General features: G+C 36.1%; 13 protein-coding genes and 2 long non-coding RNA genes across 34 annotated transcripts; 9 read left to right on the top strand and 6 right to left on the bottom strand.

The window, feature by feature from the left end:
* Positions 1-4,182: 4,182 nt before the first annotated feature.
* On the bottom strand, positions 4,183-13,567 carry LOC103981320 (serine/threonine-protein phosphatase 2A 65 kDa regulatory subunit A beta isoform). Of its 2 annotated transcripts, none has more exons than XM_009398007.3 (13): positions 13,293-13,567; positions 11,956-12,371; positions 10,903-11,149; positions 9,179-9,291; positions 8,915-8,994; positions 8,566-8,707; positions 8,364-8,444; positions 7,032-7,136; positions 6,661-6,843; positions 5,978-6,070; positions 4,703-4,842; positions 4,534-4,600; positions 4,183-4,450 (listed from the first exon to the last, which is right to left on the bottom strand). In XM_009398007.3, exons 2-13 carry the CDS (start codon positions 12,346-12,348, stop codon positions 4,331-4,333), a joined length of 1,764 nt encoding a protein of 587 aa, XP_009396282.1. In that variant the 5' UTR covers positions 12,349-12,371; positions 13,293-13,567; the 3' UTR covers positions 4,183-4,330. The 2 variants fall into 2 exon arrangements, with proteins under 2 accessions (XP_009396282.1, XP_064959828.1); XM_065103756.1 differs by having other exon boundaries at positions 4,534-4,620; positions 13,293-13,433.
* Positions 13,568-15,274: 1,707 nt separating this feature from the next.
* LOC103981324 (protein C2-DOMAIN ABA-RELATED 11) lies at positions 15,275-18,115 on the top strand. 2 transcript variants are annotated; one of them, XM_009398013.3, is made up of 4 exons: positions 15,275-15,414; positions 15,826-15,983; positions 16,685-16,780; positions 17,707-18,115. In XM_009398013.3, the coding sequence occupies exons 2-4, from the start codon at positions 15,873-15,875 to the stop codon at positions 18,013-18,015; spliced, it is 516 nt and encodes a 171-aa protein (XP_009396288.2). In that variant the 5' UTR covers positions 15,275-15,414; positions 15,826-15,872; the 3' UTR covers positions 18,016-18,115. The 2 variants fall into 2 exon arrangements, with proteins under 2 accessions (XP_009396288.2, XP_009396289.2); XM_009398014.3 differs by having other exon boundaries at positions 15,278-15,414; positions 15,808-15,983.
* Positions 18,116-19,695: 1,580 nt separating this feature from the next.
* LOC135609937 (pentatricopeptide repeat-containing protein At5g55840-like) lies at positions 19,696-28,990 on the top strand. 7 transcript variants are annotated; one of them, XM_065103761.1, is made up of 8 exons: positions 19,753-19,892; positions 20,079-20,185; positions 20,789-24,167; positions 24,411-24,490; positions 24,577-24,914; positions 27,637-27,896; positions 28,019-28,081; positions 28,647-28,990. In XM_065103761.1, the coding sequence occupies exon 3, from the start codon at positions 20,821-20,823 to the stop codon at positions 24,043-24,045; it is 3,225 nt and encodes a 1,074-aa protein (XP_064959833.1). In that variant the 5' UTR covers positions 19,753-19,892; positions 20,079-20,185; positions 20,789-20,820; the 3' UTR covers positions 24,046-24,167; positions 24,411-24,490; positions 24,577-24,914; positions 27,637-27,896; positions 28,019-28,081; positions 28,647-28,990. The 7 variants fall into 7 exon arrangements, 5 of the variants coding, with proteins under 5 accessions (XP_064959829.1, XP_064959832.1, XP_064959830.1 ...); XM_065103757.1 differs by lacking the exon at positions 20,079-20,185 and having other exon boundaries at positions 19,696-19,892; XM_065103760.1 differs by lacking the exon at positions 20,079-20,185 and having other exon boundaries at positions 19,696-19,892; positions 27,637-27,890.
* Positions 28,991-29,345: 355 nt separating this feature from the next.
* LOC135609938 (cellulose synthase-like protein E6) lies at positions 29,346-35,325 on the bottom strand. The gene is made up of 8 exons (XM_065103763.1): positions 34,559-35,325; positions 33,526-33,841; positions 32,943-33,083; positions 32,351-32,482; positions 31,550-31,762; positions 31,081-31,305; positions 30,654-31,001; positions 29,346-30,036 (listed from the first exon to the last, which is right to left on the bottom strand). The coding sequence occupies exons 1-8, from the start codon at positions 34,984-34,986 to the stop codon at positions 29,497-29,499; spliced, it is 2,343 nt and encodes a 780-aa protein (XP_064959835.1). The 5' UTR covers positions 34,987-35,325; the 3' UTR covers positions 29,346-29,496.
* A 1,132-nt stretch (positions 35,326-36,457) lies between these two features.
* LOC103981326 (phosphatidylinositol/phosphatidylcholine transfer protein SFH1) lies at positions 36,458-44,508 on the bottom strand. 2 transcript variants are annotated; one of them, XM_009398017.3, is made up of 11 exons: positions 44,246-44,508; positions 44,105-44,133; positions 42,215-42,298; positions 42,081-42,134; positions 41,501-41,578; positions 40,411-40,464; positions 39,562-39,621; positions 39,377-39,472; positions 38,083-38,184; positions 37,886-37,966; positions 36,458-37,249 (listed from the first exon to the last, which is right to left on the bottom strand). In XM_009398017.3, exons 1-11 carry the CDS (start codon positions 44,298-44,300, stop codon positions 36,932-36,934), a joined length of 1,011 nt encoding a protein of 336 aa, XP_009396292.1. In that variant the 5' UTR covers positions 44,301-44,508; the 3' UTR covers positions 36,458-36,931. The 2 variants fall into 2 exon arrangements, with proteins under 2 accessions (XP_009396292.1, XP_018680658.1); XM_018825113.2 differs by lacking the exon at positions 41,501-41,578 and having other exon boundaries at positions 36,780-37,249; positions 44,246-44,437.
* An 8,742-nt stretch (positions 44,509-53,250) lies between these two features.
* On the bottom strand, positions 53,251-56,553 carry LOC135609939 (uncharacterized). The gene is made up of 2 exons (XR_010485980.1): positions 55,260-56,553; positions 53,251-55,173 (listed from the first exon to the last, which is right to left on the bottom strand). It is a non-coding gene; the product is annotated as an uncharacterized LOC135609939 (long non-coding RNA).
* Positions 56,554-56,959: 406 nt separating this feature from the next.
* LOC135583488 (serine/threonine-protein kinase D6PK-like) lies at positions 56,960-62,307 on the bottom strand. Of its 3 annotated transcripts, none has more exons than XM_065103765.1 (4): positions 62,157-62,292; positions 61,913-62,054; positions 60,124-61,258; positions 56,960-58,084 (listed from the first exon to the last, which is right to left on the bottom strand). In XM_065103765.1, the coding sequence occupies exons 3-4, from the start codon at positions 61,164-61,166 to the stop codon at positions 57,217-57,219; spliced, it is 1,911 nt and encodes a 636-aa protein (XP_064959837.1). In that variant the 5' UTR covers positions 61,167-61,258; positions 61,913-62,054; positions 62,157-62,292; the 3' UTR covers positions 56,960-57,216. The 3 variants fall into 3 exon arrangements, with proteins under 3 accessions (XP_064959837.1, XP_064959838.1, XP_064959836.1); XM_065103766.1 differs by having other exon boundaries at positions 61,913-62,081; positions 62,157-62,275; XM_065103764.1 differs by lacking the exon at positions 61,913-62,054 and having other exon boundaries at positions 62,157-62,307.
* Positions 62,308-63,800: 1,493 nt separating this feature from the next.
* On the top strand, positions 63,801-68,530 carry LOC103981330 (U-box domain-containing protein 4). The gene is made up of 2 exons (XM_009398023.3): positions 63,801-64,298; positions 67,462-68,530. Exons 1-2 carry the CDS (start codon positions 63,934-63,936, stop codon positions 68,258-68,260), a joined length of 1,164 nt encoding a protein of 387 aa, XP_009396298.2. The 5' UTR covers positions 63,801-63,933; the 3' UTR covers positions 68,261-68,530.
* Positions 68,531-69,468: 938 nt separating this feature from the next.
* LOC103981331 (protein phosphatase 1 regulatory inhibitor subunit PPP1R8 homolog) lies at positions 69,469-72,212 on the top strand. 3 transcript variants are annotated; one of them, XM_009398026.3, is made up of 4 exons: positions 69,552-69,606; positions 69,800-69,900; positions 69,979-70,625; positions 70,955-72,212. In XM_009398026.3, the coding sequence occupies exons 3-4, from the start codon at positions 70,171-70,173 to the stop codon at positions 71,766-71,768; spliced, it is 1,269 nt and encodes a 422-aa protein (XP_009396301.2). In that variant the 5' UTR covers positions 69,552-69,606; positions 69,800-69,900; positions 69,979-70,170; the 3' UTR covers positions 71,769-72,212. The 3 variants fall into 3 exon arrangements, with proteins under 3 accessions (XP_009396300.2, XP_009396302.2, XP_009396301.2); XM_009398025.3 differs by lacking the exon at positions 69,800-69,900 and having other exon boundaries at positions 69,469-69,606; XM_009398027.3 differs by lacking the exon at positions 69,800-69,900 and having other exon boundaries at positions 69,478-69,606; positions 70,132-70,625.
* A 1,449-nt stretch (positions 72,213-73,661) lies between these two features.
* Positions 73,662-78,785, top strand: LOC135609940 (vacuolar protein sorting-associated protein 32 homolog 2-like). Of its 3 annotated transcripts, none has more exons than XM_065103767.1 (8): positions 73,668-73,946; positions 74,125-74,264; positions 74,771-74,870; positions 76,782-76,867; positions 76,959-77,050; positions 77,298-77,406; positions 77,485-77,680; positions 78,536-78,785. In XM_065103767.1, exons 1-7 carry the CDS (start codon positions 73,712-73,714, stop codon positions 77,674-77,676), a joined length of 954 nt encoding a protein of 317 aa, XP_064959839.1. In that variant the 5' UTR covers positions 73,668-73,711; the 3' UTR covers positions 77,677-77,680; positions 78,536-78,785. The 3 variants fall into 3 exon arrangements, with proteins under 3 accessions (XP_064959840.1, XP_064959839.1, XP_064959841.1); XM_065103769.1 differs by having other exon boundaries at positions 73,823-73,946; positions 74,030-74,264; XM_065103768.1 differs by lacking the exon at positions 77,298-77,406 and having other exon boundaries at positions 73,662-73,946.
* An 880-nt stretch (positions 78,786-79,665) lies between these two features.
* Positions 79,666-85,271, top strand: LOC135583501 (sufE-like protein 1, chloroplastic/mitochondrial). 2 transcript variants are annotated; one of them, XM_065103770.1, is made up of 2 exons: positions 79,666-80,882; positions 84,787-85,271. In XM_065103770.1, the coding sequence occupies exon 1, from the start codon at positions 79,686-79,688 to the stop codon at positions 80,859-80,861; it is 1,176 nt and encodes a 391-aa protein (XP_064959842.1). In that variant the 5' UTR covers positions 79,666-79,685; the 3' UTR covers positions 80,862-80,882; positions 84,787-85,271. The 2 variants fall into 2 exon arrangements, with proteins under 2 accessions (XP_064959842.1, XP_064959843.1); XM_065103771.1 differs by lacking the exon at positions 84,787-85,271 and adding an exon at positions 84,051-84,335.
* Positions 85,272-85,811: 540 nt separating this feature from the next.
* Positions 85,812-89,070, top strand: LOC103981693 (subtilisin-like protease SBT5.3). The gene is made up of 11 exons (XM_009398434.3): positions 85,812-86,021; positions 86,101-86,213; positions 86,285-86,382; positions 86,474-86,632; positions 86,765-86,873; positions 86,960-87,491; positions 87,572-87,666; positions 87,741-87,986; positions 88,060-88,174; positions 88,249-88,462; positions 88,529-89,070. The coding sequence occupies exons 1-11, from the start codon at positions 85,926-85,928 to the stop codon at positions 89,068-89,070; spliced, it is 2,319 nt and encodes a 772-aa protein (XP_009396709.3). The 5' UTR covers positions 85,812-85,925.
* Positions 89,071-89,673: 603 nt separating this feature from the next.
* LOC103981334 (nuclear transcription factor Y subunit C-6) lies at positions 89,674-90,928 on the top strand. Its single transcript, XM_009398033.3, has 2 exons — positions 89,674-89,815; positions 90,153-90,928. Exon 2 carries the CDS (start codon positions 90,205-90,207, stop codon positions 90,688-90,690), a length of 486 nt encoding a protein of 161 aa, XP_009396308.1. The 5' UTR covers positions 89,674-89,815; positions 90,153-90,204; the 3' UTR covers positions 90,691-90,928.
* Positions 90,929-94,355: 3,427 nt separating this feature from the next.
* LOC135609942 (uncharacterized) lies at positions 94,356-94,856 on the top strand. The gene is made up of 2 exons (XR_010485981.1): positions 94,356-94,485; positions 94,604-94,856. It is a non-coding gene; the product is annotated as an uncharacterized LOC135609942 (long non-coding RNA).
* LOC135609941 (zinc transporter ZTP29-like) lies at positions 94,827-102,224 on the bottom strand. 4 transcript variants are annotated; one of them, XM_065103774.1, is made up of 13 exons: positions 102,032-102,223; positions 101,384-101,442; positions 101,186-101,278; positions 100,984-101,061; positions 100,786-100,867; positions 99,353-99,408; positions 98,644-98,700; positions 97,415-97,455; positions 97,141-97,208; positions 96,401-96,457; positions 96,201-96,318; positions 95,763-95,842; positions 94,827-95,117 (listed from the first exon to the last, which is right to left on the bottom strand). In XM_065103774.1, the coding sequence occupies exons 1-12, from the start codon at positions 102,093-102,095 to the stop codon at positions 95,797-95,799; spliced, it is 819 nt and encodes a 272-aa protein (XP_064959846.1). In that variant the 5' UTR covers positions 102,096-102,223; the 3' UTR covers positions 94,827-95,117; positions 95,763-95,796. The 4 variants fall into 4 exon arrangements, with proteins under 4 accessions (XP_064959846.1, XP_064959847.1, XP_064959844.1 ...); XM_065103775.1 differs by having other exon boundaries at positions 94,827-95,120; XM_065103772.1 differs by lacking the exon at positions 94,827-95,117 and adding an exon at positions 95,250-95,597.
* Positions 102,225-120,956: the final 18,732 nt, after the last annotated feature.

Raw genomic sequence — 120,956 nt, forward strand, 5'->3', positions numbered from 1 at the left:
TCCACTGAAACGGGCAGAAATAATAATTGACTAAACATATTTCACTGAATGATCACTTAGATCTTGAGGAAGAACAAATACTTCTCAGAAGGACTTATTTGTAGTCACCTGTAATCTGTTTTCTATTGTGAGGAGCTTCTGTAAAGTTTCTAACATCATATTGTATTTTATTTTGAGATAGAAAATAAATTATATTTCTACATTGCAACTAAAACTGCATGCCTCAATTTATTAAGCACATGAACTCAAAGAAAAGTCATCAACCAAAAGAAATAGCAGAAACAAACTACCATCTCAACATATATACTTGGCAGGCTAAGTTTGAAGTGTGACAGAGAATACAATTGATTGGCAATTACATTCCCTTTTATGAAACTTGGAACATGAGCTTTGTTGTGCATTCTATATTCTCTTGCAATTGCAGCAAACAACCATACCTTTCATTTGCAATAAGGTATCTTAACATTGCAATTACAGGTTCTAGGAAATCTTTGATATCTTGGGATGCTTCTGATTCTACTTTGTGGGTGATCAGAATCATTCACCTTTTCTGTGCCTTCTATTTGTTTTTAGCCCATAAATATTCTCAAATCATCCTATGTAGTTTGTTCTTGCAAAATTATTGGCATAGATTCCACTCCAAATTTTCAATTCAAACTCAGATCCTAATCAAGGTGATGTGCCCACTGGATTTTGTAAAAGGATCATATCTTATACTAAATTCAGCTGTTGGCCAGCAGCACATTGGATGAGGCCAGTGTGGTTTCTGATTTCCTGAATGATGCAGACATAAAGATGGTATGGAATTGCCTACAAGTAGTTTGTGCTGAGTTTGATTGAGCTGCCAAAGAAGAATCTTGTCAGCTACATCATCCACATCAATATGGAGTATCTGCTGCTACGGATTCCAGTGTCACTCACCACTTCACTACAAAATCAAAATGTTCAAGAGATCTCATAACAACTGAAATGTTTAATCCAGTTAGCATTTCAGTGTTCTGAAGCTATAGATAAGAGAAGACTGTCCTCCATAAGCTAAAAATCCATCAGAATCCCATTCTAAACTCCCTTGCTCAAGGTTATAATCAACTCTAAATACATGACAAGGAACTGAGAGCCTTGATTGGATTTGGCTGCTGGGTGTGGAGGCCTGAAGCTGCAAAGTGGATTTGGTAATGATGATTCAAGTCTGTATATAACAACAAAATCATGCCTTTTGTTTGTCTCTGCTGTTTGCATGAGTGTTGTGAATCCACTTTCATTTTTTGTTGAGGAAAAACTGGGGTTACCTCATAAATTATTTCCAACATGACCATGAATGAACTGCAGTCTATAGTAAGTAGTACATCAGGGGAAAATGTTTTGATGAGGACTCATCAGAGAAAGAAGTTTGCATCACCATACTTTGATAGATGTTACAACAGTGAGGTAAAAATAGAACAAGACAGCAGAAAACACATGCATCATTGCATGAACAAACTTGCTGTGTAAAGTTTTGATGCTTTTGTTAGCTAAGAATTAGCTCAAAGAACTACTTGCCAAGCATGACAGAGCACTTGCTGGGACCAAAATCCACCATGGTCTTCCAGCTGATCCAGAGCTTTGATGAACAATGTTATATTTATTAGTTAATCAGATATTTATAGAACTAGGCTCTATCACTAGCATCGTGCACTTGGTTTCTTCCAAGAGAACAGTATGAACAAGGTTGTTGCAGTCCATGGCAGCATCCACCAGAGTGGAAGATATCCGCAAGCCACTGGAGATCACTGTCCATGGATAGAACTCAAGCTTAAAGAGCCAGATAAAATAATGTTGACATCAGGAAGAGGATCAGCAGGATGTTGAAGCAAGATCTGCAAAAGAACCAAGTAAAAGCATCCAAATCCCAGCATGAGTGACCCAGTGGACCACTTCATGTTGATATACTTGTTTCCACCATGTCTACCACTGCCACCACCACCACTTCTTCTCACCTATAAATACCTCCGACAAGCACAGCATCTGCAGCAAGAACATACAGAAAGGAAGCGGAAGGATAAGCACAAAGAGAGGAGAGATGAGGCCCGCAAGCTTGTCGGATTCAAGTGTGCCAAACCTGTGGCAAACTCCAGTTCCTTACCTCTTTGGGGGTTTTGGTGCAGTGATGATACTTATAGCAGCTGCTCTCATCATACTAGCTTGCTCCCACCGGAGGTCGGCCATTAGAGGTGGAAGCTCGGAAGAGAAACCTGTGATCGTTCACGCAGACATGGAGCCAAGAGTTGTGGTGGTGATGGCCGGAGACGACAAGCCTAGATTTCTAGCACAGCCATTCTCCTTGGTTCAGCCAAATTCTCTCAACCAAGATCCATGATCATGGCTGGTTATGTTGTTGCATCCAAGATTTTTTGTTCCTTTTCTTGTCTCTGCTTCTGTATATTTGTTATCCATTTTGTCTTGGTGGTGTCTTCCAATTCTGAACTTTTATCTGTGATGATGATGTTGAAGTGCACCATCAAATCTTGTTTCTTGTTTCATTCCTGTTTTCTCTTCAATGATCTTTGGAAGGAAATTACAATGAAGAATTCAGAATATATTTGACTTGCAGGTGAAAATTATTATTTGCTTTTCTTACAGGTCAAACAATTTCCATGAAAATAAAATTCTGTAAGACATCAGAAACTTTTGTTTGTGTCATTTGGACATTCATTTTAACAAGTTCCTCTAGATTTTAACTAAACCATCTGATTTGAGGATTGAACTGGTAAAGATTAAGAAAAAAGTTAAGACTAAAAATGAAGTGAGTGTCCAATATGTTCAATATTCCAGCAGGAAAATTACTTGTTTCTATGTTCCACATTTTGACAAAGACTTTTGGCCTGTGTTACACACCTATCTATTTCCAGGATTTGGCTGTCAATTGAAGTCAATGGCTGAAATGGAAGGCAATTTCGACAACTATTTAAACCATAGATACAAATATTTAGATAAGCAATCATCAAATACTAAAGAATACTAACTAAATTAAGTTGATTAGCCATTAGCATGTGAAGATTATGACATTCAAAAGAAAATGACTATTAAGTTTTCATTTCCTGCAGTCACATAAAATGCCCAGAAATGAGTAGAATTCAATCCAACACTGTGATTCTGCATGCACATTAAATACATTTGTCAGATTGCCATATCTATCATTTTGCAGAGAACTCTGATGCTTATTAGATTCGAATCAGTGGAAAGATACCAGTAAAGCTCATTATTAATTGTCAAAAGATTCCCAACTAAATGTCTAATCTAACCGCTGACAGCCAACAGATGTGTACTGAACTTTCTTCTATCGAACAAAGATATGTGTACTTAGCTTTTATCACACATCTCCTTTTGGATATATATGATATTGGATAAAATCACTTTCTGATCAGCTGCCTGAAATCTTCTTCTGCACATTACATTTTGGTGGACTTTATTCCCCTTGAATCCCTGTATTGATCATATGCCTTTGTTGAAGTGCAGTGGACCAATTTCTCAACTAAAAGATTGTTGAATGCTCCAGAAGAGTTTGTGTGCCAAAAACAAGAAGAATCAATAGTAAGGCATACACATGCAAGCATGAAATGTAAAAGGGGTATACCAGATACAGAACTTGGCATCACCCAATTCACATGATGAGGAATGCTAACCAAGAACCTTGTTTCAGAAGCTTTGATGTTATCATTTTCCAATCACTTGATACCATACCAAGTCATAATTATGCATAAAAAAGGTAATCTTCTGGAGATGCTAAACTGATCTTCTTACACAGGAAGACACCACGTATCAAATCAAAAGGCTTGTGCAACAGCAGATTGAGAATCTCCCTCCGGGTTGAATAATGCATCACTCTGAACATGAAAACAAGTACACTAACAAACTTTATGCGTATTCCGACAAAGATCATCAACACTTGAGATGATACAAATAGTTGAACAAGTGCAAGTGTACTGATAGGTGTAATAGTTTGATGATGTATAAATACTGCAAATATTCAAGTTTTCTTCTTCTCGGGATACTATTGCCATGTTGATCCTGAATGACAAATACATACCACAATGAGCTTGTTAGTTTTCACTTCAAAGGAGAAGTTTCCCATAAGATCCAATGTGTCTCCAATCCTCCCCAACAGAACCACCATTTGCAAGAAACATAGCATACAAAAGACCAGAGAAAAATTAGTTTTTTTCATTTTGTAAGCTTCACACATCAATTACAGGTCCCAGAGGAAAGCTGAAAGTCTACCACCCTTCAGATGTCACACATCATGGTAAAGCATCAAGTTTTGGAGATGGACACCATAAACACAAAACATTCACTAGCTTGACATCATAACTTGATCACATGCCTGTAGCGCTTGGCCAGCAAAATACCTGACATCCACATCTGGGTCCTCACTGAGCTCAACCAGACAAGGTCTAATCGTCTTGTCCACCACCTGCCATACATCAGAAATTGGGCAAAATTCAGATCGATGAGAAGAATACGGGCATAGGATGAGTTCAACAAACTAGTACTCACAGATTGGTCAAGTACGGAAATAAGGGACTGCAGAACCTTTGCGACATTGAATTTGATGTTGGGCACTCTGTAAGAGTTAAGTGATCTCTTGATGAGATGGACAGTTGGCTACCATAAAAAAATTAGCTACACTAGACTTCCTTTTTATAAAATGAGGGTTCATATTTACCTGTCCTTGGATGAAGCAATCACTACAGGCAATAGCTTCTGGCATGTGATATCGGCACCCATGACAGGGGCAAGAAGAGAAATTGCACGTAGAACAGTCATACGATACAAATAATGTGGATTATTTATCTTCTCAAGCACCTAGAAAGAAAAGGATGACAATGTGATCAGAATTATAAATTTATTTTTGTAATTTCTAGCCACTATCAATATTTCTTCATCCAACTGATCTGATTGTGAATTCGAATAAACCAAATCAACTTGCCAAAATAATAAAGCCATTGCCAAGTATATCACAGAAGTTTAACTCCTAGGTCAAACAGGCAGATGATCTCACCAACCCAAATTACAGAATAATTGCAACTTACCAAATAACTCTTCTAATAAAACCTCTAGAACTATCTCCACATCTCCAAAGTCGCATCAAAATTACCTTCCATGTTAGCTCATATAAAGGAAAATAAACAAACTTTTATGTTTTGATATATGAAGTATAAAATGACAGAATAGAATCTATATGAAAGAAAAGATATATACATTGTCATCCTATGATAGCTCTCCACTTCCAAAAAGACTTTAATGTAGAAATTAGCTAGAAGTTCCAAATGCAGCAAACATAGAAAGGGGTAAAACATGAAAAACTACTTAATTCAATGATTTATTAACATAATACACAAATATATGTTGCAACTTGGAAACTACCAAATCAGAGCTCAAATGTGTCAGCTTGGACATGCATGGACTATATATATCATGACACTCAAAAGTCAAAACTCCAATAAAGTGAACCTTGCTCCTTTGCAAGTCTGCCACAGCTATAGTAGTAAACTACTATCATCTCATACTTCCCAGCCAAATCTACCATGGTACAGACTTAAAACGGATAGATCTAGTCTGATCACTTGGAATAGCTAAACATATGGTCAATTATTAACTAAAAGGCAAATGAAAAATAAAAATCAATTAAAAACCATCTTCTCTAAAGCCCGCCAATAGTATGACATAAATAATCCATCTAGCCTAAAGCCTTATAGAAAATCATTACTTTTATATTCAATTACTAAGGCATCACTTTTCAGGAAGATTATCACCTGTAAATGCTTCAACATAATCCTCCCGTGATTGATACCAGCAAGTAATTACAAAGAAACAAGAATCTGATTTCTTAGGGCCCCAAAGCAGAAGCAAGAAGGTTGTTGCAGACACAAGGTGGCTTAAAATTGAAAACCAAGCATAGAACATAGTAGATAGACAACTGCCTATAGTGGAAGCAAACCTCTGGAACTATGTGCTGCATTGCCCATTCTGGGCCAAATTCTTCTGCAAGACGTTTCAAGTTAGTAGCAGCTGCCTCTCTAATTGAAAAAACCTGCAGAATAATTGAACATATAGGTAAGTTTTGCTGAACTGCCTTTCGAACTGACTGAAATTAATTTACTTGTCAGAACGATACAAAACAATCAACAGTTATATGCATCTTTGCAAATCTTATATGAGTGCATTACTAATAAATTTTAGGTATTTTAATACATAAACTTGAAAAGTTAAAATGATGAACACAACAAAAACATATATCAGCAAGGTTCTTGTGTTGTACATCCAGAAGAATAATAATTATTGGAAAAAAATACCATAACACTCTGTGCAAATATAAGTTTCTGCTAGTAGTCACACCATGCAAGACAGGAAGAATTGAATATGGATGCATGACATATCAATCTTTCCAACAATACAGATAACAGAAGGACCACTTTAATTGAATGGTCATGTAATAAACTGTTGTCATTAGAGTGGCTTCTATTGTATCATTGGAGAACACTTATCGGTTCAATCTGAATCTAAAACAAAAAAATACAGCAATCCCTGAAACAAGATGATGTTCAAGCAAAAGGTTAAAGGAGACAGTGGATTATGCATCGAACATTCCTTTCCAAGTACTATGCAGTAGACCTCACATACCTTATCTTCCAACCACTGCATGCACAGAGCACCAAGTTTATCATCGAAAAATCCAACACCTAACTGACTTGCCAACAAAGGAATGTACTCAATTATGGCAAGGCGGACTCGCCAATGTCTATCCTCTGCAAGCTCCACAATTGCCGGTAACAGAGATTGGGACAACAAGTCAATACCAATAACCTGCACAAGAACCCATATTTGACCATAAATTTTAATAGATTAATTCCAGAGAATGATTAATGCCATTAAATAATAAAGTAGTTATCTGATGTAGTTATCACCAGGCAAAGTGGAATTGGACTATTAATTAGCGTAGACAACCCAAAAGACATCACATTCAGTGCCACCATTGCAAAAAAAATGCTTACCTGATTTACTTGATCAAGTTTGCTGATTATATTCAGTCGAACATCTGGAAACTCATCTTTTAGCAGGGAAAGGAAAATGGGAAGAAGTTGTTCAATGGTTGCATCCTATAGAATCCATCAAACCTAGGTGAGATTGCTGATACGCCACAATGAATGACAAGAATAATTTTAAATTGTGATATTCAACAAATAACAAGCAAAATATACCAAAGATGGCTCTCTGGTATTTCTACCAGAATGTTGACATAAACATGCAATTATATAGTGAACCTAACTTTCCTACCAGAATAATAATGCTTCAGTACAAATAATGCCATAATTTACATTTGCTTTAGTTCAGGAGGAAAAAAGACAAACAGGAAGAAATAGAGGCAGATTCATATTCATGAACTAGCATATTCAAATGTTATCATAAGAGTAGTAACCAAGCAGTTGACTCATGTTGAAAAAGTCCCAAAAATGGTCTCAAAAGGTGTCACTTAGTACTCCATGGTTGACATCAAGACAGATATCACTAAAACAGCAAAAGATCTAGATAGATATATTAGACATAACTCACAACATTAAAAATGACGCATAGGTTATAAATTAACAAATCAAGAATGAAGTCAAATTTTGTCTGTTAATGGCATCATGGAGCATGATGATTCTCTGTAAGCATATAAATAATAAAAAAATCCATAATAGTTCTAGTACGGCATGATCGATAAAAGATATGTAGAAAATTGTAAGTATCTAGAAAACACAACAATAGCAATAATTTAGATCATGGTTCAAAAGCATCGGTGAGAATTATACAGAACAGAACTAATTAACTGAAAAATAAAATTAAAACATTACTACAAAGCAAGCCCGGTCAAATGCAAGGTTAATCTCTTCGTAATGTAGAAAAATAACCATTTTGGAGACAAGTATGGCACTAAGTTTGCACAGATGCACCACAATTGCAATGGTAAGGAAGTATCAGGAGAAATGGTAAAATGGTTCTCCAGAACAAGTGAAGCAACAGCACACCATATATCTCACTGTAATTCAACACAGAATACTATGAATTAAGAAGGAAAACTGTTGATATACTAACGAATTTATATAATAATACATGAATACCAGCCAATACTAACAACAAAGAAGAGCATAATGTGAATTTGATTTTATCTGGCCAAATTAGAAGCAAAAATAAATTTAAAGTGAGAACTAAAATACTTGATAAACTTAAATTTGACATACAATTGAATCTTCCAAGAGAAAGGAACACAAATCACCTATTTTTACAATCCTGTACATAAATGTTACCTTGAGAAATGCACATCCTACGATGACCTTTATACATACCTTTCCCAATATAGGTGCCATGCCCATGATCACGGAAGCTAAAGCTGAGCGAACATGCTGTGATGAATCTGTCGATAATTCCTGGATATCATCCCACCATTCACAATTAATTTAATAAAAAACAGAGCAATATAGAACAGATGACAAATCCAATATAACTCATCATACAACTACAAGTTGAACAAATCTTGTCAGCATATACCTTTACACATGGGAGAATATGCTGGATTGCAAGTTGTGGACTCAGAATCCGGCAAAATTTTGTCACCTTGCCAGCAGCGGCAATGCGTACTTCAGCTTCGTTGTCACGAAGAAGCCGAACGTATGCAGGCATCAAATCAGCCCTTAGTTAAAAGAAAAAAAAAAGAAGATTCAGGTCAAAATGATTAAAAATATTTGAACAGAGAAAACAAATGTGACATCTTAGTATATTAATATGATTTTTGTTTGGTACGTAAAACAAATGACAATAAACAATAAAATTATATCAAAATTGTGAAATTTGTATCAAACAATCAAAAACTTGCACAATAATAGTAGCAGTAGAAGACCTTGTAGCTTCAGGGCCAACAGCTTCACAAAGCTCATACAATTGATTTGCAACCATATAGCGGACACGCCAAGATTTATCCTATTCAAAAAATTTAAGCACATGAACCATCAAATTCATACTGAAGGTCATGTACCTTTTAACAGATTCTGGTACATGTGGAATTTTCTTGTAACCATAGAAGACACAAGCATGTACATCTTCCAGAAGAGACACAGCAACATTAAAGCCTTATTTCTATTAGCATACAGTACAACAAGCGTACCTGTGAGAAGTTAACAATTACTGGAAGGATAGAAGCTATACAGTCCTGTGGTTCCAGCAATTTCCCAAGTGCTGCACAACCCTCAACAGCTAATAAGCGCACAGAATCTTGATCTGAATCAGACAAATATTGATGAGACTTCATATTAGAATAATATAAAAGGGATGAAAAAAATGAACAAAAAGGTAAAAGCAAAAATATATGCCGATGGATTGAAACATAAAAAATAGCAATTAAAAGAACATTAGATGCCATATGGAGACACGATTATGATAAATAGTTCCACCATCAAAAATAAATAGGCATAACAAAGCAAAATAAATCTGAAGCTCAATAAAAAGATAGCAATTTAAAGAAAGGTGCTCAACTTCATAAAATACATGAATCTTTCACTAGTAGCAGTGAGACATGTCACAGGTAATGAACCACAATCTTTGTCATACTCCTGGTTCACAGAAAAGTAGTTTTATAAGCCTAATGCTCTTTCAGGCAGGAAGGATCAATGATGTTTAATTTCTTCCTGATCTAGTTGTGAGCTTCCAGATAAACAAAGTTGAGGCACCAAATTAGGTCAACAGCACCAATTGCCTACAGGCATTTATGCAAGTATCTATGGAACCACAGTTTTCATCTTGATCTAAAACCATGTGGCAGTACAGGAATTTTCTAGTATTTAGTTGCAAAAACAGTATCAATTTGCAACTATAAAAACAAATTTGTCTATAAAATGTAACTTGGCAATAATATGACATTCTACCCCTTCCTGCTTAGCACAAGTAATTGGAGACTGTGCATTCTTCTGTTCCTTTTAAAAGCCTTGAAGAAATCAACTCAAAGACACCTTTCGGCTAAAGTTGTTGATGATGGTAAAAGAGAAAATCTGGAGTATTCATAATCTTCTATAACATCATAGCAATATCATCATAAACTAAAGAGCAATATTAGATTCCATGGAAATCACTTTAGACTATAAACTCATCACCTTTGTTCACAACAAAGACAATCAATCTTCACATTCATTTATGGAAGACAATAAGATATAATATACAAATATTTCAATTGCCTTTGGTAGCTTAGGACTTTTAGCAGAACCAAAAGAAGACTACATCCAAACACTAAAATGTGACCATTAGACTGATTAAAAAAAAATTATTTTGCAAGTACAACCTTATAAAGTGTGAATCTTTCAGAAATGCCCCTCTAACATGTCATTGCACAAATACCACTCCACACCTGAGCACCTTGGTAAAGTCCCTCCAATCAGTTTGAATTATGGTAGTGTTAAAAGAGTCATGTTATCATGTCAAATGGCTAAATTGGCCTTTAAACTAATACTCATACGCCTAATAAATGGCTTCCTGAAATCACTAACTTCCTCGGGTATAAGGATTTTTTTAAGGGTATTACTGCAAGAATCATAGATTTGAGAGGATGGTTCCAAAAGGTTTTACAGGGTGTTCCAGTCATAAAGTGGGCTGTTGTTGTTGTTGATGTCCTGTTTACAAGTCAAGTGGCAGAGGAAGTGACTTACTCCAAGAATATACCTTATATTAAATGTAATGGAGAACATGGGACATGCAATGACAGTAACAGATAAAACATGTCAACAATTTATTAAAGAAATCACATTATGATCAGGTGGTTGATGAATAAGTACAAAAAAAAGAACTCATGCCACACAAATCTTAGTGTGATAGACTAGAGTGTAATAACTTGATACCCACCATCTTGCGTTAGATCCTCAAACATTGACATAATGTCTGTCTTCAAATGGTGTTGTTCTATGGTAGCTGCAAATTTTCCAAGATTTGATGCAGCAGCCCTTCTAACCATAGGTGTGTCATCTTGGCACATCTGCGCATATATGGACCTTAATTCTGCCTTCAGCTGATCTGGAGAACTTGGGTAAGCAACATGAAAGAGACCACATGAGGAAACTCGAGCAGTGAACCACTCACCAGCCGCTAGTCTCTGAGAAAAAGAAGCACACAGTAAAAGATTAACAAGGAATTAAAAAAAAAACCTCATAATCTGACATGTCAAGAAAACCTAAGTGACAAATGTTAGGTGAAAAGCTTGCAAACAGGTTGACAGCAGAGAAATTTGACACAATCAGTAAAACCTTCATGATTTGGTGGGCAGAAATGCTTATTGGAAGACACATTTATCTAATGTCTTCTATGTAAGGGGGCAGAAAGTTGTCTTTATTGACTCACCTTTATCCTACCAAGCAGATCAAGTCAAATCATGGTGTTATTTTTTGCCTTAAAAAGAAGGGTTAGAACATAATTTTCAATCATAAAAATTCCAAATGGTTCCTTCACAAGAAGTCATTTGTCCAATGTTTGTGAAAGGTGGACTCCAACCAGCCCCTCCTAAAATGTAGCCTCAAATTTACTTGAATGTTGTGAAAAACACTTTAGAAATTTTTCTAACCCGAAATACTACCCATACTAAACAAAGGAAAAAGTGAAAAACAAAATCTTCATAAATATGATGTGCTTCAATCTTTTGTCACAACCTGTCATCATATTTACCCATTGGTATAATCTAATGACCCTACAAGGAAAAGAGAAGAGAACAAAAAAAATCATACATATATTATCAAAAGAAAAGCAACGTGTTGAATTCCTCATTAATGTTAAAAATCTGTTAAAGAGCTGCATCTAATAAAAGGTATTCAATTAATAAAGGACATTCAAACCAAGGAACCAATATAAGCAGCCACATTATTGAAAAAACAGTAATCACAACAATAACAATAAACCTTATCTCACCTTCACTAATGGAACAAACCAGTCTACTAAATCACTTTCCTTCATTTGTGCTCCAATTCGACACAATGATTCCACTGCTTTGTCCCTAACACAAGTTTCTTCTACGGTGCACAATGTTTCAAGAGGTGGAAGCAAAACATGAGCATGTTCCACGCCACCAACATATGGAATAAAAACACCCAACTCTTCGGCCATTGCAAGAAGAACTTCATCATCATCATCATTGTTTTCGCTCAAAAATGGAATTAGTTCTTTTCTGGTCCTTTCCTCACCAAGTGCACGTGCAATGGTAGAAAGCCTACGGATAGAGTTTAACCGCAGCTGAATGTCTTCATTCTTCAATTCATCTATCAGTATTGCAATTGGATACAGTGGCTCATCAATTGTAGCCATCCAATTCCAATAGTTACTTCAAGCTGTCACACAGAAAGAAAATAAGAAGATGCAGTACCAATATGAAATCACAAACAATATGTGAATGAACGTAAAATGAAAATTCCTGGGTACAATTCATAGTCCAAACTCCAAGTTAATTTTCTATAAATTTACAAGTTTTAAGGTATATGAGAAGACTGCCTGTCAAATTATACAACATAATCAACACATGGTAGCTTCTTTGTATTGCAACTCCACGATTCACATCAGCATCTGTGAACTACAATGACTCCAAAAAAAGGATGGCAACTCCCTTGTTATTCATATAAAGACCTTGTTCAATCAACTTTTGTGAGGCTCTACCACCAAGTCCCTTTCCTCAAAGTCACCACAGCTAATGTTCCTTATCCTCTCGCCTTGCATTAACAACAAGCTACCACAATATTTCTTCCTATTCCCGCAATAAACTGTCCAAAGAATTGATTTGGAACAAACAAGTTGTTTACAAAAAGATGCTAGGAATAGTGATCCGGGATTGCTTTCACGATACTTGTATTCGGTAAAGTGACCGACTGCAATGTATAACTGAGGAATTTTATTTTCGGCATTTAGACGATAGACAAAGGGAGAAACAAGAAAACGTTTCATGGACTTATCCTGTCAAATGCCACGCAAATGATTGATTCAAGTAGAAGGATCGAATGCAATATCCACCAAATCCAACTCCGTTCCCTATGGATCACGAAACCACCAATCTACTAACCCAACATCTACATCGAACAGGCGCAGTCATTCGAGTCAAAATGCCTAACCCCAAAAGTTCTGAATCATATAGGATGTCCATCACAATCTCCCCATCTAAAACCCGTAGAGTCCTCACTCGCGGCCTCAACGTCGACCAAAATGTTCTTACTAGGTATCTCGTCCGGAAATATCCTCGATCAAAGACAATGGACGCATACCTTTATCGCTCAAAAGAGTCGCCTCTTTTTTTGGTCCAAACGCCGCTTGTTTTCTCCCTTCTCCCTGCAACAAAACGGCGTCGAAGGTGGGAAGGGGGAAGGGGGAAGGGGTAAAGGGAGCGAGATCTGCCGAAGAGGAGGGGAGGGAGATCGCTGGGGAAAGTGGAGCGGGGCAATCGATGGGTTTCTCTTGTTCTTTTGCTTTGGGATTTCGACAGAGTCGCACGTCAACCCACCACTGGAAATTATTTCCTCTCTATTCTTTTCGGGACAAAACCCCCCTCGAACATTCATCCTATTTCCACACTCCATGCTTTGTCCTCACCGAACGTTTTCGACCTTGGCTTTTTCGTGAAATGACATCATTACCCTCTAATTGGTGCATCAAGATTCGTGCACTAGTTAGAAAGTTCTCGAATATTTGGAATGACATCGGTGCCCTCTATATATATAGTGCACGAATCTTGATTCGCTGGGCAACAAATTGCGCGAATCTTGACGCAGTCGCTTAGAATGCGAGGAAAAATCGGATCCGGAATTTTAATCCAACATATTATTATTAGCTGTGTTTTCCTTTTCGCATGAGCAAATGTTGAAGATAGATGGTAATCCCAAAATAATCTAATAAAATCTTTTATCATCTTTATATTTATATATATATATGGGATGATATGACGTCATCGATACTTCACCATCTCATGAGCAATACTGACTTCTGACATCTCATCTATGAGCGATCGACATCTCATTTATCATTTTATAACACTTCATCATTCGACTCAGATTTAAGTACACAGAAGACTGATTCAAGTAACTATTATTATTCATGCTTTTTTCAAGTTGATGCCACATGATCGCATCTATGATAAGATGAATTATGTCATCATCATATATATTTAACCATAATCTCGATTGTAGCAATCCTAAATCATATTATAAAAATGCACCATACTTATATTAATTGTGGAGGAACTTTTCCAATATTCTTGCATTGATATACTTAGTATTGTAAGGTCTCTACTCTTTTCTTTATCCAACACGATATCATTTATGTAATATTTTTTATTAGTCTAAAGTGAATAAAATTAAGATTAACTTATAAAGGTCTCATGAATATTTTATTATCAACTTCAGCTTAAACATTTTGATCAATGATTTAGATCAAACGAAGTTGATAGATCAATTAACCTATTCGGATCATGATAATTTAGGCTCAAACATGAAATAAAATCCCATATATATATATAACACAAATATTATAAGTTAATTTAGAAATTAAAAGAAATATATCTTGATATTTGTTTTGCAATCCGTCCGCGGAACGCGTCGTGATTCGGATTCGTCCTAACGTGAAAACTGTGCACTTTGTCACGTAATGACGCCGACCACGCCGTGACTCCTTCGGTGCGAACGTGGGCCCCGTTCGCAGATAAGACTCCCCCTGATTGGTTCCCCGGCGACACCGGGTGCACCCATTCCCCACCAGTGTACTCCCCGAAACCGTCGGTGACATAGCATGACGTCCCTCCAAGTATTAACATCGTCCACAACATATCTCTCCTTTTAACAGTAATGTCTCCTTTGTGCAAGTGTTCGTGTTAAATTAAAATCAATAGAGATTAATGCGAAAATTACTGAATATGTGTATATACGTATACGCAATTTTAAGATATCATATAGTGTATTCAACGTTCCAAATCCACGGCGATGACCGAGTCCACTCAACGAGTAATAACTTGCTACGCGTTCGCTTGTTACCCCGACCCTGCGCACATTGATAGCTTGCGGGACCCAGGTGAACTAATTGCAGGGTAGGCAGGTACGCAGTCCGGGGGGTAAGAAGAGCAGTTCTGGCACAAGCTTAATGCGTGGTAAACTGTAGACTGCGGTCCGGTGGGTCGCACGATACGCTCCCCTGCGACGGATCACGATGCCGCGTATTTGGTGTTTCACGACGCCATAACGCGGCACGGGCACCGCGGCTGGCTCGGCGCTTTAAATCCGCCACCCAACCCTCGCTCGTCTCTCGCACGCGTCTCACGCGTCTCTTCTGCTGCTCTCTCCCCTTCTTGCTCCCTTCGGCGCCGCCTTCCGCTGTGCCGCCGCTGCTGATCTCTTCGAGGTAGTCTTTTATCTTTCACAGGCCGAAATCAGAGTTACTTTAGAGCTGATCTCCTTGTTTTCGAGTGAAAAATATGATTTTTGAGTGATTGATTGGATTCTTTTTGAAAAAACTGGTTGATTTATTGGATTCCTTGAGTTTCCGATGGCTGGTTTCTCTGTCACGTGAATTTTCTGTTGTGCAACTAGTTCTTTTTCGCAAAAATATAACCTTTAAGCGTATGTAATGGGAAAAAGGGAAGAGCTTTATCCGCTAGCTTAGAGAATCTATTTATCTTCTTAGGAATTATGTATCCTTGTGGTTCATTTAAGCTTTTGCCGACTGGTGCTTTTGTTCAAAATTTTGCTTGAGAGAGAATTAATTAGATACTGTTGTTCTCTAACGTTTTTGTAGGTTTGATTTGTTCGACAGGGCGAGACATTCGATCAAAGATCAAATCTTTTTGTCCGAGAGCACACATGGAGGAGGGTGCTGGAGTTCTAAAGGTTATTGTCTCTAAAGGAAAGAGTTTGGCGATCAGGGACTTCACTAGCAGTGATCCTTATGTTGTGGTCAAACTAGGAAAGCAGGTGATTTCCATATTCGTTGTTTTAGTTTACTGTGAGGAGAAGCAATGTGTTAATTCTCTCTCTTGCTTGCCTGTTGGTCTAACTCACATAAGGATAACACGTTAGAGGCATGATCCATTGTTGCAAGAAGTATGGTCATTTTCTCTTCGTGCAATATAAAAGACCATCATGCTTGATCTTTCGTGGTCAATCATCATTCCTTTTGCTTGTTCATTCTTATTTGCAATCAACATATAGTTTTCCCTTCTTCTAGGTGGGACATCACTTATTTTTAAGGGGTTAGTTCAGTTTATTCTGGTTAAATAACTTGCTCAGTCCTGCCATCAGTTGTTGTGGAAAACAATCAGGTGATCGTGAAGGCAGAAATGCAAGTGATATGCATAATCTAGATGGCACCTATGACCATGTGTACTGATTGTCTCAGAAAGTGTTCTTGTGCATGCTGCCCTTGTATTACATGCTCCAGTCTGTGTATCAAGAATCTTGCATCAGAATGATTTTGGAGAGTCAAATGCATATGATCTTTTATGCCTTTGATCATTTTGTGCCACTGCTCCTTTTACAAAAACCTGATCAACTATTGCTTCTCAGATATAAACTCCTTCTTTGGTCCTCTTATTAACATATTGTTTTGATTGGAGATCTTTTTATCTCTGTATTCTTCCTATGTTTGCTTAGTTACTTTTTTCTGGTTTCTTCAGACTGCAAAGACAAAGGTTATCAATTCTTGCCTCAATCCTGTTTGGAATGAAGAGCTATCATTCTCAGTAAAAGAGCCTCTTGGTGTATTAAAACTGGTAAGTCTTTTGTTCAAAATTTAGATGTTTGACAGAATTATTCCTCGGATGGCAACTTCTATCACTTATGCTTTGTTGTTAGACTAATTTCTTCCTGCTTTAGATAGCAAATCATTATTTTATGCTTTAGTGAATATTGGATAGTGACCTGTGTTTGAACTTTTCTTCTACCCAAAGAGAAACCCACACTTTGAATAGATGGTTTATCTCATAGGATTGAATGATTCTTAAAGTAACTAATATACTGCAACTTTTTAAGGAGGATTCTAATTTCTGTTGTTGTCAGTTTGAAATGTTCTTTTGCTGCTGTCAGTGTGGTGGGGTTCACTATGGATCTTATTCTCTCATATTTAGTATTGTATGCTTCCACTGACCCCTTTCCGATTCCAAGTTATTTTTAAAGCATGAAATCATGTAAATACGCGCATATGGATTACAGGTTTTGACTTTGTCAATTGTCAAATGTGTCCCTTCTTATCTTCAATGAAGTCAAGGACGTTTATGGTTTTCTGCAAGTTGTTTGAAGAAACTGTTTAAGAAACTTTCAATTATTCACAGATATGTTATCTGAACAAACTGTCGGCAGGAGCTTTTCAATTTAGGGAACAGTTGGATTGGTCCTTCAACTTGCATCCCGACTTTAGTAAACTGTGATGGAAACCATGACTTATATAGTCATCAACATACTATGCTCCAAGCTTAGATATTAAGAAGCTAAAAGTTGAAATTATGTTATTGAGATTTCCTTTCATCACACGTGTGTTCTCTGATATCTAACAATTTCTGCAGCAAAGTAATTTATCACAATGTTCCATAACAATTATAACAGAGAGGGAGAGAGCAAAATTTTGTTTTTGTTCTGCTTATTATTTGTCAATCAATGGCTCATGAGACTGATTCGATTCATTTCCTTGTACTTGCCTCAGGAAGTTTTTGATCGGGACAGATTTAAGTTTGATGACAAGATGGGCCATGCCTTCCTCAATCTTCAGCCCCTAACTTCTGCTTTGAAGCTAAAAAGAGCACTGCAGCTCACCACCGGTGAGACCAAGTTGAGGAAGGTGGCTCCAGACAGCGATAATTGCCTCTTGGCCGATAGCTTTATTACATACACGAATGGTGAAATCATAATGGATGTACGTCTGAGGCTTTGTGACGTCGAGTCTGGTGAGGTATTTGTGACAGTTAAGTGGATTGATCACCCGACTGCACCAATTCATGTTAGAAAACGTTAGGTTGCTGCTTCATGTCGGAAAATGGTAGGTTGCTGTAAGATGTATGTTGTAACTTGATGCTTTTTGCTATGAAATGGAAGGAATATTCTGTAACAGTAAATATGCTGGTGATCACATTTTTTTCTGGAATGTGTTTCTGTGAAGCACACATTAGCTTTGGCAATAGCTCAATAACATTATTGCTACCAAAAGAGTTCAAAAGCATTGCTAGTGTTAGCAAACTGAAAGCTATAGAGCATAATTGCTTTCTTTGTTGAACTTTATAGGCTCCAAAGCATGTATAGAAATCATGCCTCTCAGTATCTCCAAAACATATACTGTGTTGAATCCACTCAGTCAGGTAGAGACGAGCATTTGTGACAAGTTTTTGCTTGTAGATGATGACATGAATCATAATGGCCTTAATATGATCATGAATTTTTCTCATCATAGTTCACATTCCTTTTTTTCAGCATCGAAGGTGAAATTTTTATGATGTTCATATTTCTTCAGTCATTATTATCCTTTATCTGAAAGGAAAAGTAAAAAAACACTAATCATTGAGTTTACTACCAAAGCAATTACAATGTGGTTGTTCTTTCTGCTTGATGCATCTGAGCATGTCTGGATTCAGATTTAAAAATACATGAACAATATTTTTAACTTAACATGCAAAGATACTATTTTGATGACCGGTATTACTATCACATTTTCTATCTTGTATGAATACAGATAAAGAAAATTGATGAGTTTTTCCTTTTGCCTTTTTATTTTTAAGTAGAGAGTGAATAAATTTACAAAGTATGAAATATATTAATAATTAATTATTATCCAACACATAATTAATAAAAGAAAAAGAAAAAAAATCTAAGTTACCATTCGTTTATCTGTCTATATGGATAAAAGTTCAAGACAGACCATTTGAGGTTATATTCCCTTTGTTGTCCATGTGAATAAAACCCTTCAAGATCAAGTATAAAAGATAATTCTTGGTATTATGTCAAGGGATTCAAAAAATATATATCTACGAAATGATATGAATCACTAGCTTGAATGTCGAAAAGATTGAGTCGAAAAATTTTCTTCGACGTCGATTTTAGTGTAGATGAGGTCTCGAGAAGCCTCCTCAATCATCGTCACACATACTCCTATATCCTTAGATTTGAATTATATTGGGTTGATTAATTTTTTTTTAATTGTATCAAATTAATAAAATATTATAATTTAATTGAAACTTGACTGATATCTAATTTTTCGTTTATTACTCATTTGAAAGATGAATGAGAGGTATTCTAATTGGACTTCAAAACATGTCGGATCCACACAATAGGGAGGACTCCACTATATTTGTCTTCCTATGGCACAAAAATAGGCATGAAATGGGTTGACGATGACATGGGTGCCATTCACATATATAGGTGCTATCCGAATGCATCAAGATTTGCACAATTTATTGTCTATCATGCCAAGATTCGTGCAATATTAGAGGATACTAATATAATTTTAGGTAAATTTGATCGATAGTATTATACAAAAGAATAGAAATAGTGTTGTACTTCACTCATTTACCTTAACTTAAGAGTTAGAAATCTTAACCTACAAAATATTTGACCTAAAATTTAGTTCAATCGTCATATTAATTGATAGTGACGTACCTGACGGACTTACCTAATATCACATATCAGTTAAATTATGTGGGATCGAAGACTACGCAACGAGAGCGAGTCTCGCGGACCCAATGCGACGGCTTCTACCTCGGTGGGCGACCACAGCAGCAGCAAGAAAGTTCTCTTCTTTCCGCCGCAAAATCTCAAATTCGACGGCTTGTCCGGAGGATTTGGCGGCGGCGCGGTGGACTGATGGCAGGAACTCGGAACGACTGAGGAAATCCGGCGCCGGTACGCTTGTGCCACCCGTTGCCATAGCAAAACATCGTGAAAGATTGTTTTTTGTTTTTTTGTGGGATTTCTGCCTTTGTCTTGCCCTCTTTCTTTCTTCTTCTATTTGCTTGAATATATGGTTGTTTCGCAAGAAAGTTGTATTTTTTCTGCCGCAAAATCTCAAATTGGACGGCTTGTTCGTAGGGTTTGGCGGCGGCGCGGTGGGCCGACGGCAGTAACTCGGAACGACTGAGGCAGTCTACCGCCGATACGCTTCCGCCGCCCCCGCTCCAATCAAAACATCACGAAAGGTTGTTTTTTGTTTTGTAGGATTTCTGCCTTTGTTTGCCCGCTTTATTTCTCCTCCTATTTTCTTGGCTTTGACGATTTGTGCTTACGCCTATACATCGTGAAAGATTGGTTCTTTTTGTAAGAGTTCTCTATTTTCTGTCCTCTTTGCTTATTTTTCTATTTGCTTGAGTGTTATGATTGTTTTTTTATTTCTATTGTTGCTTTTATGGGTCTCTTGTTTGTTTTTTTCGATGACACCATCTTCTGCATTACTCATTTGTCTTGAAGAATTCTTTTCTTGCTTGTCGCTGTAGTTCCACTCCATGTTTTCCTTCTCTCTTCATTTTCTCCCTTCTTTTTCGTTTCCCTTTTTGGATTGGCTGATTCAAGAAGTAACTACTGTTTCGCTCTGGTTTTTATCTGAGTTTTCTTGATTACCTGCTAGCTATTCTGCTAAAGTATGTACATTTAGCAAATAAGGTGTGCTAAAGTTAGCTTTGCTTCTTTAAAAAAATGTTCTTTTTATTGTCTAGAAGTACTGGATATTGTTATGTAATTTTGTATGAGAGGTGTTCATAAGTATTCCTCTTACCTGCAGTTTTTTCTTTTTCTAAATTTGATAGTTATTGGATCATCACTTAATATCGAGAATAGTATGTACAACACGCTGACAATGCACCGCTGGGAATCCCTGAACCATATGAACTACAAGCTAGCGAAACTTAGGAAGGTTCATGGGAAGCTAGCATTGAAGTTCCTCAAGTGGATCATCCGGCAGCCAGGTTTCAATAGGATGACCCAATTGTTCTGTATCACTATCCATATACTTGTTCGGGCCCGGATGTATGGTCCTGCTAAATCAATACTGAAACATCTTTCCCAGAGGGATGTTGCCTATCACTCCCTTATTCATTGTCTCATGGACACCTATCCTCGTCGCAAGTCCAACGCATTGGTTTTTGACATTTTGATTAAATTTTATATTGAAGAAGGGATGCTCAAGAATGCTAAGAAAACCTTTCAGTTGGTCAATTCCCATGGATTTACGGTCTCTATTTATACATGCAATGCTATACTTGTTGCTCTTGCAAGGGTGGAGGGACTGCCCTCTGCTTTATTATTCTTCAAATGTATGCTGACCGGAAGGAACTGCCCAGATGTGAGCTCATATAACATAGTGCTGAACTCGCTTTGCTTAGCTGGGAAGCTCGGAAAGGCTAATTATATTTTTAATAAGATGGAAGAAGCTGGGGTTATACCAAAGATTGTTACCTATAACACACTGCTATATTGGTTTTGTAAGAAGGGAAGGTTCAAGGCTGCTCTTAAAATATTAGCTTGCATGGACAGGAAGGGTATTGAGGCAGATGTGTACACATATAATGTGATCATTAACAACCTATGTAAAGAAAATAGGAGTGCTAGAGCTTATTTGTTATTAAAACGAATGAGGGAGAGAAAATTATCTCCCACTGAAAGCACATATAACACTCTGATCAATGGATTCTGTAAGGAACATAAGATTATTATTGCTAATTGTATCTTTAAAGAAATGTCGAAGTCTAATATGAAACCAAGTGCTATTACTTACAATACTTTGATTGATGGGTACTGTCGGATTGGAAAAATCCATGAATCTTTGAGGATTTTAGATGAAATGGAAGCTGCTGGAGTAACTCCTAATGAGATCACCTATGGTGCTCTTCTGAATGGATATTGCAAGGCTTCAAAGATGGATGCTGCTGTAAATATTCTTGAAAAGATGAGATCTGAAGGTATTACTCTCAACTGTATAATGTACACAATCTTGATTGATGGGCTTTGCAGAGAGGGCAAGCTCAGTGAAGCCCTGCAGTTACTTAACAGCATGCTTGAAGCTGGGGTTTCTCCAGATGTCATTACATATTCTGCACTTGTTAATGGTTTGTGCAAAATGGGCAAAAAAGATCAAATCAAACAGATTCTATCGAAGATGCACAAAACTGGTGTTCTTCCAAATGCCATATTTTATGAAACAGTCATTCATCACTATTGTAAATGGGGAGATATCACAGAGGCAATGAACTTGTATGCTGATATATATCGTTTGGGCCAAGAAGCCAATTTAATCACTTGTAACACATTAATTTCTGCTCTTTGCCGAAGGGGGAAGGTTGGGGATGCAGAGCAGTTTATGCAACACATGACCAGAATGAATCTATATCCTGACTGTACTAGTTTCAATCTTCTTATAAATGGTTATGGAAATAAAGGTGATGCTCTAGGAGCATTTTCTGTTTTTGATGACATGGTGAAACAAGGTCAGCGACCTAGTCATATCACTTTTGGGAGTTTACTTAAAGGGTTGTGCAGGGGAGGAAACTTACACGAGGCAAAGAAGTTTTTTACTCGAATTCTTGATATTCCTTTTGCTGTTGATCTTCATACTTATAATATTTTACTTCTAGAAATATGTAAATCTGGAAACTTACATGATGCATTGATCTTTTGCGAGAAAATGATTCAGCAAAACATAATGCCTGATAGTTATACATACACAATTCTTCTAAGTGGCTTTTGCCATAAGAAGAAGATTGTTCCTGCAGTTCTCCTATTTGAAAGGTTGAGTAATACAAATTTTTGTCCAGACCATGTTGCTTATACATGTTTAGTTAATGGTTTAGTAAAAGAAGGCCAATTAAAGGCTGCTTCATACATCTTTGATGAAATGATGAATAAAAATAGTCTAGATCCTGATATTGTTGCTTTTAATGCAATGCTTGACGGTTACTCAAGAGCAGGGCTGATGCTGCATGTGGATAATTTGGTTCATTTTATGCAGAAAAGGTGTTTACTTCCAAACCTTGTGACATATAACATTCTAATGCATGGATATATCAGAAAGAAACAGCTATTAAGATCATTTAGACTTTACAAAACAATGGTTCAAAAAGGTTTCAGGCCAGACAACTTAACATATCATTCACTAATTTCTGGGCTTTGTGAGTCTGGTATGATTGATATTGGAGCAAAATTTTTGGAAAAGTTAAGATTGGAGGGTATTACTCCTGATGACTTGACTTTTAATATGCTTATCACTAAGTATTCTGACAAAAGTCAGATGAGTGATGCTTTCAAACTTGTGGATTGTATGACAAGGTTGCAGATGTCACCAAGTGCCGAGACCTATGATGCGATTATAAGTGGACTAAACAGAAAAGGTTGTTTTCAGAAGTCCTATATGGTATTGCATAAAATGATGGAGAAAAGAGTCCGTATAAAGCACACACATTATATTGCACTAATCAATGGAAAATGCAGGGTTGGCGATACATGGGGGGCATTTAGGCTGAGGGATGAGATGGAAGCCCTGGGTATAGTGCCTGCTGAAGTTGCTGAGAGCACTATTGTAAGGGGCCTTTGTAAGTGTGGAAAACTTGGAGAAGCAATGCTTGTTTTCAGTCACATGCTTCGCAAAGGTGGAGTGCCAACAACTGCAACATTTACCACTCTTATGCATGGGCTTTGCAAAGAAGCTATGCTTGCTGATGCTTTGTATTTGAAGGATGTCATGGAAAATTGTGGCTTAAAACTGGATATTATTACATATAATGTACTTATTTCAGGATTTTGCAGCATAGGTTGTCTTTCTGATGCTTGGCGACTGTATGAGGAGATAAAACAGAAGGGCCTCTGGCCTAATATCACAACATATACTATGCTCATTGATGTTGTCCACAAGGAACATAAGGTTTTTGAAGCAGACATACTTTTGAAAGATATAGAAACTAGAGGTCTAATTTCTTCACAAGGAAATTCCAAAACTATTTGTGAGGGTTTGGCAAATGCTGTGAGAAGGTTAAATGAATTAAGGCATTGCAGGAGAACTATCTTGAAATAACATTCTTTCTGGAGTTCTCTTAGTACATGGTTCAGGGCTTCAAGCTGCCTTTCATGTTGCAACAGAACTTTAGTGATCGTTGTGCCAAGGCAATGCTTCCTGGACTGAAGGATGTTGAACAGGTTTGTAATATTTAAAACTGAGAACTTGGATTTTGCCCCTTTTTGTCATTCTTTTCATTGCCGAACTTTTGCAATGGTGATTGTCTGGTTAACATGAAAGATCTCTTTCTTATCTTCAAATGCACAACGCATATTTAAATCTGTTCTCTCTCTCTCTCTCTCTCTTTCTCTCACTAGACATGCCTAGACTGATGTACCTTTGCCTTGTGTTAAAGCATGTTGCATTGAAAATTTCTGTTGCAGATTATCCACTTAAATGGACAATCTACTTCTGGTGGTTTCTTGCTGTTGGCTGGCAGTTTATTGAGTACCAAAGTTGCAAAGTATGATAAGATTGTTCTTGTTTCTTAATTTATTTGTTGTTTGGTTAAGTTTACTTGTCTAAAATTTTCACTTCTATTTTCTCTAGCATGGATTTTTCTCCAGCTGATTGTAAATTTACCAATAGGAGTTCTGAGAGGACAAGTATGAGCTGAAAGATGTTGCCTGTAGGCCTTGTACATTGTATTCTCAAGGAAAGTCATAATCATATATTACTATGGTTAATATAAAGTTCTGAGTTTCCCTATGCTCCCTATTGTGCTCATTGCATATTAGCTAACATGTTTTTACACTTTGTTACTAGATTCTGTGACGATGGTAGTTCTTCGGCGACATATTTCCATGATTGTTGGATACAGAAGATGGATGAACATCTTTTTGTGGATTCGGTCATGCAAAGACATCTTTTTATGACTCCAAATCGTGGTAACATATTTCATCCCTTTATCTGACTTCTTAAAAAAGATGCTGGATTATGAAAGAATGTGATGAATGAGAATCCTATATTAGTAAGTCGAAGTTGTTATATTGTGCCAACTGCCAACAATGAGTTTCTTGGCGAACTCCATGAGTGTCTTGATTGTGCATTTTTAGTTGACATTTAATTGGTCTATGGATTAGGTCTCTTGTTGACTGGGACAAAGAAAATGGGAAAATATATTGTTTCTTAGCTGCCACTAGGGAATGCCACTGCTTATTTACTTGGTTTTAATATGTTTGTCTTAGGATAGAAACCAAAGGAAATTTAGATTACACAATCTACAAGTAATGTAATGCAGCAACTATATGGAGATATCGTGCAAAAGTTTACTTAATCAACTACTTCATGGTCAAACCACTATAGCTAACCACAGCATGGTACAATTATTTTCATCGAAGAAGTGATTTTTGAGTAGTAAAAACAATTTAAGTCTGAAGCATTTACTGAAAATGACTGTCTTTATTTGTGATAAACATTGTATGACAATTTACAGCTACAAATGGAAACTGAGAAAAAAAAGGTGTTCCGTTGAGTCTATCAATTATATGTATAATATATATTGATCCAGTATAGCAAGAAGGAAAATGTGCCAAGTAGATAGTAGGTCGTGGTTGACATGAGTAAACAAACAAAGTTCTGTCTGTAACTAATTTAGGCTTCACATGAAGGCAGAAAGAGAAGTAAAGAAGATAATGCTTTCTTCTTGATTGGCAGAGATAATAGAAAGCAGAGGATCATTGTACATGGAATTTTGTGATGAAAGTAACTTGGAATCCTGTTTACGTGAAGTACAATTCTGTATAATTGCAATGAAAGCCAATTAAGAATTAAAAATATTTTTATGATAGTTCTATTAGCTATGCATCATAAGTGGGAGGAGAGTTGTATTAATATAGGAGACTAATAAACCAAACTTAAGCATTTTGGATATGTGGTCAAAGGCTCCTATACCCAAATTACTGGGACGATTTACGGTAGCGATAATTGGTATCAGATTGGAGCTACTACTAGATGTGTGGCAAGTGGGCTGAAGTATAAAAGCAGTACCTGTGGATGGTGTGAGAGATGCATCATTGTACGGGTCATCACTGGGTCATAGGCCTCATGTCATTTAGTAGGAACGATTCTGCACTATGTGCCAGGCTCTAATAATGGCATCAAATTTGGGTGAAAGAAATTGTAGTCCAATTAGTTGTGTATGAGAAGTGAGAGGATGGTTGTGATGGTATTTAAGGTTAGATGGGCTCCACTACCAGTAAACAGAATTAAGGGCCAATGGGCCTTTTTGGTCCGGTTATGACAATATTTATGATTTCCAAAGAGAGCAACCATTGTTTTTTTGGCAGACAACAGAACTCTTATCTTGAATAAATCAATTTGATAGCATCTTCTTTACTAGTTCAAGTTCGAAGTTTCTGAAACAATGCAGCATGTTTGGATGATATTCAGACTGCCGATGAGTCAGAAATATGACTGGATATGTATATGTTAGAATAAAAATGGTGGCTTTCTTTTTAATACAAAATGGTTGGGGTGAAACCTAAAACTTAATTGCTTTAAGAATTAAATTATGCGCCTCATTTGAATAAATTTTTATTTCTTTTTAATTGTTAGTGACCAGCACATCAATCTCTAAAACAAGCATCTTCTAGTGGTGTTTTGCTTTTTTGTCAAATCCTTCACATATTCTGAAAAATGAAATTCCAGTTTGGCAACATGGGAAAATTTACTCATGGTGCCATTTGTGTGGGCAAAACAAATTATTCTATCAGATGTGATGACCAATTTCAACCTAAAGCAACAATGATATTATTTTGTATTATTTTGGGAGTTCTTTCGAACTGTGAATGCGTAAAGGAAACTTTATGGTCCGTCTAGAGGAAACTAAACAATGTCAAGGTAACAATGAAACTTAATAATATCAGACTAGTCAAGGAGTGATGTTTCTCTCTAAATGAATAGATATGTTCGTTATCATATGCTTTGATTCATTATTTAATTTTATTCTGGTACTAGTGCCTTTTTTTTGACATGGATCAGCATATTATGACATGCAAAAAAGCATAATACTAAACTAATGTTGCTTTTCACTACGCTTGGCTTTAAATGACGGTCAACCTCATATCCCAACTGATGATATTTCTTGTGTTATACATGATTGATAATTGAAATTTTCAATTCTGCAATCCTAATGTTGATTTTTAGCTGATGGTTAAGTCGCAACTAATCATATTTTACCGGCTTTTAGTTTTTCCATGTTCCACCTACATTGATAACATGATAGCAGTGTATACATCGATCAACATTGGTCAGTGTGGCAAATGAATCTAGGTAAACTCATACCTATAGCATGATGCTTGTGCTAAGATGACATGGAATTCTGTAGACAGGCATGGTTTTAGCAGTTGTAACTGCAAGCAAATTCATCTCAATTAGATGTTTTTCTTATTTGATGTCCAATTTATATGACCGTGAACCAAGTCCAAAATCAATGAAACTGTAGCATAATATCTCAATGCTTTAAGCTGGAATTATGCCTCGTGTTAATTATATCCATAGTCACTTTTTTTGCTTTTCTCTATTCTTCAAAATCATGTACCATTTTATGTCAAGTTGTCTTGTTTGTCACATTGTGTAATTTAGGACTTCTTTGAACAATAATTTCAGGTGAACTATGGCACCTACTGAGGACACAGGTTTTCAGCCTGTTTATAACTCAGCTTCATTGCCTGCAGTTTTTATCATTGATCCATCACTGGTTTATAAGTGGTGTAATAGCAGAAGAGTTATGATGCTTATGGAGGTGTGAATTTTCCTGTCGGTGGTACTTGATCTTGTGTCCTCACAAAAGAAATGCATGCCGCAAGTTGCATGATGCAAGCAAAGCATTTGTTTGAGGTTGTCTCTTATGCAAAGTTTTGGTAAATGTATGACCTCACTGACTTTTGAGCTTTCATTAAATTCTGAAACCAAAATTTTGCTCAAGAATTCTTGGATTATGAGAAACTTCACTTGCCTTGTCTATCCTTATACGTGATTCCTTATGTAGGTGTTGCCCATTCAATGGGGGGCGAACAAATGGAACATGCTGCTCTTCCTCAGAAATTTCAAGGTGTGAAAGTGATCATACTGATACACCTAATTTGTTATGTATCGTAAACAGTCTAATCACTAACAGCTGATTTACAATCATGCTATTTATAGTCTTTATCTAGGCTATGTGCGTCTACTTTCATCTTTATCTTGATACATATGTACGAAGGAGAGAGAGATTCATGACTCCACCTAGGAATTGTATTTTGTAGATGTCTGTTTCTTCTTTCTACTCCTTGTTTAGTATTTAAGGAAATTATCAAGACTTTCATCTAGAGGTGTGGGTTAGACACATGACTCGGTCTTGTAGGGTTTGGAAAGGATTAATGTACATACTCTTACCTTTGTGAGAAAAGGAGTCGTGTTGGTGTCTCAATTATAAGCAACATTATTCTGACATCAAGACTTATCCTCTACCTTGTCTACTTTAGACTTGGAGCTATAATTGTACGGACATCGAGATAAAATGAGAATATTTGCCTTCTGAATTGATTTAAACTTGGTACTAAATCTTGGACTAGCTAATAGGAGAATGAATGTTCAACGTTTGTTATTAGAAGACCTAATAATCACTGTGTTTGCAGGAAGTTCGATTGGAGAATACGAGATGATCGTAATGGTGGAAGCTGCAGCCTTAAAAGATGATTAGCTCGAGTATACCAACCTCAGATGACTTTGCCGGTAGAGATGGATATCAACATCTTGACTACTCTCTTAGATAAAAGTTAGGGTTGATTGTGGAATCTTATAACTATCCTTATGAATTGTTTACAGTTGATGAATACTTTTGTTGAATGTTCTTATGAGCCTATGTATAGAAAATCCAATAAGGTTGCTGATTGAGATCTTTGGGGGATGGAGTCTGAAGTTTCTAATGAGTTTTGTACTCTGTGACTTTGTTATATAACATATAAACTGTTGTTCTTTATCCACCCCCCCAACAAAAAGTTATCAGAACCCAAGTTGATGACAAGTCACAAAATAATTGTCTTTCAAATCCTAATTCTTCAAAATTTAATAGCCCAATGGAAGAATTGCATATATGCACATATATATCTTCAGAATATGTTATTTTCATATTTAGGTGGAGTATGTATTGGCCAAATCCGAAAACTCATGCCTTTGTGGGTAATTAATTCGTCAATACCTGATAGATCAGATCAAGATTTTAAATCCCCTATCCAATACAAATTCGTTATAATCCAAATAATAATAATACTCAATGTCACTAATTAGACATTAATTAGACCAGTAAATACTGACTGGTAATTTAAAAACAGTAATAAAATAACAGTGCAGCTAATGCCATTAATAAATGATCCATTAGTAAATGGTTCTAACATCAGAACTCTTAATTGCTTCTCTGATGAACTTGCAGTATAACCACTGAACCAGTTAATAATAGCAAGAACTTGTTCATCACAAGTTTGAATTCTAGTACAATGAAAGGAGACAAGCCAATGCAGCAATGAGACATGATTCAAGTGCTAAAAATGTTGGAAGTCTGCCTCTATCTTTCCTTAGGAACATCCCATGGTAGATTGGCAAGTTGAGCATTACCAACATCCCACAAAGAAGAAACTGAAGAGCCATTTGATCTTTAAATCCCTCCCTCACCACAGCCATTATCACACTAGCCACCAAACAGAGCAGGTTAAGCATGGCTATCGCGGCCAACACCGAGAACATTGGAGAAGATGATCCAAACTCCATGACCCCTTTCTTCAGTCTCTCCAATGCCTCATGATCAGCAATCTTAGCAGTTATATCAAAACTGGACTTGCCAAGTCCTAGTGATTGCATTGTAGTGTCTAATAAGCTGAAGAAGTATGAGCAAGTTCTTCTCATTAATCTCATTCTTTGCATGTTCCACCAGCTTCGGAATGACTGCTGACACCAAAGGGCCTCTCCTAAGCTGTATGCTTGTGTACCGATGATCACATACACAAAGACCGGGAACCAAGAACTTGAGATCTGCTCACAGAAACTTGTCACAGTCAAATTCTAGCCTCCAGCAGTAAAGCATGAAGGTTTAAGTGTTTTCTATGCAACTATAGTGTCACATTGAAAAGGTCTGGTCTATTGGAGATTAGATCTACAACTATAAGTTTCAGATGCCTTGTTTTGTTTTATATTTAGTTAAAACAGGGAATGAGTATGTAACTGACATGTAGGATACATTTTCTCAAATTGGAAAATCTGCCTTGAGTAGGATTCTGGCCATTATTCTTCACCTGAGACTATTTTTTTGTTGTATATGTATGTAAACAAACATCTCATGAATTTCATATTTAAAAGATTAAAGGTCCCAACAATGAAAAAGAAAAATGTAAGATATGAATAGCAACAGCTAATGTCTTTGGAGTAATAGCAAGAAACTGAAGAAAAAGAGATCTGAATCGACTTTGCGTATGCTAATTCAGTAGCTAAGTCTATAGCCCAAAACTACTCATGTTAACTTAGCAGTTCCTCTCTTAAATGTGAATTAAGAATGAGCTAAATGAAGCCAACAAGACTAGACTAAGTCATCAGAGTAGATGAACTTGAAATCTGTAAGAGCTAGGCTTGAGAAAGTGGAAAGGAGTACTTACTCTTGGGTACAAAGGAATGCCTTTGAGAAGGCAAAGGGAAGGGATGGTAACATAATATAGAGTTGGCAACGACATAGGAGCCCATAACATGTATGTAGCATAAGACATCTGAAGCCTTAACTCTATCTTTCCATAGCCATAGAGAAAAGGACAATATTTCGAGAGGAAGGTTTGGAAGAGCCCTTCAGACCATCGCTTGTGTTGCACCAATAGCTGTGACAGTGTAGTAGGAGATATGCCTAAGAAGCCTTTCCTTGAAGGATTGTAGTAAATTGATCTCCATCCGTTCATTTGGATTGACAAGCCAGTTACCACATCCTCCACCAAGCACCCATACTTGATACCAATCTGCAAGATGAGAGACCATCACCATAACTGTGTTTGTGTGTGTTAGAGAGAGTGGGAGTGTGAGAGAAGGAGAGATTACATCTTTGCCCCAGTTAGTGTTCTGCTCATAGGTACATGATGCAAGATCCTTTGCTCTCTCTTCTAAAAAGCTTGTGCTTTCTTCTGGTTTTCTCATTTTTACTTGGTTACACATATCCCTGAGCATCCTACGGTGCTCGCTATACTTGCGGCCACACAAACTTTCTCTTCTGTGGAAGCATCCTGTGCCAAGATATATGGAATCCCCCAGACCTGGCATTTCCACCTTCATTGGAAAACATTTTAAGCATGTAGGTCAGAAAGACAAATGTCGAGAAATGATATTATGTAACTATCTTTACATGGGCATTTCCCAGAAAAAATTTGTTTTGTTTTAACCAAAAAGATGTCAAAAATTGAACTATAGCTAAAGAAATTATTCTTTGAATTAGAAGTTAATAATTCAAAAGGAGAAAAAAAAAGAAGTTGTGTAAAATTTAGTGAATAATTTGTGTTTCCCGTGCCGGTACCTCATTTACAATTGATATATAATCACCATAGATGTTGTTCTTGTCAAGATTGTTGAAGTTCTGTGGAAACTGCACATACCCAATTTGCTGACCGCTTTCTTCATCCAGGAAGAAACACATTGCATTCTTCACTGATTCTGAACTGTTGGAGTACATATCACAGTCCACATTGAGAATAACAGGACTGTTGCTTATCTCGGAGGATACTCTTATCTGCACAAGATTAGGGTAACATTAAGAATATTCATGTATACCTTTTTCTTATGTTAGATAATTGAACATGTTAAGAGAACACATCAGATCATAAATTAAAAGAAATTATAATAAAATAACATATCATCAAACTAGTAGAATATGCTTCTCAATTTTTGCTTGCTTCTAATGTCCACTTCATAGTTTCTCGACAACAACACTTACTGGATTCATTTCTGTGACAGATGACAGAACTGAACAGTAACATCACCAAGGAACTGCCATGAACAACTGTAATTTCAAGCAGCTACATTTCATATTGGTGATCTTTGAACTCTTAACTGCCAGAAGTAGCTACCGATTTCCAGTCTGGTGCAATGTGGAATGAACTTATAATCTGATGATTGAGTCGATTCCATGATTCTAAGTTCATAACCCCAGCCATTTCCCATTTTTGGTAGAACAGATCTGCTAATTCTCCTATGTACTTTCTTATCCGAAAGGAAAAAGAATAAAAATAAGCATCCAACATTGCACTATAACAATTAAGGTGTGTACTTGTACATGCAGATATGAACATGAAATGGTTGGATAAATATCATAAATTACCAATGCATTTAGTGCTCCAGCTTTGAAATTATGAGGATACCGAGGCCTTTTTTCTCGAGATAAATATACAAGTGTTGGTAGGGTATTTCCTTCGATATCTATAGCATTCTGGTCCCTTCCATCAATTAATATCTGAAGAACAAATTTTAAAAATGTCAGCAGTAAGTAAAAAATGTAAAGGCCCGTGCAGAGAAGAGCTTTAAGCTAACACATAAATTTTGCTGCCCTCCACAAAAAGTCCTTGTTCATCTTTAACATCTAGTAAGAGTATAAAAGCCATGTTGAAATTTATCAAGTTCTTAATTCCAACTCATGAAGATTTTTAGCCTCCAGGATACCAGCATGGAATATAGTTACCATCCTTATTCAAGAACAAAAAACAAAAAGAAAAGAAAAGAAAAGAAAAGAAAAAAACTAATTCAGCATGGGACTCTACTTGTTCAAACTGATAAATGGCTACCTGCAACTCAGTAAAAAATCGAACATGGAACTTCTTAGAATTTGCATCAAGAAAGAATATGTTGCATGATACTATGGTCTTGGAATCGTGAATAAATATTCTTTAGTCATTTATCAGGGAAAAATGTGCCACCTGCACTATAGCCTGGTGATTTCCAGGTATAATTTGTGAATTCCATTCAGAAAAGCCCTTGTGTTGCTTGTTAACACTGCTTGCAACCCGACCGAAATCGGTTGCAACTTTAATCCGATTCTCCATCGCATAGTACATCTCCTAATTCAAAGAAAACAACAGCAAAGTCAAATCGATTTTGTGATAGCATAGGCATATGACGATTTATAGTAAATTCATAGCACAAGCAAAACTGTCACACTCTTCTATCTAAGATGGTAGCACCGTATTGCATCAAATGATCTCTCTTATCATCTGACCACAACAGAGAAAGTTGATTTCAGTAATTTCTCACCAAAAGAACCATGTTTATTCCATCAGCTTTCTTAGCATTAATTGACATGATGGAATTATGAAGTTCCAAAGAAGCTTGACCTTTTACACAAAAATAAATGACAAACATTTCCTCCTCGAGTTTTCGATCAAATCTTGTCCAATAGCATGGTCCCTTGGAACTCATAGATGATATCAAAATATTTCTTGCTGAGTTGTGCTTCTTGATCATTTAATTCAACATGAAAAGGGAAGGAGAATTACAAATTACCTTGATGCGATCCAACTCACTGGCATAGCGAAGATCATGTTGCTCGGGTGACGAGAAGTACGCTGCCGGGGACCTGGGCTCCACATTGAACCTTTTACTGAATGAAATCCAGTGTCTGACAAAATCTGTGGCTTCTAGCAGTGCATAAAATGTCAACTCAGAGGCACCATCATCCGAGACATAGATGCTTAACTTCTCTGGTGGGTAGTCATAGGCCATCACCGAGAGTACTGTGTTCATAACCAGGACTGGTGGCTCGATGGTAGGATCAGCAGTGCAAACAAATATGTCCACAGGTGGCAGCTCATTCCCATATCTAGCTTCAGATGTTGAATACAGGATCAGAAGAAAACATCAAGCACATCTCATTGATTCATGACCCAAACTTAAGTTCTTATGCTTCATCTTCATCCCAAGATAACAATATAGAAAGTAGACAAAAGAACATTTTTCAGAGATTAAGTTAGTAAATAAGCACCCTTTTGTTTTGGTTCTAGCTCAAATCGAACAAGTTCTAGTGACTGCATATGTATAAACACACATGATGTGGCTACATTAATATTGGTTAATAAGCAAGATTAGATAAGTCAATAAACACCCTTTTTTTCTTGAGGAATGAAGAATGTCTTTGTTCTAGCTCAACTTGCACAAGTTCTAACATCACTACACATGGATAAACACTGGTTAATAAGCAAGATTAGGTAAGTCAATAAGAACCCTTTTTCTCTTGAGGAATCAAAAAATGTCTTTGTTCTAGCGCAACCTGTACAAATTCTAGCAAGAACTGCATATACATAAGCACACATCATGTCGATAACATTGGTACTGGTTAATAAGCAAGAATAATTTAGTCAATAAGCACCCTTTCCTCTTGAGGAATCAAAAATGTCTTTGTTCCTACCTCAATCTGCACAAGTTGTTGCAATCACTACATATGTACTAACACACATCAAGTGGATGCAGTAATACTGATTAATGAGGGTATTCCTGCCTAATCTAAATCAGACAAAGAGCAAGAAGAGAAAAACCCTACTTTTGGGAGAGCCGCTCCTTGAAGGTTCGGTGGTAGATAGGGCACCACCGGAATGATTGGGTGAGAACCCAGTAGAACCCAAAGCAAAGCTCGGCCACCAGCATCCCCATCCAAGCCCACCTCCCCTTCTCCCCGATCTCCGGTATGTTCGTAGCTCTGTACACCCATGTCAAGCACACCCCACCGCACACCGACCCAGCATACAGCTTGTACCATGTTCTCCCCCTCCTCACCCTGGTCTCAAACAGCCGTCCCTCCCCTTCTCCCCCCATCTCTCTCTCTCTCTCTCGGGTGATAGAGTCCGTCCAATGAGCACTGGAGCTAACAGCTGAGTCCAAACGAAGGAATTTTCGCTTCCATTGGTTTAGGGGATAGAGTTGACTGGTATTTTGGCAGACACAGTTCTCGGTCATACTCTCTGCCTCCATCGGCTCTGCCTAAGATATGCATCAACGAGAGACTCGTGCATGGATAAGTTTTTCTTGTTCTTGTAGCGAAATTGGTCATTAAAATAGTCGACAATGGGGAGAAAGGGTGTGCCGTGGAGAGTCGCTCTTCACGGTGTGGTGTTTGTGTTGTCTTGATGGCTTGCACTGAGCATGTTGGTCAATCTACGGCTTGCTTCGATGGGTTGCCTTCGCGTCGATCCCGAGCTCGGAGTTTGCTGCTGTAGATCCGCAGGTAGATTTGGCTGGCGTTTAAGTCGGCGGCGGCGGCGGGACGGAAATCTATAACATAGGAAATAGGAGAGGAAAGTCGGCGGCGGATAGATATTGCGGCTTTCTTTTGTCTTTTAAAAGGCGTTTTTTTTCCTGAAAATCTAAAAAGAAAATTTTTTCCTCAAATTTTATTAGTTTTCTGTCAACCAAACATTGAGGGAAAATTTTATAGTCATTGGAGTTTGTTGTGATCATATGCCCAAAGAGTTTTACCATGACATGATCATATTCTAGAGCAAGATTTTTTTTTTCGAAAATTAAAACCTTATTAATAACAAAACAAAGGATACAAATAATATAAATAATAATAAAAATAATTAGATTAATTAATCATAATTACAAAGAGATAAATTAATATTTGAATTGGTTTATAGGACTTGATGAATCTACTATCATTAACTAGAATATATTTTGGATGAGTTAATTATATATTACCTCTTATACTTAAACTTTATTACTATCATGAATCTTGTACTTCAAAATTTTATACGGGACTTCTAATAGTTTTAAAAGTGAAACAAATGATCTTATTTGTCCTGCATTAATGAAAACATAACACATAATACTGTATTAAATTGATACGAAAATAATGGATAAAAAAATAATTTTAGCATTGCTTATATTTCCAAACACTTGAGATGTTAAAATTACATTTTTTTCGATAAAATCATTAGAAACAAAAGGGATGTTAAAATTATCATTTTGCCTATCACTTTTACATCGATCTAACATGTGATGTCATATATTGTATTTTTCGTCAATACAACTATCAATATTAAGATAAATAAAATTATTTATTTTATTTTTAAAACTATAAGGATCCTAATATTTTTTTTTAATGTACCGAGATCACAAAGTTAATAAAATCTAAGCATAAGGGATAATATGTAATTAAGCCATTTTAGATTGATGATTCAAACCAATAAAACCGATGGATCAGTACCGCATGAATCAAGTTGTGAGAATTATGATTCCCTTCATCTAGCTTTAAATCAATATAACAAGTCTTAAGCAAGCTTTTGTAGTATTTTCAAGCATATTTACCATTTACCTATTCTATTTAAATCAAGATATTGACAAAAGAAGATTGACCTTAGCATCAACAGAATTATCCAAAACATCTAATTTATTGCAGGATTCTCTACAGAGTGGAAAAAAGAGGAGGAGAAAGCATTACATCTGAAAGCAGTAGGATCACCAGGGATTTGGTAGTTCTGGGAGCAATAAATCATACATAGGTGAAAGTTCTGTTCAGAAATACATATGCGACACATGAGATGATGATCGTCTACTTTTCATCTCATTGGAACAATTTGCTTTATTTGGAATGCAAATAGATTCCACATATACAGTGTATCATCCTTTGATACTCAAAGATCTTGATGCTGCTTTATGAGAATAGAATCAGATGAGTTCAACCCTTCGTCCTATCCCACTGGATTAAAGGAGAAGGCTTTTGCCCGCTTCAACTTCCTCAAATCTTGCACCACAATTGCAAGGACTTGCTACTGTAACCTTAAATACTCTTTTTAAGGAAAAAAAAAACACATTTTGTTGAAGCCACATATTTGCTGCATTGGATGACCTGCTGCAATACAAAAGCAGGACAAAACTGCAGTGCAGCTTGAAGTAGTTGCCTAGACCAGTGGCATCTTTAGGCACCACTGATATGAAGACAATTCAGTGGGTGAGTGAGACCACTGTGATCCCTGACCTTATGGAGTTCAGATTCTAATTTCTTGACCACTTTTGTTCCCTCAGTGTCAGCTATAGGCACTTCTATGTTGAAGCGTCCTTGCTTCCGGAGTGTGGCATATTCCTGGATTAATGCTTGTTGCTTGATGTAGTTGTAGAGCTGTTGGTGGAAAGGATGGTCCAAGGAGTAGCAGTCATCAGCTCCAGCAGACGAAATCCGAGATGACCCATTCCTTTCTCTTCGGCAGAAGTGGGGAAGAGAATCATAATCCATTATCTGCAGATTAGAACCTCAAAAAACTGTAAGCATGTTTGGTTAAAAGGTTAAAACCAAGAGATAAACAGTTGTGACACAAGCATAGAACAAAGTCAGACCCACATCCCATCCAATCCCAAAAAGAAGCAACGAAGAAGAAAAGAAGATAATTTATTTGAAAAATACTCCCCTGCAAACTAAAAATTGAATGGCCAAACTTAGAAAGAAAAATATCATGATTTGTTGCTAAGACCTCTACAAATTTAATATCTGATGAAGCTAAATTTTCAACTTGGAATGGAAAATCGAACAGCTTTTCATGACATATAAACATCATCAGACAATAAATTTAAACAAGGCAAAGCTGCAACGCCAGACAGATAAAACCATATCAGCTGCGAAAATGAATGCAAATTCCTTAATTCTTCATGAAAATGGAAAAGCGACACTAACTTAAATACTCTTACAGATTGGAAGATGTAAATGTTAGATTGGAAAAGCAACCACAGACTGGTCTCTGTGATATGTATACTATGTTTGAGAAAGTACAGTTATATGTTCATACCAAATATTCTAGTTGTTACACAGTAATATAGTCTCATGTTTAAATGATTGAAGATTCTTCTGCTGCTTAGAAAAACAACTGGAGCTTCTCACCTTCAACAACTCATCTCTGCCACAACCTTGCAGTATTTGTATTTTCCTTCTTGTCCTTTCTTGTAAAAGAGGCTTCACAACCTGGCAAAGCAAAGACACACCAAGCACCATTTTTATAATAATTAGAACACACACCACTCGAGATAGGAATCAACATCTTGATAACAATAAATATCCAACTGGAAGTAACCATCTACCTTCCAACATGCTGAGAATACATATGGAGCGTTAACTACATAATACGTTTGTGTCTTCTCCGGATAGTTTAGGTCATCAATAGTTGTTATGATGGTCATTAACTGCACCCATAAACAAAACAAAGAAGGAACTTCAACATATCTATCAAGGGTATTAGCGTGAGAGGCATTACACATGCAGCAAACTTAAAGATTAACATTTGACTTGGGACGAAAGACTAAAAACTTCATTTTCATGCACGAAAAACAAACCATGAAAGAAGAGTTTAAAAAAAGGAAACAAAGATCACAAATACATTGCAGTTATTGAATTTTCTGTTTTTTTAATTAAATATGATGTTGGTGCCAGCTGTTAGAAAGAGCTTGTGATTTCTATTTATATAATCACCTGATATCTAGTAAAATAAGCAAGCATTTTCTTTACATAAATAATGAGGAACGGATTAGCAGCATCTGATGTGATGTGTTGTACCAAAAACCTGACCGCCTGTGTATTTGATTCATTCAAGACCATTCTTCCCAGAAAGAAAATTAAGCACTCCCCATGAGCAACCGATTTTTCATTTGAGCAGCAAGTCTCAGAACAACTACCACATTTGGATAAAAGGGATGCAGATAATCTAAAGAAATCAACCAACATTAAACTCTTTTGTCGTACGTAATCTAAATGAATGTGAAATTGCATAAGACAGTCTCATCAATGAGTAGCCAATAAATTTAATATCCAGTTAACCCCAAAACTTTCACTTTGCAGATTTCATTGCGTCATGGTTGGTTTGTAAAATTTCCAACTACTTTTTAATCTTTATTTTTCACCTTCCTGTGCAATTTGCAACCATCTCCAAATAATATCGATGATAGTATTTTGTATTTATTATAAAAATGCACCAGCTAAAGCTATGCATTTTATTTTTCAAGCACCAACTTTATTCATGAGATGTTGTACAAGGAAAGTCGAGCGGAATGTTGCTAAGCCATTCTCTTGGCGAAAGACAAAAGGGAGCTTTAGATTAGTTAGCATATAATTAGGTCAAGCCATAGTCAAGTTAGGACCTATATTTAAAATGATTGCAAGACTACTTTAACCTCTCTTACCGCCAAAAACAGACCTTAAAATATGATTTCTGTCAAGTAAAAAATTGACAGTAACACTTTCTGTTATGTAAAACTTGAAAGCTTCAGATAAAATTTAAACAAAACTGTTTATGAGAACAACGACAATAAAGTTTGTTATTTTGTTGGGGAAAATTCAAAGTATTTAAGTACATTTAAGCTTGAAAAGCAAAGAATTTACCTTGATATGGCTCAATGCTGAAAGCTTCAGACCAGTCATATCCAAGACTTTCACACATTTTCCAATATGCCGCCCGTACTTCTTTGTTGCATTAGGCTACCAGAGGAACAAATAAAAGAAAACAAAAATAAGAATTTGCATGTGCTTGAAGAATGTACATTATAAGAATTGACATTGACACTCACCAATATCACACGATCTCGATACTCATTAATTTGAATGTGTGACTGCACATATTGATTCACCTAACATGAAAAAAATACACATTTAATCAGATGTTGGACAAAGGGATCGTAATAATTGCCATAGAATTCTGCAAATTCTCTGGTAAATGCATCTGCAAGATTAACCAAGTGCTGTTATCAACTTGCTAGCTGGCATTGCCACAAAGGAAAAGCAGAAAATCTTGCTTGTATTTAAAACATGGATTGATAGAATTATGCTGCACAAACATTCACATGGGGTTTCATGTGCATAAGATTGGTTGAACTAGTGTCCAAATCTGAATATGTCAACAGGAACCATTTTTGCTTTCAATGTTGTTGAAGTAATGGTTTTGGCAAATATTCCAATTTGTTTCTGGAGAGGACAACAAATCTCTTAGTATGATTTTTTATCTTCTTTTTTCAGGTCCCTATTTAATTTACCTGTAATCTGAAAAAATATGCTGAGATTTCTGTGGATGTTTAAGGGATCTTTTTGTTTCTATTTTTCCAATATAGCATGGTAGGCATAAGTCATGTACATCTGGTAAATCAGAAAAAATAAATCCAATGTAAAGTTTAGTTGTCCCCACCAATCTATCATTCTTTTGCATCTGTGCCTCTGTGAAAACCCAAAGACTAGATAATAAGGTTCATCAAGTATCAAAGAACACATAAGTTTCTATAACTGGCTAAGCATCAGCATAAATCAACACAAGAAACAAAATGAGCATCAAGACATGAAAATCAGATCATTTATTTCACAAGAATGTTGATTAAACAGAAAAAAGATGATGGCATATCAACAAGAACAGAGTTGTCATAAGTTACCGATGCTTTGTCTAATGTGCTGAGTCCAACACCTATTGCAAAAACAGGAAGGCCCTGTAACAAAGAGAAAAGTATTAAATTACATTATCAAACAATAGTCTACTTTTATAAAAATGGGTTATTATTTGTAGGAGCTAAATGAGACAAAAGTATCATAGGCATTTCTGGAAAACAATCAGTAAAACAAAATTAATTTCCATTTGACATCAACACTTTAATGTATGGGCATATAAATTAACCAATTTGAAAAGGTTAGTTGATTCAGATCTGTGGTATGAGGAGAGGTAGAAGAAGACATAATACTTCATTAGAAACAGAACCAATGAAATTTGACAGTTCTTAGATTGACTAATGATGTTGCCCTCAACAGAGCTTGATAGCAAGAAGGGACCCATTTGGCCAACCCTAAGCAGCTGGTCAAAAACACACTGTATTTCATATATAAAGATGCCACTTTCTCAATCTTATATATTGTCTCCATAGCATTCTAGCTCATATGATCCGCAAGAGTAAAGCAGGGAAAGTAAATATGGACATCCGACATTTATCCACAGACAATGTCGGAAAGTCTCTGTATAATTTGATATGAACAAGGGCAGGAAATTCCCAAGTATTATTTCTCTAAAGTATTGTTCCACAAATTGAATGTTGCATACAATGCAACTGATATGGGACCTGGCAGATTTCTACTTTTCAATTGTATTCCAATGCATGTTGCTGTCTACAAGTGTCCTTGGAGCAATCGGCTAACCAACCGTGCATTAGGATCATGGCTATGTCCAAGCATAAGCTGGCACAACAACCAAATATACCGGTCAATATATTGTATTTGCCAAACAAAGATAATTATGTAAGCAAAGGACAACCTCCACAATCAATTTTAATTACCACTGCTTCATCTAAATACAAGGTGAAGGAGAAGGTATAATATGGAAAAGATATTGTATTTGCAGTTTGCAGCACATTGCTACTTATATGCACAAATTAAGTAATAAGTGCATGGGTTGGAAGGGTTGACCAAAAAGTATGTGGCATAGAATAGCATGATAATAGCAACACTAAAGTTAGTACACATAAAAGAAGATAATACCTCCTTAGAGTATCCTGATAATCCTACAAGTTGCGAATCACGGACTGCTCTATATAAATCTGCTGGAATTATTGGTTTCTACATTCAGAAAAGATCCATGTTAGTACATAGCATATTTAGATTCAGCAATGTTAGCATGCTATATCCCTGATAACATGATTAGCTTTACAATTTTATGTCTCTCTTTGTAATGAAACAAACAAAGACTAGCATTTCAACTCCAGAGTTTACATTCTGAAATCTATGTGAATAAGCATACATAGACACATCGTTGTTCATCATTTTGTTGTCGACTTCGCTTTTCCTTTATATCATTCTGTAACTTTTAAATAAAACCAAGTAAATTTTGCTTTTACAGATTCAAAGACATTTTTTGTGTCTGATTTAATATCAAAGCTTGGTGGCTAACTCACAGCAGAATTGTAATTAACAAATGCTTAAAATAAATAGGATGTAAAATACAGATCAAAGAACCAAGAAGTACTACATGCTAGATATAGCTGACAGACTAGCTAAAGTTTCATCATAAAACAATATTTTTTAATCAAAGAAACAAATTCTGTGTTAGAGGGGGACTCACTTTCAAGATATCATCAATGTGGTTTTGTATCCTCCAATTTAAGCAATCCACCAGCTGTGATGAAGACAGTTTATATATTTTTTTAAGAATAAACATAAAAGGAAGAGCAATACAAGAAAGTGACATGGACAAACCATCTTGTATGCTTTGGGAACACACCAGTCTCTAGCTTTAAGATAGCGCATCATGGTTGCTGTTGGATATCCCTGGTGCATATTCTGCAGATGAAACAAGGCAGATATGAATATAACATCCATATAATCAACCCATTGAGCTAAAAAAATTGGGTGGCTCAGAGCACAAGGCTCTTCTATTGTGGGGTCATAATCAACTCAAGAAGGTTTTTTCTTAATCAATAGTAGAGGGAATTGTCTCTAATTTGAGAAATTCCATATGAAACAATAATAATTTATAATATTTGTTGGTTCAAGCTTTAAAAGAGCCAAACCAAAAAGCAGCCCATCAGCACCAATACATCTAGACAATCACAAAACTTGAAGTTTAAGGGTGGAATACCACTCCATTGCCACATAGATTATTAGACTTATAAAAAACACACAACCACTTCTTTCTTTAAGTCACAGGCGTCCAGGCATACTAATGCAAGATACTAGTTTCCAATCTAAAGTCCATCATTGTTTATTAATGAGAATCTTAGTAACTAATTAATGAACAAGATATCAGGTCCTTTCCCAGTGCCATGAGTATGATGCGTTTCAAGGTTAGAGAGAAGAAAATGTTGAAATAAAAAGAGTGAAAAAAAAAATTAAGCATCAGCTGGAGCTGCCTCACCAACTCCACAAACATTTAATGCATAGGTTGATTTCAGAAACAGTGATGTCAAAGATATTGTCATTTTCAATAAAATACTGTAATTACCAATTAATGAAGTATGCACAAAATTATCAAGTAAATCAAGCACAAGGTAAGAAGATAATATGATTATCAAATATTGGTAGTCTACTAATTCATTATGTTTTTTGACAAAAGAACAAATGATCGTACATTTTTTAATACTTTTGGAGAATAGACAAAGATATGATTAAATCTATTCCAAAGCCCAAAGAAAATACATAAAGCTAGTTGACAAAAACAGATGCAAATTATATCAATTTTGAAAAAAAATCCATAGCAGAGAGACAAGACTTTTTGAAGAGTATAGTAGCTCTATATATAAACTAGGAGAAATGAACTCTAATCTGCCAACAAGTTGAAACACATGAAACCTAGACTACTGTTCCTAAGAAGGGGATCTGATAATTTCTGACACCAACTATTGTCTCAGACTCTTATCTAACTGATGAATTCAGAATCACCTGGCATATTAAGAGGCTTAGTGAAATAGAAATCCAGTCCCATGATGCCAATTCATGAATTAGATTGACCATCATTTGGTACAAAATTTTTCCTAGGGTTAACAGAGTCTGATTTCAAGCTCATCCACGAAATGTTGCAAAAGAAGATTCGTGAAAAGGTCTAACCATTTAAGATGAAAGTACACAAATTATTGAGCTTACACTAAACTAGAACAAGGTGCATACCAAAACAGCCAAATTAACCACCATGCTGTTAAGATCTCGGTGTAAATTGATGAACCTTCCAATCCGAGCATACATCCTTCCAACATCCTCGGATAACAAACTTACCGAAACTCGTTATCGGAAGCACAAATTCCTATCCAACTATGAATTTAGAGACTCGAAAATCGTCCTTGCAAAGATCCAACCAATGGTCAACTTACTATGCATATCACCAGACACACGGTAATTCTAGCAGAGAACACAAAAGATAGTACAAAATGCTTTCTTTCTATAATAACATTGATGTCACCAAACCTATAAATTCCAGAGGACATGTTTCAAGAATGCATTCATGCAGAACATCAAGACCCAAGTGCAGCTCCCACAACCAAACCCAAGGACCCAACTTTGCCACAGAAAAAAACCAGACTTTTAACGGAGTCAACAATTCAAAGCAACCATCGCAAAGCCTATCCAGATCTCGAAAGTCCAAGAGAGTTGTACCTGAAATGTGGCCTTCAGCTGCTCATCCACTGCAAATAATTCAACCAATAACAAAAAAATCAGTAAAAGGAAAAATAAAAAAAACAGCATAAAAATCCGACCTTCGAAAACAAAGAACCGCGGAGACACGAAGCGACCGACCTTTGTCCAAGAGGGCGGAGAACTGCTTGATGGCGTCCTGGCAAGCGACCGCCATTACTCTCCTCGGGGAAGGAATCGGGGTGGGGATAGTCAGGGTGTGGGGATAGGATTTGAGGAGGAGGAGGAGGGTGTACTCGGATCGACGTCGTCTTCTCTCCCTCTCACAGGCGTCGACTCGAAAGCTCGTCGGCTTTGTCGTTCCTCGTCGCTTTCTGTGACCTCAGGTTCTTTAAAAAGGGAGGAGAGTAAAACTTGGAATTCCAAATTGGAAGCGGGAGGGGGAAATTGGTTAGTTTGAAACTACCACTACTACTTCTAATCATATTAATTATAATTATTTATTATTATTATTATTATTAGTATTATTTCTATAATATATATATATATATATTCTTTGTTTTGAAAATAAATTTTTAATTTTTTTTCTTCATTTTTATATTTTTCATTTGATACCCTCTTATACAGTGATGACTCTGACTTGACCTTCTATTTATTAACTCTCATGGATCGATCCATAAGATATATCCTTAAAAATATAATTATTATGGTATAATTTGACATTATATTTTTTATCTCAAACAAAACATATAAGTTTGAAAATACAACAAAAAAATATTTAAAGGGTACACCGTATTAATTGATTCATATGGTGTGTATGCGAGTTGGTGGAGGATTACGGCAGTGTATTACAAAACTTAAGAGGTATCAAATGAAATATATAAAAATAAATTTTTTTCAAAAAAATTGAGAAGAATTTTTTTAGAAAATTATTAATATATATATGTCAATTTAGAAGATTTGATATAAAAATTATTTGACTTCTATAAATATCCCTTGAGATTTGAGATAGAAAGAAAAAAAAAATCCATGTTGGTGATCTTAAATCATTGAAACATTATAATTTTTGTTTGTTTTTACTGAATTCATGATATTTTAGCCATTGATGGGACCTAATGGAGATATAATGCCAAGTAAAGTAGAAAAAGAAGAACAAGAAGAAGAAGAAGATAATGTCAATTTAGAATTTAATTCCGTCGCATCCAATCCGAGTAGATACCACCTAACATTTGAAGACGTGAATCTTAGCCTTCGATTCATATCAATATCTCATGTTTTGACATTTATGTAGCGTCCACGTAATGCTTATGTGACATTTACGTGTCATATATTTGGACATGTCAACTACCATTTTAACGACATGCCAACCACCACTTATCAACATTAAATTCTAGTTTGACCTCCATTGGGTTTTGGTCTATTATTTCTTGCAAATGTTGTCTAGAGAGAGAGAGAGAGAGAGAGAGGATAATTGACATATTAAAAGTGCCAAAACTAATTTCTTTTCTTTTTTTTATATGGGTCATAAATATTTGTCATAAATATTCATAGAATAGTTGATGCCAACTCATTTCTTAGATTGGTTTGGAGAAATTAACATAAAATAGATCTCATTAACATTAACATAGACACTCATCTCTTCTTTACATTGAAAAATATATTGTTTGTAATTATTAATTAACGAGGGTAAAATAGCTCATCAATAAAGAAATATGCGTGATTGATGTCAACTGATAACACCTTCGAGATTGAATACTACTGATAGAAATTATATGTTTTTGAGTCATTATATATTATTACTTGTGCTTAATGAGCGAATGCATCTACTTTCATATACATACATACTTATATAAGCAACTTTGGCAAATGTAAGTTTCTTAAAAAACCTAATTCATAGTTATTATTATTTGATAATAAAATCACAACTAGCAATTTCATCTTACTCTAAGTTAAATTCTATGGTAAACTTAATAAAAATAACTAACTTATCCTTACATTTTTTATCTTTTATTATTACATAATTGTTCAAAGTTTTTGAAATCTATTTTTATATTTTAAATATCTATAAAATATACTTGTGTGATTATGAGTTTTATTTTCATCGATCCATCTTTTCTTTGGTCATAAAATAATACTATACGAAAGTATGAGTATTTTTTTTATAAAATAAATTACTAATAGATTGTATTATGATCCTTTTTATTTTCTGAGCTTTTGAATAATGTTTATTGGATCTGTTCGGTTCAGTTAGAGTTAGATAGAGATTTATTTAATATTTATTTATTATTAAGAGTCCAAGTCCCAATGGATTTTAGGTGGAACTCTATAAATAGTGATGTAACTATTTCTTTTCGACAAAGAATGAAATATTATTCAGTCTTTTGACTAATCCTAGGAGGTCAATCCCCTCAAAGTGATCAAGGTCGATCCCCTTGAAGTAATCACCTATTTTTCCCTCTTTCTTCTACGATAAAACCCTAGGGTCTTATCATTTGGTATCATAGCAGTGATCCTCAATGTCCTCGCTACAGTTATCATCATCTAAAAAAAAAACAGAGTTGGCGCTAGTTGCCACTACCGCCGCTGTAACTTCCCAGCCAACGACGACCGTTGCCCCCCTCCCAACCGCAACCCTTGTCGCCTCCCCTTGGGTCACAGCCGTAGCTGCTCGACCACTGCAGTTTCTCGGCCGGTAGCCACGCACCCCTATTTCCCCTCTCCACCACCGCAACTCCCCAACCAACGATGAATGTCGCCCGCATCCCAATCGCAGCCCTCGTTGCCTCCTTCTCCACCACTGCCACTACTCCTCGGCCAGTGATCTTCCCTCCTCGCATCCATGCGCTGCCCTACCTTAACCCTAGTAGCGCACGCACCATCAATAGTAGCGCACGCACCATCAATTCCTCTTCTCAACCCTGGCCGCTTCAACGCCACCTCCCTCATCGCAGTGACAAAAATAGGGAAGCAACTCTTCCTCCTTGCAGCGATCGCAGCACTGCTCTCGGCGTCTGCTTCCTCGACAACTTCACATCGACAGTGCTAGTGCCCTTGACCAGACATTAGAAACAAGAACTAAGGATTACAAATTTATAATCTTACGTAATGGCCACTGATAACTCAGTGAAAGCACAAATGGAAGCATTGGAAATCAGAATTGAGAACCGGTTGCAAGAAACACTTAATGATTTCAAAAAGAGCCTACTAGAGAGCCTCAACAAATTTTATTAAGATGGGAGCTCAAGTTCTATGTTGAACAGATCTGGAGATATAAGAAAAGAGCCCCAAGATTGTGACACAAACTACCCACACATTAAAGTAGAATTTCTAAGATGGGAAGATGAGGATCCGACTAGTTGGATCTCTAGGGTAGAAAATTTTTTTCGCTTTCATAGGACCCCAGAAGAATCCAAGGTAGAAATAGCCTCAATCCAACTAGACAGAGATGCAGTCTAGTAGTATGATTGGTATAAAACTTGCCACAGAGTTCCTTCGTGGGAGCAATTTAAGAGAGGGCTTCTTATTTGTTTTGGCCCATATGAATACAAAAATGTTGATGGACAGCTCGCCAAATTCGTCAGACTTCTACAGTGTTAGAATATCATAGTAGGTTTGAAAGATTATCAAATCAAGCTAGAGATTGGTCTAAATGACAACTAGTTGGCACATTTATCGAATGACTTAATCCATATATTCGGTGTGAAGTCAAAGCTCGTCAATCCCGTACTATGATCACTGCGATATCATTTGCACGTTTATATGAGGAAAAAATCAGTAGGGAAAATTGTCGGAATAGAAGTGACAACAAATAGATGATCAGCAAGCCACCCACCCCTAACACCCGGACTAACCCGAGAAGAACTCAAGGAAAGATCAATGAAGGGTTTGTGATGGCACTGTGATAAAAAGTGGAGTAGGGAGCACTGATGTAAATAAGGGCAACTTCTTATGATTGAACCAATTGAGGCAGAACCGGAAGCTAATAATGTAGACTCCGATCATGAAGGTATAGATTCTGATGACGATGTTGGACCTATCATGCATACAGTGCATGCATTAGTCGACTACTCTAACCCATAAACTATGAAAGTTGGAGGAACTTTGAAACATCAATATGTTACAGTTTTGATTGATAGTGGTAGCATTAACAATTTTATGGATAGTAAGGTTGAAGACTGATTAGCCTACCACATTGAAGACTATAACAAATTCGAAGTAAAGGTCATCGATGGACGGATTTTAACTTGTAATAGCAAGTGCTCAAAGATTAAACTAACTTTGCAAGGCCAAGAGTTACTTGTGGACTTCTTTTTGCTACCCTTGGAAGACTTTGAAGTGGTGCTCGGAATTGAATGACTATCAACCTTGGGTGATGTTTCGTGAAATTTTTTTAAACTACTCATGAAGTTTTTTATTAATGGAAAGCAGGTGATCCTAAAGGGAAGACGTAGAAGTAAAGTCACAACTGCCACTAGCCATCGGATGGAGAGGGTTTTTCAGAAGACTACAATACCAAAAGGCTAACCTATTGCTTACACTATCAAAAAGTGGATACCGTACTTACTCGATTAACGAGTTGTGATGTGTCGTAAATACCCTGTGACTGAAATACTGAATGAGGAATTCCCCGAGTTTGATGTTGCTTAGCCTTGAAACAAGGCTGATTGGAAGATGGAGGAATTGTTAGGATCCTTTTTATTTTCTGAGTTTGTGAATAATATTTATTGAGTCTGTTTAGTTTAGTTAGAATCGGATAGAAGTTTATTTAATATTTATTTATTATTAAGAGTCGAAGTCTAACAATTTCTTTTCGGCAGACATTGAAATATTATTCATTCTTTTGACTAAACCCAGGGGGCTGATCCCCTCGAAGTCATCATCCATTTTCTCCTATTTCTTCTACGATAAAACCTTAAGGTCTTATCAAATTGTTACTTTTATGTATGAATTTATTTTATGTATGAATTTTACTGTATAACTTAGGCAAAACTAACGATTACATAAGTTCATCTCATATTCATTTAAAATAAATTTGAATCCAAAGTGACCTTCTTTATCATATCAAGGCTTGCCATATATTTGTTAATATCTCGAATCAATTGATTGATCAATCGGAATATATATATATATATATATATATATATATATATATATATATATATATATATATATATATATTAGACATTTAAGTTTTTTCATTATAAAAGTGAAAGAGAAAAAGAATTATTATATTCAGAACTCTCTTTTTCTCTCTCTAATATGTGATTGGCCTATGACATTCCCTTTTATTAAATTATAAAAAATAGTATCCACATGCTTCATCTTTCTAACCTAACGTGTATTATAATTTATTTTCAAACAAATTATTAAACATATGATCTGACCAATTGACCTATTAATGTAATCAATGATCCAATAAATGCGATTTGATTTTGAAGAGAGAGAGAGAGAGAGAGAAGATTTCATATCAAGAAAGTGGTAACGCATTGTGCATCATAAGAACTATTGACATGACATCAACCTTACAATCGATTCGGACAACCATCGTTCGTTTAACATCAATTGGGAGATAAGATAAGCGATCGATGCCTAAAGCCTGACTTGTTTGACCTCGCACCGAAAGGAAGCATCATTTAACTGTCCTCTTCCCAAGAATATGTTCCATTCATGTGTGCCATGATGCATCGTGTTTGGCATTAAAGTGCACAAACGCATGTGAATCTACTAATCCTTTTTGTTTTATTATTTAAAAATGATATCTTTATTATATAACATAATTAAGATAAAAACAGTATTATCAAACTTGAATTACACCGAATATAGTGTAATCGAATCAAATCATTGATCGATCCGATTTAAATATTAGATTAAAAATGATAAATAATATGTCGACGTAGGTTAAGTGTAAAAGATGTTAGCTAGCTTAGCCGATAAGAGTCTAACCTTCCATATGAGATTCGCGAATGATCCATCTGTTCGATTAGTGATTCAATGATATAAATTATATTATTATTATTATTATTATGGACTTGAAACTCGAAATCATATCTCTAAAGCTATTGCGATCGTGTTGATACCATCTAAATCTTTATCGAGTGTGATTGATGGACCGCTCCACAACTATGTCGATGATGACTTGATGTCACAATGTTAGGCACAATAGTACCTTTTGGAATATATAAGAGTAGGTAAGGTAGTAGTCGTAAATTGTTTGTGCTGAACACAGCAAGGCTCTGAGTCAGCTCAAGTGCACAACACATCAGCACTGGATTATGACCCTTCTTTGAGAATGACTTGACCCCCACTTTTTGGGGAATAGTTTTTGGCCATCCATCCCTCTTGGCCTCAAATCTTTTGAGGTTCAATGTGACATGCGATGTTTGATGGAAATAAAATATTATAGCTTTTCTTGACTTTTTCTTTTGTGATACCCAAAGAAATATACTCTCTCTTGAGCTACAAGTCTCATTCTTGATAGCTAATATAATTATTAGAAATTCTCTATCATAAAAAAACAAAAACAAAAAAAACTCAAAGATTCGAAGAGTTTTATTGATTAACTAAATTTTTTGTTTGTCTCTCATTGCCAGCCAGCATCAAGAAAAATCCAAATGTCAAGATCCTTTTATGTATGTATGTCTCTTAACCTTCAACTCATATCAATAATTGTTAATAATACAAATACTCTCAGTATTCAAACAATTATAATAATTAAAACTGATAAAAATGTGATTGTTTCTAAGTGATATTAATGCCAACTAGTGTAGTGTTGATCATAGTAATCAAAGATGAGATGGTCAACTAGCACTAGGAATGATGTTAAATCTTATTTTACTTGGATTGATTAACTACTCAGGTGCATGCATCCCAACCTCATCCTAATACCTATTTGCTACATAAACTAATCTTGTTTAAATGGATTGGATAGAGGTAGATTGTATTTTATGACAGTCAAACATCAATTTTAATGTAAATATAAACCAATCTTATTTATCTTATCAAATCATAAGATTGACTTGAGTGGATTAGATTGAGTTAATTTAAGCATAGTTATAGAGACATGCAATTATATGAGAATTATAGTGACTCTACTACAAATATAAAGTGTGGAAATAATTTGATGGTAGCTTTGTGGTCTAAACAAACTCAACAAAAAGGATGCACTCACTCCTTGCTAAAGTCTTTATTTTGAACTCATAAAATATATATTTAAAATTTATAAACCATCGACGTGTGATTTTTTTTTTCTTCAAAATAAATTTTGCGATGATCTAATAAAGTCTTATCGGCAAGACTAACCGATAATTTAATTTATACAATACGTTATATTCTTGTATTTGTTCCACCAATATAAAAATTTTGTTTTTGAATTAAGAGGATATCAAAATGTCAACATCTTTGAAGGTAGAGTGGTTGATGAGGAATTTAAAAATCCAACAATTTTTTTTTTAGTATACATATAATAAAATACATGTATAATTTATCAAAGAGTGGCATGCACAATAATGCAGGTTATGAGAGTAACTTGTCATCCGATGCACCTGTACGAGACTGTAGAAGGTAAGAGGACAAGATGATAAAGTCGAGAGAGAGAGAGAGAGAGAGAGAGAATGACATGAGGACAGCAAGAGATGCTTCATAATTAGCATGTGAAGCAAGAGGAGGTGTAAAGCTTGGCGGCTGCCTATGCCCTGTCGAACAAATTAAATCAAACAGTTGTTCTATGCTGAGACATGAAGTTGTGGGAATCACGAAAGGAAGCGATTCTGCAAAGACTAAATGATTGGAGAGAGAGAGAGAGAGAAAGAGAGAGAGAGAGAGAGAGAATATATAACTTTTGGAATTTGATGAGCGAAGAAATTTGAGACAAATTCCTCAGTGGTGTTATATAATATTAGAAAAAGAAGAAAAAGCTGTGATAAAAGCTAAATGTGTTTCAACTTTACCAACATATGGTATGTTATCACAATTGCTTCTACTTAATAATTTAGTTGCTAAAATTTTGTTGACCCCATGAAACTGGTGGGGCTTCATCCAACTCATCATGTCATCATCAGATCATAGTAAAATATTTTCTTTTGTCATCATTCAGATTCAAAATTATTATTTTTTAATTACTCAATTGTTGTTGTTCCCAACTTTATTTTTATTGTATTTTATTCTCAATTTGGATATGCTTTAAATTTAATATCAAAGAATCTACCTCAATCTTTTTGAAAGTTTACAATATCAAATAGACCAGTTTAACTCCCATCATCCAACTCAAGTGGATGACCTAAACCAACCATCACTCTCTCTCTCTCTCTCTCTCTCTCTCTCTCTCTCTCTATACATATATATATATATAATCTACAGAGGATGGCAGAGGAGTCATGGTTACTTTTAGAACTGCATGGTGTGAGAGATGGTAGCATGCATGCATGTGGAGACTACCAAGGCAGACCAGAAGGGCTGTCTGTCTTCAGCCTGTCAACTTTGACTCCTTTTGAGATGTCCAAAGAAACTGGCTGAAACTTGTTGTTGGGGCTGCAGCATCATGAAAGGAGACGAATGAGTCACAGTCAACTTGAAGCTCTCCCTTCTTTTCTCTATGTAAGGTGGATGTCATACTAATGGATTGTGGACAAGTAGCCTCATCTTCTTCCTCCCTGTATGCTCAAGATGAACTAAACAAAAAGCTTATGAGAAAGGATCACACCTCATTCACTGCTGGAATTGCCCTTCAAGACATTGACTGTAAGGCTAAGCCTCCACTGGGAGCCTTTGTTTTTGACTCTCATGGCTGCCCACATGTATTGGGTCCCACAGGAAGGAATAAAGGTGTGTTTGGTTTGGAATTTTCTAATGTGATGATGACCCTCCCTGCACATGTCTGTGGGGCCCAGTGGCTTATCTTCTCTGTCACTGCAAACAGTACAAGATCTACTTCATGGGTGACTGAAGACCAGAAGCCATCTCCAAGACACAGGTGGTAGGGCATTGTTGATGAAGTGCAAGTGATGACATTTTGATTCAGCCACAATAAAAGATGTTCTAACATCTCAAAAGAACCTTCCACTTTGTTCTTCTCACTTGGAAATTGATTAGCTCATTAACAGAGACTTCAATACAAAGCTGCTTTGCAAGTTACCATTGGAACCATAACTATCTTGATGGTGTCTCTGATAATAGGGCCAGCATGCAGGCCTGAAACATCCTGATGCATGTATTCCACATATAAACAGTTGTAACATTTACTGAAACCATGCACAAAAACTCATTACCTTACATTGTTCTTTCAAGTCTCAAGGAAACATGACATGATGGAACACATTGAACTTTTGGTTGATACATGATGCATATGCTTGAAGGAGGCAAACTATGTGTGTGCCTCTCTGGGTTCCACAAGGCTACTGCCAAGCATATTTGTTGCAGTGCATGGAAGAGACTTACATGACATGTATACCCACTCTTCACTGTCATAAAAAAATCCAGTCCTCAGGACATGATGCAGGAAACTTCTGCCAGGTCATGTGGCATGCTTTGATGCCATCACCCATGAATTGATCAGTAACAGGCCAGAGAGACTTGCAACACGATCTTGGTTCATTGATGAAGGGATTCTGAATAGGGCGCATGAAATCTTATGACCATCATTCACAGTTCAAGTTAGCCAATTAGTAAAAAAAGATTGATGGATCTGAATAAAACACAAATTGTTCTCTCTGTGCTGTGACTCATGCTACAATTGAAATGTGCGTTTGCTGATAGTCACCTTCAGGAACCTGGAATCTGTTCAGCTTGATAAAAGCCTCCCATGGCTTCATCTGAGTAGTTCCCTGCTTCCAAAGCTGTCAAATGTAGTTTTAGCACAGACAACATAAACTTAGTCATTTGATTTTTGGCATAGGCCTCTTCTAAGAAATGCTCAAACTTGAACTATGGTAGAGGATTAGACTTCTAATAAAAAGTATTTCTATAATTATGCAAGACCTCATATCAATTTTTCCATAACCGGAGTACCATGGATAATTAATGATTGTCTAACCTGTCTGCTAAGTTCAGTTCATCCTTGAAAGCAAAAAAAAGAAATGCTTCATATTGTCAACATGAAGTTGATATCCAACTCCAGGAATCAAGAAATAGGATCTCAATACAGAGTTGTTTGGCCATTCAGAAGAAACATATCCTACTGCCTCCAAATCATTTCCGTATTGGTAGTGTATTCTTGGAAATATCTCTTATCAGAAAAGTGTTAAACAATCTTACACAACTACGACATGCTTGGTAGTTCATATATGTTCCATCTACAATTTGAAGCATAGTTAGTGCAATTAACATAAATGAGAAAAAAGGATGCAACATAAATTATTAATCGACAATATAACAGCCAACCTGACATGCAATAATCAAATTATGTTCCAACAAAAAACATCACCTTATTGTTTGAGATAATGCAATTTAGGTTGATAAATCATCCTAAAACGTTTTGTGGATTGCATCCTTTTCAGAGTTGAAGTGTTTTCCCTATCAGATCCCATTGGGCAATCCTGCATGTAGCTTTGTTCTGAAATTCAACTTTGTGGGCTGCACAGTCTAGCAGTTGAGTTCATTAATATCTGACATTGTTCAAAAGAATTGATGCTTTGTGGTATAATAACTTCTGCAAAATTAAGCCTCAAACTGAAGATTTGAAAGTCCCACGTGCAATATATACCATCATATTTATTTACCTGTGGGACTTCTTTTCTGCTTATTTTTCACAGAAAAGACTAAATCAAATAGTAAGGTCAACTAATTATAAAATAAAATCATGACATAAGATAAAATCAACTTGCCCATCAGGGCCAAGAATGCAGCTTCTTGCAAACGACAGCATCGGGGGCAGAGTAAGCTTCGGATATGTCCATCGACGACGAAGGAAGCTTCGGACCTGTCCCTCGGCGACGGAGGGAGTTGCGCACGAAGGCAGCAACGACGGACGAAGCTTCAAACGATAGCGATGATGGCGGAAGATGCTATGGACGACAATGTCGAGGGCAGAGGAAGCTTCGGATGTGTTTGTTGGCGGTGGAGGAAACTTCAGACCTATCACTCGATGGTGGAGAGAACTGCACACGAAAGCAGCGGTGAGTTGAGCGATGAGGATCTAGGGTTTCACTTTCACTAGTTTAGGGGAGGGGGAAGGGGGGGTTACCATGAGATTCAATCGAACCAACTAAGTTACTGTTCAATTAAACCAGAGTTCCCAATTTGGTTTGATTTGCTGGCATTAGATCGGGCACTCGCACGAGGCGCCTGACGCCTGGGCTCAAGCAAGTGCCTAGGCGACGCTTTAGTGAAGCGCGTTGTCCAGACATCGTGCGAGGTGCTCGGGCCTTGCTGCGCTATACCCAGACACCTATTAAAAACACTTATCCAAAGATGCCACTACAATTATTTTAAGTAAATCTTTTAGAAAAAATATAATGGCACACTTAGTTTCAACAGCCAAATCCAAAAAACTTGTAGCAATTGCTTTATTGTTGCCACCCAGAAAGAAACATGGCAAATTCTGACAAAGTAGCCACCAAAAAGATTTTCTTTAGCAGAAATGTTAGAAAAAATATAATGGCACACTTAGCAACATCTATATTTTGTCTTGTAAACGTTTGACATTTAATTTTTTGTTGATATTAAAAGCCACTTATGAATTGACAGATACAAGTTAGGATATCATAATTGCTGATTAAAACAACATGGCAAAATATATTTAGAGAGAAAGGTTGATATTATATTCTGAAAAAGTTTTATGCTGCCTTCAGTTATCCAATGCACTGTCCTTTCTTCAGGTTTAATCTAAGATAATTTTAAAAAGATGATAAAAGAGTGAATATAAATATAGCAATGAAACTCAATTTAGCTAAGAGGCTAGACATATGTACAATATGGAAATTCAACTTTAAAATTTAAAAAGAAACAGCTCTGAGGCTTTACTCTGATATGAAACAATATATGTTAAAACTACTGATTTAAAAACGATAAAACATTAATGGAAAAGAAACTTTGATAGATACAATAACACCCAAGTTCAAGAAAACCATAAACCACTTCTCGTTGCATATTAATTTTCTACTCTATCCAATATTTGCTTCATATTGAAGTGCCCTACTCTATTTCATCATATAACTCGAATCAAATGTTCAAGGTTTTCTATCAAGAGGAGCACTCTAATAAAAAGAGTCTGTTCTGTTTTTATCCCATGGAACATACAAAACAGAAGTCAGATAAGACCAATCTAATCCGACTGATGAAATTTGATGAGTTTATTACATCTTTCCATGGTCTAACTTAAAACCCAAACTGAAGTTGTGCCCATCTACTTAGTCTTGAGGACATAACAAATCTGCATGCACATATGCATGTATGTCTATGAAGTAAAGATGTAAATATGCTATGTGAAACCAGAAATATAGATAATCACTTGTCACTTGCATAGAAAATAAGCTTTTGGGAAGATACCTTCAAACTGACACATTTGCAGAGAGAGTAACAACATCGTCCAAACATCAGCCAGAAAGGAGTATGCATCAACCACATTTGTTAATAAAGATCTACATAGAAAAGAAAGCAGTGTATCTTTTAGTGCAACGAAAGCAGTGTAGCAGGCATCCTACTGCAATATCAGGCAAAGGAAGAAAAACTCTGTTTATTTACCTGGTGGTCTCTATCAAGCTCACCACTATAGTCTTGTTTTAACCTGAGTCAAGATGTCATAAATAGAAACCTAACATATAGTATGTTCAATCTTTAACTCAGTGTCAGCCTCCAAGATGCTCAGCCACATAAAGCCTAATGACTAAGAAAATTGTTTGGGATTTAATCCACAGTTCAATTGCACAAGAATCATTACTAATATAGAAAACCAATTATAAAATTTTATTTGGACAAAAAGAACATCTCAAAAGATAACAGGTGTTCATTAATAATCATCACAGATGAGGACATCTCAGCTTTTTCTAAATATAGATTTGCAACTGAAACAGTCAACTAGGACGTAAAAAGAAATACAATCAGAATAACAACTTGTATTGAAAATCACTGATCCTTCTAGGATGAGCTTAGAAACTCTACAACTCGCCATAATACAACAAATTGAAGTTAAGAATATGGCACTAGAAGAAATCAAATTCCAGATAGTTATCTGAACCTTTTCCGGATGTGGCGTTGGACTTCTGGCTTGTTGATGCCACAGTCCCCATGAACCTCTCAATTGAGACATGTTTCGGGACCTCAGGAGGGCTTGCACATCTAATCAAGGCCCAATTGACACCCTCAAAGAATGGGTGTTGCTTTATCTCTGTAGCGCCACGCTTATAAGCAAGCCGGTGCTGTGGCTCCTTCACTAGCAATCCCCTTATAAGATCTCTAGCAGCAAAACTCACAACTGGAGACTCTGGAAACCTCAAGGGCTGACCAATCACATTGAACAGTGTAGCTCGGTTCCCAGACCCCTTAAAGGGAGTCTTTCCAAATAAAAGCTCATACAGGAAGATACCAAAGGTCCACCAGTCCACAGCACTGCCATGGCCCTCCCCCTTGATGATCTCAGGAGCCAAGTATTCATGAGTACCAACAAATGACATGGACCTGGCATCAGTAGGCTCTGCAATGAGCTCAGGCAATGGGCTAATCTGATTTCCAATCTCAAGCTTCTGCTTCCGCTCCTTCTTGGACTTGGAGGAGAATAGTCGTGGGGAGAAGCACGTAGTTGGGGCCACACAGGAAGGCTGGATGCAGGATGGTTCAACGCAAGCAGGTTGGACACAGTAGGCAGGGTTGTTTCTTCTAAAGGAATCAGAGTCAGGATTGGAAGACTTAATAAGGGTGGGACTGACAGTACAGCGAAGGGAGAGGTCAAAGTCTGAAAGCATGATGTGACCATCTTCTCGAACGAGGACATTCTCTGGCTTCAGGTCACGATAGATGATGCCAAGCATATGTAGGTATTCCAAAGCAAGGAGGACCTCTGCTATGTAGAACCTTCAATTGTGGAAAGCAAATGCAAATAGTCATAAATCATAAGCATAAACACGATAGTGGAAATTTTAAAGATTTAATGTGATGCTTTTTCTGATGCACTTGCATTCTCCAGAAATTCCTGAAAAAATATGTTGATAAGTAATTTCTAGGTACCTATTTGTATATAAAGCAAGGCATCATTATCATAATTCTACTGTTTGGCATGTTAAAGAACATACGAGAAATCCATAAAATCCCATTAAGATTAAAAGAAAGGACATTATTCGATCACCTTAGATCCTAAGAGCTCTTACCATCGCACACTAGATATTAGTATGTTGCTAATATTAAGCAATGACCCCTATACAAACTCAATAACAGTTTGGTCATCAGAGTTCAAGATGGCAATAGATCACTCAAGTGCCTTGATGTAGCTAAGATGTGAGACAAGAATTCTCACAAGATGTATATTGAATAGTTTAATATATATACCCTAAGAAAAGGGTTTATATGGTGATGAGAGGTGCTAAATTGTGTATTCCTTTGTTAACCCTCATCTAATATATGGTTATTTCCAGATAAAACAACTTTATTTACAAGTTTATAATTAATATTAATATCAAATAGTTGGTTGTATACCGAAACATAAATACATAATAGCCTTGTGCCCTTAGCACTTCATAAGACTAAAAAGATTTTGCTCCTGGACAAAACCTAGTCTAGTACAATAGCTTTGTGACTGCAGAGGTGTGATTGTTATTCATATATTACATGCAAAGTATATTTAGTTAGATATACCAGAACCTACATAACTAAACTAATTGACCTCACCATCCAGATCAGAGATGTAACTTGACTGGAAACTAGTTAAATCAAGTAGGCCCAAAATCAGCCCATTTAATTCCTAAACTGAAGAGTGGTATAGTAGTAAGGCATATTTCTGTTTTAACTCAGACAGTTAAAGAAATAATGTTCTTTCCTTAATACTTCTTTCGATGATTCTAATATCTACTTGAAAGTTTATTTTTACTACTCACGACCTCAAAGTACCGATTTGTCCAAGTTCCAGAATACTTTGTAGCAATGCAAAAAAATGATCACAAAATTCATTCTTACTTGAGACCAAGTCCATATACTAAATACCTAATAGACAAGTATTTTATACTGTAAGTGATTTTTTATTCCTGAAAAGTATATGCTTTAATCTTAACACTAACTGTTTTTCTTGGTTAATCACAAATCATCTTCAAAATACAGATACACTTAAATAGATAATTCCAAGAGAAACTGAGATCACATTCTGTTCAGCATCAACTTTATCGCTTATTAGTATTTTTGATGGCATATTTTTATCACCTACCTTAAGGACAAGCCTAAAATAATGGAAACTTTAGATGTGATGCGTGTGAACCATGCATCTTTTCAACAAGCAGGGCAGGGCTGTGTGCATATACAGCCCTTCCTAAATCCTACAACGGCAAAAGCCTCATGCACTGGCCTGCCCAATATGTATATGATCCAAAATATGCAGTTCAAAATAAGATATTTAAAGTTAGATTAATTGCAAATATAAATTTTTGAGAGCACGGGATGGTATAATGATGAGGTTGCTCCTTTGCCACCTAGCAGGCCACTCCTAAACAATCTCTTTAGATAATGGAGGTAAAGTTCCATTCGTTGAACCTGCCCAGGCCCCACACAGGCCAAAGCCTTACGCACTAGGTTTGCCCCCCCTTCACTGAACTTACCAACAGGGGTTTTAGCTAAATAATAAAAGGGAAATAGTAACACTTCGATGATAATTTTCTAAATGTAACACATTGAACATGTGAATAACTTATAGCTTTATGGTTTTACACCTACTATTCATTTGTCAATTATCTGTCAATACACAATGAAAGCCAAACAGCAAAAAGAGAAGCAAAATACCAATAATAAAAAACATGGTTAACCACAACAAGAACATTAAAACACAAAAGAAAATTCTGAATCATCAAATTGAGCAGTTTAATAAACCATACATATAAATGGTGCATAAATAATAAGATCAAGGTTCCTACTTGACTGCTTGTTCTGAAAAATATTTTCCAGGTTGCCTCTGCCGAAGGGTGTGCAGATCTCCTCCAGGACAATATTCCATCACCAAACAAGAGAATTTTTCTGACTCAAAGTGGGTATATAACGTTGGAAGAAATGGGTGATCAAGGCATTGCAATATCTCCCTTTCCATCTGAGCTCTAAGAAGTTTTCTACGACTAGCTAGAGATATTTTGTCCATCACCTTCATAGCAAAATAGCATTTTGTCCCAGCCAACTCTGACAAGTAAACAGTGCCTATATCTCCAGAGCCCAATCTCTTAAGCAGTCTGAAATGGCCTAAACCAAGAACCCCATCTCTAGCACGGATCACCTGAATTGCTTCCCATCTTGAGTCGTTTGCTTTGTGAGGCTTGTTAATGGTGCTGCTTATGTTGCTACCACTGCTTTCATCACTGACATCACTACTTGCACTGGCCCTGCAAGTACTATTCTTTCCACTCTCAACCTGGCTATTAACCTTAGCACTTCCGCTAGTCCTTGTAAAACTGTTGGTGCCCTCACTAAGTTCAGCAGAAACTGAGTTATATTTCATATTTCCCTTCTCTGAGTTTTCCTTTTCTGTACCCCTAATTGCTTCCAAGCTTATAGTCCTATTCAACTGAAGTAGCTCTATGGATCCATCTTGTATATTTAACTGTTTCAGATTGTCAGAGAATGCATCAAAGTCACTGGTCCCTGAATGTTTGGTTGTCTTTGCAGATATCCCATCAAACAAAGGTTCGACAGGTCCCTTATGAACGTGATCTGATTTTTGACATTCTAAGACCTCAGTAGTTCTTTGCATTGGTGTGTCCTCCTGAACCAACTTTGGCAATCTGCTTGGTGTGTTAGGTCCTGGTCTACTTGGCTTAGGCATCTGTAAAGGTGAAGGTTGTCGAGAAGATGGCTCAACATCCTGGCCACCAGGCATTTTATGTTGCTCTTCAAATAAGGGTTTGGGAATTGTACTAGTTGTCACTAATCCAGAGACAGGACAGTGTCTAGTTGTAGACCAACATAACATGAAGTTTGCTCCATATATCTGGAATAAATCTCCACCATCCACCTTGTAGCTTGAGCGAAAGATATCTAGTGTGCCATTGGAGAACTGTGTGCCTTCAACAAAAAATAGATCATCCGAAATTGTTGGTAAGCACAATGATAGAACCATGTAGCAAAGAAAACAGAGTTGCAATTTTATGGTAAAAGGAAAATATACACTAGTCCCAATTCATAGTAATCAAAAATAAAATATTTACTACAAGAAGGGAAAACAACCAAGAAAATGGTGAGCATGAACATCATTGTATCTAAAATTACCAAAAATGGATCTACCGAGACCTATTAAGCTGACAATCTGGTCATTTTTAAACCAAACACACAACTACGGATAAAAACTCAAAAGATGAGAGGTCATGTCCTAACGAAGTAGAAAAGAAAATGAATCCAGAATGGGAAACCTAAACAGATTGTTTTTAAAAGTAACTCCTTCAAGACCAAATCCAATTCCAGACGACAACTTGATCGACAGCTCTGACATCACAGCATCGTACATAAAAAAATTAACGGAAACGATCCATATAAAGATTGAATCTTTTCCGTGAATAAAGGAAGTTGGCCGAGCCCCGGCTAGAAAAAGCCTGATTTTCACCAGAGAGAAACAAGATAAAGCCGAAAGAGAGGTCAAAAAGAAATCGTCGACTGCTGGTTCCCAAAATAGTAAGGAAGGAAATAAAACTAGCTAGAAGTCTATAAATCAACAGTAATCACCGAAACAGCGTCAAAATCCAGTCTTTCTGCCAGCAAATGTAGCACAATCCAGCACGCAACGAAAAAGGTATCGGAAGCGATCAGTCAAGCGCCGATAAAATGCCAATCCCTTCGGCATCTCCCAACCCCAATCTTGGAAACCCTAACAGATATCAATCGCCCTCGAATTCTGAAAGATAGAAAATTGCAATATATGCGAAAGAAATCACAGAAAATCAGCATAAAAATGATCCAAGAAATGTACCTGGTAGCGGAAGATCGCAGCTTTGGGTGGTTCCTTCGCTGCAGAGGGAGTTCCCCTTGCACTCCTCTCTTTGGAGTATCTCCCAAGTGAGAGAGAGAGAGAGCGAGAGAGAGAGAGAGAGAGGACAGCGAGAGAGTGCGTGCGAGGGACCCAATAAAATCAAGGAAAACAAAAAAGGTAAAGGAATACTGGGGCCCGCTTGCCATTAATTATGCTTATCATGTTTCCTATATTAAAAAGAAAAAGTATTTTTGATCACCTATTTATGATTTTATCGAATAAACTAATTAATTTCATTTAATATTTAGTGATAAAGGAAAAAAGATCTTCGGTAGATAAATGACTCAAAAGAGTGCCTCACTTCATTGCAAATGGATTTAAGTTTTTGAAAAAAAATATCTTCATAAATTTATAATTATAAAATATCCTTCAAATATATTAGTGCAATATATGCTACCTTAAATATTATGATTCTCCATATATATATATATATATATATAATTCGGATTAGTTACTTTTCATTATGGTTAGAATTAAATAAATATATGAAATATGAGATATCTAACACACGTAAAATATAATCCACATATATTGTTGGGATTATTAATTTTATGACGAACATGCAAAACAATTTGAAAGCCTTTTTGTTAATATAATTGATTTTGTTTTTGTTTTTTTGAATCCTTCACTTTTATGTGAATAAATATCACATCCGAATGGTTAAACAATAATATCTGAATAAGATATGCAAAATATATTTGTTCCAAATATTCGAATATCACATGAATTTTGCTAAGATAATTCATTTTGCTTTAAAAATCCCTCATGATTGATTATGAGTTGATGGGATCCAAAACATAACTCGCATATCGTGTAAATATTTGGACAGAATGCATTCATTTATTGTGTGCTTTAAGAAGCACGTACAATAATTGATGATGCTTCATGATTCCGTCATCAAGAGAACTACATGTGTTGTGTCCCTCGTCACTATCATTGCTGGTTATACTAATGATGCCGAATCATACGATGTTTGTGATGGCCATCAGTGAGAATTATAACGAGCACCTTGCAGACATGATCTGTCGAGAGGCCTCGGTGCGCGTATGCGTCGATGGCGAGGCGGATTCGATGACCTTACGATGGAGGGAATTCTATCGAGCACTTTGCAGACATGTTCGGTTCTGACATTTACCATCTACGACACTGCTTAAGAAACCTCGGTGCATGTATGCCTCGATGGTGAGGGGGATTCGATGCGGTCACGAGACGGCATTTTCTGATTGGCATTTTGACAAACGGCGGGTGGGTGTGCTCGGTGGGTAAGGAATGATATTGAAGCGAATGGTTAGGAACAAAAGTGAAAACGATGATGTTAGAGAGATGAAGTTTTCGACGATAGAGGCGATTGACGTGTTGATCCTCAGAATGTCTCTTAGAAGATAAATTATAACTAAAACAAAGTTAGGAATTACCCAACCCCGACGCTCATCCAATCTCGGAAGCCGTAATGTGGATGTTGACATGCCATCTTCAACCTTTAGAAATGGGAAGAATTAAATTATATAAAGGGAACAGTAGCGCATGTTTTTGATCCTATTTAATTTCATTTAATTAATCCGTAGTAGTAGCCGTAAATAAATTACTGCCGGCACGTACAACCCACCACGCAGCCGCCGCCGCCGCCGCTGCTGCTCGATCAAGTAGAAATCAAGAGAGTACAAGATAGAGAGGAGAGGAGAGGAGAGGGAGAGGGGGAGGGGGAGGGGAGAAAGAGATGTGCCAGAACCCTAAACCTAGTCCCGCTCCGAATCCGGATCCGAGCCCCAGCCCCAGCCCCGGTCCTAGCCCTAGCCCGAGCCGTAATCCTAACCCCGGCGGTGAGGAGCGGTGGCGGGGGGACCTCAAGAAGCAGGTCCTGGTGCAGGACCTAGCCCGGAGGCTCTCCGGCGGCGACATGTCGACGCGGGTCCAGGCCGCGCGGGAGGTGCGCAAGCTCGCCCGGGCCTCGGCCAAGTCTCGCTCCGCCTTCGCCGTCGCCCCCGTCGTCCAGCCCCTCATCGCCATGCTCCCCTCCCCGGACCACGACGCCCGGGAGGCCGCCCTCCTAGCGATCCTCAACATCGCCGTCCGCAACGAGGGGTGAGTTCGCTGATCTGCTCTGCCTGCTGCCCCTCTTCGTTGGCATCTGCTCGATACTTTATTGCCTGAAATGAGCTCCTTCCTGATTTGGATGTATAATTGTCTGTAATTTAACTGTGAATTTCCTGATACCATTTTTTTCTTTCATTCTTTGCTGAATTCAATTTGCAATAATTCAAACTAGTGGTATCTGTTGTTTGTAGTGTTTAAAAACTGTTCTCTTTTCTGTAAGGGGACTCAGAATATAATACAGTATCAAGTTGAATTGGAAGGACAGATAGAAATGCTAAATCTTGAGTTTGTATTATGTTCAAATGGAAATTGAACTTAGTCCATTGAATCTGTGAATGATTCTTCAGATTTTGATATATTGAGAGCATGCGTTTCTGCTAAAATCATATTTCTGTTTGAGTTGGTTCGCATCCCATATTCAGATACATCGATGGTAATTGTTTCCATTAAGTTATAACTTCTATTTTTGGGAGAAATTTTGTAAAGTTTGTTGCTTATAATATGATATTGCAAATATCGAGAATCTTGTTCTCTTGGAAGAATGACTTAATGAGTGAAAAATGATTTTAGGAGCTGTGTGTTGGTATTAAATGTGAACAACAACTGATGCTTGTTGCCTAATTCTTCCCCGTCAAGATGGTGCTGATCATGACTACAATTTAGATCGAGAGGTCTCTGCTAAGGCTGTGACAAAATTTTTATCATTACATGTGGCTTCCTACCAGACTTCAGTCCTGGCCAGATCCTAACTCAGGTTTAGGCAAGATATGGCCGAGTCTTATCTTGTTGCAATTAGGCTCATGCATTTAAGAAACAATACCTCCAAGTTCACCTAAATAAGGATAGAATTTAGAGGAGAATATACAAGCTTTGCTACAGAGCACAATATCTATCTCAGAAGTACATATGAGTAGACGGCCAGTTGAAGATAAAAGTGCTTGGATGAAACCATGAAGCTTAGAAATTTTGTCGAAACATTTAACCTTTTCTAACTAGATGATAATGTTTTTGATATATGGATTTGGGATAGAGATTGTAGGTTTTATTATGGGGCCATGATGCTGATCTTGAGCTTCAGAATTACATGATTGGAGAGATTAAAAGAGATGAATTTCATTGTTTTAGTGTTCGTTTGGACAAAAATGTTTTGTGCCTAATGTGTATTTTGAAGTAAATATAAAGGTAACTGAGTCTGTGGTGAAAGAGATATGTAGGTGTTCTTACTCATATGAGCATCTGTCTTGCGTTGATGGTTGGTGGTTTTATGATAAAGATCCTTGGGATGTTATTCTGCACAGAATAACTGCAGATCTAACATTCATATCTGATGCTAAGGATGGAATGGCTGGAAATTGAAAGAGAGATGAAGAAGAAGCAAGTAGAACTTACAAGAGCATGTGAGGTAGTAAGAAAGGTTTATTGTTTCCACTTGTATCTGAGATTCTCCCAAGTGGGTAGCTTCCTCCAATATGAAATTTACTTCTCAAATCACTGCAAATGATATCATAAATGAAAGACAAGAAGGAATTCTTAAAAGCAAGATTCGGTCTTGGCAACTGATCTTTACACTTTAAATTCTTAGACAGGTTGAGTATGATCTTCATTTGGCCTTGACAAGATGCCTACAACAAGATGTGGTGTGTTTACAGCCATAATCTTAGATGAGCTGATTTCTACCGTATCGTTCAATGTCAACACAATTTTGGCCAATTTCTAGCCTTTAGTACAAATGGCTAGTATCTATTTGAATTGGTTGAACTCAATTGGAGTTAGTTGATTTTAACCAATTTTTAATCAATTTGATAGATTCAAAAGAAAAAGATGGAAGGAACCCAAAGTCTATCATAAGTGGTAGCCATAGGAGAGAAGAAGAAGAGCGAAGTGGAAGAGGAAAGACAAGCTATGACTGTTATCGTGAAACAAAGGAATCAGTGTCATTATTGCATTTTATCATTGTTTGCAATCATCGGATTTGATGTTTGACACCACTGTTGTGATGTTCATCAGTCATTATCATGCCAAACAGAGAGAAAGGGTATAAGGAGATGAAAGTGGGGGATGGAGGGTAGCCTTTTAACCTTATAAGGAAACAAGGGTGTGATAACAAAGAAGATGTCTTGGGATTATTCAAAACCTTGTGGTTGCTTTCTTCACACACACACACATATGTATCATCACATTATTCGACACTTAACCTGCATGATGATTAAAGAAGTGTTGGGACCATAGAGGTGTTATCTTCAAGGTTATAAGTGAACAAATTTTGGATATTTTTTTGTGATATTTGTAATTATTTTCTAAAATAGTGGCTTTAATAATTTGCATTTTTTATTTAATAGAAACCACCTCTATTTCTAAGCGTATGATTATGTATGTTGACTCTACATCGACTTTACGTTGACTCAATGTTGAGTCTTGTGGCGGTGGTTTTGAGCCTAAGATATATGTGCATATGCATTGGGGCTGAGAGATGCCATATGCTTCTCTTGTTGATCATCTTCTTGTTACAAAACAAATGTTTCTCTTATTGTTGAAGAACACTAACTTTATTTTTTTTTCTCTGTTAAAAGTTTGTTAGGTCATATGGATTTTTTTTATTTCTTATTTTCCATTATCCAGTAGAACTATTTGTGACAAGAAGAAATTTACAAAGTAATGTTTTGGATGCTTATCTATTTAAAATGGAATGTTTAATCCTGAATGGTCTTTTTTTTTTCTGCAAAAGACTTACATCATATTTTCTGCTTCTTGTTCAAAATATTATTAGCATAGATGCTTATAGTTTTGCTATCAACAACTGAAATTAGCCCTGCTGGTGGAATTAGTGGGAAAAGTGTGGATGCCACTAGTGTTACTTTTTATTACTTTATATTATTATTGATACTTTTCTGACCCGTAGTAATTAGTTATAGTTACTTTGGTCAATATATTTAATTTCTATCGACATCTATAATTACAAATTTTGGACACTTCCGGACTTTTGTCCTTTTTTTAACATAAATGCTCCAAGGTGTTACAATTGTTCGAATACACTCGTTGAAATCGGATGTTATAATTAAGCATCCTGATCTTGTCTGCCATGTTGTTTGTTTGTTGGTTCTATCATTCGTTGGACTATGGATTTCTACTAACATTTTCTTTTCTGCCTCAGAAATAAGGATAAGATAGTGAAGAGTGGTGCTGTGCCCCATTTAGTAGAGCTCCTCAGATCTGGGAAGAATAGCCTAAGAGAGTTAGCCACCGCAGCAGTGCTGACACTGTCAGCTTCAACACCAAATAAACCCACTATTGCTACCTCTGGAGCAGTGCCCCTTCTTGTTGAAATCCTCATTTCGGGAAGTATCCAAGGAAGGGTTGATGCCGTCACAGCCCTCTATAATCTTTCTTCTTGTGAAGATAGTTCCAATTTTATTCTGCCCTCAGAAGCAGCTAAACCTCTTCTCGCCCTTTTAAAGGACTGCAAGAGATACTCCAAGTTTGCTGAAAAAGCGACTGGTCTCTTGGAAATCCTGTCTAGAACTGAAGAAGGAAGGAACTTGATCTCAGAATTCGATGGAGGGATTTTGTCACTGGTAGAGACCATTGAAGAGGGTTCATTGCTGAGTGCAGAATATGCTGTCGGAGTATTGCTTTCTTTGTGCAATAGTTGCCGGGAGAAGTATAGGGAGCTTATCCTCAAAGAAGGTCCAATTCCAGGACTTATGCTGTTAACGGCAGAAGGCACAAAGAAGGCCCGGGAGAAGGCTCATAATATCTTGGATCTGCTTAGGGATGATTCCAAGAAGAAGAAAGTAGCATCGAAAGACCTGGAGATTTTAGCTTTTGACATTGCTACTCGTGTTGACGGCCCAGTCAAAGCTGCAGCAACAGCAAAGAGGATAATGGAGGATATGGTCCGACGAGATAGGGAACTTACCATCACCAAGCTTCAGCCTAAAAGATGTCGCTAACTTGAAATGCCTTTTTGCATATCGGGTTTACATATTAAAGCTAGAAGTCTAGGATTTGTTGGCATCAAGTGTAAAATTGTTGTGTGTTGAAGTGAATCCACACCATGCATTTTTTTCTTTTTTTTTCCTTTTTCTTTCTCCCTTCCTATGTACATATGTGTTGCTCCTAAAATGACTTTTAGCTGACTTGCTAAAAGTGCTGTGCTATGATTTCTTTTGCAACAATGGATCTTCTGCATTATAAATCATTTTCGGAAAATTTTGTCGAAATATGTGTTCGAAAATTCAGATTAGAAATTTATGACTTGTTGATTGAGATGTTGTGTTACTAATTATTGACTATTTAATCTACCTTCTCCAACTTGTGACAGTATTGTTACAAGAGGAGACTTTGTGACAGTCTGAATGTTTGTTAGTCTAATCATAATTAGTTTCATAACATAATTTTATGTATACATATGCAACAGTCAGTCTACTAATAAATTTCCAACCTATATATTGTAATTTGAATGGTTATATTATCTAAAACATACTGCCTTAACTTTGAATGGATATATAATTGCACATTATATGAATTTTGTGTACAATAAAGTGATTTTTTTAATTCATACTTGAATTTTAATCGGGCGAACTCTACAAAAAAAAAAAAATCCCTTATTTGATTTTTTTTCCAAGAAGTGCCCCCATTTCCAAAATTTTCGAATAATGTTTCTTATTTTTCTAATACCTGAAATACCCTCAATCGCGTATTTTCTTTTCTCTCTTTTCCTATTTTTTTCAGGACGATCATTCTAGTTATAATATTTTTATAGTGCATTATAATGTTTTCAGTAATATTAAAAAAATATAACGTAGTATATTTATATTATATCATAATATTTTCATATTATGTCATAGTATTTTTTTAATATTATTAAAAATAAAAACATGATGTTATAGTATTTTTTATATTTAGTATTTTTAAATTACATTATAGTATTTTATGATATTATTAAAAATATTTAGTAAATCTTTTTCTGAAATAGTTTAGTAAAAAAAGATTATTCACACTGCTAGGTTTTGGGAGTCAACCCAACGCGACCCTTGCAAGGACTAACCCGTCGCGTTACCAGTGGCTTGGGATCACTTTGACAAGAGGGCCCACCTTTGTAACAGATATGATGCGGAGTTGGGGTCTTCGGTGAGTGCCCGAATAATTTGCCCTCTTTTGCATCACGACGATATCGCCATTCCTTCTGCTATCTCAGCTCTTCTCCTTCTCTCAGCGCCGTGCGCCGTGCGCCGTGCGCCTTGCTTCTCGTCACGGGAGAAACCCTAAATCGGATATTGCTCTTGATCTCTACGAGGTGACCCTTATTCTCGCGATCTAATTATCGTTGGATTCGGAATTGTAGATTTGATTTATATTTACTAGTTTGATTCGATTGCCGTCGGATGATGTCCTTGTTGCGTTGCTTGATGTCTTCTCATTCTGTGTGTATAGGGTTTAACCTATAAATCTTTTATATTTAATTCCTTTTCGCCTTTAATCGAGTGTAGATCGTCGTTGCGCCTGAGTAGGAATGATTTCACGGGGTTGGAGGGTTTTGATTTACTGAAAGAAAGCTGATTCTTTGTTCGCTTCATGAATTTTTTTCCCGGTTTGTACTCGACTAAATGGTGTCGCTGCTATGTTTATACCATTGGTTTCTAATATTATCGTTCGTTTCATGGAACAGCTGGTTTCTGCTATTCTACTTAGGGCTTTATTGTATGTCCATACGAGCTATGTAGTTTGTGGTTTGTACGTTCCGGAGAGAATTTATGTGGATTGACCTTAAGCTTGCTTTGTTTCGGCATAGAAGATTGCATCTTTGATGGGTTTCATGTAGGCCAAAGAGAGAAAAAGAGAAAAAAAGAGGATTAAAGATATGTATAGAGGAGGTCTCGATAGGTTTAAGAAAGCACAATCTTTGGAGCCTTTTTCTGTCACCTTAAATTCATCGTCCAGATCCGCTTCGGCTCCTAAAGCAACCCACAATTTTGCTCAGCCATTCCAGACGCCACAGGATTCCAGCGTTAACTATGTTCAGCATCAACAGCATGTCGCCTCAAAGTCCACTGGACCTGAAGCAGTGGTTCCGGTTGCACATACCACACAGATAGGTGGTGGGCAATCATCTTGGCAGCCTCCTGACTGGGCAATAGAGCCCCGTTCTGGCATTTATTATCTTGAGGTTGTGAAGGATGGAGAAGTCATTGATCAGATTAATTTAGAGAAGCGGAGGCATATTTTTGGGCGGCAAATCCCAACATGTGATTTTGTGCTTGATCACCAATCTGTGTCACGCCAACATGCTGCAGTAGTTCCTCATAAAAATGGAAGGTTAGATCTATGTTCTTATTAGTTGTTAGATTTGTTGTCATCTTTTGCTTTGCTCTGTTGGCCAATAGATTGAAAGCACAATGAAGTATATGCTTTGAGATTGTCTAGTTTTATTATTGCAGTTTAAATCTTATGATTTTTTGAATATTTGTTACTTTGTATTTGTTGATTCCATATTATGTAATTCTCTTATTTAAAAATTTAAGAGAGTGAGTTATTGAAAGCTTTTAATATGGAATGATTTGTCTTTGAATTTTGTCCTAGTCTACATTTGTTGTTGTCCTTCTACGCTTGGAACTAATCCAGACTTTTATACTTTGTCCCTGCAGCATATATGTAATTGATTTAGGGTCAGTGCATGGTACATTCGTTGCAAATGAGAGGCTTACCAAGGATAACCCTGTTGAACTTGAGGTTGGTCAATCTCTACGATTTGCTGCATCAACAAGAAGTTACATATTAAGAAAAAACACTGCTGCTCTCTTTCCTACCCCTGCACTTCCAGCAGGAGTTGATCTACCATCCCCTCCAGACCCCACTGATGAAGATGCTGTTGTGGCATACAATACGATATTGAATCGTTATGGCGTTAGCAAGTTGGATCTTTCTTCCAAGTCAAAAAGTCCTTCAAGGAGTGCTTTAAGTGGAACGGATGAGAGACAGCACCAAGGCAGACCATCCAAGAGAAGTAGGAAAAATAGAGTAGCATTTATAGATCAGGTTGGTGGAGAGCTGGTTGAAGTAGTTGGGGTATCTGATGGTGCAGATGTAGAAACTGAGCCAGGTCCTATTGGTGTAAAAGAAGGGAGTCTTGTTGGGAAGTATGAATCTCTTGTACAAGTTACTGTTATACCAAAAGGTAAGGAACAGATAGCTCAAAATGACGAGGGTGCGTCTCCCAGAGGTGTCACCGATAAGCTGCAGTATATATTGAACAAAGTGAAAAGCACTCCAAAGAGTGGGATTTATGATGATTTGTATGGAGATGCACTTTCTGGTAAGGTGGGTTCTTCTTGGGCATACAGATCAGATGGACAGGTAGGATCAACAAAAGGTGTTGAGGAAAAGCCTCTTAGCTCTGCTGGTGAAAAAGAAAATGCTAGTTCAGCTGATGATAGTGATGATCTCTTTGGTGACTCTTGATGATGTATGATGGCTCAATGGAAATTCTCTTCCATGCTAGCCTGATGCTTAATTTTTAGCATGTTTTCCTCTTGAAAATTCTGTTCATCCTAGTCTTTGAAAAGTTGATGGGCTTGCAAGTATTACCTGAGATGGGAAGAAATGTTGAGCGTATGACAGTGCTCATCTGTTTTGTGACTTGGACGATGCATGAAAATCCATGATCTTCTGTTGCTCATCTATAATTTTGTTGCAAAGATTGTTCAATGCTCTATCTGAGAAATCTTTATGATTTGATAATTTGTATTGTACTCTATGGTCACACGCGTTCCCAGTATTTTTCATACAAGCCGTTCTAGCTATTGTCTATTGGAAAACTTTTTAGTTCTTATTCAAAATCGAGGTACATTGTCTCAGGCTTTTGTATAATTTATACCTTCAATATTGAGCTCTTCCATTGTGTTCTTTGGTGTTGCACTTTTTATTATTTCTTTGGAGCATTGCCTTTTTCATGTTGTTTTGTTGAACATTTACAAGAAACAAACTAATTTATCATATGGTTTTTTGTATTTAGCTCCTTGTTCAGAAGATTGAATCCAGAACTTATATCTTATTTTCATAGCTTTAAGCTATTGCCATGCTCTTTATAGGACACTATATAATTTGTAGATCATACTCTTGGAGATTAGGATTGTTACTTTCCTGTTTATCTATCATAAATATTTGTTATTTCGTGCCACCATATTTCTGATAGCATATGAACCAGCTTGAAATATGGTTAAACAAGATACCTCATTGGTTGATAAATTACTCATAGATCCCAAGGTGTATGTTTGTACTGTAAACCACCATGAGATGTAATTCTGATTGTGATAGGTGATTCATTATAGAGTTGCTGAACATTTCAAAAGGATGGGATAGAATATATTATATAATACATGTGGTGTGAGTAATAGTACAAGCTGAAGATCTTGAATCTAGATGGCTTTTTGAGTTTCCTGCACTTGTCACCATACAATGAACTCCCAGCTGCTCACTTTATGGGTTTTGCTAATGATGTATTGCTTCTAGTTTAAGAAGCATGAAGAAAGATTACATGAGTAGCACTTCATTTGTTGACCAATCTTCAAGTGGCATATGTACTTCCAGTTCCAAGTCATATTGCATTGTTCATTGAATCTGTTTCACTCATTTCTTCTATTGGACTTGTACTATTTACTTGAGTTTCCTTAAAGCTCAAATTTAAACCTATTTGCACATGAGAGAAGATATTAAAACTTATAAATACATTAAATGTTTTCTTACTAACTTTCTGAGATTTGTGATGATGTAAACAAAATCTTTAACATATATGAGCATAAAAATCTTTATCTATTCCTGTTGGTTGAATTTTAGATGTATCTAAAAATTCTAAAATAAGTACAGAAGTTGGATTTGCAATAGAAATGGGTGCAAATTGAGGATGGATTCCAGTTCTTAGATAGTCAATTTGAATTAAAGACAAGACAAGTAAATTTTTTTAATATTCTATCAATTATCATTGAGAAGAAAAGTCAATGATTTGTTGGGATTTCACAATCTTTTAGCTTAGGAAAGGGTGGGGATGATTGAAACAATCCAACACTGAAAGATTCTGGATAATATAAGGACTTTAAGATATGTCCATATAAACAATTGTTATTTATATGATTGTAAGAAAATTATCATGAAAATTAAATATAAGCTTCCTTTTTTTTTTTTTGTTAGTGATATATTAATATACCAACTTAAGAAGTGCTTACGCCAATATGGTAGCCAAATTCCTTTGATATTTGTAAAAGATGGTCCTTTTTTATATATAATTTAATCTTTTACAGCACAAATATTTAATATAATTTTTGGTTAAGAAATATAATGATATAATCAATAATCATATATTATCAACTTATTATTTTTTTAATAGGGTAATTATCAGCCCAGTTTAAATGCTAGCCGCGTTAGTTGTTGATACTCTCACTTCGAAACGGGATCACTTTCGCTTCCTATATACGTCTCATTATCTCTTGAATCGGCGCACAATCTTTGGATTTCTGAGTGACTTTAGTCTTTCCCTCTATCTTCCCCACTCGACAAGAAACGCGATCGATCGTTCCGATATCGCTCGCGGAAATCCTCAACGCAACAGGATCGATCCATCTACCTCGTCTTCTCTTCACGTAGGTCGGGTTTTGATCTTTCCAACTTCTGAGATCAAAGGCAATCTTTTACTTCTTAATTTTTTTCGCTATTTTGTTCGATTTCAGTTGATCGGCGGAAGACATCTTTTGTATGTTGTCTCTTACATCGATCAAAGAGAGATCTTGCAGCAATTAACCGTCTAGGGTTTGGTTTGAGGCAGGGAATTCGAGGGCTAAAGCTGCAAAAGTGGGCCTTTTGCATGTTGAGATTATTGCGAGGAGGTGCACAATGTTTAGCCGGCTGTTTGGGAAGCCCAACGAAAATGCATATGACTTGTCTACGATGGATAAACTCTATGAGGTACGCTTGGTCTTGTTTGATTGAAAATTGTCATCGTTGTCGAACATTAATTTTGAGAGAGGTTTCATCATGGCATGCCATACGGGGGGGTTGGGAGGGTTTGATCTCCCAGGTTGCAAAGGAGCAAGTTACCATCGAACGAAGACTTGCTCTCGAGAGCATGCCAGCATTGTGGGATGTAATTTCTAGGCAGATTTTTGTAGATAGACGACGTTGAGATAAACCCTGGGTAGTATATTTTGGTCATCAACTTGGTTTGGTCTTTGTAATTTTAGGTATTGGGATATTATGCTTTCACATCACACACGTTGACATGATATTCTTGCTGAGAAGCACAAAACTTGCCCGGGTTATTCATTCTCTGATGCGTGTGCATGATATCTGTCTATCAAATTCTGGATGAAATATATCTGCTTAATGTCTTTGCTTTATGTCCATTTTTAGTGCAACTTGTAAAGAAGTTATTGTAGTCAGCCTGATTCATGACGTCTTTGTGGATAATTCAGACACTTGCTATGTTAGAGAAAAAGGAACAAGCTCTGATGAAAAAGGTGGCTGCGGAGATAGAGAAAGCCAAGGAGTTCACCAAAGCAAATAACAAGAGAGGTGGGTGTTGTAATCAGCTATCAGAAATTCCCTCAAGAATTATCTCATATTAGCAGTCTCTATTCTCTGATGGTATTATTCAGTAGATTCTGTCACAAATAGAATAAAACTAGAAATCTGTGATAAAAATTTTACTAAAAGAACAAAACATTGTTTCATAAGTTCCTCTACCAGGATACACGTATAGATAGTTCAATTTTACAGACTGATTCTTATCTGTTTTGCATGGCTACTAGTTATAAAGTTCATAACTTGGTTTCAGTACTCAATTTATGGACATTGAACTAGTTACCATTTGATTTTTTTTTTTTTTTTTTGCCTTTAGTTTCAATTTCCATGTTGTGGTATCTATTTTCTTATTGTTAGTTAAAAAAAAAAAAGCTTTCTGGGAATACATGCAGACCAAGCTTTGAACTTTTGGAGTCATCATCTTGCCTCATAGCTTTCGTTCTTGTTTTTAATTGATTCAATACTTTCTTTCAGTTGAAATTTGTTGATAATACTAATAAGAAATTCTCATTTTCATTTATTGAGATGATGAAGAGATAAAAGATCTACATGACTAGAAGTCGGCGAATATGTTGGGTGAATCTGCATCCATCTATTCACCTCAAACATTGCATTAACCCTTCAGATTCAATTTAGTAATTTCATCCCAGTTCCCATGTCACTTTAATCAAGGTGATTAAAATGGAGCATTTCCATTCAGTGGAATCTTGATGTAAGCTAATTCATATTCTTTCAGATATTACATATCAGTGATTTAAAAAGTGTTAAGTACTAAAAGACGCCAAGGTCCAAAAATGCTCGAGGCACTAGGCGCTCGCCCAAGCACTCGCTCAAACGAAATGAGGCACTAAAATATAAAAATATATAATATAATTAATATAATTATTTAAATAAAAAAATATGCTATTAAATTAAGAAAATCAGGTACAAAATCAAAATGTCATATTAATAAAAAGTCTTAAAAATCAAAACAATAAAATTTTACATCAAATCTATTGAGTTGCTTTGTACACTTGTCATTTATTCTGAAACTTAACAATAATTTTAAATAAATAAAAATTAATAGTATTAAAATCAAAATAATATATTATTAATCTAATAAATAAAAATATTATTATTAGTATATAGTTAGCAGTATACTGTTAATATACTGTTAACAGTATATTGAGAAGAGTGTGAGAAGACCGAGGTTGTTGAGGCAACGCTAGGTAGCAGGCGACAGCGGTAGCGGGAGCGGGGAGTGGGAGCAGTGAGCGACAGCGGGAGCGGGAGTGGGAGCGGGAGCTACGAGCGGCAGCGGGAGCGACGAGCGACGACAACAGCGGTGAGCGATGATTATGGCAGCGGCGAGTAGCGACAGTAGCTGCGAGCAACAAGAGTGGCAGCGGCAATAGAGAGCAGCGACAGCAGAGAAGAAATCTTAGCGGCAAAATCGTGGGTGTTAGGGTTAGGGAAGTCGGGGAAATCACGAGAGGGAGCTTGATATCGGTGATTTACTTGGTTCGATTGAACCAACTAAAGCATTGGAGACCGAACCAGACGTAAAACACTGGTTCGATCGCTTGGTTTAACCCGGGCGCTCGCCCGAAGCGCCCGGCGCCTAGGCTCGGGCGAGTGCCTAAGCGGCGTCTTTTTGAAGCGAGGCGCTTGGACATGAAGTGAGGTGCTCGGGCCTCGCCTCGCCTCGGCCGAGCGCCTAGGCGAGCGCCCGAGCGCCTATTGAAATCGCTGTTGCATATGAAGGATGTACTATATCATCAACATTTGAAAGTTGTTGATTTTTAATATTTTTAAATTTAGGATGTATTGATGATGTATTGTTGTTTTTTCTTTAGCTGACAAATTTGATTAGAATAGTCATCTGTTTGTAAGTATGATGATTTTTATTTTTCACCATTGCAGCTGCTATACAATGCTTGAAAAGGAAAAGACTTCACGAACAACAAGTCGAACAGCTTGGGAATTTCCAGTTGCGGATTCATGATCAGGTTTTATTTTTAACTTTTTTATATGATATTTCCTGCAATTATCATTCATAATCAAGTTTATATTATTCTTTGGGGGTTGTTTATTTCTCAGATTATAATGTTGGAAGGTGCAAAAGCCACAACAGAGACTATTGATGCACTGAGAATTGGAGCAGCAGCTATGAAGACTATACAGAAAGAAACGTGAGTGTATAAAGATGTTTTCCTGGAATATATCCTCTTACATGTTTTGTCTTTGCTGTTAGGGCTATATAAAGAAGTTTCTGCTATTTAACTATATGAACTGTAAAAATAAAAGAAAAAATCATGATGATGGTTACGTAACATTCTTGAATTGTGTTTAATTTGATCATTTCTTGTTGTGCTCTTCATATATGTTACTTCTAAGAAGAGATATATAGAGCTAATTTATGTTGTCTTTTTGGTAAAGCAACATTGATGATGTCGACAAGACAATGGATGAAATTAATGAGCAAACTGAGAACATGAAACAAATTCAGGAAGCGTTGTCTCTTGGAGTGGCAGCTGATTTTGATGAAGTATTCACTATTGAAACAATTTCCAATTTCTTTTGTGTCTCTCGCTGCATGTTGATAGACACTATTATGAAATTTCAGGATGAATTGGAAGCAGAACTTGAAGAATTGGAGGGTGCTGAGCTGGAGGAAGAACTGCTTAAACCAGCTACAGCTGCACCTGCTCCACCAGTCCAGGATCCTTCTGTTAAACTTCCCACTCAGCCTATGCCACACAAAAATACATCTGAAGAAGATGAACTTGCAGCACTCCAATCTGAGATGGCCATGTAGTGAGGTATTTTTCGTTTTTTATTTATTACACTTGCGTGGCGACAAATAGATTTTGCAGTTCATGATGATACCATTGTTTAATTTAACTGGTCTATCCAATGTTTTCTGGTAAAAATTCTTGTTGAATCATGAAATAGAGTAATATCTGTTGTCCTTTGCCTTCGTCTTAGTTTCCCTTTGTATACTGTACTTAATTTGCTTGCTTCAGTTTATGTGCCACATATTGGTCTGGAAACTAGTTTGCGAAATGGTACACAGAATCCAGACTTTTGTTCATTAGACTTGATTATGGATTTCAGTTGTTAGTATAAACATGTTTATATATATACACATACATTGCCAGTCAATTTATCTCTGATAGCAATCTTAAGTGTATCTTATTACGGGCATGCACTCTTCGGTTATTATGGCTACCACTATTGCATTTGCAGTGCCAAATTTGGCATGCAATTAGAAACTGTACCACTAATCTTTAAAGCTTCTGATTCTGAAATCATGTTTTAATATGTGTATGTTGCCTGTGGTAACTGATGTGAAATATGAAAGACATATACTGTTACATGCTATACTTACCAACCTTCATGGTTTAATATATATGCTTGTCTGTTTTCCTTTAACAAAAAGTAGGAGACGAGAAAACTACATTTGTTGGAATATTTCTTTTTTGTTGTGTAAAGTTTATGTTCTGCTGCAATTAATTGCTCTCTTCCTACTGCTTCCTTTTATGTCTAAAGAAGTTTCTTGATCTAGGAACTTCAATTAACACTCTTTAGATTGAAAAATCACGTTATATTTTCCTCCTATATCATTTCTCACTATCAAGTGATTTGACATTCATGTTGGTTTTGCTATTTTGCAGGCCTGAAATCTGTGCTGCCTAGAGAATGTGCATTCAAATTGTCTAAAAAAGGATTCGATTACTCAATGGTAGTGTTGTCGGAGATGCTCTGACTTGATAGATTGTGGTCTTCACTGTGCATATGTTTTAGCTGATAATGGGAAGAAAGAGAAGCTTCCTATCCTTCTTTTATGGTTTATTGCGGTGTCCAATCTTGTAAACAGTTGTTAGTTGATTTTACCCTATCATATATTGATGCACATTTATCATATCCTAATTTTCACCTGAGGAAATGTCTTTGGAATTTTCAGAGGTAACAGTTCTTCGATGAAGATTGACATGTAAGATAAGGCATTTGGAACCTTCTAACTTACAGGCAAATGTTCATTTTGGGGATGATACTGTCAATACCACCAACCTATTGGATTCGGCCTGTTTGGGTCATGTCTGATCAGCTTTGATTTGTAAACATAGCTTTATTTTCAAAGACAAGATAGATCAAACTCTTTTTATTAATTCGATATATGAAAATCGATGAGATTTAATTTATTTTTTAAGATTTATCATCTTTATCAAATGCATATCTGATGATTAAGGCTTGCGAACTACTTACTCTAAGGTGTTTTTCTCGAATAATTCGACCTCATGAGTTTTCCTACAAATTTTTGATATCTTGATATTTTATAAAATTCGTATCGATGATGTTTGATAAAACTTTTTCGATGCTCAAATTAGTAAATGCTTGACAACACTATATATTTTTTTTGAATAAGATTATATTCTTTCAATCAAACCTAATTAGAAGAAAAATCGAATTTATTGTTGATGTAAAAAACATTATGATCTGCTTGTTGGCTATTAATCCATATCAATTATTCGCCTAGAAGAATAGGAATGATTTGAATAAAATCATCTATCAAACTTACCAGAAAATGATATTGAAATGCTATTATTGGAAATGTTCCGTTTTAAATTAAGTCTCTTCATATGTTAATCTTACACTAATTAAACCATAATCACTGGCATTTGAGCTTTTTATTGGATCTGCACGTTGAACCCGTATCCGCTGTAAAATGGATATCGGGTATGCTTCCCGGATCCGAAAAAGATGACCATAAAAGAACCAAGTGGTCACCCTTCGTGATGCTTTCCATCGCCCTCTCTCGAAGCGATGTCGTCTCTCTCTTCTTCCTCTCTTCGCATCCTCTCTCCCAAATTCCCATCAAAGCCCTCCTGTTTCCTTTGGAAAAGCCTCTCCTTTCTTCCCTCAAGATCCCTCCTTTTATCCTCCCCCATCTCCTTCCAACCCCTCCCCAGATCCTCCCCCCTCCCCCAACCCCTCCGTGCCCAGCCGCAGCAGCGGGAGGAGGAGCAGACCGCCGGCGTCGACCTCTCCCTCCTCCCTCCCAAGCTCCGGGACATCATCGTCCTCTTCCAGTCCGTCTCCGAGCCCAAGGCCAAGTACCAGCAGCTCCTCCACTACGGGGCGCGGCTGCCCCCCCTCGACCCCGCCTTCAAGAACGAGGAGCACCGCGTGCGTGGCTGCGTCTCCCAGGTCTGGGTCCGCGCCTTCATCGACCCCGAGGACGCCGCCGCCGTCCGCTTCGAGGCCGATTCCGACTCCGTCCTCACCAAGGGTCTGGCCGCCCTCCTCGTGCTTGGCCTCTCGGGATCCCCTGCCCCTGTGATCGCCCGCGTGCCCCCTGACTTCGTTCACCTCCTCGGCCTCCGACAGAGCCTCACGCCATCTAGGAATAATGGCTTCCTCAACGTGCTCAAGCTCATGCAGCAGAAAGCCCTCCAGCTGCATGCAGATGCTGCTGATTTCAAGGATAGTGAGGCTCTCGGACCCGATAGATTAGACACAAATACAAAAGATGAATTTTTTGAGGGAAAAAATCCGATCTTGGGTGGAAAAGCCAATGAAATGAGCACAGGTCCCGACTCAGTTGTTAATGGTGGCAGAAATTCACCAGGTTATCATGCTTCAGAGGTAGAAGAGAGATTGGAAGAAGATAGGGATGCTGTTGATATGACTCCGATAAGTCCACAAGCTGCATCCGGTGGGAGAAGGGAGAGGATGATCGAGAGATTGGAGAGAGGGCTATGTCCGGTGTCATTAGAGGTGGAGGACATATCTCATCTCCACGCAAGCCATGCTGCAGTTAGGGGGAGCGCTGGTGGAGAGACTCATTTCAACGTTAGGGTTATCTCAAGGGAGTTTGAAGGGAAGAGTTTGGTGAAGAGGCACAGGCTTATTTATGAGCTTTTGCAAGAGGAGTTGCAGAGTGGATTACATGCTCTCTCTATTGATGCAAAGACTCCATCTGAAGCGCAATCTAGTTAAAGAAGAATTAGTTGTGACAAGGTTCTCATTTCTCTTTCTATCTTTTCCTTCAACGCCATCTTTTGTTAAATTGAGTTCTATAACATTAAGATAGATTACCTTCTTCGAAAGCATGCCATCTTGTAAAAACATAAACAGACTTGTTGGTTGAAAAAGTGAAAGATCTATTTTTTGCAGCTGTGCTTGATAATATTACATCATTATTTCACGGAAATATCTTTGCTTGCCAAGACGCAGCCTTTGACCCTCCCTAGGCCACGAACTGTTGGAAGTCTCTTCCACTGTTTATCTTTTTATAGCTTTAATTAAATGAAATTTCATATTTTCAATTGTAATCCAAAGTTAACATTTGAGGACACTGAAAAAGCATTCAAAAATTATTCGCACCTATAAAACCTATGCAATATAATCATATACTACATCACTCAAACATTTATGAAAACCCAAGTCCAACTTAAAGAAAAATCATCAACCACCACTTATAAAACCACAAGCATGAGAATCCATACGATCGCAAAACCAACAATTTACCACAGGTTCTTATCATCGTAAACTAAACATAACATTCCAAAATTCTAAACGTGAAAGGTCTTTTAAAGTTTTTACATGGTACATCAATATAAATTTGTCAACAATATTTCATTACATATAAAATGCACTTATACAACAACAACATATCAACCAACAAGACTTATCCAAAATCTAAATTGCTTTCCACTTCCTCAGTCCAATTCTAATCTTTCAGGTTAGCTAAAAGCCTAGATGCACATCTTTGTAGAATAACTATTTCTACAATGCCAAAGCATATTATTATTTTTTTCATAGTTTCTCTTCTGATTATGTTTCTGGCCTGTTCATCCTAATTACATGGTGACAAAGATACAACTGATGATAGATAGAAAAACACTTTAAAGTTTGACTTTTTGGACCCATGATTTTGGCAATATAGTAGCATACAAGAAAATATCAGAAGTATAAGGTGATTTTTATCTGCATAATAAGTCTGATATTTCCTATATGGAGTTTTTTATTTGATCCCGGATAATGATTTTCGTCAACAAACTATTTAAATTATGCTCATTAGTGTTCAAGTTCTTGAGAACTTCCATTAAGAAACATGTTGCAATTCTATGACACGTATAGCTTATCGTGCTTCATTGTTGTTGTACTGATCGTGGTTAATGATATTGACTACGATTGAGTTTAGCAACATAAGAATGTGTTTTGACTTCTTGTAGAGAACAATGCAATAAGCTCAAAAACACTTTCTGTTGTTGACGCATGATGCTCGTAGCAAGGAATAGTTATTATTCTTGAAGATGCCATTGAAGATTGATTGTGGGAATCTTATATGCCTCAAAAAAATATTATTGTGAGAGTGTGTTCTCTGTTAATGTCTACTAAACTAAAATAAGGTTCAAGGTCATCTGTCAGTGTGTTTGGTTGCCATTTATTTGTCGAGAGCATGAGGAATACCCTTATGCCAATGCCTAGAAGCTCCAATTCTTCCTATTTTCTTTCCTCATTTTTGGAATTGTTATAACAATCTTAAAATGTGACTTTGGCTCAATGATGATAAAATACAATTGAGAAGTTTCATGGTTTTGAGCTTCTAATTGTGTACATAGTGCTCTCTGTTGTGTTGGATTATTTTATCTTTAATCTATTAGCCTAGAGTTTATCAGATTCTCTAACTGCAAGGCTTCTTGTTATATACACACAACTACCAAATGTATCATGGTCAATTTGTTGAATTATTGAACAATAACAAGGCATCATTCCTAATCATTTGGGGTTGGACTGATGGAACTTTTCTGGCCGTTTATCTCTCCTCAGGACAGTGATTATTTTGATTGGACCAGAGGTCAATTTGTTGAATTATTGAACAATAACAAGGCATCATTCCTAATCATTTGGGGTTGGACTGATGGAACTTTTCTGGCCGTTTATCTCTCCTCAGGACAGTGATTATTTTGATTGGACCAAAGGTCAATTTGTTGAATTATTGAACAATAACAAGGCATCATTCCTAATCATTTGGGGTTGGACTGATGGAACTTTTCCGGCTGTTTATCTCTCTTCATGACAGTGGTTGTTTTGATTGTGCAATCTAGTCTTCAACTCCATCTTATCCTAGATTGGTACTGTATCTAATGTAGCATCAATATAATAAATTCCTTATTTGTTTTTTCAAGAAGAGCTATCACTGATCTCAACATCCTTTTTGGGTTAATATAACTCTGGATATGTTGCTTCTTGACTGCCAACATTTTTTATATGCAAAATATGGCTGCAATACCCTCTTAAGAAGTATTTGATTAGTTATGCATGCTTTACAACTTCACTTGCAGTCCATGGTGAAGGTAATTAAAGTGCCATTGATTCCCTAGCCTTGTTACTTGTTACACATTTCTGATACCCTTAGTGTAAAAGTAATGGTACAATCTTCCCGACATGTAAGACTTAATGTGTTTTTTGTTGAACATCTTTGTCCCAGTTAAGTCTGTTCATCACCCAATCCTATAGCTTCTAAATTGGGCAATATAAATCATGAATTTTTTATGCCTCTGATTAACCATTTAATACTCTACATCGAGATTTCTTTCACAAATATTAGAAACAGTTTCTGCCATAAATTGCATCCTTCTCTTGGCATATTTTGACATATTTTGTGTACCTTCATGTTCCTTTGATTGTTTGAGCATGCATCAGACTCTTGTCTATGATCATAATTTGCATTTTTGGACCTTTATAGCATGATTCTATTCAGTGTTTCATTGTATCAGGATTAGATTGTGTCAGCAAATCACTTTTGTTACAGACTCATGTCTATGAACTTTGATTTTACCATTTAGATGTTAATTATTGACACCTCTTGGAGGCCAATGGATCAAAGAAGAGAGAGGGAGGTACTTGGGCAGGGACTAGAATGGGTCTTATTTGGCATCTAGGGGTGTCTGGCAGCCTTCAGCCAAGCATTTAGATCTTATTGGCTAACTTATAACAGAAAGGTTACTATATACAGTAACATGCTTGCAGATATCTACTTGAGACCAGAAATCTCCAAACTGTTGTTCATACTGAAAACTATTCCAGTATGCCACTCTCTCCAACACCTCCCTGCCATATAGTATGCATGTTTGAATTCCTATCAAGATAATGTTCATTCTATAGTATTGACTTTAATAGGTTACTCATGGTGAAACTGAGAAGGCCCTACCTGTTAGAAATTGCTGGCAAGGCTGAGAGATGCTACCAGATTATGCAGTTCGGTACTGTTTGTCAAAGGAGGAGTGCAGCTTGCAACTGTCCACATTGAGTTGAATGTATGATAATTATTTTGCACAAAAAGATGCGTTGGGTTATAGGTTTAGGGATCAAAAGGATCTGATGTTACTCTAGTAATTTAATTTTTTGCTCTGCTCTGGTTATCCTTGTGATAGAGACTGCCAGCAATTTATGCTTATATTTTTATGTGTTCTCTTCATGCATAAATCTCTTTTACTGTTCACTTCATCAACTAATTTATGTACACATTTTTTTAAATATAAGCCTATATGCATTTAATGCACCAAATTTTTTTCCTGCAATGAATTTGTTGGCTCTTAACACAATGCTTTTATTTTTCATTCATGTATTATTAATCACAAGTATTTTAGGAAGACAAAAGCAAACTTGGATACCTAAAAACCTACTGTCTCTTAAATTGTGGGTTAATTTGGATATATGCTATCTGATTCTTTTAATGTCTAACAATATGTGATCAATATCTAGCTCATCTTTCTTCATCATACACACCTGTTTCTAGACAAATTTATGCATGATATGGACAACTATGGGCATTAAGGGGGTATGAGCTCTGGTGTTTGAAATGATACTGAAGATGACCTTACTGAAGTTTTTCTCTACACTTCTGATCTCTTAGGTCTCGCCTTGAACTCATTGATCCTTCAATTCCAACAAAGAAATCACAATCAAACTGTATAAGATAGACTGCTTGCACCTGCCTTGGAGGTTCTTATGGAAGCGAAGAACCCAACCAAAGAGCAGAAGCTGCAGAAAGTTCACTTTCTTGAGAGAAGAGGATTTGGAACCTAAATTTCGACCTGATGCTGATTTGGATCCAATATTATAAGTAGATGCTGTATCGATGATCAGTATTTGAAACCTTCATTGGAAGGAGCTTCTTATTTTCTTGAAATCTCTTTGGAGATTTGTGTTCATCATCCTAGGCTAGAAATCTACAAATGTACAAACAGTCCATATGACTTGATAATTCAGTCAACTCAACCTATGCAATTGTGCATGTAAAACTTCTTGTTCTTTTATGTCCCAAGATGATGTAGACCATCTTTTACATTTGAGCTACTCATTGTATCAATGTGGATTAGAATCCAGCTTTGATGTGAATTTTGTGGACTTGAAATATGAGTCAAATGTCATGCTTTATAGCCTCAGTTCCTGAATGCTGCATCTGTCCATTTCACCCAGGAATCATTGATTATACAACTAATCACTTTAATCATCTATATTAATAAGAAAAACTTGATGAAATGAGTTAACCTTCTCCACTGGGATACATGATTTGAAGCCAATTTATCTATGTTAAACTACTTTTGTTGGCTCAAGCTTGATCATTCTAAATCCTCCATGCAACTCACTGACACAACCCAACCAAATTGAACCATCTCAAATTAGATTCATATATTTATTTATCCAATAAATGAGTTATATGTCTATATTTTTAATTATCCAATCTATGAGTTATATATCAAATTAGATATGCCAAATTCACTCTCACATAGGCAGTTTATAGGGTTTTTGTGAGATCTAAACAAGGAAGAGAAAATGATTCTCTTCATCCCTTCCAAGAGAACTTTCTTGTCTGGTCTATCTCTAAACAACAGAAATATTTCTTTTACCCAATGAAATGGTTTGCTCCATCACAAAGGAGTTCCAAACACTTCGCACTCTGTGCTATAAACCCGAAACACGGGAAAACAGAGCACCGCAATCCAGGCTTCTCTCCAAGAGATCCAAGCAGAGGGAGGGAGGGAAAGAGAGATGGAAATGGCGGGGCGGAACTCCACGCTGCTGCTGCTTTTTGCCTTCGTCTTCTTCATCCTTCTGCTGCAAAGACCAGTTTTTGCTACCAAAGAGGCATTCTTTTGGATCTTGCTTCCTCAAAGACTGAATCTTTTTGATGGACTGCGTCTTGTTGGCTTCATTGTGTGTGCAGGCTTATGTGGTGTACCTCGGAGAGCACTCGCGTGACCCCGATTTGTCTCCCTGGGAAGCTTCCATGAGAGCAACAGAGTCCCACCATGAGCTGTTGGCTTCGGTGCTGAAGGAGTAAGCAGCAGATTTATTCGAGGTTTCAATCTCTTGAATTAGAATCATAACTTGTCATTGACTGATTACAGCAAGGAGAAGGTGGAAGATGCAATCTTTTACTCTTACACCCACAACATCAATGGCTTTGCGGCCTACCTCGGGGAGGAAGACGCAATGGAGATATCAAGTAGGCCTTAGGACTCCTCCATCTCGTACGTAACGCGTTCCAACTCTTCCATCTGTTCTTTGAGAGCCGTTTCCTTCTGATCTTGTGGCAGAGTACCCAGGAGTCGTATCAGTGTTTCCCAACAGAGGCTACAGTCTTCATACCACTCGTTCATGGGAATTCCTTGGCCTCGAGAGGAACAGCGAAACGCACTCAGCGTGGAATAAGGCTCGATTTGGAGAAGACGTAATCATTGCAAACCTTGATTCTGGTATCATCATTGCTTCAACAATCTTGTTCTTGAACGTTCATCATTGGTTCATCGAGTACTGATTGATCAACTCAAGCTTTTACTCGATCTAATTCTTCCGAGATCACTTCGTCTGTCGTTGTGGATTCGCAGGTGTGTGGCCTGAGCACCAGAGCTTTAAGGATGATGGCTATGGAGCAGTTCCGTCGAGGTGGAGAGGAATCTGTCAGCAAGGCAGTGACCAAAGCTTCTCCTGCAACAGGTATGTTCCTCAGCCTTCATTCTGCACCAATTCCTTCGTTCCGAGATGGTCGATCATGTTCAGGAGTCTCGATTTCTGGGATGCAGGAAGCTGATCGGTGCTCGGTACTTCAACAAGGCGTACAGAGCCGCCGCTGGCCCGCTCAACGCCACCTTTTACTCTCCGCGAGACTACGACGGGCACGGCAGCCACACTCTCTCCACCGCCGCCGGCAACTTCGTGCCCGGCGCCAGCATCCTCGGCCACGCCAACGGCACCGCCAAGGGCGGCTCGCCTCGCGCCCGCGTCGCCGCCTACAAGGTCTGCTGGCCGCGGACCTTCCGAGGCGAGTGCTTCGACGCCGACATCCTGGCTGCCTTCGACGCAGCGATCCACGACGGCGTCGACGTCCTTTCCCTCTCCCTCGGCGGCCGTCCCTCCGCCTACTTCGAGAATTCGCTAGACATCGGGGCGTTCCACGCCGTGAAGAAAGGTATCACCGTCGTCTGCTCCGCCGGCAACTCGGGCCCCAATAACTCCACGGTCACGAACGTAGCGCCATGGATTCTCACCGTAGGCGCAAGCACTTTGGATCGGGATTTCCCCGCCGATGTCGTCTTCGGCAACAAGAGAGTCACGGTCGACTCCATGAACTCCCATTTCATCTTCACAGATCGATTCATGTCCACCATGCCAGCACACTAACTCTTCCTTTACAGGGAAAGAGTCTCTCCGAGGCATTGACAGGCAAAAAGCTCTACCCACTCATCAACTCCAAAGAAGCCAATCATGGCAATGCATCGAAGGAGAAGGCGTAAGTGACCTACTTACTCACTCAAGATCGAATCTTGTGAAGCTTGGACGGATCTAAGCGGAATCTACTTGCAGTGAGTTGTGCCTTCCGGGATCGCTGGACCCGGCAAAGGTGAAAGGCAAGATCGTCGTGTGCCTCCGCGGCAGCTCTGCAAGAGAAGCCAAGGGAGAGACCGTTCGTGAAGCTGGCGGAGTTGGGATGGTTCTCGCAAACTCTGGTAGCTTTGGGAACGAGATCATAGCTGATGTACATGTCCTCCCGGCAACTCACATCACCTTCTCCGATGGCCTCGCCCTCTACTCTTACCTCAACTCCACCAAGTAAGCTCTGTTTTGCTTGTTGCTCCAATCATTGGTAGCGTTCATATCTGCAACTGCGATGATTCTCTCTCAGGTCGCCGCTCGGTTACATTGCGGTCCACATGACGAAGCTTGGAGCGGAACCGGCGCCGGCCATGGCCTCTTTCTCCTCTAGAGGACCAAACACCATCACCCCCGGCATCCTCAAGGTTTGCTGAAGACCGTGTTATGGTTGATGCATGCATGCGTTGTGTAGCTGAAACATTTCAACCTGGCTTTGCAGCCTGACATTACTGCACCGGGCGTCGATGTTCTTGCTGCCTCCACCGGAGACGTTTCGCCAACAGAACTGGATTTCGATCGCCGGCGGGTGGCGTTCATGTTGAAATCTGGCACCTCCATGTCATGCCCTCACATATCAGGAGTCGTAGGTCTCCTCAAAGCTCTCCACCCCGGTTGGAGCCCTGCTGCAATCAAGTCGGCGATCATGACGACCGGTAAGAGCCGTCAACACCCATGCTTAAATTAGCTTTCACTCGATTGCTTCATTGGACTCGTTGCAGCGAGAGTTTGGGACAACGAGAAGCTGCCATTGTTGGACGAGGCGACCTTCCTCGACGCCTCGCCGTTCAACTACGGCTCCGGCCACGTTCGACCAAACCGCGCCATGGATCCCGGCCTAGTTTACGATCTAACGACGACGGATTACTTGAACTTCTTGTGCGGCCTCGGCTACAACTCCACTCAGCTGGCAGAGTTCCGCTCCTACTCGTGCCCATCGAAGCCTCCTCACATCAAGGATCTCAACTATCCTTCCATCACCATCCCTGATCTGTCGTCCTCCACCAAGGTGACTCGTGTGGTGAAGAACGTGGGATCACCAGGCACGTATTCTGTCCGCGTGATCGAACCAAGAGGGATTTCAGTGACTGTAAGCCCCACCAATCTCACATTTGACGAGGTTGGGGAGGAGAAGAAGTTTGAAGTCACGTTGAAGAAGATTAAGGAGGGGGAATCATCTGCAGAGTATGTGTTCGGTAGATTGATATGGACTGATAGGAAACACTATGTTAGAACTCCACTGGTGGTGAAGTCTACCTCATAAAAGCCACTATTTTTTATTTGATTGATATGTATGAAATAAATTTTAATTTAAAAGATATTATTAGCATAAACCTATATTTGATCGTGATATATTATAATTAAATTTTATTAAATCTCTATCACCATTATCAAAATAAGATTTAGTATATATTTCAAATATCACATAATCATTATATGGTGTAACTTTACTACTCTATTAGCTTAACTATAAGAAGAAGAGGGAGAGAACACATGCATCTCCTAATTATCCTTAAAGAAATCTTATTTACATGGAATAGTATATTATTAGGTGATATTAACTAATTATTTATCTCTTTTCATTCCATTGTAAAAAATATTATTGTAAGGTCTTAAGTTCAAATTTTATGGGGTAAAAAATATTATTGGACTAAATCATCAGTTTGGAAATTTCATGAAAGGGGAAGTTTATGTAAAACAGATGTTTGAGAGTAGTGTATTGGTGACTCTAAAAGATTTTGCCAAATCTAACATTGTAACCAAACCATGGTTAAGTGGAAGACTCTTCTAAAGGTCATTTGGGGAGGGGGTTGTGTGGATAATTAGTTTTATGAGGAGAGATATTTATGTAAAGGAAAGAAACCAAACAAGTACTTTAAAAAAGGATCATCTCTATGCCCAACCTTCTTTTTCCAGGCGGCCGCTCTCTCTCTCTCGCTCCCCAATTACTTCGACCAACCTTCCCCTCCTCTTCGCCCCTCGCTTCCATCACTTCTTCTCTACATCAGGTAATTAATCTCTCTCTCTCTCTCTCTCTCTCTCTCTCTCTCTCTCTCTCTAGGCGTGTGTGTGTGTGTGTGTGTTTTGGGCTCGAGCTCGTGGTTCCCATTTGAACCTTTTGATGAGTCCATGAGACGCTCGAGACCCTCATCGCCGCTTGCGATTCGATCGCGGATTTCCCCTTTTTTTCTTTCCTCTTGTCTGATTAAAGATCCAATGTTTTCTAGATGTTCTTGGGGAGATCCCTCTTTCTTTCCCCTGTTAATAACAATTTGTGGGTGGTTTGGAGATTTCTTTGTTTCGTTGTAGAAAAGTTCGGATTTTGACATGTTTTTTCTTCGAAAGGTGAGGTTTTGGATCCGGTCTGCGTGAAAGCTCAGATTTTTGACAAGGGGGCATGGATCAGCAGCCCGGCCACCCTGTCCCACCGATGATCGGCGTCCCCCCCGGGGTCCCCTATCAGGCCTATCAGAACCTCTACCACCAGCAGCAGCAACAGCAACTCCAGATGTTCTGGGCTGACCAGTACCGCGAGATCGAGCAGACCACCGACTTCCGCAACCACAGCCTGCCGCTCGCTCGGATCAAGAAGATCATGAAGGCTGATGAGGACGTGCGCATGATCGCCGCCGAGGCCCCCGTGGTCTTCGCTCGGGCCTGCGAGATGTTCATCCTGGAGCTCACGCACCGGTCGTGGGCCCACGCCGAGGAGAACAAGCGCCGGACTCTGCAGAAGAACGACATAGCGGCGGCCATCAGCCGCACTGACGTGTTCGACTTCCTCATTGATATTGTGCCGAGGGAGGAGGGGAAGGAAGACGTTGCCCACGCCCTCGGAGGCCCACCTGTCGACCCTCTCTCCTACTACTATGTCCCCAAATAGCAGCGGTGCGAGTCTTTGAGCAATTCTCATATGCTCTCATTTGCATAAATGCATTAGCATGACTGTAGACTTATGATGCTGAACTCGGTATGCTGTGTTTGATGCTGATGGAAGAACCTAATAGTGAGTAGAATTTGCTTGCCATGGCTGGTGATGTGTTCCTGTTGGTGAGTTTCTGCTGTACAACTGTGTCCCATCCAATTGCATTTATGTTTAATGACAAGCTTATGTTATCTGACATCCTGCTATGAAACTTGATTCATGTAAGTTTTGTTGCATACATGTTCGATGAGAAGCTTATTCTACTTGGCTTGCTGCTATAGGACTTGGTTCATATGGGTGTTGTTACCTCTAAGTTAACTGTTGTGGAATGGTTCAAGTAATATGCACGATGAGGAGTTTGAGATTCCATTTGGGATGTATGTGCTTGCTGGTTATTTTTTCCTGCTCAATTTGCAAATATGCTAGGAATAATACTACTTTTTGACTAGCTTTATGCATGAAATTTGAGGAAAATATTTGTTTACATTTCTCTATGAAAAAATGTGTGAGAATTAGGAGAGGAGATTATTATAGGCATGATGGTTAAGGTAGTCACAGAAACCATTTCTTTCTAATGTTTGACGATGAGTCGAGTGAATTTTTTTCTCATCCACTGATTCAGGTGGGTGCTGCAGCAGTTTACTTCTTTGTCGCTATGGCCTCTCTATTTATGCGATGTTGATGTCCATGTTTCTTTCTTGGAAAGAACAAGACAGAGTAGGGTAGAGACATTTGTTGAGACTTACAGCTGTTGTGACAGGTGCAGTATGTGCTCTTAATTATTTCAGGAAAAGTTTAGGTCCTTATTCATTGTTATTCCAATGCTGGTGGTGTATGGTCATCTCTAAATTTATTTTCTGGTTTGTTTAGTTTGGAGTCATTCATGTTGGATCTTTGTTTGGATAGATGAGCATTCTTTGATATCCTTTATATGCAGTTCATTCATGCTGATACTAACACATGTACTCTTGAGAGTTGCTTCCAGTTTCTTGTGGGTTACTGTGCTAATTAATTTACCTGAAAACATGTGGTCATGTTAACATGTGTAGACAGAGAGGTCAGGGAAACTAAGCAAGTGGAATCATCTGCTTCGAGGTCATGCAGATTAGTCCCTGGTAGATGTGAAGTTCAAGTTCTGAGGTTTCCTAACTGTTTTAAGGCTTAGATGACTGCAGTAATGTTGGCTCTCTTATCTTTCAATTTACGAATCACAAAGTTTTAAGCGTGATTTATGAAAAATGTTGTGTGACAAATAACGTGGTGTATCATTGATTTATCGATAACATCGTCGTGATGTCTTTTAGTAAGAATTAGACAGGCCAACTATTAGTTGTTGATAAAAGTCGATGTTCTTGATTTTGAAATTTCCTGCTTTGTCCATATCAATTTCATTCAGAATTCTAAGTTGCCATAAGTCCTGTTTGACTCCTAATCCTTCATACTTATCTTGGAAGAATACTATTTAGACTTGAAGAAAAGGTCTTTGATGGCTTTTTATTCCTTCCCCCAAACCCCTCAATTCATCCACTTATATCTCTGTTTTTATCAATTCTCACAAACTTTTTATCTGTAGCATTTGTGCTTCAGTAGGGGAATTCCAAGTGAAGAAAACTGAACATTTTTATTATGGTTTGTGATATGGACGACATTTTGAAGCTCATGAGGAGCATTTTCTTGATACCTGTATTTTGATTAGATCAAAGTATCTGTTTATCTGAGGACAAAAATGAGGGTGGTGATTTGAAAATCTCCATGATTGTGAAACTAAGATGATTATTTTTGTTTTTTTTTTTTCTGAATGACAAATCCTTTTTGCTTTACATCTGAATCATATAATGAGTATGTAACTCATGTCATTTCTTTAATGTGCAATCATATTATTCTTATTTACCTGAACAATTCAGCATCCTCATGACTTTTTATCTTTATCCATCCAAGTGCTTTGCCCCATCATCCAGCCATGAATGGGTCAAGGTAACCATAACCCTAACAAAGTTGCACCTTCCTCTACAAAAACTCCTGTGTCCAACCTCAGCTTCCATGACCTTTTCTTGCAGAGATGGTTCCACTTTTCCACTTTGAAGCACAACTTGTTTGTTGTTTGTGGTCAAATTATGATGATACATTACTTATCCATCTGAGTTTTACTTGTTCTTAGATCTTAGGAGGTTTAGCATGATTTTTATGGTTGAAAAAATCAGTTGAGCAATTCGGTTTGGATGCTTTGTTGTTTGCAATTGCCTTCAAAGCATAGTTATCATTATTTAGGGAGGATATTGACCTTTTCAAGTTTTGACTTATTGCAATAATTTATATTTATATATCACATATAATAATAATAAATTATTAGTTATATAATGCTTAGATTGTATAGTAAAAATGTAATTATTAAACACCCTTTTGTTAAAGAATGACTTCAAGATATTTGATGAAAGGATAAATGAAAATTCAAACTATTAAAGTTGGATAATAGAATAACAAATTAGCATGAGATGATAGTAAATGCTTGGAGAAGAGAGAAAAATAATGATAATGAAAAAGAATTGGTATGAAAAGCTACTGATCAAAGAAAGAGAAGAAACTCTGTAATGAAAGAGACAAGTGAAGGGTAAACGAGAGGACAATATCAAAAGAATGAGAAAGTAACAACACATGAAGAGGATGAGATAGAGTTCCCTTTTTCTATAAAAATGAAATACCTCTAAAATTATATAAAAAGAGTAATTATATCTAATAGTATTTTGGTCAATAAGTAAAAATAATAATTTTAATGTTTAGTCGGTCCGATTCCTAATATTTTTTGTTAGATCGACTGATCCGAGTTCAATCACTAATTTGATCGACCCGAATCCCGATTTAGTACACCCTAAAATTATATAAAAATAATAATTATATCGATTTGATCGGATTCATGATTTAAAATATCTAAAAACTATATAAAATAATTATATCTAAAATTATTTTGATCAATAAGTTAAAAGTATTAATATATTTAATTTATATCGGAACCGATTCCTGATTCTCCGGTTCGATCGACCGGTCCGGTCTAGGTTTAATTAACTAATTTGATCGAGCTGATCTGGGTTTAATAACTAAGAGCAGAGAAGTGTCATCGGAGCCTTCTTCGGAAGGAAACCTTCCCATGGATGGAGGGAAAGCGAGCTGAGGAATGCCTCGAGTCGTGAGCTAAGTCAGGACTCGAATTAATACCGGACAGTTGGGTTGAATCACAGCAGAAGGGGTATTTCCGTCTTTTCGGTTGCAGGGAGATAAAGGAAGCTAAAGAATACTACGACATCACGATCGTCTCATTTCCTTCTTCGCCCTAACTCCGCCTGTGCGGGCGCCCGACGCCATCTGCTGACTCCCCCTTGGGCGAGATTGCGGCATTTTAAGGCGGCGCTTCTCGACTTCATCTGGCAACAAACAGGTAAAGCGTTTCTCTTGGATCTTCGTTTGCGAGATTTGTTTTAATTTGTTGTCCACGAGGATTCAGGTTTCTTTCTCGTGGACCTTCTTTGCTTTAATTTCTTTCGTCCTTTGATCTCCTGGGCTCTCGATTCCTTCATTTATAGCGCTAAGTTCTCTATTTTAGGCGGTTGAAATTGGTATTGGGGATTCAGACTGTTGATTAGGGTTTAGATCAAGAGTAAAGATTTCTTCTCGGGCGTGGGATGATTGGATCAAGAGGGGTGGTAGGGGAGAAATGGTCGCAGAGGATCCTGTGGTTCTGCGCCATCGGCAGCGCCATCAGTACGTGCTCTTCTTTTTCTTCTTCTTCTTCTCGCTGATTTCCGAACTAGAATGCAGCTAAAAATTTCATCTTTTTTCTTCTTCTGTGGTCATGATCTTGGCGGTGGTGTGTGTGTAGGCTTGTACATGGTGGCCGTCGAGAGGCAGGCGCAGAACCGGCAGCGGATGATTTCCGAGGGTTTGAGAGATTTGGACGGTGCTTCTGACAAATCTGGAGGCGAGGATGTGTGAATCGGTTAGATAAATGCCAGAAACTTTGGCCAAGCTTTGAATCTTGCATACTGAAACTATGGTTATGGCCCAAAGAAAACAAGTGTGAGAACAAACAAGAATAAGTAGCATGAGTTAATTTTTCCTTGGTTTTGCCACAATGGTTTCTTCTTCAACTGCTTGTCATGCTTGGGAATGAATGGTATTCGATCATACAGAAAATGTAACAATGCCTTTCGATCATAACCATGAGCTAGCTTTAAATAAACATGACAACTTGGATTGATTTGATCTCTTTCCAATTTTTGTGGATCTTCCGAGGTTTCATATCCTGGCTTCCTAAAAGCAACATCAACCAGATTCCCCAATTGTGAAGAATAATCTCTCTCAATACAACCATCATATGGTCTTAGGTTTGTGACCTGCTGAGCACACCAAGTATAGCCAAATCATGCTAAGATCAGGTAATAAATTTCTAGACAGATGCACAATGCACTACTGTAACACTATGATCAATATTGAATCACCTCACCCACTTCTGTCACGCCAAGATATCAGAAATGTCACCAAGACATTGTCTTACGACCAATAATATTATGATCACTGATCACATTATTACAGGAACTGTTGTTGCATCACTTGTGAAGTAAAACCTATTGAGAAGACTCAAATGTGGTATCTCAAGTCTGCAAGAACTCCAGAATTCACAGGCAGACCCCCCCCCCCCCCCCTTCCCCTACTGTCTGTCTCTTGGCTGTGTATAGAAGCGCTTTGGGCATCTAAAATGATGCAACAACATTTTCTTTTTTCTTTCTCTACTTATAATTCTGTTGTCAACCCGGGATAGATGGACCCAACTGATTGATTTCAACTGTTCTCGATCTTGGCAAATATACGAGACCCTAAAGGAAAACGCAAGATAAATGACAACATATATTGAGAACAAGCATGATAATTGATGCGTGCAAATGCACAAGTTTATTCTCATGGAACTAGTCGATGATACTGATGATGTCCATACTTTGTGAAGATTCAAACTAATACAAGATAGAAACAAGAGGGAGAACCTGTCCGGGATGTGCAAATATACAATCACTGGAGTTACATACTCATCTCTTCTGGCAGGCTAATTTCTAAGAAATACAAGCTGAAAAAAGAGTAGGCCATGTCAACCAACTTAGACTGAGAGGAGACTAGTTAGATACAATTATGAATTATTGAAGAAAAAAAATGAACATCAACAGTCTCCTATGAGGATCAGTTTCATGTTCAACTAAATCAACTATAAAGTTTTAACCTAAATATTTGTATGAGTATGATGGTAACACCTTTGCAAATTCTATCATACTCCTTAGAATGGTAAATAAAACAACTTAAAATCATTTAACAAAGGTAATTTTGTCATTTATGATTCTGCTATTATCTTGATTTTAGGTTTTTAAAAAAAAGGCACCAAGAAATCTTTCATTTGCAAAATGAAGCTTAAATTTTAATGGATGTCTAACCTTGCAGACATCAAAGCCATGCCAACAAACACAGCTTGGACTGCTTGTTTATGGCCTGCATATTCAAATGCTAGAGGCAGCATTTCGTGCAGTGTCAGAAAAGCCATAACTCCACCAACTAGACAAAGCAATAGTATAAGAATCAGATAACCGGTAAGTTAGTATCTTCTAATGGAAAAGGATGGGAATAATAGATTTACCTGATCCAAGTAAGCCTTCAAGAATCTCAGGACTTAGACTGCTTGGGAACAGGTAAGCTGCAATTCAACAAAAAAGGCAAGTTAGAACTGTAAACTGCAATTAGCAACAAAAAAGTTTTAACCAAATCATAAGCAAAATCTTAGCAAACAAAGAATTTGTACATACCATCTAACAAATTAACCTAACCCTTTCTCATCAACCAGTGATTAATGCTAGGAGTTACCAAACATTCAACTTGTAGACAATGATCACCTATCACTTACAGTGTCACATGGATTGATGCACATCCAAGAGTCCAACTTAACAAGAGTAAAAGAAGAATTCAAAATACATTTATTAAAAAATAAAATAGAAAATTCATTAAATAAATTAATTACATAATATGTAATATAGTCTTTTCACATGCTTTTGAAATATACCAATCAGATCTGAAGGGAAAAAAAAAATAAAATATGAAAAGGAACTAGTCCCTCATGAATAGTCACCAACTCTCCCTACTTTTGCACGACATCTCTCTCTCTCTCTCTCTTTCTCGACCATCCAATCTCACGAATAGACAAACCTTACAGCAGTGATCATAAGTTCATAACTATGTTATATTAAAACACAGTGAAAAGAAGTCAAGACTGGAATCAGCTATGCCAGCCCAATGAACAAGAAAGAAGGAAAGCTTCAGTTTGGAATATATGGTCCAACTGAGGTAACATAAGATCATCAAGATGAAGCAAGTAGTGCATACCCACAAATATGACACCTAGTGGCTCAGCAAACCCAGAAAGTGTTGCCAATTTGAATGCCTGCCATTTGCTGGACCAAGCAAATAAAATTCAAACTCAGACCTGTATCAACCCCTTCCAGAACAAAGCAGTAGTACTGAATGTGCTACAAGTTGTCATAGTAAGCTATGAAATATTACAATTATCTTAGTAAAATGAGATGCACTTAAGAATCTCTTGACACAAATTTCTCATATTTCTAAGCGTACTTTAATAAGAATTAAAGTAAATAACTACCTTTGTGTAGCAAAATATACAGGAAGGGCTACCGCAACACCCTGCAAAAAAAATAATTAAAAAAATTTCAGAAAACAAAAAGAACCACATTCTTAACCACACTATGTTCAGTTGAAGTTTCATCCTTAATGGAAACTAAGATGACAATAATAATTATAATTCTCAGCACAGTTAAGATTTTAAAAAGTTTATGTTTTCAGGTCAAGCTTAATTAGATTCAAAGTTATTTCACTGGAACAGTTTAAAGATGAATCAGCAATAACCTTGTATGGTCTCTAGGTTCTCTCATGTCAAAACCATCCATTGATTTGTGCTTTTACCAGAGAAGCACGAAGGACACGGGACACGAACATGACACAACACTGACACAGTGACATCATTTTTTAAAAAATTACGATACAGACATGACAAGGACACATGTAATTTTTAATTACATAATATCTTATTAATATGAATTTTATAGGATTTATACTTAAATTTTACAAACTCAGCAATGTGTACAAATAAATATGACGCCCATGACCCATCTCCATGCAGAATCCAAAGTAGATGGCCCTCACGTGAGGGCCATGCGAGCACAATGCCACACGCGAGGACCACGCGATGAAGCACGCAGGAGTGAAGCGGGAGTGATGTTGTGTCCAACAAATATAAATGAAAAATAAATAAAAAAAGACACAGCTGAACGTGTGTCAGACATGTGTTCGACTATGTCGGCAGTGTATACGTGTCCGGTTCATGTCGAACCTGAACACATCCACCAAAAGTACATGTTCATGCTTCTTAGGCTTTTACCATATTAATCTGCATATGTAGCTTTACAATGCAAACAAGATGATCTTTTTTGGGGAAACCTATTGTATTTGAATTTGCTTCCTTCAGCACAATATTTTCTGTTTTAATTTGTTCAATAAACACATTATTTCACATACACAAGGGCCTAACCTTGTTTCAACAAATTGGAATTGGTACTCCTCGAGGATTAGGTGGAATGTAAACACGTGGAAAGAAATAAGACATGAAAAAGGTTAAGAAAATGCATATTCAAGCATTAGAATTTGAAGGTCTATTTCATGAACATAACTTAATGGAGAAACAACTTTTTGAAGACTTACAGTATTATAGATTTCAGATGAAGGCAATGGTGAATTTTGGAAAACTAAATTTACAACCCAATATAACTGAATAGAGAACTTCACACAAACTATAAATACAAACCGAATAATCACCTCCGGAATATTATGTAAAGCAATAGCCAATGCCAAGTTGATGCCAACACGAAGTCCCTGCAAGATAATTGACCAAGAACAATTAGTTACAGTACATGATTGGCTTCAACATGATTTTAACTAATTGTGCATAACAAACTTTTTATGTCAACATATCCTCAGTATAAATTTCAGAAAAACAATGGGTGTAGAACCATATGTCAACACATCCTTCTTAGAAAATTTATATGACCACTGGCAGAAGAGCCATAAACCACGACATCATCCTTTCTAAGATCAAATTCTATGTCACTGTTTCATGGGGCAAGTTCCTGAGTGATAGTCACACTTTTACCATGACAAACCATTTAAGACAAGCTCATTGAACACTGATGGCAGTTTTGAGGTAGCAAGATCTTTTCTTTGTCTGAACTACAAAACCAACATAATTATTAATATTGTGCTATCTCATTCAAATGTTGTAAATCACCTTATAGCAAGAATCTAGCTTAAGTACGACAACAAATTCTGTCTGTATCCCTACATTCCCCATCCAATACTACTCCCACAACACCATATAAATAAATATATAAATAATTAGCAGCTGTATAACATGAAAACAACAAGCACTCAATCAACACTATGCACATAGTATTTTATTCAAGAGAGATATGATGATAGGAATCCATGTCATAAAGCAAGATCTTTAATCAAGAAATAAGAGATATACCTTCATTGATCCAAGAAAGACCGCCATCCCCTCGGGAAAATTATGCAAGCTGATGCCTGTATCACATAGATGAGATGAATGGATTCTACATATGCAGAAGAATGCAAAGGTTGCACAATATACATGAAAAGTTGGATAAGTAATGAACTTTTCATAAGAATCCGACATTATGTAAGCAAAATATAAGGAAACATATTTTTCCATCAATGATGGGTGGTCATTAGACTGTAACAATAAAGGAAAGCATAAGACTAATACATGAAGAACTCATTCCAAGAAGTATGTGAAGATATCAATTTAAGTTTCTAAATTCTTCCATTTTTAAACAAACTTATAACTAATGTTAACATTTAAATTGGTTGTTGATACCCTATTTTAAGTAGCATATAAAATATTTTTTTCTACCTTATTGAACTTTCAGAGTAGCTTAAGAAAGTAACTACCACAGGAAAGAAGACATGTTACTATCTAATGAAATTTGAGAAACATTAGCACTTTGAGACCCAAATAATTGGGCCTTTATGACTTGTCAGTTTACTGGGCCAACCCATTTTGGCTTTTAAAACCATGTGCATGCATTGCCAGAATGAGTGTGAGTGAGGACAGCATAGACACGCACATAACAAAAATAGGAACAACATACTAGCATCTAATGCAACAAAAGTTTTACAGCTCTAGAATAACATGTACTTATGTAGTGTCTGACCTTTCAATCATATTCTTAGAACAAGCTTGGACAATAAGCTCTGCGAGCTAACAACTTGAATAAATAGAAGCTTCACAACAACATAAGCATCTTAGAAACCTCACGTCTATTGTATTTGTTAAAAGCAACAGTTTCCAATATCTTTAGATCTGGATGTTCACTTAGTAATAACACTAAAATAAGCCACTTAGTTCAGGTCATGTACATAAGACTTCTAGTTTTTAAGATCTCGGACAATGCATGCCACAGCAAAACTTACCAATTCAATAAACGATGTGAAGACTTTTTATGTAATAAAGTTACTTTGCTCGACCATTAACTTCTGTAATATAATATCTCAGAAAGCTGCATTACATATTCAACCAACATGTTGCACCAATTGTCATTAATTAAAATTTTGAAAATATTGATTTTTTGAGGATCCTACCAAAAAATATTAAATCTAAGTATATACATGCATTAGAAAGGTTTTCATTCTTAGATATATGTTAGTGGGTAACTATTGAACACTAAAAGAAATCTTTCAATAATCTCACTATTTTCACCCTGATTTTATTAAATGGGATATACACTGTGGACCTTGTAACGTACAGACTATTGTCATAGTAATTCTACAAAAAAGAATAGGCAGGAAGCATCATATGTAAATTTTATATGTAAATAATAACAGCTTTATCATTCAATATAAAGGAGAACTCCACAGAAAGATATTAAGAAGCATGATTACCAACTGCAGTGATTATCCCACTAAATAAGATTTGGTGTTGGTGTTTCCTGTTCATATCCTTGGTTGATCCATCATCTTCTTTCTATCATTATCAGAGAAAATGAGACAAGCATGAATATTTGTCTCTTACTAAGAGAGAACACGACTGATGACAAAATCATGTTCTCTAAGGTGTTGAAAATATATTCACACACCAACCTCTTCGTTTCTTGAAACAAATGATGGTTCTGGAATAAAATTTACAATCGAGGCGAAAAATAGTGCTCCAACAAAGAACTGCAGATTCGAGAATATAAAATTGAAGATAACAACACTGATAAAATAAGCATCAAAGGGTGTAAAGAAGAATTAACATGACAGTGTCAAGGACTTGATTGATTGCATTAAATAAATAACCCACCCAAACGTTGCCTTTAAGGAAGCCAAGAGTGTTCAAAGCATTATGCGCCAAGTCAAAGAAGGATATGCTCAACATAAGTCCAGCAGCAAAACCCTGACAAGAAATAAGAGTAATTTGTATAGCATATGGCAGAAAGAAAACTGACGGAGGATGAGAAAGAATGAGTAGGTGCTACAAACGAAGAGAAAGAGATAAGACCTGCAAAATACCGAGCATCTTGAGATCGGGCGTATGGTTTAAAACGACAAAAAGCCCACCTGCTTAGAGTAACAAACAAGCCATCAGGCTTGAAACAAACCCGACATAATCACTGAAACTACACAACATGGACCATTTCAGGATGATTCTCCATGACCAAAAGCCAATAAATTGCTCGTTCAATCCTATGTTAAAGACTAGCAGTTTATGCCAAAGAAAATTCCAAACTTTCATTTTTATCTCCAAACAAAAACTTTCAGTTCCTTCAATCACACCCACAGTAGAAATTACGACACTTGGCTTGCGAACATTTCACCTTCCCTGTAGAATTACCGACTTTAGCAACATATTTGAAGCTACAATTTGTCACCGACGACTGCTAAATCATGGATTAGACCGAAGCATCAAAAAGAACCACAGAAAACACTGGAGAGGCTAATAAAGCAACCCATTATCCGGCCACCCCACGCGAACTAATTAATGAGCACCACCGATTCACATGAAGAAACAACGAATAAACCCCAAATCCAACAAAAATCAAATTAAGGCCCAAAATCTGGTTGATTCGATGAAATTTCTAGAAAAAATAGAGGATTGATTGAAATCTTGGGGTGGTGGTGGTCGCGAAATGGAAGATTCGGAACGCACCAATCGAAGTGCTGAACCCGCCGACAAGGGAGAGCGCGAGGGCGATCATAACCTGGGAAGCCATCGAAAGCGAAACCCTAGAACCAAAAAAATCGTACCCTTCTCCCGTATCGCTATTGACGGAGGAACGGGAGAGGGTGGAAGTGAGGAAGACGACGAAGCGAGCGGCGAGCGGCGTGCGGTGTGGGGAATGACGACGCCGCGATATGAATAGGTGAGGAGCCACGCAGCCTCGCCTACTCGTACTTACTACCCGCCACATCACCTGTGCGGGACCTAGAAGAGAGCCCTTGGCCGCCTCTTGTTGTAGGTGGGTCAGGTCTGGGTACCGACCAAGTGCGTAACTGGGTCCAGTCTCGCGTGGTTCATGGCTCTTTTCTCGGAAGTGTTAGATTCCTTTTCTTTTATTTTTCCGCTTTTAATTACAATCAATTATAATTGCCACTTAAGCTGGCTAATTTTCTTAAGGCTCATATGGTCACATTAATGTCAACAAGATTATTGGCTAATAGAATATAATTCGACTATAAGCTTACGAATATAATCCATATAAACCTGATTCTTAATATTTATTGAGTTCCTCCTACCTATAAGATGCTAATCATCAAAGCAATAAATGTTCTCAACTCAGATGAGCACACATTTCTGTTCATCAAGAAATAGCAAGCAACTACAAGCTAATCTAATGTTAACAATCCTACAGAAACATCAGTTCTTGGCGCCTCAGCAAGAGATTTCAGGCACAACTCCATCATTCGTGGTTGTCAGCTGTGCATTGTAGCAGAAGGATGCTGCCTTCACCGAGGCATCTGCAGGTTGGATGTCGACTCCATCTATGGTGATGCCTGTGCAAGCTGTAGTTTGGCTGCAGTTGAGGCTGATGGCCATGTCGCTGCTGGACGTGCCGGTCGCCCGAATGTAGTGCACATCGCTGACTTGAACGGCCGATGTCTTCACCACCATGCAAGCAAAGCACAAAAAGCAGAAGAGAAGAGGCACAAAAGAAAGCTTTTAGTAGCTTCAGAAATAGCAGTTTAAGCTGCTGCAGACATCTGCAGATTAACAACTATTCTTGTAATCGAAGTGTTAGAACAAGTTTATGAGCACTTGCCATGTTGGGACAATCGTAGTCACCATTACAGTAGTACTGATCTATTATTATGGGATGATACACAGCAGTGAAGTTGATATTCTCAAAAGTTATGTTTCTTGCATAGCCAGACCCTCCCTGATAAGAACAAAACTTAATGTGATCATAATTTTCTATCTTGTTCCTAGATGGAGAATGGTCAACCTATCAGGAGTTTACCTGCCATGTCTTGATCCTGACACCATTCTGTGTCTCCCAGAAATTGCAAGTGGAAACATGAACTTGCTCCACTGCTGCTTGGGTTTCCTTCTCACCTAAGCTTCCAATGCTGTTTTGAGCAGGTTGACATAAGAAGCAAGTCTCCTTTATTGCACATAATAATATGGTTTATATCTTCATGGAATTTGCCACTTTACTTGGTCTGTGTTTTCTTAATAGCTGAAGTATGGAGAAGTCATACACACAAACCTGATGCCATGGCCAGGGCCACAGGTGATCTGAGTGATATTGACATCAGAGGTGCCATTTCCAATGGATATGCAGTCATCTCCTGCAAGCAGGTGGAGAACAACATGGTAACTGAGGAAACCAGAAGCCTTCGATACATCTCCACCAGTTCTCTCGAGTTCATGGTCATTGTTACCTGTGCCAATAGTTGAATTTGATACTGTGACATGTTGGCAACTTCTAATGTAGATGCCATCTGTGTTGGGGCTGTCTCCAGGAGCTGTTATGTTGATCCCATGCACTTGCACCCCAACAATCCCATATATACCAATGTGCTTCTGTTGGCTGTTTGTGAAGTCTAATCCACTCAATGTGAAGTTACTGCCACCAGAGATGGACAGTGCCTGAATCCAACATCCCAGCTCAGTGACAAATGAAATAGCTCCATGTCAATCAAATAACGGTGGTACTTACATTAGGTGCAGTGACGCAATTCTGCAACAAAAACAAACAATGATTGGTGATCATTCTTGTAAGGATATTTCATAGAACAAAGTGGGGAAGAAGATGCCTTACAGCACTTCTTTTGCAGTTCCACCAGATTTCACCTTGACCATCTATTTTTCCTGATCCATTAATTGATAACCCATCCACATGCTCAAAGTTGATCCAGTAGTTCCCCTCAGTATCCAAAAGATTATTAAGGGCCACAATAGTTCCATCAATCTATGTTGCAAAGCATATATAACTCAGTGAAAAAGGTTACAGAAAGATCACTTAGAAGAACTGATACAGAAAGCAGGCTGAGTAAGAAGAACCACAGATTGAGAGCTAAAATGGAAGGCAGCATGACTCAGTAAGAACAACTAGAAAATGGTAGATGACAGAGAAGGCAGCTTCACTCACTAAGAACATGAACATATGGTACCTGGACAAGGATGGGAGAGTTGCAAGGGCCAGAGAAGGACACTTTGCTGAGCAAGAATGTCATCCCTGCAGGGACAAGGAAGGTTGGAGTGCTGAGATCGTCACACACTGCAATCCATGTCTGCTTAAACGCCTGCAAAAGGGAAGTATGTGATCATAATATCAAAACCATAAAATAACATGTAGTTTGGATAAATTAGAAAGTAAATATCAAAACCATAAAATAACATGTGATAGATTTATGTATATAAAATCACATAAATAAATAAAAAAATAAAGCAATTAAAGTATGTATAACAATTAATATCTCAAGCATTTATAAGCAAGTATGAGCACCAAAGAGATTAACAGGCAAACAAAAATAATAATATCTCTACTTTACTAACACTTACAACAGTTGTATACTTCACACCTTAATGCATACGGTTAGTAGCATTAAGATGTGTTTATGAGGCAATAAATTACAGGCTAAAGTGTAATGCTTCTATTATAACTAGTTAGATATTAAAACTTTGATGGTAAATTATCCTTCTTTGTTGTTTGAGAACAACAAGTATTATTTCTACGATAATGAATGGATCTTAAGTAATTATGGACCTCTTATATTGTTATCTCATCTCACTTTCAAGCATCCAGACACAGAAAGACAGTCATCTATCTCCTTTCTGCATGCATGCGTATGTGCGCATTCTAACGCATACATATGCACAAAGATGCACCAGAGAGAGAGGATCGAAGTAGAGAGAGAGGATCTTATACTTCGAGATCGTCCGTGATGCCATCTCCCATGGCGCCGTGATCAACCACGCTGAAGACAGTAGCAAGTCCTCCAACAGCAGAAGAAACAAGGATCAAGAAGACAAGACAACCCCCGTATTCCTGCATGCATGAGATACAAACGTACACATTAACTATACTGCCAAGTGAGGCAAAAGAGACGATCCGTTTGCCTACCATTCTTCGGTCTCTCTGACGCTTGCATGGTAGCATAAAATCTATAATCATATTACCTGTAATGCTAAAAAAAATTTATATCAAAATTGAAATCAAATAAATTAGATCTAACAATATTACAAAGAATAAACTTTATCTGATCTACAAGCACTATATCAATCTGCAAGGAGAACTAAATCCTTCTCTTCTCTTTCTATATTTTCGCAGGACCACCTAGAGGTCGTATATATTTATAGGTGAGAGCAGAGGATCTATGATAAGTTATTAGATCCTCCCATCAAAGTTATCTCATAAGGAATCCTATTTTAATATCGACTTCTTTTCTATTGGCCAATAACCATAATCAGAATCCAATCATATCTATAATATATCTTATCTAATTAAATAGGATCACATAATCTAACATTCTCCCACTTGGCCCAATAATTGGTAAGATACAAAATGACTTAAAATAAAAAATAAATAAATAAAAATTATTTAAAAATAATTTGACTCAATTGGATTCTAAAATTTTAGAAAAACTATATACACATGCGTGAATTTTAGAAAATAGGCCAATAAGTCTAATAATAATAATAATAATAATAATATTAATAATACATTAAGTCTGATTAACAATATGAGTCATGGCGGTTGTATGTCATTAGTGTCATACTTCCTTTTATGTACCATAATACTATTAGCCTTTCTTAATGCAGTCCAAAATGATTCCTATAATTTGTCTTGTCAAGACAATCCTCGTTGAATCTAAGATTTTGATGATGAAACTAATTAATTGTGTTTAGATGTTTAACTGCATTTTGAGTGATACAGGTCTACTCGATCATGATTAGACAGTTGACGTAGGAGGAATTGACGTTGCGCCGGAGGAGATCACGTCAGGATATTGGACGGTAGAAGGCTTCGGACGTCGGGCATCGGGCCAAGGAGAGCGGAATTGTGCAAAGGATATCGGGGTTGCGGAGGTCAACCGCCGATTGGGCAACAAGCCACAAGAGAGGACGATGCACTGAAGAATCAGACGAAGTGCCAACCAATGACGTGCCGGGCAAAAGAATGTCAATTCGCATTATAATAATTGTCTAGATCGGAGTAGAGTTTTGGCTTGTGTGTGTAGGATTAACTACGATAACGACGAAGACATAAAGCGAAACAAAGTATCGGAGTCAAGCGCGAAGGATTCATTGCAAGTTCGAGAGTTCGACGGAAGTCCGAAGGTTCGTCGGGGAATGCTGCCGGAACTAGCTGAGAATGAGTAGGGAGCTTGCCGAAGGGTTTTTCGGAAGCTCGTCGGAAGGTTCGTTGGAAGTTCACAGAGCTCACCGAGAAAGGTCGGAGCTTGCCGAAGAAGCTCGTTGGAACTCGCCAAGATCAAATCGTGAAGTCTAGGAGCTTGCCGGGAGTCTGTAGAATGTTTTCCGAGAGTTTATCGAAAGATCGCCGAAAGCTCGCCAGAAGAAGTCTTAACTTACGGACTTTGTAATAGCTTAGGAAATGTCTTTAAATTCATAGTTAGCATGTTAATTAGGGTTAGGATTAGGTGTTAATCCTATAACCCAAGTAGGGGCCAATTGGGCCCGAGTTCGGACTGGTTTGGGCCAAGTTTGGAGCCCAACCAGTGAACTGAATTGGTGTAGGCGATGGCACCGCCCAGAACCCAAGAACTGAGCGGTGGCACCGCCCAGCACCCGAGAGGTCCGGCGGTGGCACCGCCAGCCTTGGAAACCCAAGAGAATTCAAAATTTGGAGCCCAAATTTGAATCCTCTTGGAGCCTATAAATACCCCTATATTCTAGATTACAACTCTTGTGAAAGCAATAGATTGAGATAAATGTCTTAGAAAAGTCTTTAGCAAGTCTTGTCTTAAATTGCTTGAGTGTTCACCTCCGTCTTCCTCTTCAAAAATTGTAAGAGTGTGAACCACTTGTAAAAGGTTGTAAGAGGGTATTTGTCCTTCCCTTCAAAGAGATTTGCTAGTGGAAGTTGGGAGCCTCATTGAAGAAGGCTTCGCAAGTGGATGTAGGTCATTTGACCGAACCACTTTAAATTGGCGTGTTCATTGAATGTGTGAGTACTTACTTTTCTGCATTCGTTATCTACACAATAGCAAGTTTCCGGTTTTTACTTTACTCAAGTTACGATCAAAGCGAAATCTCCTTACATTTTACGGAATCATTTTCGAACTTACAAGTTTTAATCCGCTGCACTAATTCAAACCCCCCCCCCCCCTCTTAGTGTCGCTCCGATCCTAACAATTGGTATCAAAGCCCGATATTTCTCATTTCGGATTTACACTCGAGAGAAATAGCTCTTCATGGCTTTCAAGAGGGCTTATCGGTTGTTTGTCCAACGTTGTTTAACGGATTGGACTATACTTATTGGAAAACTCGAATGAGAGTTTTCTTGATTTCTATGAATTTGGATTTATGGAATATTGTTGAAAACGGTTTTCAACTTCCCTCTAAACCAATGAACGAATGGTCGGATTTAGAGAAGAAATATTTTTCTTTAAACGCAAAGGCTATAAATGCCTTATTTTGCGCTTTGGACAAAAATGAGTTCAATCGGATTTCTACGTGCGAAACGACTTTTGATATTTGGCGAACACTTGAAATCATGCACAAGGGAACTAGTAGAGTCAAAGACTTGAAAGTTAACATTTTATTGCATGTTTTTGAGCTTTTTCGAATGCAACCAAGCGAGACTATAGGCGACATGTATACTCATTTCACGGATGTCGTCAATAATCTAAGAGTTCTTGGTAAATCTTTTTCGAATTTTGATCTCATAAGCAAGATCTTAAGATCCCTTCCAAAAAGTTGGGATTCTAAAATAACTGCAATACAAGAGACAAAAAATTTAAATGATTTTCCATTAGAAGAATTAATCGGGTCATTAATGACCTATGAAATGACACTTTTGGAATATTTTGAACTCGATGAACACTTGAACCACTTTCCAAAGAACAGGAAGGATGTGGAACTCCGGACAAATGAATACCACTTGAGCAATGACTCAAGTGATGAACACAATGATGAATTTGAATTTCGAACACTAAATCTTAATAAGTTCATTAAACAAAAATCTAAAAAAAATAATGGACCTGAACGGAGGAAGAGGCCAAAGAAGAGGAAGGTACCCAAGGATGAATCAAGAACTTTTAAAGGTAAAACGGCGAATTGGGCTTTGACGGGCTTCAACTACAAGGTAAGTAACTCAACTCTCTTGAATTATATTGAAATTACTTGATGTTTTCCATGATGCATTTTCTCTTTTCTTTTTTTTGAATAATTATTTTTCTTAAAAATTGTATGTTTTATGTAAATAGAATAAAATGTTAGATTTAAATGATCATATATATATGCTTGAGAAGCAAGAATGTGTATTTTGATGATTTCCATATTGACTTTCAATATGATGCATGGTTTTTATATGGAAGGCTTGATGATTTTTTATGAACCTTGTCTTTGGTTTTCAAACATGATGTATGTTTTTGACATAAGAACAAAACTTAAGCATGCTAATATAAAGTCAAACTCATAAATTAAAACTAAATTGCCCCTCTAATATAAAGTCAATCACATAAATTAAATCAATGATGATGCATAGTTTTTATATGGAAGGCTTGATGATTTTTTTATGAATCTTGTCTTTGGTTTTCAAACATGATGTATGTTTTTGACATAAGAACAAAACTTGAGCATGCTAATATAAAGTCAAATTAGTGGCCTCAAAGCATGCCACAAAATCAACTTCTATTATTAATAATAATAAATTATCCCTCTAATTGACATAGATATTAACCGTAAGGTGGACTTCCTATTATCGAGGTAATTTATACATTTAACATCTTAAAAATACCATTATTTCAAGTTGATATAATTTCTGAGCATATAAGCATTTGTCCCTTCTAGATATCTTATTACTTTCTCTAGTCCTTTAGTGTTTTTACTTCTAAGTAAACCCAATATATACCCAACATTTTAACTGTAAAAACTGATATCTTTTCTAACACAGGCTTGAGCATAGACTTTCAACTGCGCATATATAAAGAATATCTTCTTTATCTGATTCTTTTCAAGTCATTTTAAAATATTTACTATTGACTAAAACTTTACTTTTATGATTGACTGAACAAAGCTATATATTAATCTAATTCTTTTCAAGTCATTTTTAAATATTTATTATTGACTAAAACTTTACTTTTATGATTGACTGAACAAAGCTATATATTAATATGTTTTCAAGACTCGGTTGATATATCCTTTCTAAGACAATCTTCATAATCATTGAGGTTTGTCCTTTAATTACTCAATGTTAATAATATAATATGTCTCATTCATATCAACCATTTTAATATTCTTAGTGACAAATTTCTTGATTTAATATAATAAATCAAGATCACTATTGGTAAGACAAAATATTATCTATATATAAGATCAATATAATAAATTTGCTCCCACTGATATAAATATTAATTAATAGTATTTACCTTAAATCTGAAATAATGATACAAAGAACCTTTATATATCACTATCTTGATGCTTGTTTAAGGTCATAAATGGATTCCTGAATTTGCATACCAAACTTTATATTTCTTTCATTTTCTTTGTAAATCATTTAGAGTGACCCATATAAAGCTAGATTTTTTAAGAATATTTTTATATCATTATGATATAACTCAAATTCATAATAAATCACTAATGTCATGATGATTCTTAACGAGTTTATTAAAAATCTCATTTTGGTCGATACATTCTTTATGAGTAAAACTTTTAACCACAAGTCTAACCATTATATCGTTCGACATTGTCTTTTTAATCATATTTATATAATAGACTCTTTTACTATTATTGGATAATTCGATAAATTTATCAAACACCATCCTGGTTATTGATTTTAACTCTTCTTTTATTGCATCATATTATTTTTCAGAATCATTATTTTTCATGACCCGTGACAAAATAAGAGATCTATTCTGATTCCTATATCATAACATAATTCTTGTAGATATACAACATAATAACCATAAATGACATGAATCCTTCCCCATTGAGATATTCTCAAAGTTATCAATTATGGTTGTTCTACAAGACCATTAATAATGATATCAATATAATGTGAGAGTTTAGTAATGTTATTTTATTGTTTACTTTTATCAAATCACTTAATGATTTGAGTAACAATAATCTTTCGAATAATAAAGAAGTATTAACTTGTATCTCCTCTAAATCAAAATTAAATTTCGAGAATTTCACTCCCACGTACCCCTTTAAACTTTTCTGAATAGATAATAAAATATTTAAAAATAATTATTAAATCTAATTTTTTTTATTTGAGTTGAAGATCCTTATCTCCATAGAATAATTTTAAATATGTAAATATCTTAACTTAGGTTTCCTATCATTTCATAACTTAAAAGAAGTCATGTAATTTACTTACTAAGAACACTATTCAAGATATACATAGTTGTCCTTGAAGCTTTTTCTCACATTGATTTGGGTACAAAAGAATAACTTATCATTGCTCTTAATTATATCTATAAGGTACGATAATATCTTTTAGCAATCATATTCAACTGTAACATATCTGGCAAATCATATACCTTATTTTTCTAAGAATCTAGCAAAAGAATTACAATTGTGTTCATCATAAATACTATAAAATTTAACACCCTTGTCAGATATGATGATCTTGACTTTTCTATATAATTGTCTATCAACTTCATTTATGCACACTTCAAGAGTGTAAACGGTGATAAAATGTACACTTTACATGAATTAGATATATATAATCATATCTCAATAGATTATTTATATGGTGATAAAATATCTCTCTTTAATAAGACAAAAGCATATCGTGATAAACATAACCTCAAGGAGTTTATAAAACTATATTTTATTTTAATATTTAATTGTAGGATCATTGTAAACTTATGATTCATATTAATTCTATATAGATTATTATACAGAATTCAAAGGTTAATTTTATTGAATCACAGTAAGTTTACAACCACCAAAAGGAAAATAATATTATAACAATTCTAGGTAAAGAACTCAAATTCCCATAATTATAAGAACATAACATGGATTCTCAAGATTTATCAAATTGAATCATCTTTATCTTTAGATATAAGCGATAAATACAAACTAATATTGCTTTCACTTTAAGATGATTCCGTATAATGATAAATATCTCATTCTCTTTTGGTTTTATCCCTCTTTATTTTTTTTTATTTTAATAAATATCTATTATTGGTAACATATGATGAAGCATCAAATTAATCCATCAATAATATCTGTAATATTTGATTTGAATCATATAAAGGTTATATTTATATCTTTTTCATTTCAAATCAAATCTTATAGTATATTTCTTCATCACATAACTTTATTTGCTACAAAGTAACCATTAATAATGATATCAATATAATGTGAGAGTTTAGTAATGTTATTTTATTGTTTACTTTTATCAAATTATTTAATGATTTGAGTAACAACAATCTCTCGAATAATAAAAAAGTATTAACTTGTATCTCCTCTAAATCAAAATTAAATTTTGAAAATTTCACTCCCATTGATTTGCTATTTTATAGGAATCTTACATTACTAGATTTAATTGTCCTCGTACTATAATTAGAGCAATAAGATATGTACCCCTTTAAAATTTTCTAAATAGATAATAAAATATTCAAAAATAATTATTAAATCTAATTTTCTTTTATGTGAGTTAAAGATCCTTATCTCTATAGGATAATTTAAAATATGTAAATATCTTAACTTAGGTTTCCTATCATTAAAAGAAGTCATGTAATTTACTTACTAGGAAAACCATTCAAGATATACATAGTTGTTCTTGGAGCTTCTTCTCACATTGATTTGGATACAAAAGAATAACTTATCATTGCTCTTAACCATATCTATAAGGTACAATGATATCTTTCAACAATCATATTCTGCTGTAACACATATGGTAAATCATATACCTTATTTTTCTAAGAATCTAGCAAAAATATTATAATTGGGTTCATCATAAATATCATAAAATTTCTGATAATCTTGACTTTTCTATCTAATTATCTATCAACTTCATTTATACACACTTCAAGAGTGTAAACGGTCATAGACTTTATATGAATTAGATATATATAATTATATCTCAACAGATTATTTATATGGTGATAAAATATCTCTCTTTAATGAGACAAAAGCATATCGTGATAAACATAACCTCAAGGAGTTTATAAAACCACATTTCACTTAAATGTTGAATTGTAGGATCATTGTAAACTTATGATTCATATTAATTTTATATAGACTATTATACAGAATTCAAAATGTTAATTTTATTGAATCACAATAAGTTTACAACCACCAAAAAGAAAATAATATTATAACAATTCTAGGTAAAGAACTCAAATTCCTAGAATTATAAGAACACAGCATGGATTCTCAAGATTTATCAAATTGAATCATCTTTATTTTTAGATATAAGCGATAAATACAAACTAATATTGCTTTCACTTTAAGATGATTCCATATAATGATAAATATCTCATTCTCTTTTAGTTTTATCCCTCTTCATTTTTTATTTTAATAAATATCTATTATTGGTAACATATGATGAAGCATCAAATTAATCCATCAATAATATCTGTAATATTTGATTTGAACCATATAAAGGTTATATTTATACCTTTTTCATTTCAAATCAAATCTTATAATATATTTCTTCTTCACATAACTTTATCTACTACAAAAGTAACATTTTATTGTGAAGATATTCTTTTATGAGTTTATATAGTAATTATAAACTTAGGTGGACTTACGCTTCATCCTTATTTTAGTATTACCTACTCCCTGAGTAGTACTCAAAATATTATGAGTCTTGAGCTTATAGCTTTATTATTTATTTTGAGGATATAATATTGAATTACTCAAATATTATCATTTTAAAATGTCAACTAATGACTTATCAGAAATTTAAATTGATCCTTAGATATTCTCATGCGCTAGTTGTAAACCGTACTAAAGTCTAAGTATCATAAAATTAAGTCTTTCATACCTTTCTTGATCAGTCACCTCAATTATTTATTTTACAGAACTTTCGATAATTAATATTATGTTCTGTTTAATTAATCTGATCAAGATCTCACTCACTCAATACAACTTGTATATGCTTAAGCTATTTATTTCATAAAGTATAGGGACATTTACATAAATACAATAAATGAAGTGCCACTATAATAATACAACGTTAATGCTTTGAGTTTTCAAAATATGATGAACTATTGATATCATCTATATTTCACCTTTGGGTGAAATATTGACATATTTAATGTTCATTCAATATCACTTATGGAGGATTAATATCATCCTTGTGGGATAGTGTTGTTACCTTTGGGTATACAACCCTAAACTACAAGAATATCCAAAACAATATCATCCTATCCCATCATATAATTATTTGAAATAGATTCTCTTTTGGGATTATCTAAATCTCATAATTATATGTGTCATCATGAATATTATTTTATTTAATATCATTTAGGATGAATTCCATAATATATTTTATAGATTTTTGGTTCAAGTCACTTTGGTGGCTACAAGACCAATACAAAAAGATAAAATACAATCTAAAATATCTCATAAATGACATGAACTTTATTGTAATTCATATCCCATAAGATTATCATCCCATGCTACTTTGGTAGCTATCCGTAAAATAAAACTTAAGAAGATAAATTACAAATAATATTCATTAAATTTTCTTTATTATGATTCATACTGCCATTGTGAATATTATTTTTATTTAATATCATTTAGGACTAATTTCATAATGTATTTTATAAATTATCGGTCCAGGTGGTGGTTATAGGACTAATATAAAAATATAAAATATAATATAAAATATTCTATAAATGATAAAATATTTATTGTAATTCATATCACAAAAGTTTATCATTCAATGCCACTTTGGTAGCTACAAGTCAGATAAAACTTAAGGAGATGAATTACAAATAATATTCATTAATTTTTTTTAATTTATGCTAAGCAGTTCAATAATAGAATAACAACAATAATAATTATTGAACATTAATGCTAACCAGTTCAATAAAAAAATAACAGCCATAATAATTATTAAATATTTATACTAAGCAATTCAATAATAAAATAATAATCATAATAATTATTGAACATTAATCAGCAAAAGAAAACTCATATGATAATCATGATAACATATAAATCATGCCTTCATGTGAAAGGTAAACATTATTTCACAATTTCAAATATATACATGTGAATAACTAAATAAATATCCAAGAACAATAATTAAATTTTATTTATCATATGTATAATCAATAATTCATATGAGAAAACTATAAATAAACCATAATTTATAATTTTTTTAATCAAAAATTAAATCCAATAAAATAACCAAAATATAATCATGATTAAATTCAATCATAATTATAATAAATCATATTTATCAATTTTATAATTGAGAATATAAACCAAATTTCTCAATTTCATAATGATAAAACTGTAAATATTTGATAGGATATAAATCGAAAATATGCAATTTATGAATGGAAGAACTGTAATTTGGTAAAAATAGACCCGAGGGTAAAATTATAAATATGTTGACAGAACATAAACTGGAATTATGAAATTTACAAAAGACAGAACTGTAATTTTATAAAACCCTAGCCTCAAGGTCAAAACCGTAATTATGTCAAAATTACCTTGCCGTCGTCGCCTGGGCATACGACCCTGTCTATTTATAGGCGAGAGCAGAGGGTCTAGGATAAGTAATTAGGAGAGTTCCTCCCATCAAAATTATCTCTTAAGAAATTCTATTTTAATATGGACTTCTTTTTTATTGGCTAATAACTATAATTAGAATCCAATCATATTTATAATATATTTTATCTAATTAAATAGGGTCACATAATCTAACAACGCAAACTTACGTCACCTTATCGTGGAAGATGCAGTTACGTCACATAATCTAACAACGCAAACTTACGTCATCTAATTAAATAGGGTCACATAATCAAACTTACGCAAACTTACGTCACTTTAAAGTGGACTTCTGGTTGACTTACGTCACCTTATCGTGGAAGAAAAATCACAGTGTATTAGAGATGCAGTTATATTTATATGTTTCAGTTATAAGTTATCTAATCCATGCATTAACTCAATGTTTGTGGTGTGATGAAGTAGCACAACGCTCTTCAGCTTGTAGCAATTAAGCTAGCAGATGTTTTGACAGTTCTAATTCTACATGGAATAATAAGCTTAATTTAGTTATTAACTTCAATTCCCTAAGTGTTTCATTAACATGTGGAAAGAAATAACAGGAGATAATTAAGAGCTAATGCTTGGAAACAGTGATTCATGCTTGTAATGTATGCTATAGTTTGTATTTTTTTTCCTTCAGAAATAGGAACAACTCAAAAGCTTGAGCTATAAATCGTGGATCAGATTCATTATGTGTCAATCACTCTTTCAATCCTATGCAATATGAGATTATTCCTTTTTATTCATTTTCTTTCATTTCATATACCTAAATATTTCTATCATTTCTCTGTCTTCATCGATAGGGTGGAAGAGTTGATTGTATTCCCCATATTCTTTAAGGGTTTAAAATTTACACACTACTTATGGTTCGATCATCCATATCTACCCATCACATGTTGTTCATTTTTCTCGGTTTAGTCATAGCTTAAAAAAAAAAAAAAGTTGATTATCATAACTTCAAGTTTATTATATGTTATTAGCAACACGAGATTATTCCATTATCACATTTTCTTTCATTTCACATACATAAATATTATTATCAATTATCTCATTCACGTTTATCCATCACATCGATTTATAAAAAAACAAAAGGTTAGTCAAAGAAACTCAAAGATGAATAAGAGAAAGAAAATGGGAGAAGAAAGAGAAAACTGAACATGACCTTTCGAAAGATATTGAGGTAGTCAATGGTACTCTTCTTTCATTTTGGAGGTCTCTTTAAGTTCATCATTTAAATAAGATTAAACTCTCATCTTTAACAATCTTTAACAGATTTATGTTTGAATCATATGATCCTATCTCGAATTACATTAATCTTTTTTTAAGATCCTAATCAAATTATATGATAGAATAATTGTTATTGATAAAAAGAATTATATACCTTTTAATAGCTCGGCATCTTATTTCATATTCATTTTAGATTATAAATGTCTAATTATCTACGTTTTCACCACATATCCCAAAAATAAATGTGCAAATTAGACTTAGAAAAAGAACTAAATTGATTGATTCATATATAATATTTTAGCTCTTTTATAGACTAAGTATAATATATATAATTATAATTTCAACTAATCAAAATATTTTATGTTTCTTTCCTATAAAAAGATTGAACTTGATTTTTTATTTACTTTTTCTCCTAGTTGAGTAGATCCATGTTTAAATAAGGCTAAACTCTCATCTCATCTCATCCTAATTTTATCTTTAAGAGATCCATATTTAAATCATATGATATCTTTAATAGATTCATGTTTAACAAATCCATGTTTGAATCATATAATCCTATCTCGAATTACATTAATTTTCTTTCAAGATCCTAATCAAATTATATGATAAAATAATCATTATTGATAAAAGTAATTATATACCCTTTAATAGCTCAGCATCTTATTTCACATTCATTTTAGATTATAAATATCTAATTATCTACGTTTTTGCCACACATCCCATCCCAAAAACAAATATGCAAATTACACTTAGAAAAAGAACTAAATTGATCGATTCATATATAATATTTTAGCTCTTTTATAGACTAAGTATAATATATATATAATTATAATTTCATCTAATCAAAATATGGTATGTTTCTTTCTTCTAAAAAGATTGAATTTGATTCTTTATTTATTTTTTCTCCTAGTTGAGTATATCCATGTTTAAATAAGGCTAAACTCTCATCTCTTCTCATCCTAATTTTATATTTAAGAGATCAATGTTTAAATCGTATGATATCTTTAACAGATTCATGTTTAACAAATCTATTTTTGAATCATATGATTCTATCTCAAATTACATTAATCTTTTTTTAAGATCCTAATCAAATTATATAATAAAATAATCATTATTGATAAAAATAATTATATACCCTTTAATAGCTTGGCATCTTATTTCATATTCATTTTAGATTATAAACGTCTAATTATCTACGTTTTCGCCACACATCTCATCCCAAAAACAAATGTGCAAATTACACTTAGAAAAAGAACTAAATTGATTGATTCATATATAATATTTTAGCTCTTTTATAGACTTAGTATAATATATATAATTATAATTTTATCTAATCAAAATATGGTGTGTTTCTTTCCTCTAAAAAGATTGAATTTGATTCTTTATTTATTTTTTCTCTTAGTTGAATAGATTCATGTTTAAATAAGGCTAAACTCTCATCTCATCCTAATTTTATCTTTAAGAGATCCATGTTTAAATCGTATGATATCTTTAAAAGATTTATGTTTAACAAATTCATGTTTGAGTCATATGATCCTATCTTGAATTACATTAATCTTTTTTTAAGGTTCTAAATAAATTATATGATAAAATAATCGTTATTGATAAAAAGAATTATATAATCTTTGATAGCTCGACATCTTATTTCATATTCATTTTAGATTATAAATGGCTAATCATCTACATTTTCGTCGCACATCTCATCCTAAAAACAAATGTACAAATTACACTTACAAAAAGAACTAAATTGATTGATGCATATATAATATTTTAGCTCTTTTATAGACTAAGTATAATATATATATATATATATATATATATATATATATATATATAATTTCATCTAATCAAAATATGGTATGTTTCTTTCCACTAAAAAGATTGAATTTGATTCTTTATTTATTTTTTCTCCTAGTTGAGTAGATCCTTGGTTTAATAAGCTAAATTCTCATCTCATCCTATCCTAATTTTATCTTTAAGATATCAATGTTTAAATCATATGATATCTTTAACAGATTCATGTTTAACAAATCCATGTTGTTTGAATCATATGATCTTATCTCGAATTACATTAATCTTTTTTTAAGATCATAATCAAATTATATGTTAAAATAATCATTATTGATAAAAAGAATTATATATCCTTTAATAGCTCAGCATCTTATTTCATATTCATTTTAGATTATAAATGCTTAATTATCTATGTTTTGGCCACACATCTCATCCCAAAAACAAATGTGCAAATTACACTTAGAAAAAGAACTAAATTAATTGATTCATATATAATATTTTAGCTCTTTTATAGACTAAGTATAATATATATAATTATAATTTCATCTAAATAAAAATATGGTATGTTTCTTTCCTCTAAAATGATTGAATTTGATTCTTTATTTATTTTTTCTCCTAGTTGAGTAGATATTATTGTGTGAGAACTTATAGCATATAAAATATATCCCTAAACTAATTAAATTTATTTAATAAAAAAATAAATTGATTTTGTATTAAGATTAAAGTAATCTCAATAAAGCTAAATAAATATTAATAATCTAGTTTTCTATATCAACCAATAACATTTGATTTTCTTGAAACCAATTAATTAAAATTTAATAGTTAATAAATGATATAATTTTGAATAAAATTTAAATTTTGTGATAGAAACTATAGCTAAGTTAACTCCTCATAAAAAATATAATGTTCTTATTGCCTTGGGGTAGTTGACCAAAGAGTCAACATGGTCTAGTTTGATCTCGAAGGCACAAGTCTATTAAAATGGTCCAAATGGAACTCGGGGGATTGACCTGAGTGAAAAGTCGAAGTGACAGGCGGATCTCTTAGGTGCTACTGTCTATTGAAGAGGATCTAATGTTATCAAGAAGCATGCCTTGTCCCTACCAAATGATGCTATATGTCCTCTTGAAAAACACTTTAGTAGTGTTGAGGTCTTGCACAAAGGTTGACGTTGATGAAGTCCCGTCCTAACTCTTCCCATACTAAAGTTAGCTATATAAAAAAAATACAAAGAGTTTAGTATAGCTCATAAGGTATAAATAGAGTCTGCTTACCTCATTTTGGCCTGGGTACTTGGCTTTTATACCATAGTAGTTCGGAGCATAAAGTTAATGGTAAGTTAAGGTACTCCTTACCTTGTTCGGGGGATCATTAATGATGACTAAGTACGTTCTTCAAAAAATAACGTAAAGATGGGACGATCATGATAACGTATTTTGCCCGAGCTTTTGGCTCGTTCGAGACGAGCAAGGGATAGTTCTCTATGTTGTTCATCCAAAAGGAAGAGCTGAAGAAGTCGACTCACACTGTAGGCTTTAATGCATATGTGCAAGCCTTCTCCCAACTATAGTAAAGAATACTAGAAAGCGAGGAGTGGACCTTTGTTAGCTACCAAGGGTCGGTAGAAGTTGCTCATTCCTTTACTTAGATGGTTTCTGTTGCCTAGATGACAAAGTAAGTTATCATTTTCCAATCAAATGTGAACAATAAATATCAATAAATTATAGGGTAAATTTCCAAGAAAAAGCTCTTCCATTTGGAATTCTCCCATTTCAATCTATAATTCCTGTTGGGTTCTTTTAACATATCAAATATGGATCAAATAATTGTTTTATAGAATCAAAACCGAATAGATCCAAAATAAGGGATTAAGAATGTTTCCATAAAACTTATCTAATCCACTATAATATGCATGAAATCCTACAACAATTAAGAAACAGATTAATACGGAAGCGTACCTGATGAATCCATTAGAGTATTTTCTGAATTGATTGGTGATTTGGTCTTCCAATTGCAGAGTACCTTTTGAACTTTAGATTTCTCCTTGACGGGTGAAGAGAAACTTCATTCGATACTGCAACCGGGGACCATAACCTTATTTATAGTCATAACTGATGAATCTACAATTATGATTATATTCATAATTGATGAATCTGCAATTATGCTTCCAGAGTTTCATATTCCTAACTTATCTCATCATTAAGTTAGGAACATGATGGTATCCACACAATTAATTTTCATAACAATTATGTCCTTTAGCCAAATAACTTTACTTTAATTAGATCACTTTAATTTTGGCTAATCAAAATAATGACTTAACACATTTAATTATACATGTGTGACTCTTGAAATTCTAACAATCTCCCACTGAGTCACATATATATCCTTATAAATGTGCTATACTTTATGAGCTCAAAACTGTTGCCATTATTAAACAGGACATACAAAACAATCTCGTCCATTGGCCATATTAATATAGGACCAAAGCGGTCTTCGCTATATTAATCATAGCTAAACCCATCAATGATCACTAATATTAACATAACCAAATGACATAGATCAATTATGAAATGTGTAGCATGAAAATTACATGAATGTGATCTGTACATGTCAATTTTCAACTGGTCCAACTTTATCTTTATGAGATCATTAATAACTTTAATAGCCATAATGTACAAAGTATAAT

This window comes from Musa acuminata, chromosome BXJ2-4 (assembly GCF_036884655.1).
Source record: "Musa acuminata AAA Group cultivar baxijiao chromosome BXJ2-4, Cavendish_Baxijiao_AAA, whole genome shotgun sequence".
Taxonomy (NCBI): Eukaryota; Viridiplantae; Streptophyta; class Magnoliopsida; order Zingiberales; family Musaceae; genus Musa; species Musa acuminata.

What these genes read in the sequence shown, in the direction of transcription:
- LOC103981334 (XM_009398033.3), top strand. Translation starts at nt 90,205, where the DNA reads ATGGATCAGCAGCCCGGCCACCCTGTCCCACCGATGATCGGCGTCCCC.
- LOC135583488 (XM_065103764.1), bottom strand. Translation starts at nt 61,166, where the DNA reads ATGTTATGTTGGTCTACAACTAGACACTGTCCTGTCTCTGGATTAGTG. An exon ending in TTTTCAGAACAAGCAGTCAA is followed by an intron (nt 58,085 to 60,123) that starts GTAGGAACCTTG and finishes CCACAATTGAAG; the next exon opens with GTTCTACATAGCAGAGGTCC.
- LOC103981331 (XM_009398025.3), top strand. Translation starts at nt 70,171, where the DNA reads ATGTATAGAGGAGGTCTCGATAGGTTTAAGAAAGCACAATCTTTGGAG. An exon ending in GTTCCTCATAAAAATGGAAG is followed by an intron (nt 70,626 to 70,954) that starts GTTAGATCTATG and finishes TTGTCCCTGCAG; the next exon opens with CATATATGTAATTGATTTAG.
- LOC135609938 (XM_065103763.1), bottom strand. Translation starts at nt 34,986, where the DNA reads ATGGAGGCAGAGAGTATGACCGAGAACTGTGTCTGCCAAAATACCAGT. An exon ending in GTGAGTTGGATCGCATCAAG is followed by an intron (nt 33,084 to 33,525) that starts GTAATTTGTAAT and finishes TCTTTGAATTAG; the next exon opens with GAGATGTACTATGCGATGGA. An exon ending in ATCACCAGGCTATAGTGCAG is followed by an intron (nt 32,483 to 32,942) that starts GTGGCACATTTT and finishes TTTGTTCTTCAG; the next exon opens with ATATTAATTGATGGAAGGGA.
- LOC135609937 (XM_065103757.1), top strand. Translation starts at nt 19,733, where the DNA reads ATGCGACGGCTTCTACCTCGGTGGGCGACCACAGCAGCAGCAAGAAAG. An exon ending in ACTGAGGAAATCCGGCGCCG is followed by an intron (nt 19,893 to 20,788) that starts GTACGCTTGTGC and finishes TAAATTTGATAG; the next exon opens with TTATTGGATCATCACTTAAT.
- LOC135583501 (XM_065103770.1), top strand. Translation starts at nt 79,686, where the DNA reads ATGTCGTCTCTCTCTTCTTCCTCTCTTCGCATCCTCTCTCCCAAATTC.
- LOC103981324 (XM_009398013.3), top strand. Translation starts at nt 15,873, where the DNA reads ATGGAGGAGGGTGCTGGAGTTCTAAAGGTTATTGTCTCTAAAGGAAAG. An exon ending in TGGTCAAACTAGGAAAGCAG is followed by an intron (nt 15,984 to 16,684) that starts GTGATTTCCATA and finishes TGGTTTCTTCAG; the next exon opens with ACTGCAAAGACAAAGGTTAT. An exon ending in CTCTTGGTGTATTAAAACTG is followed by an intron (nt 16,781 to 17,706) that starts GTAAGTCTTTTG and finishes TACTTGCCTCAG; the next exon opens with GAAGTTTTTGATCGGGACAG.
- LOC135609940 (XM_065103767.1), top strand. Translation starts at nt 73,712, where the DNA reads ATGCTAGCCGCGTTAGTTGTTGATACTCTCACTTCGAAACGGGATCAC. An exon ending in CGATGGATAAACTCTATGAG is followed by an intron (nt 74,265 to 74,770) that starts GTACGCTTGGTC and finishes TGGATAATTCAG; the next exon opens with ACACTTGCTATGTTAGAGAA. An exon ending in TGGCAGCTGATTTTGATGAA is followed by an intron (nt 77,407 to 77,484) that starts GTATTCACTATT and finishes ATGAAATTTCAG; the next exon opens with GATGAATTGGAAGCAGAACT.
- LOC103981326 (XM_009398017.3), bottom strand. Translation starts at nt 44,300, where the DNA reads ATGGCGGTCGCTTGCCAGGACGCCATCAAGCAGTTCTCCGCCCTCTTG. An exon ending in TTCCCAAAGCATACAAGATG is followed by an intron (nt 42,135 to 42,214) that starts GTTTGTCCATGT and finishes TCTTCATCACAG; the next exon opens with CTGGTGGATTGCTTAAATTG. An exon ending in GCACATTAGACAAAGCATCG is followed by an intron (nt 39,622 to 40,410) that starts GTAACTTATGAC and finishes TTTTCATGTTAG; the next exon opens with GTGAATCAATATGTGCAGTC.
- LOC103981320 (XM_065103756.1), bottom strand. Translation starts at nt 12,348, where the DNA reads ATGGCTACAATTGATGAGCCACTGTATCCAATTGCAATACTGATAGAT. An exon ending in GTTGGCCCTGAAGCTACAAG is followed by an intron (nt 8,708 to 8,914) that starts GTCTTCTACTGC and finishes CTTTTAACTAAG; the next exon opens with GGCTGATTTGATGCCTGCAT. An exon ending in TGCAGTGGTTGGAAGATAAG is followed by an intron (nt 6,071 to 6,660) that starts GTATGTGAGGTC and finishes ATTATTCTGCAG; the next exon opens with GTTTTTTCAATTAGAGAGGC.
- LOC135609941 (XM_065103774.1), bottom strand. Translation starts at nt 102,095, where the DNA reads ATGGCTTCCCAGGTTATGATCGCCCTCGCGCTCTCCCTTGTCGGCGGG. An exon ending in CGGGTTCAGCACTTCGATTG is followed by an intron (nt 101,443 to 102,031) that starts GTGCGTTCCGAA and finishes TACTCTAAGCAG; the next exon opens with GTGGGCTTTTTGTCGTTTTA. An exon ending in GTATATTTTGCTACACAAAG is followed by an intron (nt 97,209 to 97,414) that starts GTAGTTATTTAC and finishes TGCTTGGTCCAG; the next exon opens with CAAATGGCAGGCATTCAAAT.
- LOC103981330 (XM_009398023.3), top strand. Translation starts at nt 63,934, where the DNA reads ATGTGCCAGAACCCTAAACCTAGTCCCGCTCCGAATCCGGATCCGAGC. An exon ending in ATCGCCGTCCGCAACGAGGG is followed by an intron (nt 64,299 to 67,461) that starts GTGAGTTCGCTG and finishes TTTCTGCCTCAG; the next exon opens with AAATAAGGATAAGATAGTGA.
- LOC103981693 (XM_009398434.3), top strand. Translation starts at nt 85,926, where the DNA reads ATGGAAATGGCGGGGCGGAACTCCACGCTGCTGCTGCTTTTTGCCTTC. An exon ending in TCGGCAACAAGAGAGTCACG is followed by an intron (nt 87,492 to 87,571) that starts GTCGACTCCATG and finishes CTTCCTTTACAG; the next exon opens with GGAAAGAGTCTCTCCGAGGC. An exon ending in TCTTACCTCAACTCCACCAA is followed by an intron (nt 87,987 to 88,059) that starts GTAAGCTCTGTT and finishes ATTCTCTCTCAG; the next exon opens with GTCGCCGCTCGGTTACATTG.